At 50.4% G+C, this 140,211-nt stretch overlaps 4 protein-coding genes across 8 annotated transcripts in view; 2 read left to right on the top strand and 2 right to left on the bottom strand.

Annotated features, from left to right (window-relative positions):
- The window catches only part of LOC114587133 (inositol-trisphosphate 3-kinase B-like), a 17,584-nt gene extending 4,058 nt beyond the window's left edge, over positions 1 to 13,526 (bottom strand). The window contains exons 1-6 of one of the 2 annotated variants that reach the window (XM_028711090.2): positions 13,386 to 13,526; positions 9,344 to 9,851; positions 4,265 to 4,349; positions 3,136 to 3,349; positions 1,482 to 1,686; positions 796 to 897 (exon numbers count right to left, since the gene is read on the bottom strand). In XM_028711090.2, coding sequence (XP_028566923.2) covers positions 796 to 897; positions 1,482 to 1,686; positions 3,136 to 3,349; positions 4,265 to 4,349; positions 9,344 to 9,841 — 1,104 coding nt within the window. In that variant the 5' untranslated portion in view covers positions 9,842 to 9,851; positions 13,386 to 13,526. Of the gene's footprint in view, positions 1 to 795; positions 898 to 1,481; positions 1,687 to 3,135; positions 3,350 to 4,264; positions 4,350 to 9,343; positions 9,852 to 12,411; positions 12,434 to 13,385 lie in introns of those variants that run through there. The other variant, XM_028711091.2, reaches the window with a different exon arrangement.
- Positions 13,527 to 20,780: 7,254 nt separating this feature from the next.
- Positions 20,781 to 24,201, bottom strand: LOC114586971 (uncharacterized). The gene is made up of 2 exons (XM_028710849.2): positions 23,922 to 24,201; positions 20,781 to 21,151 (listed from the first exon to the last, which is right to left on the bottom strand). Exons 1-2 carry the CDS (start codon positions 24,198 to 24,200, stop codon positions 20,804 to 20,806), a joined length of 627 nt encoding a protein of 208 aa, XP_028566682.1. The 5' UTR covers position 24,201; the 3' UTR covers positions 20,781 to 20,803.
- A 23,687-nt stretch (positions 24,202 to 47,888) lies between these two features.
- Positions 47,889 to 77,242, top strand: EHD1 (EH domain containing 1). Its single transcript, XM_028709968.2, has 5 exons — positions 47,889 to 48,504; positions 57,399 to 57,496; positions 71,840 to 72,252; positions 73,439 to 73,603; positions 75,362 to 77,242. The coding sequence occupies exons 1-5, from the start codon at positions 48,101 to 48,103 to the stop codon at positions 75,884 to 75,886; spliced, it is 1,605 nt and encodes a 534-aa protein (XP_028565801.1). The 5' UTR covers positions 47,889 to 48,100; the 3' UTR covers positions 75,887 to 77,242.
- A 5,845-nt stretch (positions 77,243 to 83,087) lies between these two features.
- CDC42BPG (CDC42 binding protein kinase gamma) lies at positions 83,088 to 139,890 on the top strand. 4 transcript variants are annotated; one of them, XM_077920059.1, is made up of 37 exons: positions 84,176 to 84,913; positions 104,523 to 104,614; positions 105,223 to 105,306; positions 105,494 to 105,589; positions 106,104 to 106,252; positions 107,023 to 107,116; positions 108,175 to 108,375; positions 110,135 to 110,383; positions 111,155 to 111,234; positions 111,557 to 111,663; positions 112,383 to 112,478; positions 113,187 to 113,308; positions 114,415 to 114,657; positions 116,045 to 116,155; positions 116,795 to 116,979; positions 118,313 to 118,403; positions 118,800 to 118,912; positions 120,221 to 120,329; positions 120,586 to 120,734; positions 121,455 to 121,543; positions 122,393 to 122,445; positions 123,186 to 123,287; positions 123,641 to 123,715; positions 124,275 to 124,380; positions 124,651 to 124,784; positions 125,304 to 125,443; positions 126,572 to 126,653; positions 129,021 to 129,237; positions 129,453 to 129,515; positions 130,800 to 131,387; positions 132,741 to 132,838; positions 133,734 to 133,818; positions 135,113 to 135,233; positions 136,337 to 136,454; positions 137,401 to 137,533; positions 137,691 to 137,776; positions 138,251 to 139,890. In XM_077920059.1, the coding sequence occupies exons 1-37, from the start codon at positions 84,358 to 84,360 to the stop codon at positions 138,308 to 138,310; spliced, it is 5,277 nt and encodes a 1,758-aa protein (XP_077776185.1). In that variant the 5' UTR covers positions 84,176 to 84,357; the 3' UTR covers positions 138,311 to 139,890. The 4 variants fall into 4 exon arrangements, with proteins under 4 accessions (XP_028565835.2, XP_077776185.1, XP_077776184.1 ...); XM_077920058.1 differs by having other exon boundaries at positions 123,183 to 123,287; positions 138,254 to 139,890; XM_077920057.1 differs by having other exon boundaries at positions 84,177 to 84,913; positions 123,183 to 123,287.
- The last annotated feature ends 321 nt before the right edge of the window (positions 139,891 to 140,211 follow it).

Here is a 140,211-nt window from a genome sequence, read left to right as displayed (position 1 = left end):
GAACGTACTTTTGGAACCCAAACGCCTGACGGGGCTTTCGCGGCTTCTGATTGGCTGCAGGAACTTCCTGCAGCCAATCAGAAGCCGCGATTTGGTTTTCGAACATTTTGGAAGTTGAACGGATTTCTGGAACGGATTCCGTTTGACTTCCAAGGTAAGACTGTATTCACACATTAGCATCCAACTATTGTATTTTCTATAAGCCAACATTTTTCCCATCTTCAAATCCAGATGTTACAAGTTTATTTTCTCTTTCGCACAAAAAGATGTTCCCAATGAATGTCAGTAATGATTTTTCTCTCACTGAACATGTTAACTTTGCCATCTCAGTTAAGTCCTTGTGGGCCGACTTCTGAGTGCCACACGTGAACAGGAGGCGGGGCTGGGGGCAAAAAGTGGGAGGGGCAAGAGTTGTGATGCCTACCTTGGTATGATAGGCTAAATTCCCACCACACAGAAGCCAGAAGTTTCAAAACACAGGAGAGTCCCCCCCCCCATCCTGCATGACTGGGCCACAGCTCTCCCAATGAGAAATCTCCATTCCTCTCACTGGAACTCAACTTTGGTGCTATTGAATTATCGGGTGGGGGGGGGGCGTGTTGTCGTGAAGTGCTAAACCTGGCAAGTTTATACTTCACTGCTGGTATGCTGGTGGGCAACATTCCTGTGAATATCTGGCGAAGTTCTGTTTCAGGTTGAGAATGAGCAGTCCAGGTACAGAGGACGGGGTGGGGGGGACCCAGTGGCTGAGATTTCACCCCCTGCTCCCACTGTCTCCCCCACAACCAGTCTCACCAGAACGTCAAGGCGGGCCTTGGTGAACATCAGGAAAGTATCCACAATCTGCTCCTTGGTGCAAGTCTGCTTGAAATCCCTCCGCACGGCTCCCCCCTCGATCTGCGGAGACAGAGATTGGGGTGGGGGAGGTGTTCTCATATTCATAATAATAATAATAATAATAATAATAATAATAATAATAATAATTTGAATTCAGCCTGATCTTTAGTTCCATTTTCTTTCCTTCCTCCCCTTCCCCTTTTATGAAGATTACCCGCTCTGAGACCCCACAGCTAATTCTCCCCCGGCCTCCTTGCTGGCCCAAAGTAGGACCAATTCAGCCAGCTAGCCCTGGTGATTATCTCATGCTTATTTCCCCTAAATTGATTTCTGCATTTTGAATTTTATTGTTACTCGTGGTTCTATACTGTATTTTATGCTGCTTTTACAATTAAGTGTTTTAAATTTGTTGTTAGCCGCCCTGAGCCCGGTCTTTGAACTGGGAAGGGCGGGGTATAAATAAAAATAAATTATTATTATTATTATTATTTTATTGGGACCAGCTAGATAGCTCAGCTGGTTAGATAATGCCAAGGTTGCAGGTTCAATCCCCGTACGGGACAGCTGCATATTCCTGCATTTCTGGGCAGGAGTTACTGCCTGCCTGTTTCTCTACCTCCTGCTCAGCTGTCGCCGCCACTCACCGTGATGCCCTCGATGCGGAAGCCCAGGGAGGCGCTGGAGCTGATCCCCTCTCGCCACTGCATGTACCGCGGCTTGGTGACGCCGCCCTGGCTGTGCTCCTGGGCGGTGGGGGCCTGCGGGTCGACCTTCACCATCTTCTGGTACAGGTCACGCCGTGCCGCTGGCCGCTGCTGCGCCTCCGACAGCTCATCCTCCAGGTACGTCCTGGGCAGAAACAGGAGGTGTTCAAGGAAGGCAGCACTGCTTCTGAAAACCAGTTGCTGGAAAGCACCAGATGGGAGAGGGTTCTCGTGTTGGGGTCCTGCTTGTGGGCTTCCCTGAATGAACATCTGGCCAGCCAGGAGGCTGGACTGGATCTTCTCATTTTCTTAAGGAGTGGTAGAGCGGGACAAGGAAGGGGGGGGACTGGCTGCAATGTGGGGGGGGGGGGGGAGGGTCAGGGTCAGGGGAAGTGTTTTGTTTGCAGAAGGCCCCAGGGGCAATCCTTGGTGGCGTCTCTAGGTAGGGCAGAGAAAAGGCCTTCCCTGAAACCCTGGGGAGCCACTGCTGCCAGTCAGTGCAGGGAATACTGAGCTAGATAGGCCCAAGGGTCTGACTCAGTACAAGGCAGATCCATCTGGGATGTCCAGTTAGTGATTCACCCACATGCTAGCTCTGCAGTCTCCTACATCTGGCTGCTATTATAGGCAAGCCTGCATCACCAAAAAAAATCCCCACTTGTACAACTGACAGATGCGAAACACAGACCACTGCTGGCGACCCAGCTACAGCCTCTGATTCCACCTTGCTGACACTGACCTGCATTGCAGGAGGTTGGACTAGATGGCCCTCAGGGTCCCTTAAACTCTATGATTCTATGACCTTACCCATTCCTGCCTTGCTAGCCTCTTTCCATCTAACTGACTGCAGCTACAAAAACGGAGGCTGGCAAAGAAGTCAGAGACCGTCCTGGCTGCAAGTCCTTCAGGACCTGCTTCACAGGCTGCCTCCAGGCTCTTGGGGTGGGGGGGTATTGCTTAGAGGGTTGTTGTTTTTGTTTGTAAGGGTTGATATTTAATTCTGGCGATGTTTAATTTTGCTATTATTATTATTATTATTATTATTATTATTATTATTTGCATCTTTCGATCTGATTGTGACTTGTATGGGGATTGTTTTAATTCTGCATCATACGTTTCAATGTGTTTTTATTTACTGCTTCTGGCTGCTTTCATGCCGAGCGTTTCGGAACCCAAACACCGAAAACTCAGAAGTAAATGCTTCCGTTTCCGAACGCATCTCAGAAGTCGAATGGATTCTGCTTTGTGTTTTTCAATTTTCTCAATGGAATTTGTTGGCCGCCCTTTGTGCCTTGGTTTTCAAACATTTCAGAAGTCAAACGGTCTTCGGGAACGGATTATGTACCATTGTATCTGCATGCTAAAACTCTGCTCAAGGCGACTTACAACTGTGGAAAAGCGCCATGCAAACTGACCTTGGGTGATGACCTTCGCTCAGTGGTGAAGACGGTCCTGGGATAAATCTTCTTCTCCATCCCAAAGCCACCTTCAGTGCCTGTGGGACTTCTACCCTCCCCTCACCCCCTCCTGTCTCACCTGAGATGAAGGAGCCTCCTATGCCCACCCCCTTCCCCCAGAAAGGTGCTGCTCTCACCGGGTACCCATCTTGCAGTCCATGATGCTTGGCATGTCGAGGCCGCACAACAGGTCGTCCATCTGGATGTAGCGTTCGCCCCCCACCTCCACCACCCCATGATAGGCGGGCACGAAGGGGCGCAGGACGTCGGCCATCAGCTCTGCCAGGCAGGCGTTTTCCACAGAGCTGAACTTCTTCAGAATCTGGCCTCCTTCGCTGGGCTTGAAATTCCCTGGGGGGGAAAGAACAAGGATGGTCAGAAGAAACGGAGGGAGGGGAAGGAAGCATATTAAAAGACCTGTAGAGGCTGAATCGAGCTGAAGAGCGCAGGGTGTGTGTGCGCGTGCACCATCCAGTCCAGCATTATGGCCAGATACACCAACTGGAATCCAGGACCCGAGTGCAACAGCAACACTCCCAATTTGTGCTTTCCGGCAAATGGCAATCATAGACACATCTTCTGCAACCCTGGAGGGAGTCCACAATTGCCCCCCTGCTTGCAAAACAGCAAAAGAAGTGGCCCATCTATTGCACACATCTATTACCATTTGTGCAGCACATCGTTAATCTATGGAACTCACTCCCGCAGGAGGCAGCACTGTGACCGCCAGCCTAGAGGACTTTGAAAAAGGACTGGATGAATTCATGGAGGAGAGGGGTATCTGCCTCCACAGGCGGAGACAGTAAATGCTTCTAAAACATCAGTTTCTGGAAGCCACCGGAGGGGAGAGGGCTCTTGTTTTGGGTCCTGCTTGTGAGTTTCCCACAAGCATCAATCTGGTTGGCCACTGTGAGAACAGGAGGCTGGACTAAAGATGGGCTCTTGGTTTCATCCAGCAGGGCTCTTCTTAGGTTCTTTACCTCCATGAATTTGCCCCGTCCACTTTTAAACCCATCCAAGTTGGTGAAACTGAGACAAAGAGCCCAAGAGCCCCACAGAAGCCCTGGCTTGAGGTCCTGGGGAGGCAGAAATAAAGTGCGGAGAAGGGAAAGGGCTGCCCGCTGCATCCTCGGATCCAGTGGCTTCTTCTAAGCTGCAGTGGGAGAGATCCCCCTGGCCCTGATTCCTTTGCAGCAGCTGCCTTGGCCACCTCCACTCCTGGACCCGGCTTGCAACACGCCACCCCCCCCGGTCCTGTAGTGGTACCTTCGTGGCCAGCCAGCTGGACCCAAGAGCTGCGTCTCCGCAAGGACCAATGCACCATCGTGAAGAACGTCTTCCAGGACTTGGTCTAGGAAATATTCCAAGACAGGGACCGTTATGAGATGATGGGAAAAGATAGGAGGTTGTACAGACCCAGGGTGTCAGGCGGAGGGCTTTATATTTATTTACTTCTTAATTTACTTCATAAAATGTATGCACCTCTTGATTGTAGAGAACCGCAAAGCAGTTTACGAAAAAATGATAAAACAGCAAAACGATCACCAAAATTAACAAGAAGACGACAGAAAACTTAAATAACAATAGGTTAAAATTCACATCAGCTTTCTAAACATCTGGGTAGGCTTGCCTATACAAAAAAGATTGAATTCTTACCACTGCAGAACGGGTATTATGTGGCCCTTGTAACAGAGCCAGTTCTGCAGATCGAAGGAGTCGAGTGGGCGCATACGGAGTCAGGCAGCCTTGTAGGTAAACTGATCCCAAGTTGCTAAGGGTTTTCTATTACTATTACTATTATTATTCATTAAAATTGTATACCACCGTTCATCTGAAGATCACAGGGCAGTTAACAATGTAAAAATACAAAATGAGAACACAAAACAATTAAGAAAAAGAAGAACAAAAAACGAAGCTCAGTTGGTTAGAACGTGGTGCTGATAATGGCAAGGTTGCAGGTTCGATACCCATAAGACAGAGGTTTTCAACCTTTTTGAGTCCACGCGGCTCCCTTAGCCAACTACATTCTTTTCTGCGGCACCCCTGTGGGGCTCAGGAGCCCAGTTATGTCACCCCTTGACTGCAGAGCTGGCAGCCTCTCACTCTTTTTCAAACACCCTCCCTTGTGGAGGGTTCCCTCAGCCTCCTCTCCTCTCCCCTCTCCTTGGGAGTCCTCTAGGCAGCTGCTGCCGCCTCCCCTGGTCTCTGAGCTGCCCCCGCCCCAAAGAGAGGTGCCACCCAGAGGGACCATTCGCCTGGGGAGCTTATAGCCAGGGGTGCTGCAACAAACAGCTGTGCAAGCCTTTGGGAGGCAGAGACGAGAGAGGGCATGAGAGGAGGGAGGGAAGGAAAGAGGGGCAGAGGCCAGTGTTGCCCGTGGCACCCCTGGCCATCATTCAAGGCATCCCAGGGCTGCCTTGAACACTGGTTGAAAACTACTGCCACATATTCCTGCATTGCAGGGAGTTGGAGCAGATGATCCCCAGGACCCCTTCCAATCCTGTGGTTCTATACTCCCCAACACATAGCTCAGCTGGTAGAGCATTGAACCTGGCCAGTTAGCAAATGAACAACCAGTGTGGCTCTCTGACACACCTGCATTCCTAACCCTACCCGGAGATGTCAGGGGGCATTGAACCTGGGACCTTCTGCAGGCCAAGCAGGTGCCCTGTCCACTGAGCTACAGTCTCTCCTTGACGTAGGATCCTGCCTCACCCTGAGACACCAAGTCAGACCACTTGTTCCTTTAGCTCAGGACTGTTTCTACTGATGGGCAGAGCAACTGTCTGGGGTCTCAGGCAGGGACTGGCTCAGCCCTGCCTGCTAGCAGGGATTGGCCATAGGACTCTCCATGTGCAAAGGTCCTCCCCCAACATTTGGGGGTCTGTGCAGCCCACGTCCCCGCAGGTAGCAGCAGTTCAGAAGCCAGGGAGCCTCACATTTCCAGGCTTTGGAAAACGTCCAGGAATCATTTAATTACTTGTTGCATTTCTATCCCAGCTTTTCCCACCTACGAGGAGCTCAAAGTGGTGTGCATTGTTCTCCCCCTCCCGACATTCATCCCCGACAACAACCCTGCGAGGTAGGTCACTGCTGAGAGGCAGTGACTGGCCCAAGGTCACCCCGTGAGCCTCGTGGCCAAGCGGGGATTTGACCCCTCCCAGGCCTGAGTCCTTGGTTAATTCCCATAACAACCTGCGAAGTAGGTGTGGCTGGGAGGCAGAAACTGGACCAAGGTTAACCCAGCCTCAGCGAAGCCATGCCATTGGTGGTGGTGGGGGGGGAGAGCCTCCATCACACTCCCCTGCCCCACCCCTCAGTTCATTCAGCACCACCTGCAACCCTAGAAGCCAACAAGGCTGGACCTGCTCAGTACTGGCCCTGAGACGCAGCCCAGGAAACAAGAGAGGCAGAGAAGAGGTTTTTTTCCTGGGACCCAGCAAAGACAAGCCAAGAGAGAAGAGGCCTGCCAAGCAGAGGAGGAGGTTTGTCAAGTCTCCCCTCCCCCTTTCTTCTCTCCAGTTCATTCATCAGCATTTCTAACCACAGCCAGAGGAAACCCGTCTTGGAGGAAGCAGCCGGAGGACTCAGCGGACTCAGTGTTGAAAAGAGGAAGGAAAAGGCCTTTGTCAGGGGGAGAGAGCAATTTGCTTAGCAACGGGGAAATCTCAGCTGAGCTGCTGCTGTGCAAGGAGAAAGGTGTGCTCCGACTTGCACGGGGCCGGTTGTGCAAGGAGGAAGGGCGCCTGAGCTCGTGGCACGTGCAAACAGCTCGCCTTGCACACCCAACTGCTCTGCACGGCAACCACAACAGAACCCTGCTGAGGCCTCTGCTGTTGTTGCACCAGAAGAGCTTTTTCGACCTGCACAAGAGCAAGCCAGCTGGGCTGGCAGCAGAACCACAACATCCTGCCCGGGGCTGTGAGTTTGTAGAGGACAGTCCTCTACCTTCAACTGGAGGCTCACCCCAGCACAGTCATGCTTTCCGGCCCCCTCCAGTCAGGCCTCCCAGCTTGCACATTTGCTGGGGGCATCCTCGGGTCAGCCTGACTCGGTGGCTCTGACGGGGATTTGACACCCGCCAGAGAGAGACCCTGATCCTCCTTGCAGCAGAATTCCTGGAAATGCAAGATCTCTGGCCAGGGATCTCTAATGATCCAGGACCACAAAGCAAAGGTCCTCTTGCGGTCCTCTTGCAAGGCTGCTCCCCTTTTCACACGCACAGGCTTAATAAATAAATATTACTCTTCTTCAATCTGCTTATATTCTTCCTTCCTTCCTTCCTTCCTCCCAAGGTGGGATTCAAGGCGGCTTACAGCGTTTGAAGACGTCAGTAATTAAAACACAGCAATAAAGACTAGTTAAAAGCAACCATCAAAATACCAGAAAACATTTAGAACCAGAAATTAAAATGCAGTTTGTCCTGACAGCAGCCCAGTGATCAGTCAAGCCTGCAACTTACGTTTTCACAGGCCTGTCTGAATAAAATGGTTTTAGTCTGCCAGCGGAAGGCAGGACAAGGAGGGAGCCAGTCCAACCTCTTCTGAGAGGGAATCCCACAATTTGGGAGCAGCTGCAGAAAAGTCCCTGTCTCTCTCTCTTGGGTCACCACCAACTGATGTTGAAGGGACCAAGAGAAGGTGCTCACTCAAGGCTCTCAGCACCTGGGCAGGTTTGTACAGGGAGATGTGACCCTTCAGGCTGCCTGAACCCAAGCCATATATATATATATATATATAAAAACAATTTCACAATTCTAAAGCTCTCCTTGATGCCACAGCCCTGTTAGCGGGGATAAGTGAGGGAAGTTAAGATAGAAACAGGGGACAGTGCTGCCCCAAATTTGGTACAAGAGTCGGGAAGGTAAAGAGGAGGAGGAGCAAAAGTCCCCTGGATGAGAACCAAGGTGGGGTGGTCCGAGGTGAAGGGTGCCGGGTGTGAAAGATGAGGCCCATATTCAAAAACTACCCGATGCACCAGCTGTGGGTGGAGGTTGTAGGACGGAGGCTGTGAATGCAATCAGGGCGAAAGGCTCCAACCCTATGCTCTGCACCAGCAGAGAGGAAGTTCGCTATGGAACCGCTTTTTCAAGCTGACTGTAGCTGTGACTCATCTGCAGTCGTGCCTGGAAGTCCTGCGACATGCCTTTGTGCTTCATCCTTTTCGTGCCTCCTACACTGTTTTATATATATATATATCAGCAATATTATGGATGACGACAACCTTCCTGCATTTTATAGAGCAGCACTGCACTTTGCTGACCCCTACACTAAGATCTTGGGAGGTCACAGTGGGAAACGTTTCCTCATTTTGTAGCATGTGGAGTAGCAATGGACCCGGGCAATGATAGCTAGTGGGGAGGTCTGGCAATGAGTTCAGTCAGGTCAGGTTAAGAGAAGAGGCACTGGATGCATCAAGGCCATTGCACAACCCCCTGACCCCCGTCAGCCTTTGGATCTTGGGTGACCAGGCCAGTCAGCACCCACCCAACCTAGTCTGCTGTGCTGTTCTTAAATGCCAGGTTGGTCCTGAAAAGTGTTGTTATTATTAACATACTCATCTGAGTCTCTGTCCTCCTCCATTATGGCAGATACTTTCCCGCCTTTGGGAAGCTTCATATTGCCTTTGGTCATGTCAGTATCTGAGGTCTCCTCTGGAGCCTCAGACAGAGCTCCATCTATTTCTTGCTGAAGATCTAACCTAGTAGATTTGCTTTTTGGTTCCCCGAATTTCTTGGATCATCCCCTTGCTGAGGCTGTATAATACTTTTTGTTTAGATGTCAATAGGATCCACTCTGCTTCATTTTTGTCCCGGGGCGACGGGAGACACAGAATTATGCCGCCATTTACAGACCCTCCAAGTGTTCTGATTTTTAAATTAAGTTTATAATAAAGCAACCCAGTCAGGGTATAAATAGCAAAATTATTATTATTATGGAACAGAATGTCCCAATGTTGGAGGCTTGCTAGCCACACAAATCCCAGTATTATTATTATTATTATTATTATTATTATTATTAGCAACTTCTTTTTTTTACAAAAAATAACTTAAAGCAAAATACAATAAAAAATGACATCTATTAAAACCAGCATAAAACTTAAGGTAAAATCTTACTTTGCCATGGGTTCAGTGGTACAGCCCTTGCTTTGCATGTAGAAGGCCCCAGGCTTAGGGCTGAGAAGGACATTTCCCTCTCAAGTTCTAGAGAGCCACAGCAAGCCAGCCCATTGACTGCTCTGAAATCGCTGGGCCTTGAGGCGGGGCTCTCTGCCTCCTTGGGGGGGGGCACGATTCCCCTCCCTCCCCTGCTGCCTTTACCCCAACTGCCCCCTCCCTCACCTCACCTTCCGCAGCACCCGCTTCTTCCCCAGGGGGCTCCTGTCCTCGGCATCGCTGAAGACGTCGTCCGACTCCTGGGAGGACCCTCCCAGCGAGGAACAGGTCGATGAGCCCGAGACAGAGCGGTCAAAAGGGACGGGGGCTTCCTGGCTTCCAGGAAGGGGCTTCTGGCTGGGCCCCGCTCCGGCAACCTCACAGGGAGGCGTGGCTGGTGGCCCTTGCAGGCCATTGCTGCTGGGGGAGGCACCCAAGGGTGGCGATTCCGCCCTCCCTTGGGGGGGATCCCTTCCCCTGCCGCACACCGAGGCTTCTGATTCTGAGGGGGGCCCCAGAGGCGTATTGGGGGCCTCCCATTGGTCTGGTTCAGCGGCAGCAGGTGGAGGAGGGATGCATTCCAGGCTGCGATAGCCTTCCATGAGGATGGCCAGGCCCCACTTGAGTCCGCTGGGGAAAGTTGCCTGCTGAGATGAGCTGGAAGTGACGCTACTCAGGCATGGCTTCATCCACAGCTTTCTGCAAGGAAACAAAGAGTGTGTGTTACTGGAGCAGGGCAAGCTGGAAGGGCAAGAAAAGCAGCTTGCGTGACCATCCAAGTTATGCTCTGGTCGCCTCGCCTCAAAACGGGTATCGCACAGTTGGAAGAGGTCCAGGAAAGGGCAACAGCATAATCGAGGTGGGGAATGTGTGTGTGGAGCGAGTTTCCTATGCAGTGTTGGGGACTTTTTCGTTCAGAGAAAAGGTGAGTGAGAGTTTGATGAAAGTTTATAAAAAAATTATGCATGGCATGGAGGAAGTGGACCATGGAGAAAAGCTTCTCCCCCATAACAAATCCTGGACATCCGTTGAAGCTGAACATTGCAAGAGCTAGGATGGATAAAAGAAAGTCCTTCATGCAGTGCAAAGTTGAACTATGCAAAATGTCAAAACAAAAAAAATTCCTTCCAGTAGCACCTTAAAGACCAACTAAGTTAGTTCTTGGTATGAGCTTTCGTGTGCATGCACACTTCTTCAGATACGCCCCATCTTCAAAGGTGGTATGGTGCAAGTCATTTAAAAAAATTTTATTTTATTTTATTTTATTTTATTTTGTTTTGACTATGGCAGACCAACACGGCTACCTATCTGTATGCAAAATGTGGAAGAGAGGTCTTATCAATTCATGGAAGAGAGGTCTTATCAATGGCTACTAGTTCATTGGCTAGTGAGTTCACAGGCTCCCTCTCTAAGGGCAGCACATGGGCATTCTGGCAAAGTCCTTTATTGGTGGACACTAGTAGTTTCCAGAGATTTGTGGGAGGGTTTTTTCGGGAGGGGGGGGGAGGGATGTATTTCCTGGCAAGTACAGTCATACCTCGGGTTACAGACACTTCAGGTTGCGTTTTTTCGGGTTACGGACCCTGCAGTACCGGAACGGGTTACTTCCAGGTTTTGGGGGTCACGCATGCGCAGAAGTGCCAAATCGCAACCCGCGTGTGCGCAGATGCGCCGCTGCAGGTTGAGAATGTGCATCCCGCACGGATCACGTTCGCAACCCAAGCATCCACTGTATAGGATTGTTCCTCCCAGCAATGCTTGAATTACAGGTGGAAAACTATTTAGCTCCTGCTTTTGCTATGTCCCACACTTACTAAAATTTGGGGGGAAATGTGGACTATATAAACAAGACACTACAGAAAAAAATTATCAACATTTTCAGAGGTGAATATTCTTTTGAACTATATACCCATTGTATGGAAATTGACAAAGGGACAGCGAAAACAGGGACAGCCCTATGGTGACCAAGAGACTGTTGTTGATGTACTGGAAGAAGAGAGATACAATTCCCCTTAATTGTGGCAATATTGGCAACATATGAACAGAAAGCTTATAGACACAGACTTTCTTAGGATAAATCCAAATGACATTTGGAATGAGTTTACGCAGAATGTATTAGGTTATTGATAACGATGTGTGTATTAGGACAATAAGATTATATATATCTGTATACTAATGTATGGAAATGTAGCTGAGTATTTTTTCCCTCTTTTTCATTCTCATTCAGATTTCTTCTTTTCTTTTCTTTCTTTTTGTCACTCTGTCTTCTTATAAAAGAAATGCTTCTATTAAAATATTAATTTTAAAAAAACTTGGCTCCCAGGGCCGACATTAGGTGGGAAACTGGGAAGTGGGTTCAGGAAGCAATGCTCATGAGCTTCATTATGGGATATCGGTCTCACCGCATCCCATTTGAGCACTTTTTTTGGTTTAAAAAAAGCAACATGACTTGCACCATACCACCTTTGAAGCTGGGGCTGTAGCTGGGAAGTAGAGCCCAGACTTAAAGGTAAAGGTAAAGGGACCCCTGACCAATAGCTCCAGTCGTGGCCGACTCTGGGGTTGCGGCGCTCATCTCGCTTTATTGGCTGAGGGAGCCGGCGTACAGCTTCCGGGTCATGTGGCCAGCATGACTAAGCCGCTTCTGGCGAACCAGAGCAGCGCACAGAAACGCCGTTTACCTTCCCGCCGGAGTGGTACCTATTTATCTATTTGTACTTTGACGTGCTTTCGAACTGCTATGTTGGCAGGAGCAGGGACTGAGCAACGGGAGCTCACCCTGTCTCAGGGATTCAAACCGCCAGCCTTCCGATCGGCAAGTCCTAGGCTCTGTGGCCCACAGCACCACCCGTGGCATACAAAACCGATGAGGATGCTAGTCCTCAGTGTTCTGAACAGGGTGCTGATTTAAACTCCTTGCCTGGTTCGCATGCAGAAGGGCCCCAGGGTCCATGCCCAACAGCTTCTTCTAGGTAGGGCTGGGAAATTTTCCCTTCCTGAAACCCTGAAGAGCCACTGTCAGTCAGTGCAGACAACACTGGCCTAGATATACCAAGGGTCTGGCTCAGTCTAAGGCAGCTTCCTCTGTCCTATATAAATCAGCCCTTCATTCTGGACCATGAGGACTGGGGCCTTGGTTTCTTTTTAGGGAAAGGCCATTTGCTTAGTGGCCATCATCACACACGCATTGCATGCAGTATTATCCCAAACTCAATCCCGGGCATAGGATCATAGAAAACTACTTTATACCAAGTCATACCATTGTTCCACCTAGGCTAGTGCAGTTGACACTGACTGGCAGCTACATTCCAGGGTTTCTGGTAGGAGCCCAACCTGGAGACTGAACCCTAAAATACAATAAATAAATACAAAGGTAGGTGGGGAAACGGTACCTGATATTCTGGTGGGGGGGAGCACAGCCCCCACTTCAGCCCCCTCCTACCGCCCCCATAATAGACAGCACAGAGCTAGATGGGCTGAGCTTTGGATTCAGTATGAAGCAAGCTTCCTGTGTTACATGTCATAGCTGCAGGGAGTGTGTGTGTGTGTGGGGGGGGAATATAGACCCCAAAGTGCCCTGCAGCTTTTTGACAGGGGTGGGGGTGGGTTCCCTTCTTCTGATCTATCAGTCCCATTATCCATTCCCATTTCCATCAAATTTAAAGTAGGGGAAGGGTGATCAGGGGTCAAGCGCCACCAGAAGCCACCCGCTCCCCCCCCCGCCCCCTTCTCCTTGGTCTCTCAAACTGGAAGTGCAGTTGTCGCTGGCAGCTACAGGATAGCGAGGCAAAGGCACTCGGCACAGCCTCAGAGGCGCTCTCTTCCTGCTCCAGACACACCTTGGACTTTAGCAATAGATTCTGGTCCCTGAAAACCTACTCCCCACCCAGCCGCCTATCAGCAAGGGAAATGACGTCACCCAGGGGAAGGGAGACCCCACCCGCCACCCTGAGAAAGACACGCTGCTACCACCCACCCCACCCAAGCTCCATAAAGCCTAGCGTAGTTCCCGGAGAACTGAGCGCCCCAAGTCCGGATCGCTAAACTGGGGCAGAGTTGCACCTCCTCCTTCCACAACTGGCAGGCTGGGGGGGGGGCGCTTTCTTTTTCTGCGTTCCCCTCCCCCCAATGGTGTCTTTGGGGACTCAATGAGTCTTCCTGGCTAAGCCGCAGCCTCTGCTCTAACCGCTAGACGCCACTCCCTTCTTCCTTTGCCCGCTGCCCAGTTCTCACCTGGAGAGCGCGGGATGCGCTACGGGGCGCCCCTCTTAGCCCTTCCCATCCCGGCCCCGCCGCGGATCTGCCTGGCCGGACACGAAGAGGCGGGGAGATAAACGGGGCCGGGTTTGGGGAGCGGGGAGGGGGCGGAGGGATAGCTGACGAAGGCGCCCCCCAGGAGAAAAGCTTGTCTCGTGCTGCCCTCTGCCGGCCACTGGCGAGACTGCACCCCATCGCGCTGAAGAAGGGGAAAGTGTCGCCTTGGGCATGTGCAGAGTGCCATAGCTTCGCGGCACAGCGGTCATTCTTAGCTGATTTGTTTTTGTTTTTAAAATTGACAGATAAACAAAAAAGGTGCAAACATAACAAAGAGAGAGAGAAAACCCCCAAAGATTCAGAGATTTGAACTATCAAGTGTCACGAGTTTGGAAGGACACACGTCAGAAGATCCAGCGCAGCTCCAGAGGGATAATGAAGTGTTAGCTTATACAAACCTCCCTTTACAAATAATACAGTGGTACCTCGGGTTAAGTACTTAATTCGTTCCAGAGGTCCGTACTTAACCTGAAACTGTTCTTAACCTGAAGCACCACTTTAGCTAATGGGGCCTCCTGCTGCCGCCATGCCTCAGGAGCACAATTTCTGTTCTCATCCTGAGGTAAAGTTCTTAACCCGAGGTACTATTTCTGGGTTAGCGGAGTCTGTAACCTGAAGCGTATGTAACCCGAGGTAACACTGTAAAGACTTTTGAAAAATAAAAGCACTACCTACCTGCAGGTTCCATCATGATAGAGAATAAAGGTTCTATATGAGCTTAAATGAACCAGACATTGGCAAAAACTGGTGGCGTTGAGAAACCATTTCCCTTGGTATTTGTATAAGATATGAAATCATGTGTGAAAAAGGTCATTTGAGCTCTGCCCTTTAGATAACTTTTAGTTCATGGGACAATTTGCCTGCTGGGAAGAGTTGGTAGGTGCACTAGGCCTGCACTGTTTTGGATTCTGGCTCCTGACAGCCGGGTTAGCCTGAGAGCAACAGGCCTAAGGTTTTGGACTACAGTACAATCCTAGCATCATACAGCTCCAATCCTAGCATCATACAGCTGTGCTGCCTGGGACTTGCTGGGAGTTGTAGTCCAAAACATCTGGAGGGCACCAGGCATGGGCATAGCAGTGGGACCGCTGCCCCCCACTAAATCAAGTAATAAATAAAAATACTCAACTAACTGACCAATTGCATCACAGATAGCTCAGTTCTACTTCCCCACCTCCCATAAAGCCTGTTCCACCCCTAAAATAAATCCTGGCTACACCCACGGCACCAGGTTTGGGGGAAGTTCGGCCTGTTGGACTTAGAAGAGGGAGTCCTGCGTTCAAAACTCTGCTCAGTCACAAAGCTCACTGGGTATACTTGGGGCAGCCTAGCCTATCTCCCAGGGTTGCTTTGAGATTAACAGAGTGGTTCCTCCTATTCCTGCATTGCAGGGGGTTGGAATAGAGGACCCTTTGGGTCTCTTTCAACTCTGCAGTTCTATGAGGGTCATGTAGGCCTTTCGGAGCTCCTGGGATGAAGAACTGCTTTAAAATCAAAGAATCTCCTGGGGATATATGCAGGAGGGTGGCGGCGAAGGAAGCCGTTTCTACCAATGACTCCTCCTGCCTCACAACAGACACACCGACCTGCCACCCTCTCTCATTCTCTGCACTTTATTTGCGTCCTCTGCTTGCTTTTCTCTTGCGCCCCCGACCCCTGGTGGCTCCTCTGTCTTGGGGGACTTCACAGATGATGAGGTGCATCAAGGTCTCCTTGTCCTCAGTCTGGTCGAGGCCCAGCACCTCCTCAGCCCGGGGTTTCGGCGCCTCCTCAGCTGGGGCACTCGGAGTATCGTTGGCCAAGGGGGCCGGTGTCTCCTCCGCCGCGGGGGTTGGCGTGGGGGTCCGGTGGAGGCGTAGGGCGCTCAGAAGCCTTTCCAGCTCCTGCTCCATGAAGTTCCACAGAGTGCCACCGCCTTGCTCTTCGGGCCTGGAGGACTGGCCTTCCTGCTGAGGTGGAAGGGACGGGGTCCCAACCGTTTCATTTATGTTCAGCTGCGTTGGGGCCCTTTTTAGCTTGTTTATGTTATTCTGGGTTGGGGTCCTAGTCACCTCGTTCTGAGAGGGGGTCCAAATTGCTTCCTTCATGTTCACCTGGGATGGGGTCCTTTTCAACTCGTTCATGTTCCTCTGGGAGGGGGTCCAAACTGCTTCATTTGCTTTCATCTGGGAGGAAGTCCAAATCACCTTGTTCGTGTTCATCTGGGATGCGGTCCAAATTGCCTCATTCGTGTTCATCTGGGAGGGGGCCCTGTTCACCTCGTTCATGTTCCTCTGGGAGGGGGTCCAAATTGCCTCGTTCACGTTCCTCTGGGAGGCGGTCCAAATTGCCCCGTTTGTGTTCATCTGGGAGGGGTTCCCAATCATTTCATCCACCTGGGATTGGGCCCTCATCCCCTCATTCATGTTCATCTGGGCTGGAACCCTATTTGCCTCGTTCATCTGGAACAGGGTTCGTACCCCCTCATTTGTGTTCATCTGTGACGGGCTGCTAACTGCCTCGCTTGCGTTCATCTGGGATGGGGCCCGAACCCCCTGGTTTAAGTTCAGTTGGGACGGCGTCCGACTTCCTATGCTTGTGTCCAACTGGGACTTCGTCCGAACCTCCTCATTTGAGACTTGTCGCTTCAGCCAAGGCTGGTCCTCCTCTTTTGTGACTTGGCTCTTCAGCCCAGGCAGGGTCGCAAAGCTGACGGACCGTTCACGGTTCATCCCTGGGCTCAGTGTCAGTTTGTCTTGGTGGCCCTGTCCAAAGCAGAAAAGAGGTCACATTTCAGGGCCTTACAAGGTCAGGCCCCTCTGGTTTCTATTCCTAGCCCCTGACTCCTATCTTGCCTGCAAATATGGTGAGATCAGTGTAACTTTGATGGTAAAAGCCTCCCTCCTCAGGACCCCCTCTTCAACAAAAGTATTCCTAACTACCCATCCTTTCCCCACCTCCCTTGTTCATCCAAGACACAGGATTCTCTCTGCCTAACCGATCCCTCTGCCTGACCCAAATTCAAAATCAGAAATGGCAATATTGAGAAGATAGTAGGAGGACCTTTTAACCTACAAAGATACTCAGCTAATTATTTTAAGACAGCCATATTTGGACAAAGAACTTTCAAAGGGAGGTTCCACCTTATAATGGCCAAATTACAATTAAAACATTCTCTCCTGAATTGCCACTATCTGCAGTTGCTTCATTTAATTTCCCTCTGACCTCAGGGCAACTTACAACCCCACCCAATCCTGATGCACAGGCCCAGCTCAGCCATGAGGCAGAGTGAGACTGCTGCCTCAGGCGGCACATACTGAGGGGCAAAAAATGGGCAGAGCTGTGTATGCCTGTTCTGAACCCACTAAGCAAGGCCACATCCACACCACACATTAAAAGCACCATGTTACCACTTTAAATAGTGGTAACAAATACAGTGGTGCCCCGCAAGACGAATGCCTCGCAAGACGAAAAACTCGCTAGACGAAAGAGTTTTCCGTTTTTTTAGTCATTCCGCAAGACGAATTTCCCTATGGGCTTGCTTCGCAAGACGAAACGCCTTGTGAGTTCTTGTGAGTTTGTTTCCTTTTTCTTAAAGCCGCTAAGCCGTTAATAGCCGCTAAGCCGCTAATAGCCGTGCTTCGCAAGACGAAAAAACCGCAAGACGAAGAGACTCGCGGAACGGATTAATTTCGTCTTGCGAGGCACCACTGTAATCAATGGGAACTGTAGTTTGTGAGGTGTGCTGAGAGTTGTTAGGAGGCCCCTGGTTCTCCTCACGGAGCAACAGTTCCCATAATGATTTTAACAACCATTCCCTCTTCACAGGGAACTCTGGGAATTGTAGCTGCTCTGAGAGGGGAATAGGGGTCTCCTAGCAACTCTCAGCACCTTTACAAACTACAGCTCCCAGAATGCTACGGGACTGTTTAAAGTGATAGCTCTTTATATGTCTGGTGTGAACGTGGTCGTTGTCTCCTGCCCTCTGGTGCAGTGGAGGAATCGACGTTCGATGGCCAGCTTGGTCAGCTTTTGTTCCTGGAAGAAGGTGTGGCAGCCATCTTGTCCTTGGCCTCAGGCGGCATCATTTATTGGGCTGGCCCTGTCTTTAGACACACCTGCCAATGGTCATTATACCATTTGTATCTGATCCAATGGGATATCGTAGAAGATGGTCAGAAAGGAACACCCAAAACTGTCAAGGCGGTGGAGCAATTCCCCTACCAGGAAAGGCTACAACATTTGGGTCTTTTGAATTTAGAGAAAAGGAGAGAAAGAGGGAGGAGGATGAGATGGCAGAGGTGTGTAAAAATATGCCTGGTGTAAGGTGATAAGGAGAAAGTTTTTATCCCGCCCTCATAATCCTTGAACTCAGGGCCACCCAGTGAAGCTGAATGTTGGAATATTCAGGACAGACGAAACAAAGTCCTTCTTCACACAGTGCATAGACTTTGGAACTCACTGCCACAAGATGTAGCGATGGCCACCTTCAAAGAGGATTGGGCAAGTTCATTGAGGAGAGGGCTGTGTGGAACCGCCACTGTCAGAGTCAGTATGAATAATACTAGATGCTGGGAACGGCAGGCGGGGAGGGTGCCCTTGCGTTTGGGTCCTGCTTTTGGGTTTGCACTGGGGCATCTGGTTGGCCACTGTGAGAACAGGATGCTGGACCAGTTGGTCCCCCTTAGGCCTGATCCAGCTGGGAGGCTCAGCTTAGGTTGTTATGGAACTTCCAGGCACAGAGGCAGTCTATCTGAATTGCTAGGTTCCATGGGGAATTTGGCCACTGTGAGAACTGGGTGCTGGACTGCACAGGCCCCTCGTTTTGGCCTGAGCTACCTACGGGCTGTTCTTGCGTCCAGCAACCTCTGGAGGTCCGCAGAAGTGACCACCTGGCCTCCTGCAACAGAAGGGGCTCCCTTCCGCTTCCTTCTCGCACTGGCAACCTGCCTCCTTCCCGCCCCACCAGCTCCCCGAGGCTCACCATGGCTGCGGGCATCTCTTCACCTGCAGAGGGGATCTGTGGCAACTCCTGGCCTCCCCTTTGGCCCATGTTGTAGGTGACAATGAGGATGCACCAGGCCAGGCCGCAGCCGCTGCCCAGGAGGATGGTCAGGGCCACAAAGTAGCCCTGCCACTCGTAGGTGTCAGCTCGTGGCTTGCGGTAGCGGTAGTGATGTCCGCAGGCGCTCTGGACGGCAGCGGCCCCTGCAATCATGAAGACCACGGCCAGGAAGGACCACGCCAGCGAGGAGCTTTTGACAGCCATGGCCAAGAACTTGGGGAAGCCAGAAAGTGGGGCGGGCAGGGAGGCACTGGCTTTGCCTGGTGTTTCATGCAAGCCAGAGGCCCCTCTGACCCAGCCTCCCTCCTGCCCAGAGTCACACAGCTGACCTCCTTTGTGTCATCATCGCCATCGCTGCCTTGGGCTGGAGGAAAGCTGGACTCCTTCTGATTTGACATCTGTTATTGATCAGTCTGCAGTAGATGTACCGTCCTGCTTGCTAACAAGGTAAGACCTTGCTGGTTATTCATTCTGCCAATAGATGGGGACTCCAGTCCCTGCTGAGGTGATCTGAACAAGTCTCCGCATAAATCAGACCCAAGAGCATCAGACCCTATTTTCCAGGGACAGTCCCAGATTTACAGAAGCCGTTCCAGTTTCTGATTTGATCCCAGAATGTCCTGCTTTGCTTTAGTACATCTCTATTTTGATTGGATAAATGTTGGAGGGTATGGAGTTATATGACATCCCACCCCACCCCGTGTCACGGAGATAAGTAACTATGCAGCCTGTAGAAGACATCTGAAGACAGCTCTGCATCGGGAAGGTTTTTTTTAATGTGTAATGTTTTATTATGTTTTTATACATGTTGGAAGCCGCCCACAGTGGCTGGGGCAACCCAGTTTGATGAGTGGGGTATAAATAAAATATAATAATAATAATAATAATAATAATAATAATAATAATAATAATAATAGAATAAGGTAAAGGTAAAGGTACCCCTGCCCGTACGGGCCAGTCTTGACAGACTCTAGGGTTGTGCGCCCATCTCACTCAAGAGGCCGGGGGCCAGCGCTGTCCGGAGACACTTCTGGGTCACGTGGCCAGCGTGACATCGCTGCTCTGGCGAGCCAGAGCCGCACACAGAAACGCCGTTTACCTTCCCGCTAGTAAGCGATCCCTATTTATCTACTTGCACCCGGGAGTGCTTTCGAACTGCTAGGTTGGCAGGCGCTGGGACCGAACAACGGGAGTGCACCCCGCCGCGGGGATTCGAACCGCCGACCTTTCGATCGGCAAGCCCTAGGCGCTGAGGCTTTTACCCACAGCGCCACCCGCGTCCCGCCAATAATAGAATAGGACACCCCTATTTTCACTGGAGAAATGTTGGAGGATATGCAGGATTGTGACTAAGATCCAGGGGACTGGGTTCAAATGTCTCCTCTCTCCATGTTTTATTCCCAATACGGCAATGATAGGCTTAGCTCCTTTGGTGCAGAAGCCAATAATAAAGCTCCTTGGAGAAAATCACGGGATAGAAATGCAATAAATAAAATAAATAATAACATTTGAGTCCTCTTGGCTCCCCTTAGGCTCTGTAGCTAAGCATGACTGCCCATCTTTACTCACGCTCTGATCTCATAGCACTTTCTCTTCAGCCACATGAAGTCCCACAGCACATCCATGTGCACCCCCGTACACCCATATGTTTCCATGTATATCCCCAAGTAACCCATACAAATATGTAGGGAAAAAAGGTAAAGGACCCCTGGACGGTTAAGGTGACTATGGGGCTGCAGTGCTCATCTCACTTTCAGGCCGAGGGAGCCAGCGTTTGTCCACAGACAGCTTTCTGGGTCATGTGGCCAGCAGGACCAAACAGCTTCTGGTGCAACGGGACACCATGACGGAACCAGAGTGCACAGAAATGCCGTTTACCTTCCCGCCACAGCAGTACCTTTTTATCTACTTGCACTTTCAGACTGTTAGGTTGGCAGGAGCTGGGAAAGAGCAATGGGAGCTCACTCCTTCGTGGGGATTAGAACCGCCGACCTTCTGATCAGCAAGTCCAAGAGGCTCAGTGGTTTAGACCACAGCACAACCCATGTCCCCCATACAAATATGTATACTCACATGCACCCATGTGCACTCATGTATACCCATGTACACACCCGTGTGCAGGCCATGCACTCAGGTATACCAGTGTATACCCCCAGGCACTTCCACATAACCCATGTATACCAATATACACACATGTACATGCACGTGCACTCATGTATACTCATATACACCCATGTTCACCCATGTTCCAAGCCAGGCCAACTCAGCTCTCATGTATGTCTTTTTTATATAATTAATATGAAAGTTGCATCTTCCGCCTGCGTCCTCTCTGCTGCGGCCGCCCGGACCCCTCGGTGTCTGAGATCTCATAGACAGTGATGCGCAGCTTGTCTTGGCCCCGCTCCGTGTTCTGGGGGCACCTCTCCTCCACCACGATGTCTCCGAGGGCGTTCCGCCGGTTCCTCACCTCGGAGAGGAAGCCTTCCAGTTCTTGCTCCATGCAGGCCAGCTGCCGGGCGTAGGCTTGCTGGGCCTGGCTGCAGACCGGCTTGTGAGACGTGCCCCTGGTCCGGGTGCAAGCCAGCTCCTGAGATGCAGCGAGGTGGTTCTCTTCTCCTTCCCCACAAGCTGCCTGGCCGCCCTGTTTGGGGAAGAGAAGAGGCAACAGACCAGTCAGAACAAACACTTGTCCCCAGGGATTCTTTGATTGTGATTTCTGCATTGCAGGGGGGTCAGGCTGGATGACCCTTGGCGGTCCCTTCCAACTCTACAGTTCTATCATTCTGAGGGTAGGGTGGTCAAACACAGAGGAGAAGGGTGGGCAGCCTGAAACCTGCCATGGTGGCCAGCTGCCAACCTCAGCCCAATTCATGCAGCCCTCGTTTTGGGGAGAGGAAAAATGGGGGGAAGTGGAAGAGAAGGAAAGGACCCCACTCACTTTTGACTGTGGCCCCACCCACCACAAGCATGTGGGCCCCTATAGAAGGCTCCTGAGAAATGTACCATCAATGGATAAAGGCTCCAAGCCTGGCTGAGAGGCAGATCTTGCCAGCCTCCCGTAAATCTCCAGGTACGAGGGATCCAGCAAACCCTCAGACGGCTTTTGGCATAGTCTCTCCACCCCAGGCTCCTGAGTAAGCTCAGCAAGTCCTGGGATAAGAGGGCAGATCCTCTTGTTATGGCTAAGAATAACTGGCCAAAGAGCAGGAATATTGGGAGGAACAAGAGGGCAGTTCTTGCAAAAAAAAGGAGGAAGTGAACAGTGGGATCCCCCTATCCCAGGGTGGAATCTGTGCTGTTTAAATCGTTTATAAATGTTCCAAATTTTGGGATGTGTGTTTTATTTAGGGTGCACCTTTGCTTGTAAAAATGCCCGCTTTTGGAGAGGGAAAACAATGTGTACAAAAACCACGTTTCTGAATGAATACAGGTGGGACAGACATATTCTGGTAAGTATGAAAATGGGGGGAAAAGATGAAATAACATTTGACACATTTAATACTCCATATACAATTTTAAAGGTCAACACTTAAAATCGGGCCCATAAATCCACCCGCAAATGGTGCATCTGCTACAATATGAGACAGTTGCATTTGCGCCTGCAGAAGTTACTTTACTGTCATCCACGGCAGCCCCATACAGAGAGCATTGCAATAGCCTATTCCAGAGATCACCAATGCATGAGCAGCAGAGGCCAGGGCTGCCTTCTAAAGTAGTCGATTACCACTGATTCCTGCCGGTGTGGTGTCACAGTTAGAGTGTCGTGCCAGGACTTGGGAGAATGGGGTTAAGATCCCCACTCAGCCATGGAACTCACTGGGTGTGACCTCGGGGGCCAGTCACTGCCTCTCAGCCTCACCTACCTCTCAGGGGTGTTGTGGGGATAAGATGGGGAAGAGGAGAAGTACGTTTGCCACCTTGAGCTCCTAGGAGGAAAGGTGGAAGATACAGTGGTACCTCTGGTTAAGTACCTAATTCGTTCCGGAGGTCCGTACTTAACCTGAAACTGTTCTTAACCTGAAGCACCACCACTTTAGCTAATGGGGCCTCCTGCTGTTGCTGCCACGCTGCCAGAGCACGATTTCTGTTCTCATCCTGAAGCAAAGTTCTTAACCTGAAGCAATATTTCTGGTTACAGATAGGTAGCCGTGTTGGTCTGCCATAGTCAAAACAAAAGAATTCCTTCCAGTAGCACCTTAAAGACCAGCTAAGTTAGTTCTTGGTATGAGCTTTCGTGTGCATGCACACGAAAGCTCATACCAAGAACTAACTTAGTTGGTCTTTAAGGTGCTACTGGAAGGAATTCTTTTGTTTCAATATTTCTGGGTTGGCGGAGTCTGTAACCTGAAGCGTATGTAACCCGAGGTACCACTGTAAATGGGGCAGATGGATGGGAAGGTCGGTGTCAAGGACTGGCTGGATGAGGAGTGATGGAAGCCAGCCAGCCAGAGCCGTCTTTCCCATAGGGCTTAGTGGTGCGCCAGGGCGCCAGCCTCTCAGGGGCGCACCAGCAAGTGGGGGAGCTGCATGGCTTTGCTGGCAGCCTCCCTTTTCCCTGCACGCCCGCCAGCGGCGCCCCGCCAACCATAAGGCTGGCAGGCATGCAGCTACCCTCCCAAGCCTCCTCTGGAGGAGAGCGATCATCGCAGAGGCTTAGGATGGAAGCTGCGCCCCGCCAACCATATGGCTGACGGGCACACAGCTTCCCTCCCAAGCCTCTGCAGGGATCGCTCTCCTCTCGAGGAGGCTTGGGAGGGGTGCAATTTCACTCCCAAGCCTCTGCAGGGGTAACTTGGGGGCGCTGGGCGGATTGCACCCCGGCGCTGCACCTGCTAAAGACGGCCCTGAAGCCACCTGACCAAGGTGGAAGCCCACCTGAGCCACCTTTCCTCCAGGGAGAAAATGTGGATCCAGGCTCCTGGTGGTGGGAAACCAGCCGCACCTCAAAGGAGGGGAAAAGCTGGGATGTGCTAGATGCTGGGAGCTTGGAAGGTGGTGGTGGGGAACAGGCAGGTGCCCCAGCCAACAGGAATCAGATTGTCATCTCCACCTCAGAAACACCCTTATAGCTTTTCTGCTGGCAGCCTGCAAGCCCCACAAACTCCCAAATCAAGGCGTCTACTGTGTGTCACCAAACAGAAACAGAGAGGGTCCTTTGAGTCTCGCCGTAGACGGAGGAAGAGGCCTGACACAGAAAGTTATAGAGTGAAGCAGGGAGTTACAAGCCAGTCCGGAGAACTGCTAAGACAGGAGAAACCCATAGAAGTCTCTGCATGTTCTCTGTTCTGCTTCCTTCATAAAGAAAGTTAACTGGTGTTTCCCAGTCTTTCTCTGTTGTGCAGACAACCTGTTCTCTCTGCCGGCTCCCTCTGACAGTAGGTACACAGGAAGACAGGTAGATGTTCCCTCACCTTCCAACGCAGGTCGCAGTCCCCCTCTAGCCCCTGGCTGCACCGGTCCTTGCTGGCACATAGGCAATGGATTGCGTAAAAAACAAAAAGCCACGTGGCACAAACACTGCTGAGCAGAGCAATTGTGCCAAGCCAGCTGCCGCCAGTCTCCGAGCTGCTCTCTCGATATCGTACTTGTGCTTCGCAGGGACCCTCGGGACCAGCCCCCTTTGTCCCTCCCAGCAGCACCAGCGCCCAGACTAGGGTCAGGGGCAGCAGAAGCTCCCTGGGGGAAGCCATGGCGCTGGTCAGGTGGCTTGTGACTCTGAGGCCAAGTGGAGGCGTTCTGGAATTTCCTTGCCCGCCACACAGCCCCCCATTGTGAGTTCACTAGTCCAGGGTTCTCCTGAACTCCCACTGTCTCCTAGGGTAGCCCGCCCACCCATGCAGAGCTACTGGAGGGCTCAGGCTGGCCACTGGGGCCGCTAAGGCCAGAGTTGCATGAGCTGTGAGCAGCTCCCCAGTGCCGAGGAGGAGAAGGCATTCGGCACATGCCTAGAAGCACTGTTTCTTAATAGAGGCATGTCACGGACTCGTTGGATGCAGAGGAATGGTGGGAGCAACCAGTTTGGGGAACCAGCAAGGGAAGGATATCCTGAGCCTGGGGAGTGGTGGTGTTAGGATATAGTTCCGTTCCACCTTAAAAGGAACAGGCATGACTGTTGTGTGTCACATGCCTGTTTACTTCCAGCACAGGCTTGCTGGGAATTTCCGTTTGTATATTGCTTTTGCTATACTGCTATGTGCTTGGACACGAAGGGAAGCAGACATGTTTTTTCCTTTGTTCCTGAACTATGCTGAATTGTTGTTGTTTAGTCGTTTAGTCGTGTCCGACTCTTCGTGACCCCATGGACCAGAGCACGCCAGGCACCTCTGTCCTCCACTACCTCCCGCAGTTTGGTCAAACTCATGCTGGAAACCTCAAAAACGCTATCCAACCATCTCGTCCTCTGTCGCCCCCTTCTCCTTGTGCCCTCCATCTTTCCCAGCATCAGTGTCTTCTCCAGGGAGTCTTCTCTTCTCATGAGGTGGCCAAAGTACTGGAGCCTCAGCTTCACGATCTGTCCTTCCAGTGAGCACTCAGGTCTGATTTCCTTAAGAATGGATGCATTTGATCTTCTTGCCGTCCATGGGACTCTCAAGAGTCTTCTCCAGCACCATAATTCAAAAGCATCAATTCTTCGGCGATCAGCCTTCTTTATGGTCCAGCTCTCACTTCCATACATCACTAATGTATGGAACATTATGTTCCAGCTCTCACTTCCATACATCACTAATGTATTCCATACATCACTGATGCTGAATAAATGCCTGTAAATAATGCTTACACATGTCTCTGTACGCCACTTCCGTTGTTAGAAGTTATTCACTCTGCTGATAAGAGCGTGCCGAGTCTCTAAACGTATCTGAGGCTCGTGTCCCTGATTGATGCTGTACTGGAGATTTCCCGGCTGCTGGCCGGTGGCTGGAGCCAGCTGGGGGCCTGCCAAATGCCCCGTCTCCCTGGCAGTATCCCAACAATGAGTGGTCAGAGGGAGAAGACTGGGAAGAGGCAACAGGGCTTAGTGAGCTGGGAGAGTCGGTGGCAGAAAGAAGTCCAGAATCAGAGGCAGAAGCTGAAGCAGGAGAGGGGGAGGGGGAAGCCGAGAGGCAGGTTAGGCTGGTGAAGAGTCACAGGTGTTGCGATAGAATCAGAAGAGGGCTAAAATGGGCAGAGCAGTGACAGGCTACATGCAGGCACAGTCTCCAGTTGCCTGGAAGAAAGCCCTGCAGTCAAGAGGACCTTCAGTCTTGCCCAGGCATAGGCAAACTTGGCCCTCCACATGTTTTGGGACTACAATTCCCATCATCCCTGACCACTGGTCCTGCTAGCTAGGGATCATGGGAGTTGTAGGCCAAAAACATCTGGTGGGCCGAGTTTGCCTATGCCTGGTCTTGGCAACTGATTAATGGGGCCAGACCAACTTGCTGTGCTCCTTAGGCCTGACACTCAGCCAAGTCTGTGAAAATCCTGTTTTTGCTAATAAAGAGTTAACTCCAACATTGAACGGTGTGATTTACTGCCAGCTTGCTCTATGGCAGTGCACTAGGTGTCTTTTTTTTTTTTTTAAATGCTTTGTGTTTCTTGCCCCTTTCTAAAATTTATTTATTGGTGTGTGGGTTTTTTTTTGTAAATCTCCCGAAGAAAAAAATAAAATAACATCGGGATTAAGGGGTTTTCGCAGGGCGTGTGTGCTGTGTCCCGTTGGTGTAATGGTGGTGGCACCTGCCTCTCTTTTGATAGGAAATGCTTTGCAGGTGGGGGACAAAAATGGGGTGGGGAGTTTGAGGAGGGTCAGTTGAGGGAGAGTGAGAAATGTCCCTATTTTCATTCGAGAAATGTTAGAGGGCATGGAACTCCCGGACTTTTAGTGACTGAAGGATAGGCAAACATCCAACAGGTGTAGCTCTGCATGCCATTTCCCATCCATGTCAGGAAAATAAAAAAAGAGAGAGCGCTTTTGCTCCTGAAATTCTGCCTGCCAGGAGCTAAGGGACCAAGACTGCCGAGCCCTGCCAGGAAAAAACAGAGCAGAACTTGAAAATGCAGCCTTTGGCTGGGCTCAGGTCGCACCCAACTGCTTGCAGGAGATAAGAGAGGAAAGGAGCCTCCCTTTCCAGCAGTCAGCAAGGCAGGCACCCAACTGGGCCACCCAGAGCACCCAAGGGCCTGCCAGCAGAAGGCTGAGGTCAGAAGCCCATTCAAGGGCAGGGTCTGTGCCTGCAGGGGTTGGCTCTAAAAACGGAGGGAGGGGGGCTGAGGATGGTCCCCCTGCCCCAGATGCTCAGTGAGGCTTGGCTTGGGCTGCCCTCTGCCCAGAGGCCCCCTGCACCCGGAAAAGACCTCTGCAGCTCAGCTCATCTGCAAGGGATGTCCCGTTGGCACCCTAAGGTAGGTTGCCTGACAGAGAAATGGGACTTTCGGTCCTGGGTGACAGTAGGTGATCGTTGTGCGTGCATGCATGAGTTTGTGTAGCCCCAAACAGAGGAGGAGGAATGCGGAAGTTCAGGAGCATCTTGGACTTTGTGGTGGTGATGGGGGGGGTTGCATTTGTGCTCTGAGTTAGCAAGTTCTCCACCAGCCCCTATTGGCACTTCTGGGTCACTGGGTAGAAGGATGGGAAGAGATATTGGATCTAGTTCAAGTTCAAAGGTGAACTTGCCAGATTTGAACATTCCGGAATGGTCTTTTTTATTTTTATTTTTTTATTGAAGTAAATAAAACAAATCAATACTAAATAAATAAATAAATAAATAAATAAATAAATAAATAGGAGAAGCGCAAGAAAGCAGCACAGAGCATCTGGGAGAGACTGGATATTAGCTTGGCAAAGTATTTAGGACCCTTACGAAAGCCAGTTTTCACGTTGCCCCAAGGAGAGGTTGTTTGTTGCATACGAGATAAAATCTCAGGGTCCTCCAGGCCTTAGGCCACAAGTAATTTATGAGGGTTTTTTTCCAGCTAATGCTAATCTCCACATATTTTCATAACCAGAGCAAAAGCCGCAAGTCCTGCATTTGGAGGCAATTGAAGTTTTGGCAGCTGCCAAAAGGGCCCTTGAACTGAAATGCAGCCTCCCTTTGAATTTTGCACCTCTCTGAATTTTGCAATGCACTCCTCCAGCCACATAATGTATAGCAAGATGCATTTACTGGGATAAAGTGTGCGCATAAATGCCTGTATTAGTGAAAAGAGCAGAGACCATTGCATTATATTAGGGGAAACGGCTTACAAAAATGTGTACATTTGTCAAATGCAAAGATGGGTTTATCAGGAGAAAATTGCACTAAAATACTTGCAAATCTTAATTGTGTGTGTGTTTTTAATACAAATTGCTGCAGAAATGTAGAGAAATAAATTTAAGACTGGGGAAATGAACCAATATTGAGAGATACATCCATCCCACTATAGCTGACCCCTTTTTTTGTAGTTATGGAGATTTCGCTTGCTCTTTTGTCCCCCCACTTTGTAGCTTATTAGAAGTCAGGATGCCACATTGCCCTCTGTGATGATGCTGACGATGGCACAGATCCTGTCAGCAGCAGGTGGGGCTGTGCCAACAGGGGCCAGCCTGATTCCCTTTTCCCACCCCCCAACACGGCTGGACGTGAGCAAGGGACAGACAGCCCTGCGGAAAGAGGAAACCGCCAGCGGGTGTTCCTCTGAGCATGTGCAGAGTGCACCCTCCCTTGTCCCACTGCGTACGCCTGGTTCATCCAGGGGAACTGGAGCATTCTAGGGGAAAGGGTTTAGAGAGGGTGGGGCTGCAGCCTTTAAGCCTGACACTTCCTCTTAAAAATACGAACCAGGAATTAACCCCTACCAGCTTCTCAGTTCCATGGATGCAGGGGAGGGGGGCATTGACGGGAAGGTGGGAGGGAGCTCCTCCCCGCCTGCTTGGTTCTTGGGGTGGGGCTGGGGAGTGTCCTCTCCAGTGGGTCAGGGTGGAGGAGGCCAGCCTGAGCTTTGCCAAGGCCCCTCACGAGTCTTCCTGTGCCCTGTACTTTGCATCCCCGAAGCAATCCTCAAATATTTGCAGCCACGGTAATCATTAACCGGCCTGGGCATTATGAGCGCCCTGGGAGAGGGGTGGCTGAGCAGTTCTCACCCTAGGCATCCTCGAGGACAGACCTGGGGGTGCACGGTGGGGCTTGAGGACCGCTGAACACAACACAGGCCTGCCAGGTAAGGCCAATGGCCCACCTAGCACATCCCCCTTGTTCTCGCAGTGGCCAGCCAGATGATTATTTTGGGGAAAGCTTCAAGCAGGACCCGAACTCAAGAGCCGTCTCCCCTCCCAAACTTTCCAGCAACTGGGATTCAGAACCATTGCTGCCTCCCACCGTAAAGACAAAGAATAGCTGGTAGCTATCAATAGCCATCTTCATTGCTGGCAAAGGTGAGCGTTTTTTTTATTGTGGGGGTTACCTTTCCTGCTCCATCCACCTGTGTCTCTCCCCCCCCCCCCTGGCTCAGGTTATATTCCCACCCTGTGCCCGATGCTCTCCAAGGAGGGAGGGAGCTCTGCTTATTTTGGGGGTTCTCCCTTCCTGACCCCCCCTTGAGCAGTGGTGCAATTAGGTCATTTTAGACGGCAGACTTGATGGTCTACAGATGTCTAGGGACCTCTACGGCTTATTTAAATGTATGTATTCCTTCACCAGCAGTCCCATGGCTGCTGCTGGTGGGGGGGAGCTTCTGATAACATCCCCTCAGGTCAGGTTGAAACCACTGCTGCCAGTCAGTGTAGACAATACTGTGCTAGCTAGATCAAGGCTCTGGCTCTCAGCATAAGGCAGCTTCCTGTGTCCCTTTTGGGGTGTGTGCCCCAAGGTCTTGCCCTGAGAGCACCCACTGTCCCCAGGTGCCCTCTTGATTTGGAGGGTGCAGCTGGCATGTTTGTCCTGGACTCTGGGAGCAAGCGGGCATTGCCTGCTTTCAAAGCTATCATTAGGTGGGGGGCGATGGAGGGGGTGGTGCATTCTCAATTTGCCAAAGGAGAGGCGTTCAGGGCCGGCCCTACCATTGGGCAGGAGGAGGAAGAGGAAAAGGCAGCTGCTTCAGGCGGCAGGTGGTGGGCTCAGTGGGGTGTGCTGTGCAGCCGGCTCTGAGCCCCCTAAGCAAGCCTGCTGTCCCCAGGGGGACTGGAGGACCCTCTCCTTTCCATTCAGCTTCCAGCCTGGTCAGATTCTGCACACTGAGAAGGGAGAGGCACCATTTTGTCCTGATGCTCGGGCAGCAAAAAGTCCTGCGCAGGCCTTGGGCCTCTTCCCGGCAGACTCTGCCCTCTCCACCCTGCATGCCTGGTGGCTGGCCCAGTGGTTTTGAGTTACTGTATTTTTTTATGCCACCTTCTGCCCTCTAGGGCTTACAAGGTATTTCTCTCCACCAGCCCCATGTGAGGTAGGCTAGCCTAAAAGAGAGGGTCCCTGACCCAAGGGCACCTAGTGAGCTTCGTGGCTGAGCCAAGGGGGCTTTGACCCTTGTTGACCCACACTGGCTGGTGTGTGTGTGTGTGTGTGTGTGTGTGTGTGTGTGTGAGAGAGAGAGAGAGAGAGAGAGAGAGAGAGAGAGAGTTGTAGTGGTTAAGAAAAAAAGGTGGGGTAGAAATGCAACCAATCCATTAATTAAAACTCTGCACATGGTCAGAAGCACTCTCTTCTTGTAGCCAGGCTTTGGTGCAGGAGGAAGATGACCCAGATATAGCCAAGGGACCATGAAGATGACCTCTGGTGTGGGAAATGAGCCCCATGGAGCTGTAGGCCCCAGCTGGGAGGACCTTGTGTGTCAACTGGGGAAGAGTTTCTGCTTGGTGTTGGTCTGGGTATTGTCAGCGTGGCGTGATTTTGAGGGTTTTGATTCGCCCCCCCCCCCCAGTGTTCCTCTAGATGAGTGGTTTCTAAACTTTTTTGGGCCCTCACCCCCCTCAGTCCCATTAACTCATCCCCAGTGCCATGATAAAATTCAAAACAGTAACAACTGATTGTGCATTTATTCAAAATATGTTTTTGGTCTATTTTTATTTTAACTCCTCAAATGTTTTGCTCTCAGTTTTTCTTAGTGATCATTTTATTGTTTCATCTTTGAGGTGTTTCCCTCTTTACAATGAGGCGGTGTATAAATCTTATGAACTAACTAAATAACTAAATAAAATCCAATTAAAGCTATGTAGTTTAATTAATTCAACATAATTGATGGATTCGATCTGGTGATACCAGCTTTTCATCATCTGAGAGTCATTTACACCTCCAGCTCCCCCCTGCTGCCCCCTTGCCTCTTAGCATTCCCCTAGGTACCGGTAATCTCTCCAGCATATGGCACTGCTCAGCCCCTGGCCTAGATCCTGCCCTGCCCTGTCCACTATCTGGTCCTCAGGCTCTCAAAGAGCAGGAGACATGGGGGGGGGGGGAGGTCTTCTTCCTGGGCTCCTTTCTGCTAAATGCCTTCACAAGTCTAAAGGACTTGGGAGGTCCCAGGGCGCATGGCCAAAAGACAGCTCCATCACAGCCAGGGAAAGATGGGGGGGGGGACTGTATCTTTGCCAGCATCCACACACCTCCCTCCCCCCACAGAGTTGGCAGCATGTGAAAAATGTGGGGTAAGCTGCGGCACTGCCTCTAGAAGCCCCACCTCACATTCATCGTCACAGCAGAGGTCTCCCCCCCACCCCACTGCTGCCATCCATCCCACTTAGGGCTCTTGCTGCCAAGGTAACCAGGTCTTGAATCACAGAATTGTAGAGTTGGACCACAAGGGTCATCTAAGTCCAACCCTCTTCAAATGCAGGAATCTTTCACCCAATGTGGGGCTCGAACCCACAAGCTGGAGATTAAGAGTCTGATGGGTCCCTTTCCGCGGCAGAGCTCCAATCGCCATCCAGTCCAAAGGCTGGTCCACCGGTCATATCAGTGGTTCCCAAATTGGGCCGTAACACCCCCTGGGAGGGGAAAAAATGATGATGATGATGATGATGATGATGATGATGATGATGATGATGATAATAATAATAATAATAATAATAATAATATTTATACCCAGCCCATCTGGCTGGGTTTCCCCAGCCACTCTGGGCAGCTCCCAACAGAATATTAAGAACACAATTACTGGGGGAGGGGGGCACTGTAAATGACTTTCAGACTTTGAAAAGCTGGCATCACTGGATCAAGTTGATCAGTTGGGTCAAATTAATTCAACTATAGAGCGTTAACTGGGTTTTTTTTTTTATTAATTGTGCAGTTAATTGTTTTGAATGCAATGGTGTTATTATCTTCCTTAGCGGGTTATGCAAACCGCTGTTCTGAATGATGCTTTTTAAAGCATAGCGCAGGGGGCACTGGGAGTGAGTTCATGGGGCCAAGACAGCCTGAAAAGGCTGATGGTGAAGTGGTCTTCTTCTTCTTTGGCGAATAGTCGTAGCAGAGTACGATTGTCTTCCATGAACACAGTGATTTTTAACAGTGAGTCCGTAAGTGACAGTGGAGGCCAAGGTGAGGTGGTAACTGCAGCTGGCCCAATGCCCCACCAAAAAGAAAATGAAAGCAAGGCCCCCACTTTGGCACCTGTGAGTTGGTAGGAAAGTTGCCTTGCTAGGGCAAGGCATGGCAACTTTATTTCTCTATTCATTTGCCTGAAAGCCTCCCGCCCTGACTGATCATCAGCCCTAGCAGTTGGGCAAAGTTCCACAAAGCCCAGCAGATGAAGGCAGAGGCCTGGGCTGGATCTCCTTGGCCACCTGCTCCTGGCGGGTCCAGAGTCCCTTTGCTCCAGCTCTTTATGGCACGGCTGTTAGCATTGCGTCCTGTGGGTGCCAAGTGAGCAGGGCAAAGTTCTCCTGGGTGCCAGGGAGCTGCCAAGAAAATGTGCCTGCCTCCCTGGGTTATGTGCCCGGTTTGCTCCTTGCCTCCTGAGATGGAGAAGCTGTGAATTTGGGGGCTGGCTTAGGGCAGGGATGGCTAACATCTGATAGTCCCTCAAAGGCAGCATTTTCCAGCACTGGAGTGAAGGGAGAGAGATCCTGTCATTTACTCTTAAAGAGAAGGCAGGTGATTTATCCTAAGAACATAAGAGGTGGCAGCTGAGTCAGGCCAATGTCCCATCTGTATACCTGAAGGAGCGTCTCACCCCCATCGGTCAGGCTGGACACTGAGGTCCAGTTGCCAGGGCCTTCTGGCTGTTCCCTCACTGTAAGAAGTGAAGTTACAGGGAACCAGGCAGAGGGCCTTCTTGGTGGTGGTGCCCTACCTGTGGGACGCCCTTCCATCAGATGTCAAGGAAATAAACAACTATCTGACTTTTAGAAGACATCTGAAGTCAACCCTGTATCGAGAGGTTTTATATTATGACTGATATTTAGTTGTGTTTTTATATTATGTCAGAAGCTGCCCAGAGTGGCTGGGACAACCCAGTCAGACGGACGGGGTATAAATAAAATAATATACTAATACTAAAAAGGTAAGGGGACCCCTGACCATTAGGTCCAGTCGTGGCCGACTCTGGGGTTGCGGCGCTCATCTCGCTTTATTGGCCGAGGGAGCCGCCGTACAGCTTCCAGGTCATGTGGGCACTAATACTGGTAATGCTGCTAATACTAATACTAATATTTTCAGCATCCTCTTCTCACAGTGTATTGAATAGTGGGTAGACATGGCAGACGACACAGCGATTTCTCCAAAGCAGCTCTTTATTTTGTAAGCTGGAACAGAAACTGAACAGCAAACAGCTCAGCCGGCCTGCTTTTATAGGCAGCCAGCTGTCAACATTGTAGCAACAACAACCCAGGGTTTCCCGCCTAAAATAACTGACGTGGACCTGAGTGAAAACTATCTACAGTATCCCCCTGCTGGCCCAGGGTGAGAACTTCAGTACATAACACAGTGCCTGTGGGAAAAGCCCAGAAGCGGGACCTGAGCACAATAGCCCCTCTCCCCACCCTCTGTAGTTTCCAGAAACTGGTTTTCAGAAGCACTGCTGCCTCCATCTGTGGAGGCAGAGCTGAGCCACCCTTATTCATTTATCTTTTATTAAAGATTTTAATGGTTTACAAAAGTACATGCCTTGTCTCTTTTTTCCAGGTTGTATAGTCTTTCTTACAAATCAGTTGCATGTGTTGTGAGACATTAGTGTTGAGTACAGTATAAGGTTGAGGAGGGGTGGTGAGGCTTATATTCTTTCGTATGGTGTACATGTGGGGTTTTGTGTCAGCGTCAACTGAGTAGGTTCTCTTTTTGTTCGTTTATTACATTTCCTTGGTAGTAAGATGTATTAGGGAGCAGGGTGTGGTTGGTTGTCTGTGGTTGTCTGCAGTGAGGTTTGTTTGCATTTGTGAGGGAGGGGGGAGGCTTGTTGGGTCAGGTAAGCCAGATTGATTCGTATGCTGTCCGTGCGTTCTTGTCATTGTCTTGTTGGGCTGTGTATGTGATAAAGGGGAGCCATACTGGGGTGAAGGTGTCCTCTTCTGTTTCTCCCCATGTCAGTTTCAGTTTATTGGTTAGCTTTTGCAGCCAGGCCGTTTCCCATACAATTTGATACCATTGGTCCATGTTTACTCCTGGCAGTGTCTAGCTATGAGGCTTCTGGCTGCTGAGAGTAGGTGGGTTATAAGCTCTCTGTAATGTCACTATGGGGACGCGGGTGGCGCTGTGGGTAAAAGCCTCAGCGCCTAGGGCTTGCCGATCAAAAGATCGGTGGTTCGAATCCCCGCGGCGGGGTGCGCTCCCGTTGCTCGGTCCCAGCGCCTGCCAACCTAGCAGTTCGAAAGTACCCCCGGGTGCAAGTAGATAAATAGGGACCGCTTATTGGCGGGAAGGTAAACGGCGTTTCCGTGTGCTGCGCTGGCTCGCCAGATGCAGCTTTGTCATGCTGGCCACGTGACCCGGAAGTGTCTCCGGACAGCGCTGGCCCCCGGCCTCTTAAGTGAGATGGGCGCACAACCCTAGAGTCTGTCAAGACTGGCCCGTACGGGCAGGGGTACCTTTACCTTTACTTTACCTTAATGTCACTATGATCTTGGAAGATGTTCAGTAGGGCCAATTCTGGGGTGAGTTCTAATACCTGTTTGCACATCTCTTGTAGGACTGCTGTCCAGAAGGGTTTGGATTTTAGGGCATTCCCACCATATGTGGCGGTATGTTCCTGCGGAGGTGCAGCCTCTCCAACATCTTGGTGAGGTTCCTGGGTGTATCAGCGCCAGTTTCCGTGGTGTTAAGTTCCACCTGTAGGTGAGTTTCAAAGCGAGTTCCCTTCTTTTGGCAGATATGGACTTAAAGGGAGGTTTAGACCACATTCTAGTCCATTGGGCGGGGTTAATTTCATAGCCTATGTCATGCTCCCATTGTTCTTTGATTCTGAGACACCCTTAATAGCTTTATCATTCTCTACAAATTTGTTCACTCCTTTTTAAAAAAGTAATCCAATCTGGTGGCTGCCGCCGCCTCCTGTGGATGGGAGTTTCATGCTTTAACTATGCGCTGCATGAATAACTTTCTTTTATCTGTCTTGTATGTAAAAGATCTTCCTGTCTGCTCTTTAGACAAGATCTCTAAGGATCAGACAGCGCGCTTTAGCTCTGTGGGGACAAAGCTGCGAGGGGTGCGGGGGCACTCAATTATGGCTTAATCCATTGGTTGTGCTTAGTTGCTGCTGAGATGGATAGAAGTTCTTACCAGAGAAGAATGGCAGATCAAGTTGATGGATTATGCCAAAATGGCTAAAAAGACCAGAAGAATCAGAGATCAGGAAGACCAGAATTTTAATGGGGAATGGGGGAAATTTATAACTCATCTTAAAAGACCATTGTAAATGGTTAAAATTGTGAGTAGGACTGGAATATCACTTGTAGTTTAATGGTAAATTTTCGACACAATGGAGAGGTAAAAGATTTTGGATTATCATAAAAGATGCAGGAGGAAATGATTAACAATAGGACCCACAAAGGGGAGGAGGGAAGTCCAGGAGATTTCTTGGAATCTTATTTTTATGTTGTGTGTTGGATATGTGAGTGTAAAATTTTAATCCGAAGAAGACGATGAAGGCGATGTGTTGAATGGACTAATGGGCTATTCCTGGTTCCTCCTTTCCTCCAACAGCTTGTCTGCTGCAGTTACACCCTGGCTCCGTGGTTACTCCTGGGAAAAGGCCAAAGACTTCCCCTCCAGCATGGAAAAGGCAGCTAGTGGAAGCGGCCTGCAGTGCCCCTCACTAGCTGAAAGGAGGTGTGGGGCTCCTGCCCAGACAAGGGAGGGGGTGCCTATCGGCTGTAACAGCAACTCCACGTGGAAGCCTCAAACCATTCCAGTGGGGGGGCTGTTATTTTGGATGGGCACCCAAAAAAGCATCTGGATGCCACCGAGAGACCAGGAGGACAAAGATCTTTGGAGGATCATGTGCTCAGGGATGGACAGAGTGAGTAACGGGAGGTTTCGTGGAATTGTATGGCCGGAAAGGACTCTAGTGGCCATCTAGTCATAAGGAGGAGATTCCAGCTGAATGTTAGGAAGAACTTCCTGAAGGGAAAGTCTGTTGGGCAGTGGAGTGAACTCCCTCCAAAAGTGGTGGAATCTCCTTAAATGGAGGTTTTTAGACAGAGACTGGCTAGCCCCCATCTGTCAGCGATTCCTTATCTGGGATTCCTTCATTGCAGGGAGATGGACTAGATGAACCTTGGGGTTCCCTTCCAATCGCAGCATTCTATGATTCTGTTCAGAACAACAAGCCTTTGATATAGCTTTATTTTCTACCTTGTGGGTCAGGGCAGAATCCTGACCCCGCCCCCCCGCCCCCCGCTATGCAGCAGCCCAAGGGCCATTTTGAAAGGCAGTGCTTTTTAAATTTGACCACTTTAGAAATCCCATTTCAGTACAGGAGGTGGGTGGATGCATTTATTTCCCTGGCCCCTCTGTTAAACTTCCTTGCTGTCTGTCCTTTGTGAGGCACATGCATCATGGGCAGCCGCCCTGCAAGCCTAGAGCACCGTTTGTTGGAGGAGATAAAGGGGTATTTTTGAGGGCTTGATAAGAAACCGCAAAGCCACGTGGGAGGGTGTTTCACTGAAGAGGTGGGGCTGGTGACGTCCGGGAAAGACTTTGACGCAAAATAATCCTGTAGAGGTTGTTTCTGATTTGTTCACACAAAATGTGCCTGGAAAGATGCGCATTGAGCATGCACGAAACTTTTGTGGGGTTATATGAGTACAGTGGTACCTCAGGTTGCAGACGCTTCTGGTTACAGACGCTTCAGGTTACAGACTCCGCTAATCCAGAAATAGTACAGTGGTACCTCGCAAGACGAATGCCTTGCAAGACGAAAAACTCGCTTGACGAAAGGGTTTTGGGTTTTTTGAGTTGCTTCGCAAGACGAATTTCCCTATGGGCTTGCTTCGCAAGACGAAAACGTCTTGCAAGTTTGCGGTGTTAACTCATAGCAACTCATGTTGCTGTACAGTGGTGCTTCGCAAGACGAAAAAACTCGCAGAACGAAAAAACTCGCAGAACGAATTAATTTCGTCTTGCGAGGCACCACTGTACCTCGGGTTAAGAACTTTGCTTCAGGATGAGAACAGAAATCACGCGGTGGGGGTGCGGCGGCAGAGGGAGGCCCCATTAGCTAAAGTGGTGCTTCAGGTTAAGAATAGTTTCAGGTTAAGAACGGATCTCCAGAATGAATTAAGTTCTTAACCCGAGGTACCACTGTACCGTAGTATCACACACGCCCCCCCCCATGCTGTTTCCCATCACAACCGCTAGATGGCAATGCCGTATAACAGCCATGTACAATTTTGGGACAAAACAAATCTGGATCAATGCTCAATAACAGCTCATCCGGAGGTGCCCTCAGAAAGGCAGGATACTGTCAGACCAGGCCAGGCTGTTGGTCCACCTGGCCCAGTATTGCCTACTCTGCAGGCAGCAGTTCTACAGTGCCTCAGGCCCCTGCATCACCTGCTACCTCCACCTGGGCTCCTCCATCACCTGTTCCCGCCATCACTTGCTACCATCAAGGGAGCAGCTGGTCATTGAACCTGGCACCTTCTGCATGCCAAGCAGCTGCTCTGCCCACTGAGCTGTGGGTGCTGCCAGAGAACACTGGAAGCTGCCTTTCATAGAACTGGGGGAGCTGGGAGGGACCTGCAATGATCCATTGATATCGGCCTTGTCTAAAATGACAGGAGCCAGCTATGGCCCATCTGCCCATGAAAAGAGCATGGACAGGAGGTGGTTCCGGCCTTTGCAGGTGCACCCAAGGTGGGCTTTGTGTCCCATTTCCCCTGATGGGTCAACCAGGAAGAATTGGTGCTCGGACGATGCATCCTTCCCCCAGGCAGAACCAGACCGAGGGCACACTACTATGACCTATGAATTGACAGCCAGTCCCCCTCCTGTCTCCTGGCTGTCAGTTTTGTAGGGCACAAGTATGTCCCTCCCCACGCCCTCCCTGCCAAGCGGCCCTTGGCCTGAGAAGGAAGGAAGGAAGAGGAGGAGGAGAAGCAGCAATTGTCAACAAAGGTGGAAGGGGGTAACTAGGAAAGCAGAGTTAATGTGGCATGATGGCTAGAGCACAAAGGTCAGGCAAGTGCAATGGGGTGGCGAGTTCAAATCCCCACTCAAACCAGGAAGTTCACTGGGTGACCTTGGAACACCTCTCTCTCTCTCAGCTGAACCTACCTCACAGGTTTAATTACAGGTAGGTAGCCATGTTGGTTTGCCATAGTCGAAACAAAATAAAAAAATTCCTTCCAGTAGCACCTTAGAGACCAACTAAGTTAGATATTGGCATGCACATGAAAGCTCATACCAATAACTAACTTAGTTGGTCTCTAAGGTGCTACTAGAAGGAATATTTTTATTTTGTTTCTACCTCACAGGATTGCTGTGAGGATAAAATCTGGGTGGGTGGGAAGAGACTCATGCTTGCTGCACTGAGCAGCTTGGAGGAAGGCACTGGCAAGATATGAATGTAGCAATTAAATGATAAATATGCAAAATTTCAACCCCCCCCCCAACCAGGCCTGTTTTCCTAGGTGAGAGTGAACTATATATTTTGCATTTTCCTCCTTTCTTTTTTGAAAATGGGCAGAGTCTCCTTTGGAAAAAGGCAAATTCTGAGGAGCAGGGAGTGACTGAGCCAGGCCCTTTGGGGAGGGTGCCACACAACTGAGGTACCAGGAATACTGAAATATACTCAGAGTCGCAAAGTGATTTCATGCTCTTTATTCAGCTCATAGTGGTGAGGAGGAATGAATGAATGTCCCCTCAAAGTATCAGCTTTATATACATTATTTACACAATGGGCTGCACATGATTGGCTAATTCCGGAATTCTACTGTAAGCCAATCAGGTTGTGGATTCACTTCTATCTGGAGCATGATTGGGTAGTTCCTGCCAACCAATCATACTGCTGCATTCTGAATCCTATTGTTCTAGGACCAATCAGACTGATAACTTTTGGATCCTATTGTTCTAGGACCAATCAGACTGATAACTTTTGGATCCTATTGTTCTAGGACCAATCAGACTACTGCAGTTTGGATCCTATTCAACTCAGTACATAACAAATACCCTTCCTCACAAGCCCAACTGCCAAACCTGAGGGCAGTGGGGCAGTGACTTTGGGGTCTGGCCTTGATCAAAACATACCGGTGGGAACCTATGAGAGGAGAAGATTTAAAAGGTTAGGACCAGCACTTGGGATGGAGCTCAGAAATGGAGCAGCAACTACAGGTGAAATCAAATACCCTGTGCTGCATTGCTGGGGCTGTCAGTGTGTTTGGATCAATGGGAGGTTCTGAATAGACTTCCAGGGCAGCCCCAGGTAGAATGGATTGCAGCAGCCCATCCCGGAAGTTACTGAGGTGTGAATTTCTGTGGCCGGCTCTGTACTTATTACAAAGCTGGTAAAAAGCACCCTGGGCTACCATTTCCCACCAAAGCACTGAGCCAGAGTTGCAGTCCTGTTTCTGCATGGGGAACGCAGCCCCCTCCAGAACAAGCTGAGCATTAGGGGCCCAATGGAGGGAGGTAAGTGTGGAGTGGGGAATATGGAAGTCTAGCTGAAAACGGTGTAAACAAGTTTTGATGGATGCAATAATGGAATACTGAATGGTATAATTTTTGTAAAGGATTTATGATTTGAAAATGAACCATGGAAAGAGTAGAAGGGAAGTCATTGATATATTAAGGATGTTAAATGAGTATTTTAAACTGTAAAACAGAAAATTTAATAAAATATATAGGAGAATATGGAAGTTTAACAAAGTTCTGATTTTCCCCATGTTGCATACTTCAATGCTTTTAAAAAAAACCAAAACCAGCCAGATAATTTTTTCTACTTTTGCTTTGCTGGTACCCTAAGCACATACTCTGTCTGCCCATTGGGGAATCCAGTGCTAAGGCTGAGCTCCAAACCCTGAATCAGAAGATTCCTCCTCAGCAGGCAGGTCTTCTGTCTTCTCTAGATTAAGTTACAGGCATGTAATCAGCTGTACGCAGTTGGGAATCTGGCTTGCACCGGAGCAACAGCTCCCTGCCGGCTGCTCTGCATCATCACCGAAGCGCCAAGAACATGCAGACAGCAGCTGGCCTGATCCTGGGTGGAGCTGGCCTCTGCGTGCCTCGCAGCTTGGCCCGGCTCCTCGAACCCCACCCATCGGCTCACGCAGAGCCGTGTTTGTGTGCAGAGCTAGTCTTGGATGTATCATGGTGAGTTTCCAGAAGTCAGGAGCAAGGGGAGTAGCGGTGGGGCAAGGAGATAGTTTTGGAGCCGGGTTTAATGCACTCTCCCTCAGTCGCCCCCCAACACTTTTGATCAGGGGCTTCCACACTGTGGTCCCTGGAGTCTGGGAACTGCAGCTTTAGACGGTTGTGTGTGTGTGTGTTTTGCTTTCCTTCCTTCAAAATGTGCTAAGCCGGTCCAGCTGGGTTTGCCCCCCTCCGGCCGCTCATTCTGCTGAGGGGCTCTCCAAATGCCTGCCCCACTGTCCTGCCCCAATGGCGTAGCTGGGGAGATGGAGGCAGTCTGGGACTCTGTCTCCTTTCTCTCTTTTTTTTAAATAATTTTTTTATTGACATTTTCCAAATTTATATAACAACAAATCAAACACAACAAATAACAAAACAACAACAAAAAAGAAAAAAGAAAACAAATATAATTTCAATTACCTTATTTTCTTATACCTTACTTCCCCGACTTCCTCATACCTTCCCTTTCTGTATCCTAATTTCCAATTATTAATTCAGCAAATCCTCTCCCCTATTTTCCTTTTAAATTTTTAACCTTTCATTTCTATACTTAACCATCATCACTGTAAACCACATATTCTCCAATCCAACGTCATTCTAACATTCATTAATTTTACAATGTTTCTTAAGATAGTCCTTAAATTTCTTCCAATCTTCTTCCGCTGTCTCTCTTCCCTGGTGTCTCTGTCTCCTTTCTCGCTTTGCAGAGAAGTGCGGGGATGAAAGCCCCCATCCCCTGTCCCCGTGCAGGGTTAAAAGCTACCCTGCCCCCCCCCCATTGTTTCAAGCCTCATTGTGGCTGATGATTGAGCCCAAGTCAACAGGAAAAGTCCCCAGCCTCTGTTTCCTTCCCTGGCATGGAAACCTGCTTGTTTGGATGGAGGAACCATTGCTGAGAGAGACACGGGGTGTGCCTGCCTCCTCCTTGGCAAGTGGCCCTCTCTGGCTCTGGAGCAGCTCTCTGGGGCAGGGTGGGGTCTGGGGCCTTCCCAAAGCAATGGTGGGAACCACAATGGCAGGCTTCCCATAATGGGCATGTGGTTGGCCGGTGGGGTTGCAAGTTCAAGAGCATCCCAGACCTTGAGATTTCAGGACTCAAACCTGAGATCCTGGGGCAGCCCCTGGTGATGTCACAGAGGGAAGCCTGCAGTGATGTCATGGGGCATGCCCTGGAGATGGAGGCTAATTGGGAGAGGGGAAAAGAGAGGAGAAGGGCAGGTTCCCTAGTGTGTCTGTGCTGCAATTTACAGCCAGCTCATTGTTGGGCTGAAGCTTGCAAGCTGCATGCACAGTCTTCTTAATAATGGTTGTTGTTGTTGTTGTTGTTGTTGTTGTTACTATTACTATTAAAGGGACTCTCGCCCACCTGGAGATTCACAAAACAAATTAAATACAGTGGTACCTTGGGTTACATACGCTTCAGGTTACATACGCTTCAGGTTACAGACTCTGCTAACCCAGAAATAGTACCTCGGGTTAAGAACTTTGCTTCAGGATGAGAACAGAAATTGTGCTCCGGTTGTCAGCAGCACATGTAGGCCAGAGTGACACATTCTTTCCTCAGCTTTGCTCCGTTGGTGGCTGTGCAATGGACATAAGAGTGTCGTGATGTCAGGCCAGGCGCCTGGAGTTTCCACAGCCCAAGCGTGGGCCCCTACTGAGAGAGCGATGGCTTCCTTTTCCTGATCAGAGGCCCTGTTTACTACAGCTTCCTAGCAGGATCAGGCCAGAGCTTCCCTTGCCCTGCCCTAAATCGCCACAGCCAGGCGTTCCTTGAGGACTGTTCCTTCAGGAAAAGCACCCACTCCGTGCTGGATTACGCAGTTGGCAGGCTAATCTCCTGAAGCAGAGCGAAATACAGAATGCGAGGAAATCGGATGCTGTTGTGTGTTGCGCATGACATGCGCATGCCTCTATTTCGACGTGTTTTGTGTCATTCCAAAAAATAAATAAATACAAATATTTTACTGTTTGGTATTGTTTTCATTTTGAATTTACACAGGGGATAAAGGCACCACAGTCTTTTTAGCGCTCGGGGCCTATGAAAGGCTCTGTCCTTTTTATGGGGAGAGTGCTAGGACATACTCTCTGAAGAGCCTCCCCGCTCCCCACCCCACCCCAAAGTGGTCAATGCTCCTCTGTGTCTCCCATCACCTGACCTTGGGCCGGAAAGAGTCCCAGCCGCCCTCTGCTTCCAGAAAGGAGGCTTTGGAGGCTGGCCCATACGTTTCCGAGGCTCACATGACTGCAGCCTCTGGGGCTGGGGAGGAAAACAGCCTCACAGGGGGGCCATTGTGCCCAGATGATTGAGAAAGGATCCTCTAAGAGTTCTGGGGCAGGCGGAAAGAGAACTGCAGGCTTGCGCCAGGTCTCTCTCCTCTGCTCCCACACCTGCCTTGGTTTGACTCTGCCAGGCACCAGCGCACCCTTGGGGCGTGGCAAGCCAGCCTCCCCTGGAGATGCGGCTCAGCACATCACTGTGCAATAAAGCACTGCGGGGTGGGCATTGGGATGGGACCCCTCCTGAGGACCAGAAGAGGCCTTTCTGCCACAGAAATGTGGGAAGCAGGGGAAGATTCACACACACACTGTGGTCAGGCCCTTACCTGACTGTTTTGGCTGCCAAGGGCCTCCTTTACGGAGGAGGCCACATGCCTCAGTAGGTCATGCAGTGGCGGTGATGCGATAAAGGTAAAAGGTAAAGGGACCCCTGACCATTAGGTCCAGTCATGACCGACTCTGGGGTTGCGGTGCTCATCTCGCTCTATAGGCCGAGGGAGCCGGCGTACAGCTTCCGGGTCATGTGGCCAGCATGACTGAGCCGCTTCTGGCTAACCAGAGCAGCGCACGGAAACGCCGTTTACCTTCCCGCCGGAGTGGTACCTATTTATCTACTTGCACTTTTGACGTGCTTTCGAACTGCTAGGTTGGCAGGAGCAGGGATGGAGCAACGGGAGCTCACCCTGTCGCGGGGATTCGAACCGCCGACATTCTGATCAGCAAGTCCTAGGCTCTGTGGTTTAACCCACAGCGCCACCCGCGTCCCGCTACCTTCAAATATCTGGGCTGCCACACGGAAGATGGAGCAAGCTTGTTTTCTGCTTCTCCAGAGGGAAGGACCCAAAGCAAAAGATTGAATTACAAGACGGGAGATTCCGACTAAACATTAGGAAGAACTTTGTGGCGGTAGAATGGATACCCTCGGAAGGTGATGGACTCTCCTTCATTGGAGGTTTAAGTAGAAATTTGGATGGCCACCTACCAGGGATTTTTTAGCTGCAATTCCTGCACTGCAAGGGGTCGGACTAGATGACCGTTGGGGGTCCCAACTTTTCTATTCTGTGGAGGGATAATAGCCCTTCTCCTCTCCACGCCTTGTGGCTCACTTTATTCCCTTCCCCCTCAACACGTAGCTCTAGAGTTCTGGTGTGCTCTCTATAACCTTCCCTCCCTCCGGAGGACTTTTGCAGTGGAAAATATGAGGCCCACATCGCCTGTGAGGGAAAGGCTTTGCGAAGGATGCCTCGCTCCCTTATTTGGGAGGAAAAATCTTGTCCTTTCATTTTGAGGTTTTTTTCTCCATTGGCTCAGATTTTGGGAGGAGATTTTTTAATTTTTTTTAAAGAACTGCCTTTAAACCTGACACAGCAGATTGGAATGATCGTATTCCATTTCGTGGCTGATGGAATGAGGAGGAATGAAAGGGAGCAGGGGCAGCTTAGCAAATGTTGGGTGGGGTGGGGCGAAAGGAAAACCAATCAAAATCCTGGATGGGGAACGGAGAAGAGGAGATACTCCCACCCCACCCCCCAGGTGCCACGGAAGTTTTGCGACCCTAAACTGGGTGGGGTGAGATTTGCATTTTTTTCCAAGAGCTTGCAGATTATTCCCAAACTGAAGTTCAGGAAATAGCAGAAAATCTGTAACATTCTTTACTCACATATTTATATATTCCACAAACAGGCTCGTTGAAGATGCTGAGGTTTTGTATTCTCGTGCCACTACAGAAGACCCTTTCGGGCTGAAACACCCCCCATTTTTACCCAATTTCCCATGAATTCATTATCCTTAGAATATCACAGTTGGCTGGCTTGTGACTGACATTTAATATCTATGTACTCCTCACTGCTAGGCACATTCTGTTTTGTTTGCTGTTACTTTTTGTTGATCCAGATCATGTGGCTTTGCAACTTTTGACTTTAAAAACGGATGCTTTTGCTTCTAAACTTTCCTTGATCAAAACCACGCTGAGCACCAGGATAGTGGAACACGAAGGAGGAGGAGATCTTCAGAAATCCTCGTTTCAACTATCACATTGCAATGCATTTAGCCTCTTTATACACCAACCCCTGAAAAAAGGTTGCGAGGACTGCGCTGGTGTTCAAACTTCAAATGGAGAATTATAAAGCAAACAGAAACTCCCACCTTGATTTTTAACTCAGCTGATATATCTTGACAGGTTCACATCCATTCTGCTTGAGTTTTGGACTCCCATGTGAGGCCCTGTCCCAAATGTTTCTGCCAATTTTCATTAGGTGGTTCTATTTGCAACTCAGCTATTGCATGACACTGTGCTATATATCTCACCACCTGAAGGGGGGGGGGGGGGAATCAGGGCCAGCCCAGGACTCCTCGCTGCTAGAGGCAAAACAGGAAATGTGAAACACAAGAGCTGTGATCTCCGCATGCACACCCAAAAGCCTTTCCACTTTCTCACCCAACAGACAGATCGTGTTGCAGCGAAAGAGAAAGTTGAGTGGATAAGCAGAGCCAAAGGTCTCCCTTCACTTGTCTAACTAATATTGAGCAGGGTGGAGTGGGGGAATCACATAGTACTGTGATATGTCATGTTTGGAGCATGCCAAGAGCCTTGAGCCGGAACGTGGGTGAGCCCGATAAAGGCACGTCCAAGGTTTGGCCTCTCTCGGGGCTCTTATACAATTTCCAGTGCTGGAACATACAAAGGCGCATGAATCATAGAATCACAGAAATGCAGAGCTTGGAAGGGACCCAACCCCCTGCAATGCAGGAACTGTAGCTAAATGAGTGCATGCAGAGTTTCTTCCTTTTCATAAATGACCTAGGGCTCACCCATGCTTACCTTTGCTTTGTACTTTCTAGGTATAGGTCTGGTCATTCCAGCTCTGTGCCTGAGCGCTTTTTGTTCGTTTCAATGAGAAAACCCACATTTGCTGCTGAATCGGAGCAGATGGGCTTTATATACGGATAGGAACCCCTTGAAATTGGCCCGGGGTCTTCCCCAGGAGAGGCAAGGGTCTAATTCTTAGGAATGAGAGGTTCCTCCCCAGCTGCGGACCATTCATTCCAGAACCTGCTGACATCACGGGCGATGCATGAGGCCAGTTCACAAAGAGGGATTCCGGCCAGCCAGAGCCACCGGGCTGTTAAACTGCCGAGGCCGAGGCGGGTTTGCCATGCAGAGGGAATGGAGCGGAGGCAGAAGGACGCTGACATGGAGGAAGGGAGCTCAGGTGAGGCTATCACTCGCAACTGAGAGATGCCCCACATCACCATCAAGGCATCTTGCCCTTTATTATTTCTTTACACATTCCAGACATACAGCTTGAGGCTGATCCCTTATATCTTATTCTCCTTGCTCAATGGGCACGCACAGCTTGGTAGTACTGAGTCCCAGAACATCAATTCTGATCAGGGACCCAGATAGCCCAGGGCCTATCCTTCCCAGGGCACCCCAAAGTCCTGATTTAAGTCAGTGATTTATTTTTTTTTTTTTTTTTGCCTGCTCTATGGTTTTAGCTGCCTCTGCTTATCAGCTGCTGCATTTGACTGTTTTATAGCTGCTTATGGTGCAATTTGTTTATTTTATGCTTTGTTATCTGCCCTGACACCTGTATAGATCAGGCATAGGCAACCTCAGCCCTCCAGATGTTTTGGGACTACAACTCCCATCATCCCTAGCTAACAGGACTATATATAACCATATATAAATATTATTTGTACAGTATATCCAACCTTTCCTCCCACGAGCTCAAAGTGGCGGACATGATTCTCCCACTCTTCATTTAACCCTCACAACAACCCTGCGAGGTAGGTCAGGCTGAGAGGCAGCGACTGGCCCAAGGCCACCTAGTGAGTTTTGTGGCCAAGTGGGGTGCCGAGTTGCAGTCTGACACTCTAACCACTACAGCACATTGTCTCCCAGTGACTCTCAAGGGTCTCGAGCACAGGCATGCATTGCCAGCACTAGCTACGTGAGCCTTTTGTTATCTGGAGACACCAGCAGGGTTTGAACCCAGGACCTTTTGCGTGCAAAGCAGATGCTACAGTGGTCCTTCCCTCTATGTTAAAACTTGTTACAGCAAAGCAATGAACAGGTTCACATCCATTCTGCTGTGAACACTATTTATTTACGGAAGATAAACCATGCACTGACAACCACACCCCCGTTTCTTACAGACCCAAAATATAATACGATTCACCCGACGGCAAAACACAGAAACAAAGCAATATTAAAATAGTAAGCATCCATTCCTTATTCAGGCTGCCAATGACGCTCTAAGAACTGGAAAGTAGGATTCAATTAGGCAATCTAATCTGGGTTTGGGTTTGCACTTTAGCTCACGAAGCAGAGGAACCAGTGATAAAAGCCACGGCTTTATGACCGACTGGAACAAGCCATTCAGTTTATTGATGCACAGTGCTTGGTTCAGAAAACAACACTGGCCACTTGTTATGAAAATAAGATTACTAATTAAGCTTATCTACTGGGTGGCTAAAGTGCAGTTTCAAATCCGGGTTTAGATAACCAAGCTAAGAGTTGAAACCAGGAGCTGGGAACTAGGAATCAACTTCGGCCTTCTGCTTTGGCAGATAGGGGACCTCGTTTCCCACGTCCCCACATAATATAGGTAAAAGGCCTTTTCAGTGTTGGCTCCCTCTGAGGAATACCCCCCCCCCCCAGTGAGGTTTGCTGACATCTTTTCAGAGGCAGGTAAAGACTTACCTTCCACCCTGGGCCTTTGATGGACTGAGCTGATTCTGTTTTATTTATCCTGTAGACGTTATAAGGGGTATTGTATGAAAAAGCGTTACTCTTTTATATGATTTTTTCCCCTCTCCCCTCCCTATGGTATAATGTATTAATGTGTATGTTTTTTTAATGCAAGTCGCTGTTAGAGAACACCTGGCTTAATAAGTTTACTTAATTAATTAATATGTGTGTACAAGGAGGGGGAAACAATGGAGCTATTGAGTAGCCTGCAAAAAGGAAGTACGCTCTGCACATGCTCATGAGCACTCGTTTTATTTTTGAGGAGGCAGTTCTTAATTGCTAAGGCTGAATTCAGAGGTGCCCGAGTGCTTCTGAGCATGTGCAGAGTTCCTCCCTCCACCCGCGTTACCTTGCTTTGGTGGTGGCAAGGGTCTTACAATGGCGGAGCGAAAATTACTGTTTCCGTTGAGTTAATTTGCGACCCCTGGACGAAGGTCCCAAGGTGGGCGGTGTCGGTTCCGGCTGAGATGGGCCCATCTCTCCCTTTCGTACCTCTACGCTCAAAAGTTAAAGCGGCCGCAACTTTTGCCTTCTGCGGCTCTCAGGGCTGCCGGGAAAGGAAAGAGGGCGGGACAAGCACGACGGCGAGCGGCCAATCAGGGGTGAGGAGGGGCGTGGCGCCGCCGCCGCGGCTTGATAAGGAGAGCCGCCGAGCGGCGCGTGGCGTCTGCGGTGCGTTGCGCTGCCGTCGGCTACTTTGCCTGCCGCATAAACCGCTCTTGAACCCGGAGCCGGCCCCGCATATAACGCTCCATCTTCATTTTTATTTTTATTTTAATCTTATTTTTCTCTTCCTTTCCCCCACCCTTCGCCCGCAGTAGGGTTGGGCTCAGCCATGTTCAGCTGGGTAAGCCGCGACGCGCGGCGGCGCAAGGAACCCGAGCTGTTCCGCACCGTCTCGGAGGGTCTGAAGCAACTGTACGCCGGCAAGCTGCTGCCGCTGGAGGAGCACTACCGCTTCCACGACTTCCACTCGCCGGCGCTGGAGCCCGCCGACTGGGAGAGCAAGCCCATGGTGCTGCTGGTGGGCCAGTACAGCACGGGCAAGACCACCTTCATCCGCCACCTGCTGGAGCAGGACTTCCCCGGCATGCGCATCGGGCCCGAGCCCACCACGGACTCCTTCATCGCCGTCATGGGCGGCGAGAGCGAGGGCGTCATCCCGGGCAACGCGCTGGTCGTCGACCCCCGGCGCCCCTTCCGCAAGCTCAACGCCTTCGGCAACGCCTTTCTCAACAGGTACGGGGATGCAGCAGGGGGGCGGGTCCCGGGTTCCCTCCAAGGGGAAGGGGCTTGAATCCCCAGTAGCATCTCCAGGTAGGGCTGAAGAAAGTCCCGTTATCTGTAAACCTTGCAAAGCCGCCACGACGCTTATCCAAACGAGACAATAAGGCAGCTTCCTTTCTTTTAAACCGGCTCTTTATTCCGACCCATGAGGACTAGAATCTTTGTTTTTAGGAGCTCAGTAGTAGAATGCACCCTTTGAAAGCAGAAGGTCCACTGTCTTATCCTTGGCATCTCTAGGGTCAGCTTTTCAGACGCGGGAAAGCCACCGCCGGTCAGTGTAGCAAAGGGTGGGCTAGGTGGCAGCTACCAGGAAACTCAAGGTAGACTCACTTTGTGTTTTTGCTAGACTCGAAGAGAGTGACTTCCCCTCTTGAGGTTGCCCTGTAGCTGAGCTGGCATATGAACCTGAGTATTTGCCAGGCATATGAATGTTGCTGATTATTGATGAACCTGCTATTTTGCACCCCCCAAAAAAAAAAATTTGTGGACCACCTAGATGAGAGCAAGATCCAAGAAGCAAGTTCAAATCTCCACTCAGACATGATATAACGCTCACTAGGGGCAGGGCCAGGGACACGGGTGGCGCTTTGGGTTAAGCCACAGAGCCTAGGACTCGCCGATCAGAAGGTCGGTGGCTCGAATCCCCGCGACGGGGTGAGCTCCCGTTGCTCAGTCCCTGCTCCTGCCAACCTAGCAGTTCGAAAGCATGCCAAAGTGCAAGTAGATAAATAGGTACCACTCGGGCGGGAAGGTAAACGGCGTTTCAGTGCGCTGCTCTGGTTCGCCAGAAGCGGCTCAGTCATGCTGGTCACATGACCCGGAAGCTGTACGCCGGCTCCCTCAGCCAATAAAGCGAGATGAGCGCCGCAACCCCAGAGTTGTCCGTGACTGGATCTAATGGTCAGGGGTCCCTTTACCTAGGGGCACAGCCGGCCCTGAGGTTGGGCGGAGTGGAGTGACCACCTTAGGCGGCTGATGTACCGGGGTGGGCAGCATCCCTCCTCTTTTGGAGGACAGAGCTGTCTGGGTGCTTCTCATTAACCTTCTGCCGCCTGGTGACATCGGGGTGGCATTACCCCATTGCCGGCACTGGAATCTAGTTGATCCCTGGAGATTGGGCTGGGAAACCTTGGGCAAGTCACCTGTTTTTCATCCTAATCAGCCCTGCAGGGTGGTTGTTAATTGGAGGTAATGTTTTACCTTGAACAACTTTGGGAAGAGGTGGGGTGCTGTACCATATCAAATGCAAGCGGGAAATTAAAATTTCCCTAAAGGAAGATGAGCAAGGAAACTTATTTTGTGGTGGGGAGAGTGTTGCAGTGCAGCCTCCTCTGAATAGGTCCACACCATACATTTAGAGCACACCAGGGAATCTTGGGAGCTGTAGTTACCTCCTCACAACACACTTATAACAAACTACAGTTCCCAGGATTCTTTGGGGGTAGAGTCACTTGTGTTAAGTATGTCCTCTGGCCGTGCTTTCAATACATGGTGTGGATCTACTGTCAATAATCTTGCTCTGCCTTCTTTTCTCTCCCTGGCTTACGCCCAGGTAGTAGTGGATGTGGATCCTGCTGCTCACTTTTTGGAGCTCTGCATCCTGCAGCTGGTAGATCCAAAAGTGCAACCCGCCCAATTCCACTTTCTTTTCCAGCCTGACTTGGTGCCCTGGCTGTGCCCAGTCAGCCAGCCCTGCTGCCAGCCTGGGCTTTTAGGGCGCTGTCCCTTCCTTCCGCCCTCTCCCATCTGTCTTTGGCAGGCAGATTTAAAGAGCAGCAGAAATCCCCTCTTTGGCTCGCACGCCCAGCCAGTTCCCAGACTGGAGGGGGAAGAGTTATTGAGGCCTAGCAGTGTAGCTCAGGCCCCACCCCCCTGCCAGAGCAGAGGGGCTTTTCAAGCCTTTTCCAAAGGAACAAAACTACAAAAATGGCCAAGTAAAAGCCTTTCATTTGATAGCTGTGTGTGCATTGTCAGTGGTAAAATGCAGGCACCCCAGGATCTGTTTTGTCAGGTGGGGGTTTAGGCCAGTACTTTTCCTCCCCCCCCCCCCCCTCAAGCTCCTGTCCTGCTGAGGCATCACAGAGCTCTTAGAAGTGGGGCTGGCAAGGTTAAACTTGTGGGCTGGCATTCTGGAGCATCTTTTATTTATAGCATCTGTTGTTCTTGCTCTTAAGTGATGTTCAGAAGTGAGGGCTGGTCTTTTCCATGGAATCCTGATTTGGGGGAGAAAACAAGGGAGGAAGGGGTGGAACCTGCGGCTGGCTGCAGCCCTGAAGAAGAGGACCCCCCCCCCCCGTCCACGCTACAAAAGTTTGTTGCAGATCCCACTCGTTTGGTTTTTATTTTTATTCATTTAACTGGATTTGTATACTGCTTAATCATCAAAACTTCCAATCAATTTACATAAAGTCTAAAATCTGGTAACAAATACCGGTGAAGCCAGAAGTTAAAAACAAGCTGACCTAAACATTTTTAAAATATGCATATACATAATTTGATGCAGTTACATGCAGTGGACCCTCGAGTTACGTACCGCTCTGGATACATAACTTTCAGGTTGCGAACGTGGCAAACCCGGAAGTGTATACTGCCAGGTTTTGCTGCATGCGCAGAAGTGCTCTGTACACCGTGCGCAGAAGCAGCGCCTCCAGTTACGGACTTTTCAGGTTAAGTACAGACCCCCAGAACGGATTTAATTTGTATCCAGAAGGTCCACTGTATTAAAATGTGTGTCAAATGTACATGTCTGGATAGGTCTGCCTAATCCAGGTTCTTAAAGGCAAAGGGACCCCTGACCATTAGGTCCAATCGTGGCCGACTCTGGGGTTGCGGCACTCATCTCGCTTTATTGGCCGAGGGAGCCGGCGTACAGCTTCCGGGTCATGTGGCCAGCATGACTAAGCCGCTTCTGGCAAACCAGAGCAGCACACGGAAATGCCGTTTACCTTCCCGCTGGAGTGGTACCTATTTATCTACTTGCCAGGTTCTTAGCAGGCACCAAAAATACAGCAAAGATGCCTGTCTAATGTCAGTGGATGGGGAGTTCTAAAATTTAGATGCAGTCGCCCTGAAGGATCAAATTCCTTGCATCCGTGGAACAAAAGCATTTGTAGAAGTCCCAGTTCTGCAGTCAAGGGGGTGCATGTGTGGGGCAAGGTGATCTTTTAAGTAAGCTTGTCCCACGCTGTTGAGAGAGCCTTGTATACAAAGAATAACCCTTTGAGTTTAGTCCACTAACAAACCAGCAGCCAGTGCACATTTCTGAGCAGGTATGCCGACAGGGTCTGCTCCACTCATCAACCACGCTGCAGCATTCTGCACTAACCACACTTTCTGGGTCAAGCGCAAAGGAGGCCCCACATGAAGTGTATTGCAGCAGTCCAGTCCTAAAGTCACCGCTACTGTGGTCAAGCTTACCTGATCCAGGAATTACCTCCTGTGTTGCTGATAAATTCGTTTCGTTCTAAATTCTTTCCGCCATACAGCAGGGGTGGTGTGAACTTCTAGGTTTTTTTGCCTCTGATACAACGCTCTTGTGGTGATGGACTTTTCATTCCCTGGACCTTGGGTTCAATCAGAAATTGCCCTGATTTCCAAGGGGAGTGGTCCTCCTGCAGCCCCAATCCCTCTAGTGTGCCCTGGAATTTTGCACAGGAAGGGTGCGCTGGGAAGATTGGAGCAAGTGTTTGCAAAGTCTGACACTGCCCCAAGCGGTCTCTTTAAGGGCCCTTTTGAGCCCCGAAGCATCTGAGATCGGATTCCTCACCAGTCACGAGTTAATGCTGCCGAAAGTCTGTTTCAGGAGAGCAGGGTCAACACAAAGAGGGATTGTTAGTTCCTGCTGGGTCTCCCTGCGACCTCCGGCAGACTTAGGGGCGGCTTGCAACTCCGGCAGATTCCCTTGCTAGCAAAACAGTCTGGGAGTTCAGAGGAGGAATTTGGGCCTCCTAGTTAATTTTACACCCTGACAGTGTTTACACTTTTGTTCCACTCCCGCTTGACCTCTGTAGTGTTTAGATTGGTAAGCCAGAAATCTCCCTGAGCAAGGTTGGTACGCTTTGCAGACTCCGCGCGTGGCTTTCAACTAGCTCTGAGCAAAGGATGCTTTCTTGCCACAAGCTAAGATACCTGGTCCATCTGGCTTGCTAGTGGCTGTGCTGCCTGGCGGTGGTGGGTTTGCCGAACAGGTGTCTCAACCAGCACCGTCCGGAAATGTGGGGATTGAACCTTGGACCTGAGCAAAGCTTGTGCTCTTCCGCTGGGGGCATGGCCCTTCCGAAAACTGTTTGTTTTGAAAAGCTACATCCCTAATCTTTGTGTGGGGCCAGCTTAGCATTTTGTATCCAGTCCTCCTTGCACCCTGAGAAGTTTGGTCATGCTGTTGGGGTGGCTGGCTGCCAACTGGATGCTTTTGGGGAATTTTATCTACAGACGGCTTTGCCTGGCTTGCCCTACACAGAATTGTGTGGTGGGGAGGGCTGTTAAAGCCACATTCACTCCATACATTTAAAGCAGGGTTTCGCCGACTTGGCTCTCCATCTGTTTTTGGACTACAGTTCCCACCATCCCTGGCCACTGGTCCTGCTAGCTAGGGCTGATGGGAGTTGTAGTCCAACAACAGCTGGAGAGGCCCAAGTTTGGGAGACTCTGATTTAAAGCGCTAGGGTGCCGCTTTAAAAAGTCATGGGTTCCTCCCCAAGGAATTATGGGAGCTGCTGTTTGTTAAGGGTGTGGAGACTTTGAAGGACACTGCCAATTCCCCTTGCAGAGTTACAGACCCCTGGGAAGATGGACTGGCTGTTAAGCCACTCAAGGAGGGGTCTCCTCACAACTCTCAGCATCCCGAACAAACAGCTCCTATGTTGCTTTGGAGGAAGAAGCCATGGTTACTTAAAGTGGTATCGTGGTGCTTTAAATGTATGATAAAGGTAAAGGGACCCCTGACCATTAGGTCCAGTTGTGACTGACTCTGGGGTTGCGGCACTTATCTCGCTTTATTGGCCAAGGGAGCCAGCGTACAGCTTTCGGGTCATGTGGCCGGCATGACTAAGCCGCTTCTGGCGAACCAGCGCAGCGCACGGAAACGCCGTTTACTTTCCCGCCGGAGTGGTACCTATTTATCTACTTGCACTTTGACGTGCTTTTGAACTGCTAGGTTGGCAGGAGCTGGGACTGAACAACAGGAGCTCACCCCGTCGCGGGGATTCGAACCGCTAACCTTCCGATCGGCAAGTCCTAGGCTCTGTGGTTTAACCCTCAGCGCCACCCGCGTCCCTAATGTATGGTTTGCTCGTGGCTTAATACCTAACTCCTTTCTCCTTCTGCTTTCACCCTCTGCTGCGCCCAGTAATCTGAGAAGGCTTCCCAGTCAAATGCTGTAGGTGTAGGTTGAATCCATAGTCCTTCTGGAGGCAGGATCGTGTTGGCCAAGCAGAGGGGGGCCCAGGACGGGAGGTGCCTTATCTCCAGAGGATCCTTACAAGATTATCCGAGGCAGCCTGCCAGTGTCCTTGATGACGGCTGACCTCCCCGTACCCTTGGCTTAGGACCTCTGTACAGGTGGAGCGCAGGCCGCGCGTTCAGGAGTTGGATTTGTGCACAGCCGTTTGTGGGTTAAGCCGGGGCTGCGCAAGGAGGGACTGATGCAGGGAGGAAGAGGTGGCCTTTGGTCTTTGTTGCCTTCCCTGCTGCTTGCGGGGAGAAGGCGGGAGCAAATTCCAAAGCAGCAGCAGGAGCAGCAGCCCTGCAAATCTGTCTCTGCAATATTCCAAAGCTCATCTTTTCTAGTTGCAGTGCTGAGCACCAAGGAGGCAGAGGTGCCTCTCGCTCCCATGCTGGGCTGTGCAGGAAAGCATTCTGTGCGGGACTTGACATCTTTCCGCAGGGCCTGCAAGACAGAGCTGTTCCGCCTGGCCTTTGGTTTGGACTCAGTCTGACCCTTATGTTTCCCTCCCCTTATGGTTTTGATCTGTGGGCTATTATTAAAATGAAGTTGCATTTTAAATTGTATTTTAACATGTATTTTAAATTGTCCCCCACCCATTATGTTTTTATTGTAATTTTACTGGTGTTAGCCACCCTGAGCCTGGCTCTGGCCGGGGAGGGCGGGGTATAAATAAAAAATTATTATTATTATTTCCGCAAGGGCGGGGGATGGATCAGGCAAGGATGTCTTGAGCATTTCGGGAGAGGGGAAGCGGCCCCATCTCTCTTGGCGGAAGGACATGGGAAGCTGCTTTCTTCTGAGTCCATCTATCTCAGTGCTGCCCACACTGACTGGCAGCAATGCCAGGGTTTCAGGCAGGGAGCCTCTCCCAGCCCTCCCTGCAGATGCCGTTGGGAGGACTGAACCCGGGGCCTTCTGCATACAAGAGCTATGGCCCCTGAGAGGTGCTTTGAGACAGAGGGCAGGGAATGCTCTGGTGGCAAAGTCAGCAGTGACTGAAAGTTCAGGCTACGTACTGAGATGTTCACCCTCTTCCTTCCTCGTAGAATTGTAGAGTTGGAAGAGGCCGTGTGGGTCTAGCCCAACCCTCTGCAGAGGAGGGATTTTTCGCCCAACGTGGGTATTGAACCCATGAACCTAATTTTTGACTTCTGAGAACAGCACAGGCCTCGGTGCCTTGATGCGTTGCTCACTTAGTCTCTGTCCATGTCAAAGATGGCCTTGATGGGAGGAGAACTGTTGTGTATCAGGAGCTGGGATAGCCGGCTGAGACTCTGGCCTAATCCACACTGTACTTTTAAAGCAGTATCATGTCACTTTAAACAGAAACAGTTTCCCTCAAAGTATCCTGAGAGCTGAAGTTTGTTCAGCGTCCCAAGAATTGGGAGCTACAATTCCCAGAGTGGTTTCCCTCTTTCCATGAAACTCTGGGAATTATAGCTCTTTGGGGAGAATTGGGTTCCCCTAGGAACCCTCCACACCCGTAACAAACGACAGCTCCCAGGATTCTTTGGGGGAAGAAGCCATGGTTGTTTAAGGTGGTCTGATACCGCTTTAAATGTGGAGTGCAGATGGGACATTCTTTCCAGGTCTAAAGGTGCTGCGTTGGGTTTGGTCTCCAGGCAAAATACCCTTCAGTCAGCCGCTGGAACAAGATACCCTGGAGACCAAATTGGTGGGGGTGGCAGCGGTGGTGTTCTGGACTTTATAACCAGCTCACAGGCCTGGTCTCTAGCTCAAGGGGAGTGGAGGAACCTGACCGCCTTCCCCTGATGTTGTTAGATTTCCTAGCACCCATCAGCCGCAGCAGCCATCATGAACAACATGTCTAGGAAGATGGTTTGCAGTTGCACAATATATTTTAGGTTTTCTTCGAGTTCCCCATCCCTGGGCGAAAGGAACTTGTCCACCTGAGCCCCGTCGATTGCCGCAACTCCTACCTTGCCCAAATCTTCCTGTTGTGTCCTGTGGTCATGCCTTCCTCCTTGTGAAATCAAGAGGAAGCATTTTTGAAAAGCAGAAGGTCTGGCTCTTGACAACCTCAACACAATTCTGGGGTGCAAATCCTGTGTCTCACACAGGGTCCGGGAAGCTTGGGGAAGGGCCTTTGCTGTGAGGGTGCCCGCTCTGCATGCAGGAAGGTCCCAGCTTCAAATCCCACAAGCATCTCTCTAGTCATTGGTAAGAAGAGCGGAGAAGACTCTCTTCCTGAGAGCTGCTGTCGATGGTCCCGGTAGATGGTCTCAGGCTAGGCCTAAGGCAGTCGCCTGCATCCTTCGTTGACACCCCAACATCCCTGCTGAAAGTTAAGGGTCCAAGTGGATCAACTCTCCGTGGAACAGTGACATCCTCTCTTTCTATGTATTTTTTAAAAAAATATATAATGCCATCAGTATTTGCAAGTGTCTGGCTCATTTAAGATTACATAGAACCTTTATTCTCATTAATGAATGAAACTCATGGTGGGGGGAACACTTTTATTTTTAATGAATCTTTATTATTTGTAAAGGGAATATTTGTATGAGTTAATGCTTTATTATCACCTTGGAGCTGTTTCGTATCTTTGGGCTTTTGTCCTTCCAGGCTTTGACTCTTTAAGATTATAATCTCTTGATTCTTCGTTATGTTTGCAAAAAATCAATGAAATAAAATGAAAAGTTTTCTCAGTTGCCAGTAAGGAAATACACAAGTTGCAGCCACACGATTTATTGAATCAGAAATAAAACCTAACCAGAGGGGAAAGGTGTGTGGTCTGTGGTTTCAAAGGGTTTGATGGTCTAAATCAAAACAGTGGCAAGTTCATACTTAAAATAAGATTAGAATGTAACCTTGGGCTGTACTAAATCCAGACACCTAGACCTGTGGGACCTGACTTTGTTTGTGGATGAAACAAATGAGAAAAAATGGCAAAGCACTTTGGCCCCGGGACAAATTTAGCTCATGTGAGTCCCACCCCCTGCCCCCCAAGAAGGGCGATTTGCCAAGTCTTGAAATACCAATAATTGTCTAGATTATTGAGGTTAAAGGGCTTCCAAAACTTGGTGATTATGCCCTGGGCCACCGTCAGAAGGTTCAACATCAGTTCCCTGTTGTTGTGGTCTTGATCCGAATCTGCAAACAAGTTCAAGGGAGCCCGGCAAGTGGAGGGGGTGAATTGTTTCTCGAGTTATCTTCCACTCATTCTCGTGGCACCCTTCTCTTTGTGGGTGGTGCCACATGAAGGTGGGTGCTGGAGGGTGGGAGGCCCCACTTTGAAACGTGGCTCAACTCTATGAAGCGGTTAGCTCTGTTGCCCAAAAAGTGTGGCGAGGGGGACAGGCAGGGAGCCACGTCTGCCTCCCTATGCTTGCTTTTTCGGCTGAGACAAATGGCTTAACAGTCCTCTCCTCCCTCCACGTAGGTTCATGTGTGCCCAGCTGCCCAACCCAGTCCTGGACAGCATCAGCATAATTGACACCCCTGGAATCCTGTCTGGAGAGAAGCAGCGGATAAGCAGAGGTAACACTTGGGCTGAATCTAGACATATATTTTAAAAAACACACACTGTGAAATTGCTTTTTTAAAAAAGTTTTAAAAGATATATTGAATTTCCCATTAGCTCGCCATCGCCACCTAGGGTCACATTTGGTAATGCACTTAAAACACACTTCGAACATTATATTTCCAGCTGTATAGCCGAGTCCTTGGGGGCCGGGTGTGCAAGAACTTGATGTTTCTTTGCTGGGGGTTTTGCAGGGCTCTTATGTTTCTATGAGGGTGGTCCCATCTTCTTGGTCAGACAGGCCTCATAGCAACAGCCCCACCATCTTACCTGAGTGAGCTTCAGAATATTAGCACCTGTCCAACCTGCTACAGGCGCTTGTTCAGCAAGTCCCAAGACCTGGACGGAAGAGAGCTGAGCAGTGCTGGTATACCAAGGGCACTTTGCACCAGATCCTTGGGCGAACTGACTCAGCGGCTTCATGTAGGTCTTCCTGGGTGGCTGCTGTGGAACACCATGGTACTAAGACTAGAACCAATTTGCTGAATAGGAGGAGCATGACCTACAGGGGCACAGTTTCCCAATTCCCAGCCCTGTCCAGAAGGATAGCCTCCTCAAAAGTATTGAAAGCAGCTACGCTCCCAGTGATGTTCCTCCATCAGTGTAACATGGGAGGTCCGGAGGGTATCAACATGAGAACGGGGCCTTTTCAGTGATGGCTCCCTGCTTGTAGAATGCTCTCCTGGGGGAAGCTTGCCTGGCACCAACCTTACATAGCTTCAGGCACTAGGCGAAAACGTTTCTTTTCTGCCAGGCCTTTGGCTTCTAATTCGCTGCGGCCTCCTTGAGTGAGTGGGATGTTCTAATCCTGCCTTTAAAAAATAGGATTGTCCTCTAGAGTTTTTTTAATGCTGGCTTTAATATATGTGTCTGTTTGTTTGCTGTAAGCTGCCTTGTGTTACTTGGGTATTAAAAAAAACAACTGACCAATAAATTTCTTTTATAATGGTAACAGAATCTGGGTCAGAAAGCTCAATTTGATATGACTCTCGATGCCTGGAGCTATGTTGCCTCCTTTCCCACCCAAGCTCCTTGCCCGGAAAGGAAGATCTGGGGCTGTCCCAATAAAACAAACGTTCAGGAACAGAGGATAGTTTTTTAAAAGAGGGGCTGCCTGACCACCTCCCCAGTTGGGGGCGGTGGGTTTTCTAACCCTTGGTTGTAAGCGGTGGGTTTAAAATTAGGAGGGTTGCTTCGATGGGGTACATAATCTGGGAGGTGGAATGTACGCCCAGCGTGTTGTGGCTTCTTAAGTGAAATGTTCTGTCCTTGGGAGGGGCAGAGAAGAGCCTTCCCTCTCCCCCCCCCCCGCCTTTGGCCTATAGCCCGTGTCTCCTGGCCAAGTTCAGGCCTCCTTGGAGGAAACTCCCCCCCCCCCATTCCCCTTGCTGAAGTTTCCAGGCATAGCTTGAAAATATGTGGCTGGCACGAGAAGGGTGTTCTAGGTGGTGTACATAACTCGCCAGGAAGGAGCAGCATTCCTGATGCCTGGGGAGTGTCGCTGCCCCCCTCTCCTTGGGCCTGGGGCAAGCGGAGACGGCGTCTCGTGCTGCGCTGATAGCGAAACTCTGCTCCTGCCAAGCAGATGGACGGCAGCTAAAAATAGCTGCCTTCTTCCCAGGCTCCTGTCTCGGGGGCCATCTTCCCTCTGCCTGTCCTACTACGTCTTGAGACACACCCCAGTTTGGCTTCCATCATCTCCTGGCTGTGCTATGGCTGTGCTTTCCAGGTGGGGGGCCTAGCACCTCTGCTGCCTTTGGGGTTGGGAGAAGGGAAGGGAACCAGGCCTTGCCCCAGAGGAGAGGTTATAGGGAGATGGAGGGGCCCTTTGCTGTCCTGGTGCCCGAGTGGGACAGAAGTGAAACATGTGTCTTATTGCAGGCTTGGAAATTTGACTTTTCTCCTTGCCCTGCTATCAGGAAGTGCTGCAGATGAGCGATAAGGCTCCACTTGACCCCAGCAAGTAAGAAACCAGGATGTGGTGGTCAATGAGCTTTGGTTTAGCAAATGAGCGCTCATACACATTATTATTTTTTAAAACTATCCTTTAATATATGGAATCTCGCAGTCACCGAGAAAGTAGCTCGCAAACTTCATGTGCTCATGAAGAACCTATAAAACGCTTTTATAAAGTTTGGTGGACCTTTGTGTCTTACGCATCAACTAACAACTTACACGACCTGCACGTAGAAAAGAAATAATGGACTGATTTAATATCTATTTAAATTGGTTGTATTAACTGTACTGACCTGTACTGTATGAGTATCTTTTCAGTGGCTTCCCAACTTTTTGGGGGGGTGTGGATGTGTTTTCTTCACTTCTTGTTGTTGCCTGCAAAAAGAATAATTGTATAATGGTCTAACTCTTGGGAGGCTTAGTTTGCTCCGAATCAAGCAGTCTCAGCCAACTCCTGCCCTTGCGGAGCCAGACCTCTATGCGTGCCTTCTGTGCCCTTTGCCCTCTCTCACAGAGATTTGTGGCCAAGCCAGTCTGAGCTCTGCTGGGAGCTGGATTCCCTTCTGGTGCTGGTCTGGCAGGGGCCTCCCAGAGGGTGCTCAGGAGCCGTTCTGCTGAGCCCCGGAGGGCAAAACAAGTGTGTGTCAATCCCCTCCGTCACGTTCCACAGGCATAGGGAGACAAGGATGTGGCAGTGGATGGGCTGTTGTGCTTCAGGGTATCTTGCGTCCTGATCTCTGCCACCGGCAAGGTGACCAAGTCCCCTGCCTCGCAGAAAGAACGCTGCGGCAAGAGGAAGACCAATGTGGCCCTAGGCGTTGGCCGGTGAGCTTAGAGATGCTTCCGTGTTCGCTCTCCTCTCCTCTGCCCTCCTCATTCGTTTTTCCTTTTATAGCTTGTCTAATAGATGGTGAGCCGCCGGCAGGAAGAGGAACTGTTGTATGTTTTGCTGATCGTAAGCTTTTGTGCTTAGCAGCAGCCTTAAGATGAAGTATCTTACAGCCCTTCAGGTACGCAGGCAGAATGCTGCAGAAAAAGTAGCCTGGCTATCTCAGTTGGGTGTGCAGGAAATGCTAGTGGCATTTCAGAAGCCAGGGAGACAGGATTGATTTTGTCAACCTCTGTCACTATTATACCTGCTGGAGCAAAAGACCCCCCCCCCCCAATTTATTGCACCTTGTTCCCAGTGTCAGGGGGTGGGGATCCAGTTCCCTTTCCAGCACTGGATTTCCAAGACAGGATCATCTGTGAAGCTGGCCAGCCTTTGATGATGCTTTGGGAGTAAACGTGAACGAGTGTATAGGATTAGTTCAACTTAGAGCCTTGGTGCTCTGGTTTGTTTTGTATTCTGTTTCAAGGTTCTGCCTGCTTTCCCGATACCTTTGTTTCCTATTTAAGTTTCTTAATTTGACCGCTGAACTGTGTGTGGTTGGCAGCCTCCAGGTTTCTGAATCCCCATGCGCCCAGACACCTGGCCTTCAAGCTACTGGGAGTTTGGGATTGGCATTGTAAGCAGACCAGCACACTCTTCTGTGGGTCTGGGAGGGAGTCTGGACTTCCGCTACACTCTGAGCAAACCACAAAGGTGCAGTCTGGACTCAGGAGTCCTGGCTCACCGGCTCAGAACCTTTTAAATAAGTAATTGCTTTAGCACATCCCAGCTTCCCTTCTCTCTGGGATTTCAGGAGTGAAAGGGTGGGTGACATCGACGCCAGGCTGCTGTGTCACAGTTGGGCATCCGAGAGGCTGGGAGAGGCTTTCTGGAGCACCCCTGCTTCGTCACACCTTCCAGCTCTACAATTCCATTATCAATCTTATTTATTTTCATATATGCCCCTGTGTTCACCGCCAAGGTAATTTTTATGTGCAGTGCTTTGCAGATTCTTAAAATAAGATACCAGTAAACTCGGAAAGCCCCGCATTCCTGGCTGTTTGCTTTGCAAAGTGTCTCTGGGCGTGTGGGGCAGTGGTGGGACTTCTCTTCCGCCCCCTGCCCCAATCACTCGCCCTGCTTCCACCTTCCTGCCTGGAACACGGGAAGGAATGGGGAACAGGGTGTCCGGCTATTGCCTCCCAGGCCACCGCCCCCCCACCTCCTTTTGCTTTTCCTCCTTGCTGCATCTCTGGTCTCCTCTGTTGGCAGGGAGCCTTTTGCAAAACGGTGGGTGTGGCTGTCCGGTGATGTCAACGCTTTTTGCAGTGACTCACAGGAAGTTGGAATTCTTAACCCCTATTGTTTTTCACGAGGGTTGGGAGGGCCTCACTTTTTCCACACCTCGTCCAGGCCAGGAAGTTTAGCCTGCGAGAGGTTTACCTGGAAATGTTTCAGGGAATCCAAAAGGTGGGAAAGCTTTTCTGGGATGGTGATTCAGAGTGTGTGTGTGTGTATATATAGAGGGGGGAAACCATTTGAGGTATCCCCTTGCAAAACCTTCCTTCCTTCCTCCTTCTCCTCAGACGTTCCAAAGGGAGATCTGGAAAAGGGAAGCTCTCTTGCCCTGAGTCAGGCCACTGAGTCACCTGACCCAGTGCTATCTGCAGAGACTGGCTGTGCTGGTTCTCTGGGGTTTCAGCGCCAGGCCTTCCCCCACGTGAGTTCAACTGGGGATCCTTTGTGCGCAAGGCAAGGTGTTCTTCCCGTCGGCTCCGTTTGCCTCCCTCCCTGGCACTGGTGCTTTCTCTCGGCCTGGAATAGCTTAACTTCCCCAAATGACACTTCCATTCCAGGAAGCAAGATGTGCACATCAGCATGGGGAAAGTTCCCCCTTTTCAGATGAATTGGAAATCACAGGGGTTTCTTATTTCTTCTTTTTTTTTGCAAACAAAGGTGATTCTGCTGTGGGGGAGATTTGGCACATTCTGGCCTCCCTCTTCCCCTTGCAGCATCTGAGAGCGATAAGCCTGCGGTGTCTGCTTCCCATCTCTCGCCAGCCTCCGTTGGCCGCCCTGAATTCTGCTCCTGGGCTGGGGCTGGCATGACCACCGTTTCTCTCTTGCAGCTGAGCTTTCGAATGCCAATAAAGTGGTACTTCGAGTTACAAACGCCTCAGGTTACAAACGCTTCAGGTTACAAACATCGCTAACCTGGAAGAGTTACCTCGAGTTGAGAACTTTGCCCCAGGATGAGAACGGAAATCGTGTGCTGCCGATGCAAGTTCATAGCGTGGCTTTTGGAGCACGAGGAGAGTGCCTCTGAGCATGCATGAAGTGCACACCCCCTCATTGCCTGCAGTGTACAAGCCAGGGAAGCTGAGCTGCAGGGTGGCTTGTTGTGGTAGGAATGTGAGCAGAAGGGTTTGTGAAAGCCTAGTTTGGTATGATATGTGCCACTCTGGGGCAGGGATAGAGGTGGGTGTGGGGAGGGGGAGAGGGAGGCGACATCCCTCTCTGCACTGGAGGGCACCCAACCCTGGCCTGTGGGAAAACCTTGGCCCTTGGTGACCTCCTGCCTGGCAGCCAAGTAACCCCGCCTGGAAGCTGCCCTTGGGAAAGTTCCTCTACAGCTGGTGAGCCACAACTTCCCTTCTCAGTTACAATGAGTGTGTTCCTTCCACCGAATATCTGATGTAATAAACAAAAATCTGCCCTTATTCCCTTATAGAGAGGCCTTATAGAGTCCTTTGTAGGTTCTCCATCAGAGAAAAGAACAGAGGCCAGCCAGAGAATATTGAGAAGCAAAGCAGCTCGTAAGGCTGATCTTTATTGAACTGTTGCATCAGGGTCCTCCCCCCACACGCAGGAAAGGAGGAGGATCCAGAACCCAGGTGTGCCCGCCCTTATATAGACACTTTAAATTCTCTGCCCTGGAGCTCAAGACCACCTCTCCATACATCACAGAAGGGGTGTAACCCAAGACCACCCCCTACAAACATCATACCTACATCACAGAAAAGGTGGTCTACAACAGAAATTTGAATGGTGTTGTTTTTCCTGTCTGCCAGGTTATCTGATAATGCCTTATCTCAGTGTTCCCCAACCTTGGGACTCCAGCTGTTTTTGGACTACAATTCCCATCATCCTTGACCACTGGTCTTGCTAGCGAGGGATGATGGGAGTTGTAGTCCAAAAACAGCTGGAGGCCCAAGGTTGGGGAACACTGCACTTATCTGATTGACTTTCCTGGTAGTTTGGCCATTCCTTTGAGATGGTGATTTCCTAATTCCTGAGGCAATGGGAAGGTTCTCTCACCCCCTCCTTGCAGAGAAAACATTTGGTCAGTTTGGGAGTCAAAATGGCTCCAGACATGTGGTTCCCATATCTATGTATGTGCTAGATTGGTACATTTATGAACATTTATTATATATATAAAAGACCTTAAATTTTTTATTTCACTGAAAAAAAGGAAGAAATTCCCCAGTCTCGCTTCATGCAGAAATCACCCGGCTGGTGCCTGATGTCTAATTCTCACTGCTGCCGCTCAAAGTTAGCCCTTCGAAGAGTGGACAGAGAAAGGTTTTTTTCCTTCCTCTCTCGTAACACGAGAAGTCGTGGGCACCCAGTGCTGGAAGATTCAGGAAAGGTGATAGCACTTCTTTGCCTAGTTCAGAGTTAACCTGTGGAACTCCCTCCCACAGTGATGGCCGCCAACCTAGATGGCTTTAAAAAGGGGAATAGACAAATTCATGGGTCAGAGGACCCTCTGTGACTACTAGCCGCAATGGCTCTGCTCGGCTTTCGCCGTTGGAGGCAGCGCTGCTGGGCCATCAGTCTGAAATCCACCAGGTTCTCCTGAAATTCTTGCGAGTTTCAGCCCCCGCTTCCAAGGGATGGTGGGATTTCTCCCTTTTCACTACCCTGATTATCATGAGTTAAAAGCCTCTGCTAGCAGCTATGGGACTCTGATCCCGGAGCAGCTGAACTGGAAAGGAATGCAGATGCCTTTCTCTGTGAATTGCCGTCTCTGCTGCACCAGGACCTCCATTATTCTGAGTTCTGGATGTGTATGGAGGCGGGGGCTGTCATCCCGTCTGCCCTGAGTTGGGGCCTCAAGCAAGACCCATAGCTGAGTGGCAGGGCACCTCTCCTGCTTGCAGAAGGCTGGGAACCCTACCCGTCCCAGGAACAGTGGGAGAGCTGCCAGCAGTGACCCCAGACTCTTAGGTACAATTGGAGCAGCAATGATTCTGAATTCCAGTTTCTGGAAACCACAAGAGGGGAGAGGGCCTTGTGCCAGGGTCCTGCTTGCAGATTTCCCACAAGCTGGCCCCCACGAGGACAGAATGATAGACTAGATGGGCCACCAGCCTGATCCAGCGGAGTTGTCTTACGTTCTTACACTTTCCTTTAAGTATGTCTTAGGGTTAGGAAGCAAAATGTGCAAGGACCCTTCTAGGTGATTTCTGTGAGATGAGGCAGCCTTGCTGCTCCTACCTTTCAGGATTTTTTAGCCAGTGAGCAACATTGGGGTTGTGACTGACGTGTGAGTTGTTTGGACACCAGGCTATAGAATCTCTAGGGTCCCAAAGAACTGCTGTCTGTCCCCCCATCAGTCGCTGTACTCTTTCTGTTTGTCTTGTTCTCTAGTCCTTGGAAAAGGCAAACTATGTAAATTCCAAGCAACCAACATGCCTCTTTCCTGTGGTGGGTTTGTCTGAGATGAGGTACTTCCTAGAAGTCATTTTCTGCAAGCTCTACTCCAAAATAATTTTGAGTGGATGTTAAAAAAATCCACCCCACTTCCGGTCACTAATGCATAGCTGTCAACGTTCTCCTTTTTTTAAGGGTAATTCCCTTATTCTGAATAGGATTCCTTGCAAGAAAAGGGAAAAGTTGACAGCTATGCACTGATGTAAAATTTGAAAACTTCGCAAAGAGGCTTAGCCATGTCTATGTATGAGCATAAGAGCAAGCACTCATTAAGAATTCACGTCACTGTTATTAACTTTATTACCCACAGGCCCCAGGATGGGTTACAACAAATTAAAATTCAGAATTATAAACCATTGAAGCAAATCCCACTCAGGAATATGGTTAACTTACAGTGCAATTATGTACATGTCCGCTCAGAAATAACTTTCTTTAACTAAAAACAATAGTTAAGACATCATAACACATTTAGAACCAGCGATTAAAGTACAGAATGCCCAGTGTCTTGCCTCATCTGCACCTTAGTTCTCAAAGGCCCGTCTGAACAGGAAACTCTTAGCCAGTCCAACCTCCCTTGGGAGGGAATCCCTCAATCTGGGAGCAGCTACAGAAAAGGCCCCGCCAAATACTACCACCCCCAGGCCTACTTCTTGTGTTGATGGGACTGAGAAGGGGCTCACCCAAGGATCTTGGCACCCAGGCAGGTTCATCCAGAACCCTCTGGGTGAAATTGGACTACAGCTCCCATCATCCCTGGCCATGTTGGCTGGGGCAACAGTATCTGGAGGACCAGAGATCTTCTCCACCCTGTTCTGGGGCTCTCACTACACCGTCTAGGAGAGCTTCCTGTCTGATTTATGAGCTTTGGCTGATTCTCCAGCTACGACCGTTCCTGACCCACTGTAATCCACGCACTGGTAACCTCAAGGCCAGACTACTGCAATACGCTCTATGTGGGGCTGCCCTTGGAAGCTCCAGACGGTGCGGAATGTGGTGGCCAGACTGCTGATGGAGGCATCTTTCTGACAACACCCTTGTTAAAACATCTGCACTGGCTGCCCATCTGCTACTGAGCCAGGTTCAAGGTCCTTGTATTAATGTACAAAGCCTTGAGCAACTTAGGTCCAGAGTACCTAAGAGGACACTGAGATCATCCACAGGAGTGTTGGTGGCTGGTCCCAGGGTTGGTGAGGCACATGTGACGACAACAACAACAACAACAAGTAAACAAGCCTTTACTGTCATTGGCTCCGGTGTCGTTCCTCTTCATTCCACCTCCATGTGGAATGTCTGTGGAATGTGGAGTTGTGGAATGCTCTGCCACTAGAGATTCCACAAGACGCCTTCGGTTTCCTGTATTAAACGCCTACTGAAAACTTTTCTGTTCTGTCAGGCTCATGCAGGCAATTAAGAATGAATGGATCTTTCCATAATCGTTAGCTGATTTCAACTTTGTTAGGTTTATCATTTGGCCTTTATATAGATGCAGTAATTGTTGTAAACCGCTCTGGTACATTTTTTTAATGAATATTAGTGTATAGATAAATAAAATAAATGTCTGGGAGCTTTGCGCAGTCAGGGAGAGAGATTCAGCTTCTCTTGTTCAGCCTTCCTCCTTGTGTGAAGCTCTGTTAGCAAGAGTGAACAGGCTCTGCAAATGCAGCTGCTCATCTCTCCCTCCCAAAGTCAGCCCCCCCCCCCCTTCCTGTTTTCAACCCATTGTCTGTAAATTGGCTGACTTTGGCACCAGATGAGCAGATAAAAGATTGTCAGGGCAGGAGATCTAGCTGAGCACAGCAGGGCCACAAGCATCTAGCCAGTCCAGAGCAAGGGGACAATTCTGGGCTTAGGGTTAAAACCCAGAGGCAGGTTCAGGCAAGCCAACAAGGGGAGGGGGGAATTCTTCAGATGTGCTCAGACTTGCAAGGGTGGACCTGAAGCAGGTCTTAGTCTCTTTTTTTCAGTAGGTTGAAACCGGCTTCTGACCCATTTAACAGCCAAAAAAAAGGCCTCTTGACCACCCCTAAATAGCTGAGCCAAGTTATCAAGGCATACCCTCCAACATTTCTCTGATGAAAATTTGTTGTTGTTGTTTAGTCGTGTCCAACTCTTCGTGACCCCATGGACCAGAGCACGTCAGGTACTCCTGTCTTCCACTGCCTCCCATAGTTTGGTCAGACTCATGTTTGTAGCTTCGAGAACACTGTCCAACCATCTTGTCCTCTGTCGTCCCCTTTTCCTTGTGCCCTCCATCTTTCCCAACATCAGGGTCTTTTCCAGGGAGTCTTCTCTTCTCATGAGGTGGCCAAAGTATTGGAGCCTCAGCTTCAGGATCTGTCCTTCCAGTGGGACATCCTATTCAATTATTATTATTACTATTACTAATTATTATTAATGTTGCTGTTTATACCTCACCCATCTGACTGGGTTTGCCGCAGCCACTCTGGGCCACTTCCAACATGAATAAAAACATAATAAAACATTAAACATTAAAAAACCTTCCCTATACAGGGCTGCCTTCAGGTGGCTCAGGGGTCAGATAACTCCCTAACCTCCTCCCATGTCTCCGATGGGAATAGAGACGTCCTAAGGAAAAGCGGGACATTCCTGGATCAAATCAGAAACTGTAATGGCTTCTGTAAATCTGGGACTGTCCCTGGAAAATAGGGACACTTGGAGGGTCTGTCAAGCTATCTGTGGCTACTAACTACCATGCTGTGCCTCTGTGGTCAGAGGCAGTAAATGCTTCCGAATACTAGTTGCTGGAAAGCACAGGAGGGGAGAGGAATCTTGTGCTCTTGAGTTCTGTTTGCCAGTTTCCCACTGGGGCATCTGGTTTGGCTGCTGTGAGAACAGGATGCTGGGCTTGATGGGCCGCCATTGGCCTGATCCAGCCGGGCTCATCTGATGTATATTTGGGGGAACCTCTGGCCAGTGTCCTGGGCTGGCCGCATTTGCATTTCTTGCAGTGTCTCAAACTTTGGGTCCCCAGCTGTTGTCGGACTACAACTCCCATCATCCCTGACCACTAGTCCTACCTAGCTAAGGATGATGGGAGTTGTAGTCCAGCAACAGCTGGGGACCCAGATTTGAGAAACACTGCAACGCTATGGATTGGCTGGTGACTGTCGAATCCCTTGAGGCGGGAGCCCAACATCACCAGCCCATCTGTGAAGTTAGAGAAATGCAAACTCAGCCAGCCCACAATAACCAGATTGTGCCTTTCTGAGCTTTGCTTTTCTTCAGCTGTAGAACAGGACTGCATGCTTCAGTGCTGACAAAACATTTCTCTTCCTTTTCTAAAACAGTTACTCTTGTGATTAGCCTTGCAGAAGCCATTTCTTTCAACTGCTCCTCTCAGACTTCCTCGCGTGTAAAGCAGGAGTGTTGACAGGTGGTTGTTTTTTTGATGGGGGTGTTCCTTCAGCTCCACTGGCCAGCTGAGATTTCTGTTTTGGAATGCAGTACGATTGCATCTTATGCAGAGATTCTGTTCCAATGAAGGTTCCATGTACACATGAACATTGTGTGTACATTGTGAATCCCCCATACTCTGTGAGAGCCAGCATGCTGAGCAGGCCTTGCCCCTCCAAGCAAGGCAGAGAGCTAAAAGTTGTTCCCCTAGCTCTTCTCCAAAATCTTCCTCCTATTTTAGTCTTAATGAGATAAGGGGAGAGGTGGCCAATTGTTGTGAAGGTTTTATATAGTTTGAAAACAATTCCCTTTAGGATAATACTGGTTTTAAATGGTTAGTTGATGTGGTTGTCATAAGACTGTAGAGATGGAAGTGTTAGAAAATCGGGTATATAAGCTAGGCGCCAAATGGCTCCGTAAACCAGGGTTACAGTCGCCAAAGTGGAACGCCTAGCTGCCATTTAGGGCGCAGATGCCTCAAAGTTGCATCCTGGCACCTGGGCATCTTCACTTGGTCACAAGTGGCCGATTGTTGTTGTTGTTTAGTCGTGTCCGACTCTTTGTGACCCCATGGACCAGAGCACGCCATGCACTCCTGCCTTCCACTGCCTCCCGCAGTTTGGTCAAACTCATGCTGGCAGCTTCGAGAACACTGTCCAACCAACTCATCCTGTGTTGTCCCCTTCTCCTTGTGCCCTCCATCTTTCCCAGGGTCTTTTCCAGGGAGTCTTCTCTTCTCGTGAGGTGGCCAAAGTATTGGAGCCTCAGCTTCAGGATCTGTCCTTCCAGTGAGCACTCAGGGCTGATTTCCTTCAGAATGGATAGGTTTGATCTTCTTGCAGTCCACGGGACTCTCAAGAGTCTCCTCCAGCACCATAATTCAAAAGCATCAATTCTTCGGCGGTCAGCCTTCTTTATGGTCCAGCTCTCACTTCCATACATCACTACTGGGAAAACCATACCTTTAACTATACGGACGTTTATTGGCAAGGTGATGCCTCTGCTTTTTAAGATGCTGTCTAGGTTAGTCATTGCTTTTCTCCCAAGAAAAGTGGCTGATATCCAGGTACAAAATGCGCCTGGCAAATTTCAAACACTGCCTGCAATGCCACACATTGCCATGTTTTTCCTGCAGCAAACTTAATCACAGCTGCCCCTCAGGAAACGGTATATGCTTGCTATATCTCATGTTGTAGTTTCAGAGATGCAGCAGAGACTGGGCTCCATCTTGTTTCCAGCTTTATACACAATGTGTGTGTTTTGAGTCCAAGTGCAGGGAAGTTGGGGGCCCTGCTTGGAAATGTAAACGGGGGAAACCCCATTGAGCAGAAGTGCCTGTAAGCAGCATTGTGCTTCCTGTTAACCCCTCTGTGCTGGGAAACTGGATTGGCTGTCCAGTGCACAGGCGGGGGTGTTGTGGTGGCTCTGGGGAGTTCTCCAAAATGGTAAGAATAGGCTTGGGGGCACAGGCGAAGAAGAGATGTCTTCAGTCCTTTATTTTTTATTTTTTTCAAAGCACCATTTAGAAGCAACAGTCAATATTCAACAATCTCTTTTCACACACACCGGGAGAGAGAGAGAGAGAAGAACCATATGTCTAACTACATTTAACTTTTAACCTTAAGTTTTTCAGCAAAAGTATCATCCCACAAACCTCCACATGTCCCCAGAGCCCATAAGCCACGTTCCATCGATGTTACATATGTAATAAAACCAAGCCGGGCTGATTGAAAAGTGGTGGTGGTTTTTGTCTGCATGACTCTCTTGGATGCGGGTTGTCTGTTGCTCCATAAGACCAATGGTCCCAGCGTTGTGAGGTCCAGATCTCAAAACAGAACTGCATTTAGTGTCTTCCAATACCTTTCAAATGGGACGCGGGTGGCGCTGTGGGTTAAACCACAGAGCCTAGGACTTGCTGATCAGAAGGTTGGCGGTTTGAATCCCCGTGACGGGGTGAGCTCCTGTTGCTTGGTTCCTGCTCCTGCCAACTTATCAGTTCAAAAGCACCTCAAAGTGCAAGTAGATAAATAGGGACCGCTCTGGCGGGAAGGTAAACGGCGTTTCCGTGCGCTGCTCTGGTTCGCCAGAAGCGGCTTAGTCATGCTGACCACATGACCTGGAAGCTGTATGCCGGATCCCTCGGCCAATAAAGCAAGATGAGCGCCGCAACTCCAGAGTCGGTCACGACTGGACTTGATGATCAGGGTCCCTTTACCTTTACTAATACCTTTCAATGGATAGCAAGCCATGCTGCTGCCTTTATATCTCCAGCCAGGAATTTATATTTTAGCTTGTAGCATGGAAGGTTAAAGGTGGGCCTGCCTTGCCTCTACTGCCTTGTCTCCACTTGGATCAGCTCCCTGAATTGTACACTGCTGCAGATCTCCCTTGGGATCCACCCAGGATGGCAACCCGCCTTGCTTCTCAGCTGGTCCTTTTTGAGTTAACAGGCTGCTTTTAGGGGGTGGGGTGGGGGGTTAGTCTGTCGAAGAAAGCATACAGCTCACAAAAACTGTTTATAAAATCCAATAGTACAAGCACCGTGTACATGTTTAAAAAACCGAGGCCAATTAAAATAAATAAATAAAAAGGCTGTCCGTGCAAGAACAAGTCTCTGAAATGCAGCCTAGATTAAGGAAAAGGCAGCACAAAATAAATGAGGCTTTTGGAAACACAGCTTAAAATAAATTTGGACACCTAGGAGGGAAGGAGAGGCTGGGTCTACACTGACTGACAGCTGCGGCTCTCCAGGGGGTCAGGCTGGGGGTGTTCGTACCTGGCGATGCTCGTGGGGATTGAACTGGAGGCCTTCTGCATGCAGGACAGGTATCCTCTGCCCATGAGCTCCAGACCCTCCCCTTTCATGCTATAGATCAGTGCTTCCCAACTGGTGCTCTGTGGACCGCAGGGGGTCCACGTAACCCACCCATGGCACCATTGACATAACAAAAACTGCCATACAGATATCGAAAGGTTCAGAAGCAAAAGGTCCATAGCTTGGCTTTTGAAAAACAGGGGTCCATAGTACTTAGCTAACTGGGAACCACTAGACTGATGTGAGCTTAATCTGCAAATATTTTCCAAGTCTGTTTTGCTGCCCTGCAGATGACTGCATGCAAGTCTTGAAACACCCGGACAGGTATTAGTCCTGGAAGACAACACTTTATACTTGGCAGTTGTTTCAATAAAATTTGCATCACCAGTTAGCTCAGCTGGTGTTGATAATGCCAAGGTCGCAGTTTCAATCCCCATAGGGGCGGCCTGCGTATTCCTGCATTGCAGGGGGTTGGGGGCCCTTCCGACTCTCTGATTCTATGCCGCCTTCCTCTCCCCCCCCCCCCCAGGCTACGACTTTGCGGCAGTCCTGGAGTGGTTTGCAGAGCGGGTGGACCGCATCATCCTCCTCTTTGACGCCCACAAGCTGGACATCTCGGACGAGTTCTCCGAGGTGATCAAGGCCCTGAAGAACCACGAGGACAAGATCCGGGTGGTGCTGAACAAGGCGGACCAGATTGAGACGCAGCAGCTGATGCGGGTCTACGGTGCCCTCATGTGGTCGCTGGGCAAGATCATCAACACGCCCGAGGTGGTGCGTGTCTACATTGGCTCCTTCTGGTCCCACCCGCTCCTCATCCCGGACAACCGGAAGCTCTTCGAGGCGGAGGAGCAAGACCTCTTCAAGGACATCCAGTCCCTCCCGCGAAACGCCGCCTTAAGAAAGCTCAACGACCTCATCAAGCGGGCCAGGCTGGCCAAGGTGGGTGCCCGTCCCCAGGGGGTGGGGGAGCTTTTTCCTGTCCTTCAAGGCTGGGGAGGTGTGCTCCGGCTGCCCAGTGATGGAGGAAGGGTGCCCGTCCCAGGTGGCTCCCTGGATTGCAGGGGAGAAAGCTTTCAGTCTGTTTCTTAGCACAATTCAAAGTGTTGGTGCTGACCTTTAAAGCCCTAAACGGCCTCAGCCCTGTATACCTGAAGGAGTGGTACCACCTCCCTTGTCCAGCCCAGACACTGAGGTCCAGATTGGAGGGCCTTCTGGCGGTTCCCTCACTGTGAGAAGTGCGGTTAAAGGGAACCAGGCAGAGGGCCTTCTCGGTAGTGGCGCCCACCCTGTGGAACGCCCTCCTGTCAGATGTCAAGGAAATAAACAACTATCTGACTTCTAGAAGACATCTGTAGGCAGCCCTATACAGTGGTACCTCGGGTTACATATGCTTGAGGTTACAGACTTACTAACCCAGAAATAGTACCTTGGGTTAAGAACTTTGCTTCAGGCTGAGAACAGAAATCATGGTCTGACGGTGCGGCAGCAGTGGGAGGCTCCATTAGCTAAAGTGGTGCTTCAGGTTAAGAACAGTTTCAGGTTAAGAAAGGACCTCTGGAACGAATTAAGTACTTAACCCGAGGTACCACTGTATTGGGAAAATTTTAACATTTGATGTTCTCAGGTGTTTTTATATTTTGTGGGAGGACGCCCAGAGTGGCTGGGGCCACCCAGTCAGATGGGCAGCATTTTATTTTAATTTAATCAAGGGCAGAGGGCCCATTGGTTCACCCTCATCCAATGTCCTGTTTAGGTCAGTGGTCTTCAGCTTCTCGAGAGCCGGGACTCCTCTGTAGCAGGATGGGACCCATTTCCAAGGGCAAAAGTGGGGCCCTTGGGGTTGGCATGGCATGGGCAGGGCTGTCCTTCTGTTGAAGACCAGTTATCTAGCCCAGGTGTGGGGAGCCGGTCTCCCTCCAGATATTGCTGGACTCTAACTCCCATCAGCCTCAGGACACCCGACCCAAAAGCCAGGGGTGATGGGATTTGTAGTCCAGCAATATCTGGAGGGAGACAGGCTCCCCACACCAGGCCTAGTCTCGCCCATCTTTTATTTATTTTTGCAGCCGCTTTTGTCACCTGCAGTTGTTGAGTTCTCAGCCTCTGCTCTCCACCCCCCTTGCAGGTCCATGCCTACATCATCAGCTCCTTGAAGAAGGAGATGCCCAACGTCTTCGGGAAAGAGAGCAAGAAGAAGGAGCTGGTGAGCAACCTGGGGGAGATCTACCTGAAGATCGAGAGGGAGCACCAGATCTCGCCGGGGGATTTCCCCAACCTCAGGAAAATGCAGGTATGGAGGGATGTTGTTGACCTGTATAGTGCGTTTGGGACAGGAGCGGGTGGGGCTTGGGTTTGCCTGGAGAGCAAGGCGGTCCTGGAGTCTTGCTGCATGTTTGTGTGTGTTGCAAGAATCACAATGGTAGGGGAAACTGTGAAGCCAAATGATGCTTATCTTGATTCCTGCAGCTCCTGTTAACTCCCCCCCCCCCCCATCCTGCGAATCACAAGAGCAGGCGCTGGAAAGAATTGCGCGAGGAAAACCGTGAAGCCAGCCAATGCCTCTACATTGCTCCATCCTTGTTTCAGACATTGTGATACATCGCGGTGTTTAGCTGGTGATACATCACGATGCTGAAAATTGGCGGCTAGGCTCTCCTTATGATGTTAGTTGTGATTTTTGCCTGCCAGCTTAAAGACCACAGACCTCCTGCCTCTGAGCACCAGTTGCTATGGGGACGGCAAGTGGGGAGAGTGGTGCTGTTGCGCTCGGGCCCTTTGGACTGATGCTGCAGGTGGGCTCCTCTTCCCCCGCAGTCAAGAGGCGGCGATGCTTCTGAAGACCAGTCGCAGGAAACCACGGGAGGGTAGAGTGTTGCTCTTGTGCAGGTCCTGCTTGCAGGTTTCCCATTAAGGTCAGCCACTGTGAGACCAGGATGCTGGACTAGTGGGGACCCAGCAGCATCCAGGCTGCTTGTTAACATTCCCAATGGAACCTCCAGACCCAGAGGCAGTCTTTCTGAACTTCCAGGTTCTTAGGGACGTTTGGCCACTGTTGAGAACAGAATACTGGATGGAAAAACTCTGGAGAAGTGATTTGTAGTTCACAGCATGTTATTCTTTGAAGGGGAACTACTTAAAAATGATTTACAGGTGGTATTTAACTCTGAGTAGGCTTGCAAAGATGTAGAAGACTGAATCAGATATGTGCTGGAGATGCAAAGAGGTTGAGGGAACGTTCTTTCATATGTGTTGGACTTGTAAAAGGTTAAAAGAGTATTGGGAAATGATCCATAATGAATTGAAAACAAATGTTTTAAAGTACTCCCCCCCCCCCAAAAAAAACCAGTCCTTTCTGTTGGGGATAATTCAGACTGAAATTCCCAGGTGTCAAAAAAAGGTTATTTATGTATGCCCCTACTGCGACCTGTGTTTTGTCAGCCCAAAAATGGAAAACGAGTGAGGTCCCAACCAGAGTGGCGGTTTAAGTTGACAGAATACACACAGCTTGCAGATTTAACATATAGAGTAAGAGAACAAGAAGAACATACGTTTAGGGAAGATTGCAACACGTTTATTGAATATATGGGAAATAACTGCGTACAGCTGAAATCGCTGGTAGCATTAAGATAAATTCAACAGTGTAAATAAGTTATGGTGAATGAAATAATGGAATGATGAATGGTATGTAGTTTTTGTAAAATATGCAGGGATTTATGATACATAAAATGAACCATGGAAAGAGAAGTCATTTATATTTTAATGATGTAAAAAATGAGTACAGTCTTACCTCAGGTTATGGACGCTTCAGGTTGTGCATTTTCGCGTTACGGACACGCCGGAACCGGTTACTTCCGGGTTTCAGCGCATGCGCAGACACAGTGCTGCGGGTTGAAAATGCTGTGGGTTGCAAATGTGCCTTCCGCATGGATCACGTTTGCAACCCGAGCATCCACTGTACTTTAAATTGTAAAACAGAAAATCTAATAAAATTTATATACAAAAAGAAGAACAGAATGCTCTTCACATGCCCACCTTGTTGTCCCCCCAGGAGCAGCTGCTTACGCAGGACTTCAGCAAGTTCCAGCCGCTGAAGTTGAAGCTGCTGGACACGGTGGACGACATGCTGGCCAACGACATCGCTCGCCTGATGGTGATGGTGCGGCAGGAGGAGGCTCAGATGCCCACGCAGGTGGTGAAGGGCGGGGCCTTCGAGGGCACCATGAACGGGCCCTTCGGCCACGGCTACGGCGAGGGGGCGGGCGAGGGCATCGACGACCTGGAGTGGGTGGTGAGCAAGGACAAGCCCACGTACGACGAGATCTTCTACACCCTCTCGCCCGTCAACGGCAAGATCACGGGCGCCAGCGCCAAGAAGGAGATGGTCAAGTCCAAGCTGCCCAACACTGTCCTGGGCAAGATCTGGAAGCTGGCGGACGTGGACAAGGACGGGCTTCTGGACGATGAGGAGTTTGCCCTCGCCAACCACCTCATCAAGGTCAAGCTGGAGGGGCACGAGCTGCCTGCCGAACTGCCCTCTCACCTGGTGCCGCCCTCCAAGCGCAGGCACGAATGATGCCACCTCCCTGTCGAGCGGGAGGGCCCCCCCGCCTCTTGACTCTGCCCAGCCCTTGGGTGGGCCGCCTGCCATCAGGAACTCGACTTTGAACTCCCCCGCCCCACGAGAACAAAAGACGCCACCCCAAACCCACAGATGATTTCGTTTTTTAAAGAAATGTTTTAATACATCTGCTATCTTTGAGGCAGTCGTTTTGTGTGGTGCTGGGGAGGGATCGCCTGTCAGTATCCTCTTCTCTAGACGAGAGCCTGCAGGGGTGGGTGCCAGGGGTGGTGCCAGTCCCAGCACCTGTCTGACGAGGGGCTCACCTGGGCTGAGGCCCACACCTTGGTGCTTTTAACTCCCGCAGGTGGCTTTCCCGGTCGACACTCGAGAGGGTGTCCATTAGTTCCTCGCACCCAGTGGTGTTTGGGTCCTGGTTCAGGGCCTCTGGATCGTTGTGGGGCCAGCCCCCACTTCTTGGGTGACGCCACCCAGCCTTGGCAACCCTAGGGTGACCTCCTCACTGCCCCCCCCCCACGCCATCACAGTCACTTTCTGAGAACATGCACCACCACCTGTTTCGACACCTCAGACTGACGCATCACTTCCTGCTTTGCCTAAGAGGTGGTTGTTGTTTTTTTGACATCACTTCCCCCTCCACCCACCCACCCTGTGCCTTTACAAAGTGGTGCTATAATGGGATTTAATGGGACCAGCTGCTCACATCCCGGTGGCAAAGGGTTAACGCTCCCCTTCCCCCCCCCCCCACGCCATGCAGGCACTGGGCAAGAAATTGATAGGGAGGTGATGGGGGGTGGCATTGAGTGGAAAGGGGGGGTTCTCCATATTGCACTGATATTCTGGCAGGGGTGGGCTCCACGGTTGGCATGAAGGTCTCCAGGCATGAGCTAGACCCTGCAGTCTGTTTGGCTCAGAAAATCCAGGACTTGTGCATGGGAAAGGATTTGAAGATTTGAAGGTTGTACGTTGTGTCTGAAGAGAAGGGAGGTTTATGATGGTCTTTGTTACCCTCCAGGCCTGCCAAGGATGGAAGGAGATATAGTTGGGGGTTGGCATTACAGCCTCCCCCCCACCCCCCCAAAAAATGACATCAACCTCTCTGTGTGTGTTTGGGTCGGAGGGATAAATGATTTCGCCCACCCTGCCCTCTGCCAGAAGGTTGAAGGAAGATGGGCCAGTTTCTTAACCCTGTAGATGGAACATGATTGGCTGAGTCTGCCCAGAGCTGCTTATTGGGATTAGATCCTGCTAAGACCTCGGAGGGGGGTCAAAAGTGCAGCTCGGTGTCAGAAGCAGAGGGAGCTGTTGAATGTTCCACCTGCATCCCTTGCATTAAAGTTGATTTTTGGAGATCTGCAGCTGCCTGTTCATTCCCCCCCCCCCCCAAAACACACACACACACACACTTTAGTATTTTAAAAGTTTAATAACCCTGTGCTCCTCCAGTGCCAACAAGACGGGCTGTCGTTGACTACACAGCAAAGCCAGAAACTTCAACCTGGATGAACCTGGAAAGGTGTAGTGCTTTCAGTGGGGAAGATTAGGGTTCAGTGCAAGTCCTTCTTAGCCTGAGGCTCCACAGGACACAGCTCCCTAGAGTTGGCATCTTGTCTGTCTCGGGGGACAGTAGAGGAGTGTGCCTTTGGGGGTGAAGTCAAACCACTGGAAGGTTGCAGCTCCTGCTAGGGCTGTAGAGACCGATATGGGAGAGACATGTTTCATTGCAGCCGGGGCAGATGAAGGCGTCCGGTTTTGCTGCTGCAGATGCACCAGGGTGTTTCTTCTCTTCTGCGTTCCTCCCAGCGGTCATTCCTCCTCTGGTCATTGTGGATGCACGACCCGGATGTCCGTCTCCAGGCACTGTGGTCGTCTGCAAGGGATTTCCATGTGGTGGGGTTTATGTAGCGAGCCGTCCTGTCCCCCTATGCATCCATGCCAACAATTGAATTCTGAGGGCAAGGAAGCTTGCATGTTAGGTATCAGGGTGTTGACAGGTGCAAATTATGTTTGTGCGTATTGCAAATGCAGAAAACTCCCGGCTCCGTTTCATTGAGGATTGTATGATATAAATAACAAGTCACCTGTCCGGTTCGTGGGTTTTTATCTCTGAAAAAGAGTGCTATTTCAGTTAATGTGATGGTTTTCCCTGTTGTCATGGAAATGTTGAAAGATATTCGGAATTTTCACCCTGAAAGTGAAGGTGGCCAAGAGAAAGCAAATAGAGGAAAGGTTTTCCTCCCTCTCTCATAGCACTAAAATATATGGCCCATCCCATGAAGTGAAATGTTGGAAGATTCAGGGCAGATAAAAGAAATTCCTTCTTTATGCAGCAAAGCGTTAACCTGTGGAACTCCCTGCCACAGGAGGCAGGGATGGCCACCATCTTGGATAGCTTTAAAAGAGGATTGGACATGTTCCTGGAAAGGAAAGGGCTATTGATGGCTACTAGCCAGGGTGGCTTCTGCTCTTGCCTCCATTGTTGGAGGCAGCAATGCTTTATGAAAACCATTTGCTGGAAACCGCAGGAGGGCTGAGGGCTCTTGTGCTCAGGTCCTGCTTGCAGGTTTCCCATAATAGGCATCTGGTTTGCAACTGTGAGAACAGGATTCTGGACTAGACGGGCCTGATCCTGCACGGTTCTCCCCATGTTCTTATTGCTAACTTGAGGTGACTCAAAAAGGTCAAGGCTAGGAATAGCCATTCATTAGCAGGTATTTCCCCCTTCCATCTTCAGCCAGAAGGAAGTGATTGGAAGTATCTGTTCCCAACAAACCACCAGTTGCTGTTCTAGCAAAATCAGGACAAACTGTAGTTGGAATCATAGATTTTTTTTTGGAAGGAATCCTGAGGATCATCTTCTAGCCGCGCAACTCCCTGCAATGCAGGAATATGCAGCCGACCCATACGGGGATCAAATTGGCAAACTTGGCGTTATCAGCACCATGTTCTAACCAACCGAGCTGTCCAGCTGATTAGTCGGTTTAAAATAGGATTGGCTTTGTGCCAGCCAGAACGGGAAACTGTGGTTTGGAGGTGGGTCGTTCAGACAAGCCGTATTTTAAAATAGTTTGTCGTGGTTTGCACAAAACGATTCTCATTTGAAAACAAAAGCGGGTACTTCTGCTCTTGTATAAAGTGGGAGATGAATTGATGTAGTCCCCCCCCCCCAAAAAAAAAACAGCTTAGGTGTTGCATCTAAGCACAGCCACTAAGTTAGATGTGGGGTGGAGGAGGGGGAGTTTTACACTGGTAGCTCTCAAAAGGAGGAGCAGGCCAGGGAAAATGGGGGGGGGGGGGGGCCTAGACACTGGAGACAGTGTGCTGGGAAAAGTGACGCTGGCTGCCGAGAGAGAGAGAGAGAGAGAGAGAGAGAGAGAGAGAGAGAGAGAGAGAGACGGAAGTCTCTCTTGTGCCCTTAAAGGACTTTATGATTGGAAGCTGGTCTGATTCCCGTCTGGTGCAGTCACCCCCAGGAATGCCGGTGTGCGGCTCGATGAGGCATTCCTTCCCATCCCCATTTAGAAAAGGGTTTCCTGCAGTCCAAGCATTCCAGCTTATCTTTGCCCTGGGCTCATGCCAACATTCTTGCTTACAGCTGGTCCCAGGGGCCAAGAAGCAGCCCGGAGCAAGCGAGGAGGGGTGGGTGGGTGGGTGGAGACCCGCAAGGCCCAGTCTCTGGGCCTGCAGAGCAGCCGGCTCTTGTCTGTAATGCCACAATAGCTTCGAAGGGGCTGGCTAGGCAGGTGGGGGCCATGGCAGCTGGAAGATTCCTCCTCCATGAAGCCTTGATCCGTCCCTGCCCCAGGATCACAGCTGAGCAGCGAGGGGGCACTTTCTTGGCTGGCAGTGTGTGTGTGTGTGTGTGTGTGTGTGTGTGTGTGTGTGTGTGTGTGTGTGTGTGTCTGGTGCCACCGCCCAGCCCTCACCAAAGCCAAGTGCTCTGTGACAGGCAATCGGGGGGGGGGGGGCAGAGGGGATTCCAGTTGCAGTCAGGTGTGGGTGCAGTTTTTCAGAGCCGTAGCTACAGGGGGACTAGCCATGTTTTTTGCCCCGGGTGAAACCTCCAGAGGGGTGCCATTGAGGCTCCCAGCCTGTGACTTTTGTGTGTACGCAAATGCGTGTGGAGATGAGCGCCAAACTGGGTCTTTGACCCAAGTCAAAATCAGCCTCGTTTCCCCCCTGCAGTTTTTTTTGGACTTGAGAGTTTCAGGCATGCAATAATCTGTTCTGGGCACCACCATCTCTCCCCCGCCCTCTTCTTCACTTTCTTCTTCACCCAAAAGTTTGAGCCAGACCTAGATGTTCAAATTATTTCCTCGAAGGAACCAGAGTTCTCTTCCTATTTCCAGTGAGTTCCTTTTTTAGGAAGTGCCAGAGCGCTCTTCCTGTTTTATCCCCGCAACTCTGCAAAGTTGGGTGGACAGCCAGTGGCAACTTATCTCTCCCATTTGATCAACCTGAATCAGCGCAGGGTGTACATGCCGGCAAGACTGAATGTATTACTTTCAGCAATACTACAGGGGAGATTTCAGAAAATACCATTTGCGCAGAGACTATGACCCTGTGGACAGAGACAAATAGAATCAGTTGTGCACTGTGCTTTTTTTTCTTTAAAAAATGTTTAGGGGTACTCTCATTTTGACTTGAGGAAATCACCATTTTATAGTTCAAATTGGGGGAAAAAATACAGTAAATGGAGAAAAGTACAAAGATTCACACAAAAAATTAGGGGTATGCGTCCCCCCCAGAAAAAAGCACTTTGTTCTTTTGCCCCTGGTATCAAACAATTTGATCTAAGTTCATTAATCAGTTGGTTGTTAGCAGGGAGTAGCATTCAGATGAATGCAAGGTAGCCTTCCTTATGTTTACTCAGGATGGGGCTAAGATGGAGATAGTAGCCAGGTTTCTGCAACACATGATGAAGATTCGTGAACGTTTTTGCTGAGTGATTTTATTGTACTGGACCTTATTGGAGCCTTGTATATACGCCAATAAAGGTTTTGAGAATTTGAAATATAGCTGGGGTCAGATTGTGCCTGGCTCCTTCTGCGTGCCAAGCAGCTTCCCTGCCACTGAGCCGTAGCCTCCCCTGTGAAGCCTGGGATCAGGCGAGAGAGGGCAGCAAGAATAGGGCTGGGGCTTAAGAGGAAGAAGCTAGCAGTGCTATGGGAGGGGCTTCTTTTGGCTGCTCTCACCTCTTAAAAAGCAAAAAGATTCCTTCCTGTATTCCAAGGATAAGTCTGTTCCCTGCAGAGAGAATAATCCTGTGGACGCTTATCTCTTTTTCCCTAAAGGTCACATCATCTCACAGGCCATCTTGAGCACCTGGCAGTATTCTTGAGCCCATCATCTCCTGCCCTGTTTGGAGCAGAGTCCAAGGAAAGAAACTCACAAGAGTCCAAGTCCTGCTTCCTAGCAGTGTGTGTGAGAGAGATAGAGAGTCTTGCTTGCAGGAGCAGAGGTGGGGCACACTTGCAATCTGGGCATGCGCACCCATTTTTGTGGGTGCCTACCAAGGGGAAGCATGAGGCTGCTGCCCTCTGCTGGCTGAAGTCGCTGTTTGCATGTCTAAACATAGAACCATCAAACTGCAGAGTTGGAATCGTAGAGTTGGAAAGGGAACCCCAGCGGTCATCTAGTCCAACCCCCTGGAATGCAGGTATCGCAGCTCAGTGATTCCAGTTCCAGACTGGAGGGGTGTGACTTCATCCAAAGCAGGGTACTTGTGTTGAGACAAACTTCCTCAGTAAAGATAGGAGTGAGGGGTGGTATGGCTGGGTCAGGGTGCTTTGGAATTTAGCCACTCCCAGTCAGTAACCCCTGGGAGGTCAGGGATGCTGTCTGCATAGCCACATTGGGAATACTTTGTACAGTTCTGGTCTCTCAACCTCAGAAAGGATGTTGCAGAGTTGGAAAATGTTCAGAAAAGGGAAACTTAAAATGATCAAGGGGGTGTAGCAAATCCCCTGTGAGGAGGCTTGCAGCATTTCGGATTTTTTAGTTCGGATTCAGGAATCAGCAAACTTTTTCAGCAGGGGGCCAGTCCACTGTCCCCCAGACCTTGTGGGGGGCCGGACTATATTTTGGAAAAAAATGAACGAATTCCTATGCTCCACAAATAACCCAGAGATGCGTTTTAAATAAAAGGACTAATAATAATAATAATAATAATAATAATAATAATAATAATAATAATAATAATAAATAAATGAAAATTTATATCCTGCCCTCCCCAGCTCAGAGCAGCTAACAACAATAAAAGTAACACAGCATTCTAAAATCAATTCATTTTAAAATCAATTCAAAATCAAATTAATGGCAACCATTGGGCTGGTGTAAAAACATGCTGATTCCCGCACCGTCCACGGGCCAGATTTAGAAGGCGATTGGGCCGGATCTGGCCTCCAGGCCTTAGTTTGCCTACCCATGCTCTAAGGGCCTTTTGTGGCAAGTGGGTGCAGAACCGTCTGGAGGTAGCTGTGTTTGTTCTACTCCCCAAGTGTGAGTATTAACTATTGTTGCTGTTTTTCCCAGCAGAGGGCAGTGCAGCTTCATGCAAGCTGGAAATCTCCCCCCCCCCCCCGCCCCCCGCATAGGACTTTTGGATTGGGCATGTAGACAGGCGCAGGGCAAGGGGGTCAGGTTGATGATTCCGCAGCTGGAAGAGGAGGCAGCACAGCGGCAGTGGTGCTAATTTATGAAACTTGCAGTCCCCCGGTGCTTAAATGTCTTTGGAAAGGGAATTAGATGGAACTATCAGGGATGCGGGTGGCGCCGTGGGTTAAACCACAGAGCCTAGAGCTTGCCGATCAGAAGGTCGGCAGTTCGAATCCCCGCAACGGGGGGAGGGGGGTTTGAAAGCACGTCAAAGTGCAAGTAGATAAATAGGTACCGCTCCGGCGGGAAGGTAAACGGTGTTTCCGTGCGCTGCTCTGGTTCGCCAGAAGCGGCTTAGTCGTGCTGGCCACATGACCCGGAAGCTGTACGCCGGCTCCCTCGGCCAATAAAGCGAGATGAGTGCCACAACCCCAGAGTCGGCCACGACTGGACCTAATGGTCAGGGGTCCCTTTACCTTTAAGCAGGCATAAGCAGTCCATGGCTATTAGTCATGGTGGTTATATGCGACTCCAAGGCTTAGGGAGGCAACCCAGTGCCATCTGCTGTCAAAAACAAAACAAAACTGGAGGTGACACCTAGATGCAGTTTCTGAATGCCTAGTGCAGATGGCTGATCAGTCTCCATATGCTGCCTTATTGAGCTATGATTTGGAATGAGATAAGCAGGGCACCTGCTTTGCACGCAGGGAGGTCCCAGGTATCTCCAGGTAAAAAGATCAGGTAACTGGTGATGGGGAAACCTTTCTCCAGAGGGAGACCCTGGAGAGTTGCTGCCAGGCAGAGTGAGCAATGCTGGTCCAGACTGTATTTGCAGCCCTGTGGGACAGGTGCTCTCAGGGCTGCTCTTTGCAAGGGGGGGAGAGTTGGTGGCCAACAGGCATCCCTCCAGTGCAGGGCCGGTGCAGCCATCTCTGCCTCGGGCGGCAAGACCCACAGGGGCAGCAGAGCCCTATATAGATTTTCATTCCCTCCTTGTTCCCCTTCCTCCCAGGTGGGGATGGAGGTACCATTTTGTGCACCAAAGGGACACGGGTGGGAAAGTCAGTGGTTCGAATCCGCACGACGGGGTGAGCTCCCGTTGCTCTGTCCCAGCTTCTGCCAACCTGGCAGTTTGAAAGCTCACCAGTGCGAGTAGATAAATAGGTACTGCTCCGGCGGGAAGGTAAACAGTGTTTCTGTGTGCTCTGGCTTCCGTCTCAGTGTTTCCGTTGCACCAGAAGCAGTTTAGTCATGCTGGCCACATGACCCAGAAAGCTGTGGACAAACACTGGCTCCCTCAGCCTGAAACGAGATAAGTGCCGCACCTCATAGTCGCCTTTGACTGGACTTAATCGTCCAGAGGTCCTTTACCTTTCCCCTTTTTTGCCATTTTATGATTTCCATTAGGTGCCAAAATGACAGTGGCCCGTGATGAACACCTCAGGTGATCTAATAGGAGGGTTGGACCTGACATTCTGTCCCTGCCACCATTACCCTTCCCTCTCAGTTTTAACCCTGTGGGGGGGGGGGAAGCATAGAATCATAGGATTGTAGAGTTGGGAGTCCCAGGGTCATCTAGTCCAACCCCCTGCAATGCAGGAATGTTATTTGTTTACTATTCAAATCTTTTGCGACTGATTCAGTTGGAATTAGAGGGAAGGGTCACATCTGGCATCCCACCTCACCAGCTATGCATGCAGATGGTCCCGAGAGCTTAACCATAGGGATGGAACTGGGAGCATAAGGTTCTTAATTTCAGGGTCGTGGGTTCGAGCCCCACGTTGGGCAAAAGATTCCTGCGTGGCAGGAGCTAGACAAGGTGCCCCTCGTGACCCTTCCCAACTCTAGGATAGGAGCCTCGCTGCTCCATGGTCCGGCATCCTGTCTTCACGGTGAGCCCTCCGTGGCGTCTCCGCATTGGGCTGGGAAAGAGCCCACACCTGCAAGCCCGGCGATGCGCTGCTGCCAGCCCGTGCCGGCAACATAGAGTAACCGCAGGGGCGCGTCTGGGGCATCGGCGCCCGGGAGGAGGGTGGCGCTGGTCCCTGCGGGCGCTCCCGCTCCGGCGGCGCCCTCGCCCTCCTCCTCCTCCTCCCGCTCCCAGCTGGGCCAGGTGTCGGGTTGCGCCCATCCCACCAGCATCGGGGCGGGGCGCTCCTCTGGCTGCTCCAGCGTCGGCGGCGGCGGCATTGCTGGCCGGGCTCCCGCGGCGTCCTCGCCTGTCCCGCTCCAGCTCCGCGGCGGCGATCATGTGCAGCCCGGTGGAGCGGCGCCTGGCCGGGCTGCGGGAGGCGCTGCTGGGCGAAGGGGCGGCGGCCGAGCCGGGGCTGGAGGCGCTGCTGGACCTGCTGCTCTGCGTCCACCAGGAGTGCAGCGGCGCCCCCCTGCGGCGGGAGAAGAACGTGCAGCGCTTCCTGGACTGGGGTGAGTGGGCAGCGGCAGGACTCTGGGACGGAGGGTTCCTGGGCGCGTGCAGAGCGCCTATCCGGCGCGACGGGGGCTTGCGGGGCCGGGGCCAGTCAGTTCCTCGGAGTTAAGACTTCTCCCAGGTGGAAAGCAAGGAGCTTGTTTAGCGAGGCGGAGAGGAAGGTCTGGGGTTGAGTTCTGAAGCATGTAAAGTAGTAACATAAAATACCAGAAGAGGTGAAGGGGGGGCGCGGTTCATGAAGGCGGTCTAGTCCTACCCGCTTTTTGGCTGGCACGTGTCCAACAGGTGCCTCTGCTTGAAGATCTCCAGCCAGGGACAGCCCCACCACCATCCACCCCCGGCCAGGCCATTGGCTCCCTTGGTGAACCCCTCTTGCTGTCAAGAAGTTTCTCCAAAATCTGGTGCCTTGGATCTTAGGCTTGGATCAAGGCTTTCTGGGACAGCAGAGATTTACTACCTAGATGCATTCCTAGTATGCACATGGCTTCCCCTCTCTCAAAGGAATTCTGGGAACTGTAGTTTTCTGTGGTTCCATGGCGCCTGTATCTCTGTGAGGGGGGAGCCGCAGTTCCCAGGATTATCTGGGGGAAGGCATGTGTTTTAAGTGGGCCTTAAATGTATGTTGTACATCTGCCACTGTGCCCAGTGCTTATCTGACACTCATTCGAGTATCTGAATTGCAGAGGTATCACAACCTGCAAACCCGCCCCAATTAAACACACCATGTTTTGTTCAGCTTTACTACCTGGGGCTCGTTTTCTATACCCCTGACCATCTTCACTGCCGCTCTCTGGACCTGCTCCAATTTGTCTACATACTGCTGTAGAATGGGTACTTCTCTTTAAGCATGTGCAGAGTGCCTCCCTCCCACTGATTCAACCTGCGGGATTCAGAGAGTAAAAACACCCACAGACATCACTACCACGAGGGAGTGAGAGCTACTGAAGGGGACCACCCAAGCCCTCTTCTTTCACCCACTATAGACTAGGGGCCGTCAGCGGGGCTTCTCCCCAGATGTTTTGGATTTTTAACTCCCATCTGCTCCAGAATCCAGTATGGCCAATGGTCAGGGGTGATGGGAGTTGTAGCGTACAACATCTGGAGAGGGTACCCAGCCTTTGCTGTTGACCATCATGGCTGTGGGAATAAGGAAACTGGTTGCTTGGGGTGAGTGGTGGACAAACCGGACTGATGCTTATCGCAAGAATGGCAAAGCTTCCTTAGCTACGCAGAACTCATCAACATGGGAACCCAGTTTATACTGAATCAGACCATTGGCTCTAGCTAGCTCAGTGCAGTCTACACGGATTGGCAGCAGCTATCCATTACTGCTCCCAACCCTACTTGGAGATGCCAGGAATTGAATCTGGGAGAAACCTCTGAGCTTGATTTTGGTGTGTGTGTATCTAGAATGGAACAGGTGAAGCCTCCTTTTGGCTAGTTTCCCTGCTAGGGTTGGCCTGCCCCACCTCCACAAAAACCCACAAGTTATCCTCCCTGCTTGGGACCACCCACAGTCATGCCCCACGGAGGGCATAGTAGGAAATGAATGGACCGGCTGTGCCCTTGCGTCACAGAGAGGGGAACTGAGTCATGGAGCAGCGTGGCGATGTCACACGCCTCGAGTGATGCGCTGAGAATGTAGCCAAGCCAGAAAGGGACCTTCCTATCTCTTGAGGTGCCAGCCTTTGGTGGCTTCTCTATCACAGTCAGGGGCTTATTCCTGCATTGCAGAGGGTTCTGCTGGATGATCCTTCAGGTCCCTTCCAGCACCATGATTCTATGGCTTGTTAAAGGACGGCAAAGTCACGGCAGGGCAAATGCCAGCCATGCCACCTGTGGGCTTTGCATCCTGTCTCTTGCTCGTAAGAAGGACCTTGGTATCAGGTCCAGGGGTGGAAATTTAATCTCTCTGAAACAGCAGGACTCTGTGGTGGGTTTAGGGACATCAGGACCCTTTCATGCCAGGTTAGAATATTTGCTGCTGTGACTGACAGCCTTTCTCTGGGGCATCTAAGGCAAGGAAGGCTCTTTCCCACCTCCAGTTTCTTTAACACATTCGCACACTCAGGATTTGCATTATTGCCCAGGTTGGGGTGTGGAACCATCAATGTAATGGGCATTCTTTGCTGTGCTGATAGGGGTTGTGGTCCGAAACATCTGAGGGCACCAGGTTGCTGAAGGCTGTGTGGTTTTGCTTGATCCTGGGAGATCCTCTTCACTTCCTCCTCTCATCAACATCCGCGGTGTGTGTGTGTTATTCAGCAGTTTATTCCTAACTTCTGAGCATAAAAAGGATAAGCACACCTGCTTTCCACCACTACCAAGAAGGCCCTCTGTAACTTCACTTCTCGCAGTGAGGGAACTGCCAGGAGGCCCTTGGAGCCAGGCCTTGGAGCTCAGACACAACTCTGGGGGTGTTTCTCTGCTCTATGATACAGCCCTCCTGGATACTTCTGACTTCTGTTTCATTCAGAATAGTGAGGGTGCCCTGCTTTCCTGCTTCAAAGCAGTCAGGGCAGCTTGGAACAATGGTGTTTGAAAACAAAAAATAAAAACCTGAAACAGAATTTAACCTAACGGCAGCAAAGGAGGCCGATGCAACTGTCCGAGAAACCACGAGTGTGGTGTTAAGTCGGCGCCTAAAGGCAGGGCCAGCCCAAGACATTTTGCCGCCTGAGGCAAAGGGCCGGATGGTGCCCCTCCTTCCAGAAGCGAACCAGAACACCATTTTGCTTCAACAGTGGTGACAGGACAACCACCTCCACAGTCCCTGAAGGCAGCAGGCTAATTGCTAGATGGTGGGTGAGCGCCTTGCTTTGCTTTCCATCGCTTTGCTGCTGCCACCTCCCACAACCTCGCTTTGCCTAATAGTAGGGCTGGAGCTGCCTAAAGGATGACAAACTTGGCAAGGGAGAGGGATTTCTGACGAGAGAGTCCCATAAACCGTGGTGCCAACAGACAGACTGCCTTGTCCCACTTGCCACCCTGACAGCCTCTAAAGGTGTGCCCGGGGGGGGGGATTGGGGCCACCAATAATCTGAAGGTCCTGGGCAGGTTCATATGGGAGAAGACACCCCTTTAGGTAACTTGGTCCCTAAAGTTCTGCAGCTGAATCCACCCCTTTGAGTTGCACCCAGCAACAGCCTGGAGGCCAGTTGAGATCTCCGAATGCCAGCTGCTTCTGCTGAGGCTGGCAAGCCTTGGTTAACCGCACAGCTGTCTTGTAGCACCTGTTCCTACTGAGGTAAGAGCCAGGATGCAACAAGCAGATGGGCTCCTCTTCAGAGTGGAGCATTTACCCCTCCCTCAGCATCATTTGTTAAGGACACAGGAGGCTGCCTTAGACTGAATGAGATCCAGGCCCTCACACTGGGAAGTGGAACTTCTGAGCACCATAAGCAGAGGTTAGAGAGGGCTTGCCCCATAGCTGGCGAAGTGAAGGCCTGGGGAAAAAACTGGGGTTTTTTGGGGGGGGGGTGACAGTTCCTGCCCTCCCATGTTTCTTGTTTTCCCCCTGAGCCTTCACATCTTTAAACCACACCACCAAATACTGCTTACACCAGTTTGTACTGTTCTGACTGGCAGCAGCTCTCTAAGGTCTCCCATAGAGTGAGAGGTTTTTCCTATTAGAGTCATACCTCGGGTTGCGAACGTGATCCATGTGGGAGGCACGTTTGCAACCCAAAGCGCCGTGTCTGCTCATGCACATGACGTGATTTAGCGCTTCTGCGCATGCACATGACGTCATTTTGTGCTTCTGCTCATGTGTGAGCGCCAAAACCCGGAAGTAACCCATTCCGGTACTTCCGGGTTCGGCGCAGTCCGCAACCTGAAAATACGCAACCCGCAGCGTTTGTAACCCGAGGTATGACTGTATCCATTAACACTGGGTTTTAAAGTTGGAAAGAAACACACAGCCTGGAGACTTAGATGGGTCCTTTGTGCATTGGACCTAGGACGTTGGATTTTGGCTCCAGAAATGTGATATTTGCAGTGGCTGTGGACCAGAAACATTTCCCAACCCCATCAGTGTGCGTATGTGTTCAACCCCCCACCAAAAAAAAATAGCATTAGGCCCATCCCCATCCCCTTTTCCCAACCCCAATGCTGGCACAAAACAATCCCCTTTTGTGACGGTTACAAAACAGCTGAATTGTATTGTATCAGGAAATACAATTCTATCACATATAAGGACTTCAGAAGAGCTTGGTGAATTCCCCCAGGGACCACCCAGATGCCCATATGGGAAACCCACAAGAAAGCTCACAGCACAAGAGTCCTCTCCCTTCCTCTGTTTTCCAGCCAAGCATAGTGCCTTCAAAAGCGGAGGCAGAGCATGGCCATCATGGCTGGGAGCCTTTGATAGCTGGCTTCTCCTCCACGAATCTGTCCAATCCTCTCTTAAGGCTGTCCAAACTGGTGACAGTCACTGCCTCCTGCAGAAGCGAGTTCCACAGTTCTCTAATGATGCACTTTTCCCGCCCGGTCTTCTAGCTGGGACCCATGCTGTCTCCTAGTTCTGTGTTGCATGGGTTTTATTCACACATTTGTACACAGCCCTGGAATTTTGTGTTGAAGGGGCTGAAGACGAGAGAGAGCAGAAAGTCCCAGGTGTGACCACCTCCCCAGGTGTGATCCACCCCCCATCAGCATCTCCAGGTAGGGCAGGGAACAACTGCCTTTCTGAAATCCTGGAGAGAGAGAGCCTCTGCCAGCCTGTGTAGCTGACACTGAGCTAGCTGGGCAAATAGTCCATAAGGCAGCTTTCTATAATCCCTAGATAACCTCCCCCACTCCACCCCCCACTCCAAAATGGGTTAGTCCTGTTTTGAAGATAGTTCTTCTGTCCATGGTCCCATCTGAGTCTTAGTCAGCCCTGTGGGAGTCCCTCAGAGCAAGCAAGGCTGCTTATCTGGACCTTGCAATATTCAGAAATGCGGCTTGTAAATATCTGCATGACTTTGAAGTCTTCTATGAGCTGTTTGCCGGCCCGGCCCTATCATTAGACAAAGTAAGGCATGTTCCCCTGTTCCCCAGAGGCATTCCTCTCTCAGAGGACAGTGCTGGGTGGGAGTGCCCTTGTGGCCTGTCCCGGAGTGCCTAAAATTGCTGGTTGTCCTCCGGTGCAACAGAGGACAGGAACCCATTGCCAGCATGGAAGTAAGGTTCGTCTCCCAGTCCCGTTGCCTTGTGTGGGGCGCCATCTTGCCTTCCTCCAGGCAGCAAAATCCCTCAGGACCGCTCTGGCAATTGCAAACCATAAGGAAAACTGCTGGTGGCAGAGCAGTCTGGCTTCAGGCGGCCTCAGTCCTTACATGGGTGTCTGTTCTACCCTCTTTCTCACTCTGAAAGGGTGTGTGCAAAGGCTGTCCAGATTGTTACTTGCTGAACTCCATAGAAGAAGGCAGTTCAAGACAAAGAGGCCCATTGGACTATCTGATCAGGGCCAGCCCAAGTCCTTTTGCTGCCTGACGAAGGGCATAGTCTCCTCAATTGCACCTGGAACAGCAGGCTGTCTGAGGTGGGCTCAGGGCAGGCCATGTGGCATGCGAGCTCTATCCTGCAACACAGGGGTAATGGCCGGGGGTAGAGAGGATGCTCAGGAGGAAGGGCTGGGCGATGCTGATGCTGTCCTCAGTTGCCTCCTTCTGCCCAATGATAGCGCCGGCCCTGTATGAAGCTTCCTCCAAACAGCTTGAAGCCATTCTCCACGAACGCATATCCATACCCTCCAACATTTTCGGCACCTAAATCAGGATGCTCTATTTTTGGTTTCAAGCTCACACGAGAGCATGAAACTGAAGCCGCTCTGTTTTTTTTGTCCTGCGAGACCAACAAACGAGTGGCTTTCATTCCAGTGTTCTGGCACAACCCTGCTGACTCGCACCAGAGTGAGTGTCTTTTGGTCCGGCGCTTTTGGACCAACAAACGGGAAATTCTGGGATCCAAACAGAAGCCGGGATTGGATTCTGTGATTCAGGGATTTCCCGCTTTAAATGGGACAGTTGAGGGGTATGCATCTCACCTGAGAAAGCTTGCTTCCCTCTTCTGCCTTTTTGCAACTAGCCAGTCCCAGAGAATTGTGGGAAGGTCTGCAGCCCACGGATGACAGAGCACCTGCCATGTGTCAGAAGGCTCCGGGTTCAATCCCTGCTTGAGGCCCTGGAGACCTGCTGTCAGTCAGAGCAGGCAAGGGTGGGCTAAATGGGACAGTAGTTTGGCTGGCTATGAGGCAGGTGTTCTAAGCCTGCTAGTAATTATATGAGCATCAGTGTGGTGTTAGCGATGAGAGTGTTAGACTAGGAGCTGGGTCCAGGGTCACTGAGCAGTTTACAGTTCTTCAGGGTCTCTGCCACGACAAGGCAAGACTCCTCTTTGCAGATGCCATCAGAGATTGAACCCAAGACTTTCTGTGAGCCAACAGCGACAATGGCCCCTTCTCTCACTCATCTTCATTTCATTTCAGTTCACTTTTAATTTGTATACCGCCTTTCTATATTACTATACATGAGGCGATTGGTGCAAGGGCATAAGAAGAGATGCAAGTTCCGGCATTTCTTTTTCTAGAAAAAAATGCCCTGCATGATAAAACCATCACTTTAAAATAAACAACTTACACTGAATAAAGCAATCTTCAATAATCCATTAGAGTATAACAGTAAACAGTAAAATTAAATATCAGCAAACAATAATTAAACAGTTTACATGTAACAAGTACAATAAAGAATGACTAAACTATAAGCAGTGAAAATAACGGCAAGTCACAATGCATAAAATACCACAAAACCATGTAAATGGATCGAATTGAGAAACAAGGACACACAACTTATAAAATTATTATTTTTTAAATATCCCCAAACTCCTCCCTTCATTGTCAAGAGAGGAAGGAACCAGCAGATTGACAATGTAAAATCTGAAGGCTGTTTTTCCAGCTTCCCCGACAAGTGCTGAAGCCAGTCTGTACCCCCCTTGACATTGTCACAACTCCCAACTTTGCCAATGGTCAGGGATGCTGATGATGGGGGTACTAGTTCGGCAGCATCTGGGGGGGGGGCACAGGTTCCCCACTCCTGTACTAATAACAACTGTTATATTGAGGCTAATTCTGCAAGCAGTGGGGATGTGTAGGTCAAGGTGGTGGTCGGGACACTGCCTTTTTCTCGGCGCCTTGTTCCTAACCTCAGTATGTTTAGGGAATGGAGAGGTTGCAGCATTTGGGACTTTTCAGCTTAGGAAACAGGCAAGTAACGGGGGACACAACTGAAGTATACAGAATTGTGTGTGGCATGGAGAAAACGGACAGAGAGAAGTTTTTTCTCTCAGAACACAAGAGCTAGTGAGCATCCAATGTGGCTGAACATTGTTAGACCCAGGACAGATAAATGACCTTTTTCAGGCCATGCATAGTTAAACAATGGAACTCGCTCCCACAAGAAACAGTGAAGGCCTCAAACCTAGATGGTTTTAAAAGAGAATTGGACAAATTCATGGAGGAGAGAGGGCTATTGATGGCGACTGGCCATGATGGCTCTGCTCTGCCTCCACAGATGGAGGCAGCAATGCTTCTGAATACCAGTACAGTCATACCTCATGTTGCGAACGCAGCAGGTTACGTCCTTTCAGGTTGCGTCCTGCGGTGACCCGGAAGTACTGGAAAGGGTTACTTCTGGGTTTCGCCGCTCACGCATGCACAGACGTGGCGAATTGCTACCCGTGCATGCGCTGCCTTCCTTTCAGGTTGTGAACAGGGTTCCGGAACGGATCCTGTTCTCAACCAGAGGTACCACCTCTGTAGCTGGAAACCACCAGAGGGGGAGGAGGGCTCTTGTCTTGCTTGTAGGTTTCCCGGTTGCCCCCTGTGAGAACAGGACTAAGAGAGCCTTTTCCCCGATCCAGCAGGGCTCTTCTGTTCTCATTCTGAGAGCTTTTGGTGCAGGGGGCGGCCAGTGACCTGAGAGCACTCCAAAAGGTCTGCAACAAGCCATTGTGATCATCTTTAAAAGCCAGCTCTCCTTTGCCTTCCTGCATCCCCACTCCCCTCCGAAATGGGCTTTCGCTGCTGTCCGGTTGGTCGTGGAACTGCTCCGCAATGCTGCAGCTGTTCAGAGGGGGAACTGGCAGCCTCAGGATGTTGACAAGGAGGGGAGCTTCCTTGCAGGCAGGCAGGAAGAGAGGGAAACTTCATGCTGGGGCTTTTTGGGTAGTAGGAGGGGAAATGAAATGTTCCGGTGGCAAGAAATGAAGCCTTGGGAACTGTCTCTCTCAGATAGCAGTAGAAACACGTGGACCTCCAGTGAAGCTGAATGTTGGAAGATTCAGGACAGGCCCAAGAAAGTGCTTTTCCACGCAGCACATAGTTAAAACTATGGAACTCCCTCCCACTGGAGGCAGCGATGGCCACCAAGCTAGATGGCTTTAAAAGAGGACAAATTTGTGGAGGAGAGAGCTATCGATGGCTGCTCCACAGCTGGAGAACCAGAGGAGGGGAGAGGGCTCTTTGCTTGGGTCCTGTTTGTGAGTATCCCACAGGCATCTGGTTGGCCACAGTGAGAACAGGATGCTGGACTAGATGGGTCATGGGTCTGATCCAGCAGGGGTCTTCTTAGGCTCTTCTGCCAAGCAGGAAGGCCAGAGAGGTGTTTCGGCAACGTGTTGAATTTGCCCCATTGGAATGAACTTAGCAGCTCTCATAGGAGAAGGTGTTTCCTGTGGCTTCCTGCCCATAGCATGATTTAACTCAAAGGCAAGGAAGAAACCCAACCACCAGTACCGCCACCACCACCTTGGTCTTCCCCTATCTTAATAACTGGGGCCGCAGCCCCCACCCTGCACAGGGACCTCCCTCCTCTTTGCCTGCATGGATCCATCTCCTGCCAGGATAACCACTTGAGCGTTCCTTCTGAGCAAGATGTGATGTAACTCTCGCCACCCAACCCCTTTCCCCCTGTGGCTCCTTAACCACGTGAATTGCACTCCGCAACCAGACAGGACCTGTTCTTCAAGTCTGGGTGCTGGGTGGGTGTGTCCTTGATCTTGCAGCGTAGATATTTTTAATCTGGGACCCAAAGTGTGCTCCCTCGGTGACGGTGGTGGCTGTTTGGCAAGGGATGTGCATCCATTCCTGAGGTGGATGGAAGGAGCAGAGGGGTTGCCTGAGGACTTGGTGCAGAAACCAAGGAAGCTGACAGACCCTCAACCCTCCCATCTAGCTCAGTGTTTCCTACATTGACTGGTGGTGGTGGCGGCAGCTCTTGGGGAGTCTTGGCCCAACCCTCCTTGGAAACACCAAAGTTTGAGCCCTGGGCCCTTTTGCTTGCAAAGCATGCACTCTGCTCCTTCCCCATAAAGTTAAGCAAGCTGCTAGTCCTCATGGGGTTGGAATAAAGGGCAGGTTTTAACAGAACGCAGGAAGCCACCTTCTAGCAAGTCCGAGCGCTGCTCCAGGTGCACTGGCTCTCTGGGGTTCTGCAGGGGTCTTCCCCAGCCCTTCTGCATGCAGAGCTGGTGCTCCAACTCCTTCCTGGGGTCTGCGGAGACTTCCTGGTTGGCTGAAGTGACAGCCTGCCCCCTTCCTAGCTCAGCCTCTTGTGGGGGGGGGGGGAGGAATAGCTGCTTGTGCGCTACGAGCCAGTATCTATGCAACCTGGGCTGTCTATCCACAGAGCTGCCTGCCTGCCCCTCCCTTGGGATCTCCTTCCTGCCCCACCAATACTCCCTGAGTGGGTGTAAAAACCAGTGGCATTTCCCCTCTCCACCTGTGCGGCTGCTGCTGCTGCTGCTGTTTGGACTGGCTCATGATAGAGGGTGATGCATCATCAGAGGGGGGGGGGCAGGAGGAATACCAGAACTGTTTGTTGCTCCTGTCGTCAGGGCAACCTGGCCAGGTCTGGCAACCTGGTAGGTAGGTTTTGGATTCCAACCTGTCTGTCAGTCTTCAGGAGGGCTGTTTTTCTTATTTCAGACGGGAGGCTTTTTAAGGTAGCAGCAGCAGCAGCACACCTAGCCAAGGCCCCACAGAAGCCTCTCCCCCCACCCCACCCGCCTCCTTGTGCATGAAGGGTGCACATGCCTGAGGGTGGGTGTGCGCATGTTCACATTCTCTGCGCTGAAATAATCCATATTCTGCACTGGGAAAGGGTGGTTCGCATGGGTCAGCTGTTGGTCTCTTTGGCACAAGCTGGTCTGCTTCCACTATTTGTGGGTGCAAATGAAGAGGCATCAGCCACACACACACACACACACACACACACACACCGAATGCTTGCAGACATGCTCATCAACCTCTTCTGGCTCTTGAAATTCCACTAAGCACTCCCCTCCCTCCTCTGTGATAAGGCCTGAACCGCTTTTCTTTTCGGTGTTTTCTTGCACAGTGGCTGGCAGCAACTCTCAAGGGTTTCAGGTGAGTTTCTTTCCCAGCCCCCCTTGGAGCTGCCAGGTATTGAGCCTTCTATCTGAGTTTTGCCATGAGTCCAACTAGCAAGCTGCCTTATACCAGGTCCTCAAGCTCCCCATCTTCATATCTGACTGGCTATGGCTCCCCCCCACCCCCACCCAGGGTGGTCTCAGGCAGAGAGAGGGTCTTTCCCCTCACCTGCCACTACCTGCCCCTCTTTTTAAGGGATAGAACCTGGGACCAAATGCTCTGCTATCGAGAGATAGCCCTTCACCACTAAGCACACTCCTCCTGACAGGGTGAGATCCTGCATTTTCTGATAAATTTTATGAAAGGGGAGCCACCTTGTGGCAAGGCTCTCCTGGGATGTCCCAGCATCTGCTGTCCCCTTTCTTGGGGGCGGGGGGGGGGGGGAGCAGGCAGCTTGGCCTGGGAGCAGGCAAATGGGGCAGTGACCCATGGGAAGGGGCTGCCTCTCCTCTCTGGCGTGTGGGGTTCAGACCTGGCTCTTGTCCCCACCCTGCTCGCCTTGCGAGGAATGCGGTCCCGCTGGTTCCTCTGGGCGTGCCTAGGCCAGCGCCTGGTTTTCCACTGAGGAACTAAGACTGGAAACTCTTTGGGAGCAGAGGAACACCAGCGGAAGAATTTGCGAAGGAGGCCCTCTCCTCTGGGCCAAAAGAGGGCAGGCAACAGCTGCTGCTGCCGCTGCCACCATCGCCACACCTCCTCGCCTTGCCAAGGCACCAGCTCTCTACACCCCCTGCTCTCATTCAGAGGCTGTGGGTTCGTAAGGAGAGGTCTGCAGGATCAGGCCAGTGGCCCATCTAAGCTCAGACGCCAACCAGACACCTGCAAGAAACCGGAAAGCAGGATTCAAGCACAAGAGCCCTCTTCTCCCCTCCTGAGGTTCAAGCATTCAGAAGCACTGCTGCCTCGACTGAGCAGAGCCATCATGGCGTTTCACCATAGCAAACCCCTCTCCTCCATGTCCAGTCCTCTTTTAAAGCCCTATATCTTCCAACATTCCACTTTGTTGGATGTTCATGGGCTCGAGTGTCCTAAGAGAGGGATCAATGAGTTTCTCTAAACAGTGGTACCTCTGGTTAAGTACTTAATTCGTTCCGGAGGTCCCTTCTTAACCTGAAACTGTTCTTAACCTGTAGCACCACTTTAGCTAATGGGACCTCCTGCTGCCGCCGCGCCGCCGGAGCACGATTTCTGTTCTCATCCTGAAGCAAAGTTCTTAACCTGAAGCACTATTTCTGGGTTAGCGGAGTCTGTAACCTGAAGCGTATGTAACCTGAAGCGTATGTAACCCGAGGTACCACTGTACACTTTCTCCAAGCCATGCATCATTTTATCATCTCGCCTCTGACTCACCTTTTCTCCAAACTAAAAAGTCCCAAACGCTGTAACCTTCTTTTTCATAGGGGAGTTGCTTCTCCCACTTCATCATTTCGGTTGCCCTTTCTTTAATCTGTACCCATACTACAGAATCCTTTTTGCGGCAAAGTGGCCGAAACTGCACACTGCATACCCTTGTCCACGTGATTCTCTGAGAGGTCAGCTGACATCCACAGAGATAGAATCAAAGGCTCATCTGGACCAGGTTTTCCCCAACTTGGGTCTCCAGCTGTTTTTGACTACAACTCCCATCATCCCCAGCTGGCAGGCCAAGTGGTCAGGAATGATGGGAATTGTAGTCCAAAAACAGCTGGAGACCTAAGTTGGGGAAACCCTGATCTAGTTGGGGAAACCCCCTGTGTTATTTTCCAGTTGGTGGGTAGAATCATTTCAACCCAACATTGGTGCTGTGTTTCCTGAAACAAATGAAACAGGAATTCCTCTCCAGCTACTTTCACAACTGCAATTCAGCCCCATCTCTTCTGATAATAAATTTATGTTCTGGAAGAAGCCAGCTTTCCTCCACCAGATCATGTGACAGGGCTAATAAAGACGATCAGCAGAAGGACCAGAATGACTGGATGCGCCAGGTGCCACTGGAGGCGAAATTCATTAGAGGGAAGAAGCTCGTTAGTGAAGTTGTGCCAAATTGCAAGCAGAGAACGAGAAGGATCTCGAGGTGTTTTAAGTACATTTACTGTGATTTATCTGCAGTCTTCTCAACGGGCCACCCTGTAACGAAATTCTCCAGGCTGCTCGCGAGAAGGGGATTTAATTAAAACAGGTTGAATTGAAACGAGGGTATGATTTTTAATGCATTTTTAACATACCGTGCCAGTTCAGGTTCACCAAGGACAGAGAACTTCAGCCCCCTGAAAACGACACAAACACATAATTCCCATTCCCCAGGGAAAACGCTGACTGCCGGACCTTGTCCAAACTTACGGAATATTAGAATTGTAGAGTTGGAAGGGCACCCAAAGGCCATCCAGTCCACCCCTCTGCAATGCATCACAACTAAAGACTTAATAATAATAATAATAATAATAATAATAATAATAATAATAATAATAATTTATTAATAGGGACGCGGGTGGCGCTGTGGGTAAAAGCCTCAGCGCCTAGGGCTTGCCGATCGAAAGGTCGGCAGTTCGAATCCCCGCGGCGGGGTGCGCTCCCGTCGTTCGGTCCCAGCGCCTGCCAACCTAGCAGTTCGAAAGCACCCCCGGGTGCAAGTAGATAAATAGGGACCGCTTACTGGCGGGAAGGTAAACGGCGTTCCGTGTGCTGCGCTGGCTCGCCAGAGCAGCGATGTCACGCTGGCCACGTGACCCGGAAGTGTCTGCGCACAGCGCTGGCTCCCGGCCTATATAGTGAGATGAGCGCACAACCCTAGAGTCTGGGAAGACTGGCCCGTATGGGCAGGGGCACCTTTACCTTTACCTTTTTAATTTATTTATATCCCGCCCTCCCCAGCCGAAGCCGGGCTCAGAGCGGCCAACAACAACAAAAGCAACCCAATTCACATAAAAGCTTAAGAGCTTAACATCAGCCCTGCTGGATCAGACCAAAGGGCTCCCATCTAGCCTAGTATCCTGTGCACGCAGAGATGCCCCCATGGGACCTCCTTACTGGAGATTCCCAGTGGGATGCATAATTCAGATGCATCCTGAGTTAATTGGAGCTGGGCATCCACCTTCCTCTGTGCATGCCTCTCCGAAAAGGAGAGCTAGTGGTTAGGGCTGAGCAACCAGACATCGTTATGCTACAACACTCATCAGCCATGCTGGCTGCTCCAACTGCATCTGGAAAGCAACAGGCCTGGATGAGAGCCAGGACTCCTGGGTCTCTCCTCCACAGGGTGCAGCCAGGGAGCCAGGCTCAGCAAATCCAGAAATTCTGCATGCAAGCAGCATCTTTGGGTACGGTGCTTGCCCAGTGGGCATTTTCCTGTCAAGGATTGGGGAGAGCTGCCTGCCTGTGTTTGAGACGCTTGTGCCCAAGCTTGCTGCTGCCCGCCTGCCCACCTCTCTTCCCTGTCCCTACAGCATAGGAGTGGGCCTTAGGAGTGCAGAGTTTCCAGTTATTGTAGAATTGGAAAAGATTCACCTGGTACGCAGGCTAAGACCCTACCTGCCCGCGGACTGTCTCGCCAGAGTGGTGCATGCTCTGGTTATCTCCCGCTTGGACTACTGCAATGCGCTCTACGTGGGGCTACCTTTGAAGGTGACCCGGAAACTGCAATTAATCCAGAATGCGGCAGCTAGACTGGTGGCTGGGAGCGGCCGCCGGGACCACATAACACCGGTTCTGAGAGATCTGCATTAGCTCCCAGTACGTTTCCGAGCACAATTCAAAGTGTTGGTGCTGACCTTTAAAGCCCTAAACAGACTCGGCCCACTATACCTGAAGGAGCGTCTCCCCCCCCCCCATCGTTCAGCCCAGACACTGAGATCCAGCGCTGAGGGCCTTCTGGCGGTTCCCTCATTGTGAGAACTGAGGTTACAGGGAACCAGACAGAGGGCCTTCTCGGTAGTGGCGCCCGCCCTGTGGAACACCCTGCCTTCAGATGTGAAGGAAATAAGTAGCTATCCTATCTTTAAAAGACATCTGAAGGCAGCCCTGTTCAGGGAACTTTTTAATATTTAATGCTGTATTGTTTTTAACACTTGATTGGGAGCCGCCCAGAGTGGCTGGGGAAACTCAGCCAGATGGGCGGGGTATAAATAATTTATTATTATTATTATTATTATTATTATTATTATTATCATCATCATCATCATCATCATCATCATTCAGAAAAGGGCAACCAAAATGATAGCAGGCTTGGAGTGGCTCCCCTATGAGGAAAGGTTGCAGTGTTTTAGTTTAGAGAAAAGGCGAGTAAGAGGCGAGATGGTAGAAATTTAGAAAACGATGCATGGCATGGAGAAAATGGACGAAGAAAACTTTTCCTCCCTTTCTCCTAACACTAAAAGTCGTGGACGTCCAGTGAAGCCAAATATTTGAAGATTCAGGACTGGTAAAAGTGGGGCTGCCCTTGACCCAGAGACTCCAGTGAGTGCAGAATGCCGCGGTGAGGCTCCTTACGGGGTCCTTGCCGCGGGATCACATTCATCCAGTGCTTTACCAACTGCACTGGCTCCCGGAGGAGTACAGGGTCAGGTTTAAGGTGCTGGTTTTGACCTTTAAAGCCCTATGTGGCCTAGGACCCACATACCTACGGGACTGCCTCTCCTGGTATGCCCCACGGAGGACCTTAAGGTCCACAAATGACAACATTTTGGAGGTCCCAGGTCGCAAGGTGGTTAGATTGGTCTCAGCTAGGGCCAGGGCCTTTTCAGTACTGGCCCCGACTTGGTGGAACGCTCTGTCACAAGAGACTAGGGCCCTGCAGGACATGACATCTTTCCGCAGGGCCTGCAAGATAGAGCTGTTCCGCCTGGCCTTTGGTTTGGACTCAGTCTGACCTTTATGTTGCCCTCACCTTATGGTCTTTATCTATTAGCTACTTTTAAAATGAGGCTGCATTTTAAATTGCTTTTTAATCTGTATTTTAAATTGGGGTCGTCCCCCCCATTATGTTTTTACAGTGATTTTATTGATGTTAGCCACCCTGAGCCCGGCTCTGGCCAGGGAGGGTGGGGTATAAATAAATAAATTATTATTATTATTATTATTATTATTATTATTATTATTATTATTAAACTACGGAACTCACTGCCACTGGAGGCAGTGCTGGCCACCAACCTGGGTGGCTTTAAAAAAGGATGGGGCAAAATCCCTGCAGGAGGAAAAGGCTATCACTGACTTCTGGCCACAATGGCTATGCTCTGACTCTTCTGAAGACCAGTTACTAAAAACTACAGGAGAGGAGAGGGCTTTGTGCTTGAATCCTGCTTGCATCTAGTTGGCCCCTGTGAGAACAGGAGCCTGGACTGGGTGGGCCACTGGCCTGACCCAGCAGCCTCTCCTTAGGTTTTCTTCTCACCCAGCAAAACCCTGCAAATGTTGTTGCTTTTGAGAGACAGAGAGAAAGAGATCCCTTAATGAAATTGGCAGCGCCTGTCACCTTCTACCTGTTCCAAGCCTGAGGCAGATTGTACAGGTTGATTAATTTTATGTACGGGAAAAGGAGTGTGCTGGGCTTATTTTGGCCAGCAAACTTGCCTGCTTTCGGGACCTGGAGTTAGCTTCCCGCATTGCCAAATGACGGCTGAAATACAGTGCCTCTGAGGTTGAGCAGAGTGCAGTCCCGCCATTAAGATCATCCCAACTTTCCCCCATACCTCTGGAATAAGGGACCAAAGGTCCAATGTTCACATAGCCATAGCACATCTCCTGTTTTCTATAAGTTAGGCGCTGGAGGGAAGGGGAGGTTTTTCTGTTAATCATGCACCTCAAGGCTTGGGCAATTCATCAGCTCTTAAGTAGCCTCCTGCTTAATGTCCTCCTGCCAAGAGACCTGGTCGCCTGGGGGGCGAGGTGGGCCTGTGGCTCCCTAGATGTTGCTGGACTCCCAGTTCCCATCAGCCGCAGCCTGCCAAGGCAATTGTCAAGGGAGATGGGAGTTCAACAATATCTGGAAATTCAGAGGCTCCTCACCCCTGCTGTACATAAGAGAAGAGCCTGCTGGATCAGGCCACAGAATCAGGCCACAATCCAGTCCAGCCTCCTGTTCTCACAGCGGCCAAACAGGTGCCCATGATGGGAAACCCACAAGCAGGATTTGTGTCCTGTAGGCGACAGAAGTTTCTATAGTGCCTGCTGTGCACCTCTGACGGAAGCAGTATACTGGGGAAGGTGGTTTAGTGTGTTCCAGTGTGACTTCTCCTTCCCAGAATGGTTGGGTGTGCAAATTCTGCACCGAGACCAGTTGGTTGTTGCAATGCACAGGAGCTTTAGAGCCTTCCATGAATCGGCTTGTTCTGGATAGGGGAAAGAGAGAGTCTCCAAACCTAACCCCTGGACCCCCGGTTTTGCTGTCTTCGCTCTGCAGCAATACTTGTTCTGCTTAAAGGGAGAACTGCTTCCCCACCCTGTCCCAAAGCTGAGGCTCCAGATCTGGGCCTGACCCTGCATTTCATGCTTGGAGCGCAGGAGGCTGGCGGTGCTCCAGCCCTGCTCCGACGCTCCTTCTCCCAGCTAGTCGCTCTGCCTCCTTCCTTCTCAGAGATGCCTCGGCGGCCCATACAGGAAGAGACAGGTGCCACCGCGTGCGTAAGGCTGCCAAGGGTGGCATGATGGGGCATGCAGGCATAGGGCCCCACCCCGGGCACCGAAAGGGGCAGGTGAGCAAGTTGGATCACAGCGGCTTTTCACGCCACAGGCAGAGCTTAGCAGCCTCTCTCGGAGTGTTCCTAACAGGGAAAGAGTGTGACGAGCAGGGATTCAGCTTTGGTAGGGGTGATACCTAGTGGTTAGAGCAGGCATGGCCACACTTGGCCCTCCAGCTGTTTTGGGACTACAACTCCCATCCTCCCTAGCTAACAGAACCAGCTGTCAGGGATGATGGGAATTGTAGTCCCAAAACAGCTGGCGGGCCAAGTTTGGCCATGCCTGGGTTAGGCAAGGAGGTGTGCGGATCAGCATGCTGGGGTTGTGGCCTGCTTTAAAGGCTCTAAAGGGGGTGATGGAAAATGGACCCCGGCTGCCTCCTGTTCCTTGCGCAGCAAAAGACGGAAATCTAGCTTCTGGTTCATACCTTCCCACAGTGGCGTAGCGTGGGGGGTGCAGGGGGGGCCGGCCGCACCGGGCGCAACATCTGGGGTTAGGGCAAATCCACAGGTTAGGGGGCGCAAATCCACAGGTTAGGGGGCGCAAATCCACGGGTTAGGGGGCGCAAATTACTTGCCTTGCCCCGGGTGCTGACAACCCACGCTACGCCACTGCCTTCCCACCAAGAGGGTTCTTGTGCTCAGATCTTGCTTGCGGGTTTCTCATTGGGACATCTGATTGGCCACTATGAGAACATGATCCTGGACTAGAAACCGGGATGGCTTCTGTAAATTCGGGAATGTCCCTGGAAAATAGGGACACTTGAAGGGACTGTTAATGGGATGGGATGAGAAATGTGTGCACCTTTCAGGGCTTGTTGGACTCCAGCTCCCATCGTCCCTGACCATTGGCAGGGGATGATGGGAGTTGGAGTCAATGACATCACAGGCTTCCTGCTGCTGCTGTGAGTTGGCCACACCATCCTGGCCAGCTCTGCCAGGCAATCTCAGAAACGACCCATTCCGTATTTTGCTGCTGTTAATCAGGAACCCACTTGCCCCCCCCCCCCCATGTACTTCAGGGATGGGTCACCTGCGTTCTCCCAGGTCTTTATGAACTCCCATCAGCCTCAGACAGGAGGGCCCAGTGGTCAGGAATGATGAGATATGTAGTCCAATAACATACCCTCCCCCCAAAAAACCTCCACCCCTTAGTTGCGCAACTGCAAAGACTCAGGAAATTGTTCCGTTGTTGTTTTTTGTAATTAAATTACATTGTTTTGCACCAAGCTTAGCTGTATTATAATCCGCTTTGTCAAGGCTGTTTGCTTTGAGAATATAACTAAATAAATAGCGTCCACACACGGATCAAGACACCTGTCTCTTGTTTCTCAACTGTAAAATACACAAAATATTTTCTGCATGCTTAATTCTTTGATGGATGGTGTCATCCGAAAAGTCGCTTCAGAGTCGGTTGGCTTCCTTTGACTTGTGTTTAGAGATCTCTGGCATGGCTTCGTTGGAACTGCAGCTTGTGATCACAACAGTGGGGCTGCATGCCAGGGTTGTTATAAACCTCCCCCTGCCATGCTCTTGTGCAGTTTTGGAGCTGCTGGATACAAAAAATGAAGTTATATACCGGTACATCACGAGGAACCCTAGCGGGAGGGCAAAGACCACCTTATTACCATTGCTACTACTCTGGGAGCTGTTTCTGGCTGAACAGCAAAATAAATAGACAAAAATAAAAATAGGAATAAAAGCTTTTGCTGGCGTCACTTTGGGTTGCACATAAACCAGACTGGTGCCTGCAGCTTAGGATAAGCTTTGCAAGAGGTTGGCTGTACGAACTGGAGGTTTAGAATTAACAACTAGTCATCTCCTGTTTCCTGAATTCAACTTTGCTGAATTTTGGCTAAGCGTGAAAGCTCTGCAGCTTTGTAAGGGGAAATCAAAATTTCAGAATTTGCAAAGCATTTCACTTCCGAATTGCTCATATATCACTGACCCGTCCCAGCTACAGTATTGCAGTGACTGTGCGGAGGAAGAGATTTGGGTCCGAGAAACCAAGCGCAGGTGCTCAGAGGATGAGCAGGAAATGTGTTTGGATGTTGTTGTTTTTAACAACGAAAGGTTCTGTGACAGTGACAGTTTAGGGTCCCATAAAATGTATACACCACTTGATTATTATTTTTAAAACCTCAAAGTGGTTTACAAAAGAGATAAAACAATGAAATTGTCAATAAGAAAAATGAACAACAAGAATATAAGACTTTCAAAAAGCTAAAATAACAATAGACTAAAATTGGAATCAGCTAAACAGCTGGGTGGGCTTGTCCAAATGAAAATGTTTTTAGAAGATGCTGAAAAGAGTACTGTAGGGAGGGAGTTCCGAAGTTTAGGTACTGCCACACTAACAGACTGAGTCCTTACAAATGTGGAATAGGCAGGTATTATGTGCCAGTGTACATGAGGGCTGGTTTTGGAGAGAGTCTTCATGTACTCATCTTTTTCTTCTTTAATTACGGCCAATGGATACCCCAGTAAAAGCAGGGGGGCCCTTCCTGTCTCTTATTCTTCTTCCAGCCTCCCCTTTCGCCACCAAGGCCAAGCAGCTGCGCTTGCGAAGGGATGACTTTGAGATCCTGAAGGTGATCGGACGAGGGGCTTTTGGCGAGGTGAGTGCCAGTGGCGGGCGCTGTCTTTAAGGGGGACATAAAAACACCTGCCCTGTAAGGATGGGCATTTGGACCAGGGCTGCCCTCACTCCCTGCTACAGAATTTTAAAGGATGAGACCATACCCTCCCCTTCCCTGTCTGAAGCTTTTGCTGGAATAAATTTGATCCAGGACAATTCTTTGCAAGTTTACACAGGTGTAAGTCCCATGGGCATATTCCTTATGGGCAAACGCCTGGGATAGTGGCCCTTCATTCTTTTAAGTTCAGAAAGGGCAGGTTCTGAATTGATCTGCAAAGGAATGCATCCTTTTTCCAAAATCCCAGGCGTTATGAGACCCTCAGCCCCACCCCACAGGGTCTGGGGGAGGCAGAGGTATATTTCTGAGCCTAGAGGTCCAATCTAATCTTACTGGCTATCGCCCAGCCACACTGGCAAAGATGAGCCAGAGGTTTTTGCACCAGAAAGCATGATGGTCACTTTTTAAAACAGCGTACTCTATCATAGACAATTGGCTGTGCTTTAATGATGACCCAAAGTCTGCCACCAGAGTAGGCTGGGGAGAAAATGGGTCACGGTCTTAAGTGTTGTCGTCCCCCTCTGCACCAGGTGGCGGTTGTGAGAATGAAACAGACAGAGGAGGTTTATGCCATGAAGATTCTACACAAATGGGAAATGTTGAAGAGAGCAGAGGTATGCGCCCCCGTCATGTGCCAGGCCCTGTCTGAGAAGCAGAAGACGTTTCTTTCAAGGCTGATGAGTACAGAGCCTTTGGGGGGGTCGGGTCCATTTAGCACAAGAGTGGGGAGCCAGAAATGAAAAATAAAATGAATTCCCTTTAGATCTTAGCTCCTTTCTCTCTGCCTTTTCCTCCCTGCAGACGGCTTGCTTCCGGGAGGAGAGAGATGTGCTGGTCCGCGGGGACAGGCAATGGATCACCACCTTGCACTTTGCCTTCCAGGACGATCACTACCTGGTGAGCCTCATTGCACAACGCAGTGCTGGGGGAGAAATGGGAGGTGGGAGAGACTTTTCTATCGGAAGGCATCATGCCATCTTCCTCACCTTGGTGACCTCAAGGTGTTTTGGGCTGCAAGGGTCATTGCCCCTGATTATTGGCCCTGGCTGGCTGGGGCTTCCCAAAACACCTGGAGGGGACACCAGGTTGGCTAACACTGCTCTCGGGTCTTAGAATTATAGCAGAGGGTACCCCCAAAGGTCATCCAGCCCAGCCCCCTGCAATGCAAGAATCACAAGTAAACTGAAGAGTTCCTGGCAGGTGGCCATCCAACCTTTGTTTCATCTTGGGCAGAGAGGAGATTTCCCCCAGCCCTCCTCTCTGGTAAACTGGAGAGATGGCGGAGATTTGAACCCAGGACCTTCCTCGTTTGAAGGCAACAGAGAGTCAGTGGATGTGTGAGCCCTGCTGAGTCCTACCCCCCAGCCCACCGTTCTTTCGTTCTTCTGTATTTCACTCCTCCTTTCCGCAGTACCTAGTGATGGATTACTACGCAGGAGGGGACCTCCTCACCCTCCTCAGCAAGTTTGAGGACCGCCTGCCTGAGGACATGGCTTGCTTCTACCTGGCTGAGATGGTCCTGGCCATCCACTCTCTCCACCAGCTCCAATACGTTCACAGGTAAGTTCGTCTGCCTGGCTCTGGAACTGGCAGGGAAACGCCCTTCTGCCTCAGCTTCCTCACTCCCAAAATGGGGAAGAGTGGCATCTGGTCTCCCTACTAACCCCAAGTGGAAGCAGAAGATATTGGCATGCAGGCAGAGTTTCCTCTTCTCTCCCTTTTATCTGTTTCCAGATTAAGATCTTTAGAGGCCCTAAACACTTAAAATATTTTGGTGGCCCCACATATATCTAATTCAAAATATGAACAATCATAAAATTTTACTTTTTGAAATGAAATAAAACCTGCAGTAAGGTGGATACTTTTGTATACTTTCACTTTACTTATACAGTATTTGAGATTTTTTCCCTCCTTTTTCTAATTGCAAAATCTTTGATCAGATCCTCAGACTAATCTTACGTCACACATCTTCTTGTATGGTTAGTTGAGATAAGGCATCCAGTCTTCCTTGTTGCAGTTGTTTTGTTGGGACTTTTAACTGAGAAAACGAACACCTAGCTGAGCTATTTGTGACTATCAACGTTAAAAATCCTGCAATGGAAAATTTCTTCCCTCAATGCCCTAAGCACGTGCTTATTTTGCTTAATGGTTAATCCAACCATGGCTTTCATCCCAGCCTGCCAGATTCTCCTTCCTCTGGAAGATAGAAGTGGGACTCTTGGGGTCCCTATGGCCCCCAGACCCTCAATGAGTCTCAGTTTCAGGCCCCGTCCCTTCTGGCCACTGACCCCCAGGACTCTTGCTCACCACTGTGGCTCCCCCCTCTGCAGGGACATCAAGCCGGACAACATCCTCATCGACACCAACGGGCACATTCGTCTGGCCGACTTTGGCTCCTGCCTGCGCCTGCATTCAGATGGTATGGTAAGTGTCCGGGGGGGGGGGGGCTGAGAATCACTAGGACTGACTCTGACCCTGACCCTCCTGCTTGGGTGCAACCTGTGATGAATGGTCCTTGGGGTGTGGTGACCCTCAAACCCCCCAATCTAGAGGAGGTTCATTTACGATATGATACAATACGATAATCTTTATTGTCACTGTCCCATGCAAAACAACGAAATTGAAAAAATCTACACCAGACATTCAAAAACCAACAAGCCTGCTATCCCAGCTATCCCAGCCTGGTTAACCCCCTAAAAACTCTGATACCCCATAATTAAATACAATATACTCCCACAGAGACTACCTTACACTGCATTTAAAACCAAAATCACATTTGGATAAAAACTGTTTCTCAGGCGGCTAGTCCTAGTCCTAGTCTTTATAACCCTGTACCTCCCAGAAGGCAGAAGCTGAAAGAGATTTGTTTATATCCCAGCTTTTTCTCCAAGGAGCTCAAGGTGGGGAAAACCCTTCTCCTCATTTAATCTCCACAACAACATCCCTGTGAGGTAGGTTAGACAGAGATGCAGGGACTGAGGTCAAGGTCATGCCCAGTGGGCTTCATGGCTGAGTGAGGGGATTCGAACCTTGGTCTCTCCCAGGTCCTAGTCCAGGGGGCAGCAAACTTTTTCAGCAGGGGGCCAGTCCACTGTCCCTCAGACCTTGTGGGGGGGCTGGACTATATTTTTTTGGGGGTGAAATGAACGAATTCCTATGCCCCACAAATAACCGAGAGATGCATTTTAAATAAAAGCACACATTCTACTCATGTAAAAACACCAGGCAGGCCCCACAAATAACCCAGAGGTGCATTTTAAATAAAAGGACACGTTCTACTCATGTAAAAACACGCTGATTCCTGGACCGTCTGCGGGCTGGATTTAGAAGGCGATTGGGCCGGATCCAGCCCCTGAGCCTTAGTTTGCCTACCCATGTCCTAGTCCGCCCTTCCAACCACTACATTGCACTGCCCATCGGGGAACGATGCAGCTGAGCTGGAGTCCAGATTCTCTCCCTTCTCTGCCCCCCTCAACCCCCAGGTGGAGTCTTCTGTGGCTGTGGGGACCCCTGATTACATCTCCCCAGAGATCCTGCAGGCCATGGAGGACAGGAAAGGGAAATACGGCCCCGAGTGTGACTGGTGGTCCCTGGGGGTCTGCATGTACGAGCTGCTTTTCGGGGAGACCCCATTCTATGCCGAGTCCTTGGTCGAGACCTACGGCAAGATCATGAACCACGAGGTGAGTGGGGCAGAGCAAGGTCAGGATGGGGGTAGGGGAGGCAGCTGTGGGGCAGCAGAGCAAACGGGGGAATTGGTGGTGGGCCTGTTTTCCTAATGCCTTCTGTGTGTAATCTTTGGATACGGCTGGGGAGGGAGGAGGAGGGTTGATCCCTCCGTTGGGTGGGCCAGAGGGGCAGCCGGGATGAAATGCCCCCCCATCAGGTGGGGGGGAGGACTATAGGGCAGAGACCTGGGGTTTTACTTAGCAGAATTGGCTGGACAGCCCCAAACCACAGGCAGGTGGGTTTATGAGGTTTAGAAGGAAGCAAATTTATTTATTTATTTATTTACTTACCTACCTACCACCTTTACCCCTCACCCACCGTGAAGCTCAAAAGTGTGGCGCATGTGGTTCTCCTCCCCCTCATTTAACCCCCACAACAACAACCCTGCGAGGTAGATTAGGCTGAGAGGCAGTGGCTGAGTTCAAGCTCATCCCCCAGTGAGCTTCATGGTGGCAAGAGTAGGAATTTGGGCCCTGGTGTCTCTCCCAGGTCTTAGTCTGACCCTCTAAACCAGCCTTTCTCAACTTGTGGGTCCACAGATGTTGTTGAACTACAACTCCCATCACCCCTAGCTAGCAAGGCCAGAGCTCAGGGGTGATGGGAGTTGTAGTCCAACAACATATGGGGATCCACAGGTTGAGAACCACTGTGACACTCAGCCACATGGTCTCCTCTGAGGAGCTCAAGGCAGTATACTTAGTTCTCCTCTGTCCCATTTAATCCCCACAATAACAACAACCACCTTATAAGGTAGGTTAGGGTTGAGAGGCAGTAACTGGCCCCAAGGGCACACCTAGTGAGCCTCATGGCTGAGTGGGGATTCAAACCAGGGCCTAGGCCAACACTCAAACCGCTACACCACATGTTATTGCTGTCTCAAGACTGGGGCGGGGGGCGGTGCAAGACCAAAAGATCTGGGATGGAAAATGACTCCCTTACCCCCTGCTTCCCTCCTCTGGCTTAATCTTTGCTTTTGCTCCTGAGGGAACACATTCTTTGGTGCCAGGTGGAAATTCTAAATAGATATTCCTACCCTTTTATCACCGTATTTTTTGCTCTATAAGATGCACCAGATCATAAGACGCACCTAGTTTTTGGAGGAGGAAAACAAGAAAAAAAATATTCTGAATCCCAGAAGCCAGAACAGCAAGAGGGTTCGCTGTGCAGCAAAAGCAGTGATCCCTCTTGCTGTTCTGGCTTCTGGGATAGCTGCGCAGCCTGCATTCGCTCCATAAGACGCACACACATTTCCCCTTACTTTTTAGGAGGGAAAAAGTGAGTCTTATACAGCAAAAAATACAGTAAGTTTGTACGCTGTCCTTCCTCCCAAAGGAGCGTAGGGAAGTCAACATCAAAATGTTAAAAGGATACAATTCAGAATAAACAGAACTCTTAATCTCAGGGTTATGGGTTCGAGTCCCGTGTTGGACAAAAGATTCCTGCATTATAGGGGGTAGGTCTAGATAACCCTCATGCCCCCTTCCAACTCTATGATTCTCTGAAAAAACTATTTAAAACATTCAAAAACACTGGATAAAGGCATAATAAGGATCAGGACAGTGGCCCACCTAGTTCAGTATGCAGATTTATTTTCAGTTCCCAGCAACCTCTACCTCAGGGCTTTTTGATATGCCCTCCTTGCCCCCACAAGCGCGGAGGATGCCTGTTACCTGCTGCGCCCCCTGATTCCCCCTTGGCATCTCTCACACTCAGGACCACCTGCAGTTTCCCACGGACATCACCGACGTCTCGGAGAGTGCCAAGGACCTCATCCGAGGGCTGCTGTGCCGGCAGGAGCTGCGCCTGGGCCAGAAGGGCATTGAGGATTTCAAGCGCCACCCCTTCTTCAAAGGCATCGACTGGGACAACATCCGCAAAAGCCCCCCGCCCTACTTGCCCGAGGTGGCCAGCCCGGCCGACACGTCCAACTTCGACGTCGACGATGACATGATCAAGGAGTCGGTATGGGAGGAGCTCCTCTCAATTTCAGGGCTGTTCTAATGTAGACATTATACGTGGGGCTGCCTCTGAAGACGGTTTGGTGCAGAATTCGACAGCCAGGTTGCTCTGAATATATAACACCAATCCTGGCCCAACTGCACTGGTCACCTGTTATTTTATGGGCCCAATTCAACATTGTTGGTTTTTCCTATAAAGTCATCGGTAGTTTAGGACCCCAGTACCTCAAGGACCACCTCTCCACATAGAAACTGACCCAGACCCTGCAATCTTCATCTGAGGCTCTTCTTCATGTGCCCCCTCCACCAGAAGTCCAGAGGGTGGCGACATGAGAACAGGGTCTTTTCAGTGGTGGCTTCTTATTTGTGGAATGCTCTCCCAGGGAGGCTCGTCTGACACCATCATTGCATATCTTTAGGTGCCAGGCATTCCTCTTCAAGCAGGACTTTGGCTGTCAATGGTCTATAGCCTTTTAAAGTGTGTTGGTTTTAATATTTTCCCCGCGCTTGTTGTTTTGTTTTTGGAAAAACGCCTGTGGCGAGAGGAGGCATAATAATAATAATAATAATAATAATAATAATAATAATAATAATAGCAATGTGCAAGGGTGCATGCTGATCATTTCATAGCCATACCTAAGAGGGGAGGTGCAGCAGATTCGGGGAAATCCCAAGGTTTGCAGAAGTATTATTGTCGGGGGGTTATGCCCCTTGAAGTTCCTTCTAACCCTGTGATTCTATGATTCTATCAATTTTTCCCTGCCTTCCTTCCTAGGAGACACTTCCGCCTGTATCCCACGCTGCTTTCTCTGGCCACCATCTGCCTTTTGTGGGATTTACCTTCACTTCTGGGAGGTGTGTGGAGTCTCCATTTTATTCTCACACATTTCAGTATATGCGGTGGGATTTGGGGCCAAGGGTGGTGGGTGGGATCTGACAGAGAAAGTGGCTTGAGGTCCCCCTTTGTAGCTGAGAAAGGATTTGAACCCTGGATTTGACCACCCCCAGCTCAGCCTTCTAACTGCTCCTCCTCAATCTCAGTTCTGGCAAATGTGAAGCCATGCCAATTTGTTTCACTCACCCTCGTTGGTTGTTTGCCCGAAGCTTGCTATGTTCATGCAAATGTATGCAAAACAGACAAGGGCCCTGACCCTGCAACCTCCGTTATCCCCTGCAGCCTCCTCTCTGAGAGGCACCCGGCCTCCCCCTCCAGCACTGCCCGCCTAGAGAAGAGAATCCGCCACCTGGAACGGGAGAAAATGGAGCTGGCCCGGAAACTGCAAGGTACTTATTTTCCATATGCCACATCTATCTGTCTGTCTGTCTGTCTGTCTGTCTGTCTGTCTGTCTGTCTGTCACATTTCTGGGAGTTGTAGTTTGGTAAGGGTGCTGAGAGTCAGTAGGAGACTGCTCATTCCCCTCCCAGAGTCACAATTCCCAGAGGGGTTTAACAACCAATCCCTCACCCCAGGGAACTCTGGGAATTGTAGCTCTGTGAGGGGAATGGTGAGGTTTCCTCACAACTCCCAGCACCCTAAAAAACCACAGCTCCTAGACTTCTTTGGGGAGGGGGGGACCATGGCTGTTTAAAGTGGTGCTCATGTGGCTTAAGCATACTGTGCAGTTGGGGGTCTAAATTTCAAGTCTAGTTTGGCCCTGAATAATGCCTTCAAATTAATCGTCAACTGACTCAGGAAGGACCTGTCTCTCACTGACAGTGAACCACAATGGCTCTAAAAAGCCAAGATGGAGATCTGGACTACAACTCCCATCGTGCTTGGCCATTAGCCATGCCGGCTGGGGTTGTTGGGAGCTGGAGTCCTGCCACATCTGGAGGGCAGAGGTCCCCCATTCCTGCTCTGTGGGGCTCAGAGGCTTGGGGGCAGGCAGTGGGGAGGGACCTATCCTGCTCACGGGCTTCCCTTCGGAGCATCTGGAGGCTGGGCTAGGCAGACTGTGGAGCTCATGTTGTGTTTTCTCGCCCTTATGTCACCCCTGTGCAGATTCTCTGGCAAAATCCCCTTCCAAGACTCTGGCCAAGGACTCTGAGTTCAGGAGCCTCCAGAACGAGATGGCAGCTTTGCAGAAGCAGTTGGCAGGTACCTGGGCGCTGGTGGGGCTTCGGGAGAGGCAAGGCCTTCTCCTCCTATTCCTCCCTGAGCTCTTAAGGGCGCAGGGGGCAGCCTGCCCTGTCTTTAGGCAGAGGGAAACGAGCCTTTCAGGTGCAGAATTATTATTTTTACTACTACTACTACTACTACTACTACTACTACTACTACTACTACTATTAATAATTGTAGCCCGGTTTAGGGAAGTTTTTAATATTTAATGCTGTATTGTTTTTAACACTTGATTAGAAGCTGCCCAGAGTGGCTGGGGAAACTCAGCCAGATGGGCGGGGTATAAATAATAAATTATTATTATTGTTGTTGTTGTTGTTGTTGTTGTTGTTGTTGTTATTGTTATTATTATACCCCACCCATCCAACTGGGTTGCCGCAGCCACTCTGGGCAGCTTCCAACATGAAAGAAACACACCAAAACGTCAAACAATAAAAACTTCCCAATACAGGGCTGCCTTCAGATGTCTTTGGGAAGACATTTGCCCCGTTTGGTAGGATCGCAGAATTGTAGCGTTGGATGGGAACCCGGGGGTCATCTAGTCCAACCCCCTGCAATGCAGGAGCCACAGCTAACGGATCCCTGACACTGTGGAGGAGACAGGCTCACAAGGTCACTGGTGTCAGCAGCTGGAAGGGAAGGGGGATCTCTAGATTGCATCTGGGGCTCATGTACCTTCCCTTCCAGAGAATCGGTTGGAGAGCGACAAGGTTCAAAGGCAGCAGCTTGACCGGGTGGAATCGAGACAGGTGAAGACCCTGGAGGAACGTGTGAGGATTCTGGAGGAGGAGAAGAATGAAGCACTACAGGTACCGTATACCACCTCGGTCTACTGTGGGGGATTTGGACCATCCCATCATAGTGTTGTGGTAGTTTTTGGCCAAGGAAAGGCATTGTCTGTTCTGCCAAAGAGAGCCCAGGAGCTCCTAGCCTTCAGATTCTGCAAGGGGGGGCCTCTAATAAGGACCTCAATGGGGTGTGGAGCCAAAATGGAGGACAAGGGGAAACTATCAGCATTCTCCGGGGAGCCCCAATGTTTGTTGAGGAGAACCAAACACGTGAAAAAACACTAGGGACACCCAGAAGAACTCAAAAAGGATTGAGCGTTCTTGATGGGATGTTAGAAGAATGGAAAATGGATTGGGGAGTGGGGTGTCAAAAGGAAGGAATGGGTGGCCGGCCGGCCTTAGCGGGCAAGGGTATTCTGCAATGTTTTGTTGCAGGTTTCACTTCTTACAAAACGCCCCTCCATCCTGACTCTTCACCTGGAGAGATGCAATTTACATTGTTCCCATTTTCACAGCTGGCAAATCAAGGCTGATTTGCATGTTCACTAAAACGGGGTTATTCTAATAGGGTTTCATGGCAAACGCTTTAGCTATGGGAGGAGAATGAGGAGATTCCACATCATAAGCAATAGTTGCTTGGGGGGCAGGAATCTTAAAAATGAGGACTAGAAACAGTCCTCCTTTTTTGCTTTACACTAAGGCGTGTTCATTTTCGAGCTTCTGAACATTTTGAAGAATCTGGCTGATTATGTTCCAGTAAGCTAGAGACCCAGATGCAGCCCCCTTCTGCAGGGAAGGCTCTCTCTCTCGGAGGCTTGAGCATGTGGGTCCAACTTCTACAGCGCCTTTATTTTATTTATTTTGTTTTTATTTACATATTTCCTTTATATAACCCACCTTTTCTGCAAGGATCTCAGGCTGGTGCCCGTGATTCTTTCCCTCCTCATTTAATCCTCACGACACCCCCGTGAGGTAGGTCAGGCTGAGAGGCAATGACTGGCCACCAAGGACACCCCCAGTGAGCTTCACGATGGCTGGGTGGAGATTCGAACCCTGGTCACTCCCAGGTCCTGGTCCAACACTCTAACCACTACACCACCGCTGTCTCTTGTTTTGGGGGGGGGCAGGATCTGGCCAAGGCCCAGGAGCAGCTCCAAGCTCAGGCCTGGGAGCTGCAGGAAGAACAGCTGCAGCACAAGGACACCTCTGAGGAGCTGCAGAGTGCTGCGGCCAAGTGCGGGGAACTGCGAGCCCAGCTGCTGAGACACTCCCGGCAGCTGCGGGAGCGGCAGGAGGAGACGGAGGCGGCCTCGCGGAGGGTGGAGGGGCTGCGCAAGGAGCTGGCTCGCTCGGAGAGCGGGCGCAAAGAGGTACCCCCACATTTTATTTCGTCGTTCGTTCCTTGCATTTATATTCCTCCTTTCCTCCCCAAGGAGCACCAGGTAGCATACGCAATTCTCCCCCTCCTCGAATAATCTTCACCACAACCCTGCAAGGTAGGTTAGGCCGATGGGAGTTGTAGTCCAAAATACCTGGGAGAAGACCATTTGTGATTCTTAGATCCTGCGTTTATTTTTATTTTGGGGCCTGATTCAGCAGCTAGGCTCTTCTTACGGATAGCTCAATTTGGTTAGAGCGTGGTGCTTGCAGCGCCAAGGTTGCAAGTTCGATCCCTGTAAGGGAAAGCTGTATATTCCTGCATTGCTGGGGATGATGATGATAATAATAATAATAATAATAATAGGGACGCGGGTGGCGCTGTGGGTAAAACCTCAGTGCCTAGGACTTGCCGATCGCATGGTCGGCGGTTCGAATCCCCGCGGCGGGGTGAGCTCCCGTCGTTCGGTCCCAACTCCTGCCCACCTAGCAGTTCGAAAGCACCCTTAAGTGCAAGTAGATAAATAGGGACCGCTTTATAGTGGGAAGGTAAATGGTGTTTCCGTGTGCTGCTCTGGTGCCGGTTTGCCGGAGCAGCATCGTCACGCTGGCCACGTGACCCGGAAGTGTCTGCGGACAGCGCTGGCTCCCGGCCTCTAGAGTGAGATGAGCGCACAACCCTAGAGTCTGTCAAGACTGGCCCGTACGGGCAGGGGGTGCAATAATAATAATAATAATAATAATAATAATAATAATAATAATAATAAAGTGATAAAACATCAGACATTAAAAACTTCCCGGAACAAGGCTGCCTTCAGATGTCTTCTAAAAGTCAGATACAGTGGTACCTCAGGTTAAGTACTTAACCTGAAACTGTTCATTCTTAACCTGAAACTGTTCATTCTTAACCTGAAACTGTTCTTAACCTGAAGCACCACTTTAGCTAATGGGGCCTCCTGCTGCCACCGTGCCGCCGGAGCACAATTTCTGTTCTCATCCTGAAGCAAAGTTCTTAACCTGAAGCACTATTTCTGGGTTAGCAGAGTCTGTAACCTGAAGCGTATGTAACCTGAGGTACCACTGTAGTTGTTTATTTCTTTGACATCTGATGGGAGGGCGTTCCACAGGCCTGGTTTCCTGTAACCTCATTATGATTCTTTAGGGCCGTTTCCATAGATGCTAGATGTTCTTAGGACATATATTGCACGGATGCATGAAGGAAACTCTCAAGGAAGCCACTTCCTGGGCCTCTGTAGCCTCAGAAGCTGCTTGGGGATGGGGAGTAGGGCAGTAAAGACCCCAAAAATCTGGGACCCCAGACCTTCTTCCTCCACCACAGTCAGGTAGCATCTACAATCAAGTGCTTCTTCCCCTTTGTAGCTGGAGGCTCGGATTGAGGGTCTCATGAACGAAGTCTCCAAGCAGCGGAAGGGGAGAGAGAGGGCCGAGCAGCAGCTGAGGAGGCTGAAGGAGGAGCAGGAGGAGCTGAGGGTAAATACAGCTTGGCAAAGTGGGGGAAGTGGGGAGGGAGATGCCCCACTGTAAAGAGGGTCATCATGCCAGGGGAGCATGGCAAAAGGCGGAGGGATGGGTCTGTTCCTGGCTTGTGCCAGTTTTGCAGGTAGGGGCAGAAGAGGCCCAGTATTGTCAGCACTGACTGGCAGCAGCAGCTCTGCAGGGTTTGGGGCAGAGGATATTCCCAGCCCTCTCTGCAAACGCCAGAGGTGGTTGAACCTGAGGCCTTCTGCATGCAAGGCAGATGCTTTGCCCCTGAAATCTGATGTCCCTTTCCACGTCTTTATTCCTTCTCATTTTCATTCTGTCCTGTCTTGTTTCCAATGCACTGCAAATTCCCACCCACCTCCAAATCACCAAAATTCAAGCTTTGGGAATATGCATTTCAACCTAAAGGGTGCATTTTTGAACACATTCTATGCAACAACAACAAAAAGTGAATTGGCATATGCAATTTGGTACGTTTTTTTGAGCCAAGAACTGTGCTGCAAAATTTGGAGAAGTGCAAAAAAACCCCAGAAGGCTACCTGCATATCTCTGCATATCTCTGGGGAAAGAGGTCCAAGTAAGTTTACATCTGCCCTCCTCTCCGAATGACTTTGCTGCCCCCTGCAGGTGAAGCAGAATGCGTCCTTCTTCTTGGCCTCTAGCTCCAGGAGATCAGGAAGTGTTTCCTATACCACAAAGGAGGAGGTGAAAGGCCTGCGGGAGGCGCTGCAGACCAGGGAAAGGCAGCAGGAGGCCTTCCGAGCTGAGATTGCCCAACTCCAGGAGCAGCTGGAGAAAGCCAAGGCTGAACGGTGAGGAGAGGGAGGGATCCGCTTGGAAGTGGGGTGGCGAAAGGAAAATGGAGTGCAGTGGGTTGGTCAGAACAAAGGAACAGGAAAACTAGAATGGCATCTATTTTGTTAGGCCACAGGCCACAGCAGAATAAAACAGCAAAACATAACCCAGTATAAACTTCCAGAAGGCTGCAGAAATCACACTTGAAATCAGAACATTCCTGCATTGCAGGGGGCTGGAGTAGATGGTCTTTGGGGGGCCCTTTCAACTCTGCAACTCTCTGATTCTCTGATCATAAAGATTAATAATAATAATAATACATTTTTATTTATACCTCGCCCTTCCCAGTTCAAAAAACCGGCCTCAGGGTAGCTAACAACAAATTTTAAACACTTAATTGATACAACAAAAAACAGCATAAAATACAGTATAAAACGTGATGCATAAAAGATATACATGCCTTCCAACTCTATGGTTCTGTGTCCCTGAAATAAACAAAGCTTTGCTTTAAAAACAAATAAACATTACTAAGAGGAAGAGAAGATAAAAATCTGACAGGTGGCATCAGTAGATTTTGTCAGGATGCAGTCGTACTCTTGTGCCTTTTTACCACAACGCCATCTTCACCGGCCAAAAAAACATGATCCTGGCGTTTCCATTCTCTGCAAATGGCGTATGGGGAACAGGTTATCTAGTGGTAAATGGGAACTATGGGCTGGGTCCAGGCTAAGCTCTCTTTGCATTTAGTTCCCATGGGAACAAGTGGGGCAGCTTAAGTCAGCCTTCTCGAATCTGGTGCTCTCCAGATATTTCGGACTACCACTTCCATCAACCCCATCTGAATGATGGGAGTGGTAGTCCAAAACAGCCTTGCTGGTTGGGGTGGATGGGAGTTGTAGTCCAAACATTCAGGGGGAGTGCTGGGCTAGGGAAATCTGGATCCAACCCAAAGAGACCACATTCTTAGGTTCGCTCCCCAGCTCTGAGTTTGGAAAAGTGACTCTCCATCTCTTGTAGTGGTTAAGAGCAGTAGACTCGTAATCTGGGGAATGGGGTTCGATTCCCCGCTCCTCCACCTGCAGCTGCTGGGTGACCTTGGGCCAGTCACACTTCTCTGAAGTCTCTCAGCCCCACTCACCTCACAGTGTTTGTTGTGGGGGAGGAAGGGAAAGGAGAATGTTAGCCGCTTTGAGACTCATTCGGGTAGTGATAAAGCGGGATATCAAATCGAAACTCTTCTTCTCTTCTTCTTCTTCTTCTTCTTCTTCTTCTTCTTCTTCTTCTTCTCTCTCTCTCTCTCTCTCTCTCTCTCTCTCTCTCTCAATCTCTCTGATTGCCTTTCCTTCCTAGTTGGGGAAATCTGGATCCAAAGGACTGGCACAAAGAACCACACAGTTTGCTGCCCAGGGAAGGTGTCAGTGCCCTGCATTTTGGAGACCAGGTATGCATACATTTACCTGTGACTCTTGGCTTTGTGGCCAGGGATGCAGCCTCTAGATTGTGGCTTCTGCAGGCGGCTTCTCCAGAGCCACACACTTCTCAGGTGCGATCCCCAAAAGACAGGAAGTCCCCAGTCATCACTTAAAATAACGCTGAAAGCATGAAGTCCTCCAAGTCCTTGATTCTGTGCTTTTAAATACTTGTCACCTGGATATGAGATCTCCAAGATCCTCAAACACAATGGTCATATAAGCCTCTTTCTTTATCTCTTTCTTTTTTACTGCAAAGTTCTCTGCAGGCTTATTCCTGCAGAAGTCACTCAACCCCACCTGGCAGAGGGAAGAGGGAAGCTTGTCTTCTTCACATCTGTCTTTGCTTTTTTCCTTTCCTGCAACAGGTGGATTCACTCAGCGCCGACAGCCCCCAACAGGATCAAGAACAGTGCTCTTCAGAGACCCACAAGTTAGCCTTTGCCAACTGGGAGATGCAGATCACGGACATCTTGCGGTGGTGAGTTACCAGCTGTGCACCTTCTCTGTGTAAGGCCTGTCACACGGAGCAGTGATGAAGAAGACAGGGGTGCACCTGAGCATAAGCAGAGTGGGTCCCCCCCCATAGTCTCTGGTGATTCACCACAGCCTGCTCCCAGATTCAATGGGGAAGGCATAGCTTTCAGGCTTGAGCTGCAACACCTTTGTTTTGGCAAATTTAACCACTGCTTGTCCTCCGCAGTAGAGGCAGGGCATAACCTGTAGCCCAGGCATAGCCAAACTCGACCCTCCAGATGTTTTGGGACTACAACTCCCATCATCCCTGACCACTGGTCCTGTTAGATAGGGATGATGGGAGTTGTAGTTCCAAAACATCTGGAGGGCCGAGTTGGCCTATGCCTGCAGTAGCCACTGATAGCCATGCCCTCCATGAAGTGGTCTAGCCCTCTTTTAAAGCCACCTAATTTGCTGGCCGTCACTGTGTCTTGTGGGAGGGAGTTCCATAGTTTAACTCTGTGCTGCATGAAGAAGGGCTTTTTTCAGTGTTATAAAAAAAAGACTGAATGAGATAAGTGCTGGAGATGCAAAGAAGTGAAGGGAACATTGTTTCATGCGTGGTGGACCTGTAAAGTGGTAAAAGAGTATTGGGAAATGATCCATAAACAATTGGAAAAAAAATGTTTTAAAGTACTTTCCCAAAAAAATCAGAGTCCTTTCTGTTGGGGATAATTCAGACTGAAATTCCCAGGTGTCAAAAAAGGTTATTTATGTATGCTACTACTGCAGCCCGTATTTTGTTAGCCCCCAAATGGAAAACAAGCGAGGTCCCAACCAAAGAAGAGTGGCAGCTTAAGTTGGTAGAATACACACAGCTTGTAGACTTAGAATCATAGAATCATAGAGTTGGAAGAGACCACAAGGGCCATCGAGTCCAACCCCCTGCCAAGCAGGAAGGAAGGACTTAACATATAGAATAAGAGAACAAGAAGAACATACGTTTAGAGAAGATTGGAAAACATTTATTTGAATATATGGGAAATAATTGGGTACAGCTGAAAACGCTGGCAGCATTAAGATAAATTCAACAGTGTAAATAAGCTTTGATGGGTGCAATAACGAAATACTGAATGGTATAGTTTTTGTAAAATATGCAGGGATTTATGATATGTAAAATGAACCATGCAAAGAGAAGGGAAGTCATTTCTAAAGGATGTAAAAATAAGTATTTTAAATTGTAAAACAGAAAATTCAATAAGAATTATATACAAAAAAGAAGGGCCTTTTTCATCTGTCTTGAACTCTGTGTGCCTCTTTGCCTGCATCTCAGGGTGAGTGACGAGAAGGAGTCGAGGGGCTACCTCCAGGCCATGGCGACCCACATGATGGAGGAAGTGGAAGCACTGAAGCAGACGGGGGCACAGAGCCCCAAAACTCCGGTAAGAGAGCCTGTCTCGGAGCCGTGGACGCCTTGAGGAAGTGGGGAGGGGGGCTCTTTCCCCCTCTGCATGTCTCCCCCTTTGCAACCACATTCTGGTTGCCCCAGTGAGAAGAAGCCCTTTCCCCCAGAGGCTCAGGATGCCTGGTAGGGATGGGGGCCTCTTCCCCCTTCCCCCTCTTCACACCCCACATTCCAAGAGCTGCAACAGTCCCAGGACCTCTGCTGACATTTCCCCCTGCTGCCTCTTGCTCCAGGACACCCTCTGGAAGGCGCGGCGGCTGCAGAAAGTGGAGGCGTCTGCCAAGTTGGAGCTGCAGTCGGCCCTGGAAGCTGAGATCCGGGCCAAGGGAGGCGTCCAGGAGGAGCTGGATAAGCTGAAGGTCTCGCACCTGGCGGTTGAGCGGTGAGCAGACGGCCGTGGTGGCGGCAGCAGGTGGTGCGCCATAAGGTTGGATCCTGCACCATAAGGTTTCAGGGCCCAAAGCTGTGTCAGGGACCGGCAGGGTGGGAGGCACCAGCTGGGGAACCCCCAAGGGAAACCCCAGAGGAGGAAAAGTCAGAGCCAGGGAATTGGTGGTGGGACACCGAGGAGAGGCCAGAGGGAGAAGATTGGGAGCAGGGGCTGGATGCCAAAGAGTTAACTTCACTGACAGCCTTACGTCTTTCAAAATGACCCGTGTCTGACTCCAGCCCTGATGACCTGAGACCAGATTCTGGGGTGATGTCCCCAGAAAGTGTCTATGCATTAATTTGCAGAGATGGAGGTTAACTGGGAGAGGAGGAGCTGCAGTGGAAGAGGGCAGACTCCCTCCCCAAGAGTCTGTGCAATAATTTGCGGAGACGGGGGTTAATTGGGATTAACCTTTGACGCGAAGGGAGAGGCCTGGGGAAGCTAGAAATTCTGCACCCCATGTTTTTACAAAGGCAAGATAGAGTTTTGGGGCACTTTGCAAATCCTCCTCCTACCAGCTGGCAAAGAAAGAGCCCTTGATGGGTCCATGGCACAACCCCGTCTCCTCTAAATGTTATACCTGGAGTGAAGGGAAGCCCCTCTTACTGGAGGCTGAATTTCCCTATATGCCATAAAGTCATGTTTATCTTTTCCTCTACCTGTGTCCCAAAGCCAGTTGCAGGAGGCAGAGAAGCAGAACCGGGCTCTGCGCCTGGAGCTGGAGAAGGCCAAGGGAGAGCTGAAAGGACGGTCCCAGGAAGGTGAGCTTCAGGCTGGGTCTTTGCTGGGTGACAGCCCCACCACAGCACCCCCAATGGCATATCCCAGCAGTGGGGCAAGAGGTGGGCCTTTGCAGAATGTAGGGGGCCGGTCTCTCCATTGCTCAGGCCCGAGGGTGCTGTAGTCGTGGACTAAAACCTGGGAGAGACCTGGGTTCAAATCCCCCTGCTCAACCACAAATCTCCCTGGGCAAGCTCACTCACTGCCTCTTAGCGTAACCTACCTCACAGGGTTGTTGTTTGGGGGATTAAATGAGGACTAGGCCCCCAACAGCTTCTAAAGAAGGGGGAAGTTTTCAGAAGGAGAGGATGGGGCAGTGAACAAGCCATGTTTGCATTCAGTCCGTAGAGTCAGGTGTCTTGTGTTGTATTGTAAAATACCCACAAACCCTGGGGGCTTCTATGGGGAAGGGGCTTAGCTCAGCAGCAAAGCACCTGCTTGGCATGCAGAAGGTCCCAGGGTCAATCCCCAACATCTCCAGGTAGATGTGGGAGATGCTGCTGCCACTTTGTGCAGACAACACTGGGCTAGATGGAGCCATGTTTCTGTTCAAATCAGGCCGTTATTCAGATCCATGAGGGCTGGGACCTTCCTTCCCTTTTAGTGGAACACCCTTGCTTGGAGGGGGGTAGAGCATCTTCCTTGCCTGCAAGAGGCCGCAGGTTCAGTCTCCACCATCTCCCTGCCTGAGACCCTGGAGAGCCGCTGCTGCCAGTCAGTGTAGACAGTATTGAGCTAGATGGACTCAGGTTCCTGTGCCAGCCAGTGACAACTGTGGTTAAGAACAGGGCCTATTCCCAGAGTGTGTCCTTTCTCTTCTCTCCTGACAGGCACCAAACACCAAGGACCTCTGATTCCGTTCCTCTCCTTCCGAAGTGCCAGCGTAAGTCTTTTTGTGAAACAAATATAGTCTTCTGTATAAAAGGTGACTCTCAGTTTATGCAGGGGATAAACGTTCTGGGGATCGCTCATAAAGCCCAAACCAATGAGAAAAAACCAATAAATGGCAGGTGGGATTGCCAAAGTCTTTTTTCCCCAGACACCCGCTCCCTTTCCACCCCCTTTTTTATTTTTAAAAAATGCACACAAGTTTAATACACATAAGTTGTGAGCTATACTTGTATCTGATAATGTCAGTTGGAGAAACCAAGAGGCAGGATCTCTGGGCTCAGAAGAGAAGTGGAATTCGAATTGTACTCCTTCATAAGAAGGCAGGAAGAGCCTGCCTGCTGGATCAGTCCAAGAGGTCTGTATCCTGCAGCATCCTGTTCTCACAGTGGCCAGCCAGATATACGTAGATGCCTGTGGGAAACCCGCAAGCAGGATTCAAGCACAAGAGCAACTCTCCCCACTTGTGATTCCCAGAAATTGGCCATGCCGAAGCTTTTGCTGCCTCTGACCGTGGTGGCCAAGTATAGCCGTTGTGCTTAGTAGCCATGGATGGTCTTACATTCCGTAAGGAGGAGCTGGTTTTCCACTGGGAGAACAAGATGGAACGTTGGCCGGGCCCAGCAGAGCTGCTCTTATGTCCTTAGGGCTTCTGGGGAGGTTTGTATGTTAGCAAAAATCTGAATTGTGTCCAGTTAAACGCTCTGCTACCTGTGTTACCCTCTTTGCCAGAAGGATGCTATCGTTTTTGGTGGTGCCCCAGATTCCCAGGAGGCTCGGAAGGCCACCGAAGAGGTCCAGCTGCACCCCGAGGGGCGGAGGAGCCTGCGGTCCAGCGTGAGTAGCCGTTTTGGCCATCCCAAAACAGGCCAGCTCTGGAGTGGCGAGGCTGCCATTTTCTTCTTGGGCGGCTTTAAGAAATGATTAGACAAATTCATGAAGGAGTCGGTGGCCATCCCTGACCCCTGCGGGAGTAAGTGCCACAGTTTAACGATGTGCTTCGTGAAGAAGGACTGTATTTTGTCTGTCCTGAATCTTCCACTTGGCTATGCACAGGTTTGAGTGTTATGCATTGTGCTGACAGTGGTGAGGAGATGGGTGTTGGGAGGTTTGAATGAGCCAGGAGACCTTCAAAGACAGAGGCATGATGATCTCTCCCTACTGTTTCCTCTTCTCCCCTCTCCCCAAAGGTGCCACATTCAATGTCTTCCACCCAATCTATTGCGGGTTCTTCAGAGAGCAGTAACAGTTCTGGATCCTTGAAGGTAGTGACAAACACTTGGCCTAAATATATTTCCCTCCCTTGTTTCTGGACTGAACCCCGCTTCTGAGGGGGCTGCCCTTTTCCCTCCCCAGGCCTTTCCAAACTGAGCTCTGGATGGTAGCAGAACGGGGCTTAGTGGGGAGGGAAGGGCACTTTGTCTGTTAAGTTGAATAGCTTTAATACAGTGGTATCTCCGTTTGCAAACGGGATCAATTCTGGAGGTCTGGCCGCATCCCGAGGAATTCGCAACCGGAGGACCGCTTCTGCGCATGCGCGCGGCACGTAAAGACCCAGAAAAATACTTCCGGGTTTGCCACTTTCACAACCCAAAGTTTACGTTACCCAAGGGTAATGTAAGCCAAGGGTCCACAGTAGGCTGATCTATCTTTGGAATAAAATCCCAAAAGAAACCTGTTTGCTCTGGTCCCTGCACTTTTAAGAAGGTGATGTCTTAACTTTTATGATTGTGTCTATGTGCTTTTTAAAAGATTGAAAGTTGCCTGGAGCTAAATAATATGTCTAATCCTTCCTGCGCCCCCTTCTCTGCTCCATTTCCCCAGCCCAAATCACACAGCTTCAAAACCCACAGCTTCTCCACACCCACCAAGTGTATGCGTTGCACATCCCTCCTGGTGGGGCTGGTCCGGCAGGGCTTGACTTGCGAAGGTGAGTGGCATCTTGTCAGGTGGAGTGAGAAGGGGGTCGAAGTCAGGGGAGGTCCCCAGGTTCGGTCTCTAGGTAGGGATGTGAAACACCCCTTCCCTGCCTGAAGAGTTGTGACCCAGCCTGGGTGCTGTAGAATAGGAGAGGGTTCAAGGTGGGGGGTGGGGTCCTGTTGATTCATTTTTTCTTTAATTCATAAAATTCATACATCATTGCAGTGGCTCAGTGGGGCCTGTTGGCTGCCTACTTACGCTTCCTCCTCCGTTTTCCCAGCCTGTAACTTCGTCTGCCACGTATCCTGTGCTGGAGGGGCCTCCATCTGCCCCCTACCCCCTGAACAGCTCCAGAAAACCTTGGGGGTCAACCCAACAAGTGGAACAGGGACGGCATTTGAGGGGTTCCTGTCGGTAAGAGGTTGAGTCTCCCCCGAGTCTGAGAGAGCATGGAGCAGTCCATGTGGACAGGGTGGCTGTCGCCAGTTCAGGGATCTGATTGGGCACATTCTGCCAAATGCACACCAAGAGCCCAACGTTGACTGCAGTGTTGAAAAGTGGGAGAAAATGGAAGTGGATGCTGGAAAATGGAGACACTGCAGGAGCCCAGCCTCCTTGAGGATGAAAATTGCTCCTCTTCTGACCATCGAATTGATCATTGGAATAGTGGGAAGGGGGAATAACCTTCCTTAACTGATTTGTTAGGAAGAGGGAGGGGCTGGGTGCCTGGGGGTGAGTTCTGCAAGATTGTGGGGTGACCAGACCAGGCTTTTGGTCACACACCCTTCTGGCATGCTGCCCCCAGTGATTTGGCCAATGGTGGTCAAAAAAGATTCGCCACCCTTGGTATAGGCGATGCTGGAAGGGGGATGGGGCGGACTCCTTGCAGCTGAAATAATGTTCTCTGATTGCACCACCTTTGCTCCCCAAAAGGTGCCCAAGCCTTCCGGGGTAAAGAAAGGCTGGCAGAGGGCTTTCGCCATCGTCAGTGATTTCAAGATCTTCCTGTTTGATGTGCCAGAGGGGAAGGCAGCACAATGCGACGTGAGCATCATGCACGTTACAGACATGAGGTAAGCAGGTACACCTTGCGCAGGAAGTGGCGCTGTGGGTGGCTGTGGGGTGGAGGTCTGACAGGGCCTTAGTATTTTCCAGGAATCCTAAATGAAGAAGGAAACTACCCATTATCTCTAGGGGTGCCCAAGGAAAGATCAAACGGTTCCATCCCCCCCTCTGCTTCTTTTTGTTTGTTTTGATTCCACTGGTTTTCAGTAGGATACGCAGCCAGGGTTGTCCTGCCGAGAATTCCATGCTTTCCACCCAAATGCCCTCTGCTTCGATGGGCAGAACTGCCACTACTACAGGTGCCACATAATTATACCCCTTCCCCATTTGTAAGAACTTGAATCTTTTGGTGTGGCAGCACCTGCTCTTTGGAACTCCCTGCCGATTGACGTCAGAGAGGCATCCTCATTGTGCTATTTTCAGCGCCTGCTAAAAACAGTCCTGTTTAGACAAGATGTTTAGAAAGTGGATGCGAGATTTAACTTTTTGAAAGTCTGAAATTGTTGCTGTTAATGTTTCTTACCGAGAATATTATTGCTCTGTCTGTGTTGTAAACTGCTTCAAGGCTTTTCTTAGAAACAGTGTATATACATTTAATGAAATAAAAAAAAAATTGCAGGCATTCCTCTAATCCCTGAGGAGAATTAGACATGCCAAATGTCATAACCAAGGATGCCAGGTGATATTGGGGGTGTGGTGGGGAGACACACCTTAGCTGGTGCCAGCACACCATGCAAATTTTAGGAGAATTCAACCCAGGAATTGCCATTTTCAGAGGCAGCCCTAGGTAGTCCTTAATTCTCCCTTGTCACCTGGGTGAGGGAAATAGCCCAAAATGAAAGAGAGAGCAATAGGGATTCCACCTCCATCGCCAAAATTATCTCATCCACTAGGATGGGAAAGCCGTGGCCCTCCAGAGGTTGTTGCACTCCCATCTTACCTGACTATTGGCCATGTTGGTTGAGGCTGATGGGAATTGTAGTCCAAGAACATCTGGAGGGCCCTGGGTTCCCCATGGCTGCCCTGAGGTAGCTTGCTGTGGTTGTGGTCCTGCAGATAACACAAGGCTCCTCCTCAGCCTCCACTCAGGGGAGAGAGGGATGTCTCTAAGGCTCCTGTTTTTCTTTTGGCAACAGGGATGAACAGTTCTCCGTGGCTCCAGTCCTGGCAGCAGACGTCATTCATGCCAGCAGCAAAGACGTGCCCTGCATATTCCGGGTAAGGAAGGAGAGAGGAATGGAGAGAGGAGCCCCCATTTCTCAGAAGACATTTTTCAGAGAAAATTTCTGAGGTGTCTCTTTTACTCTAGAGAAAAAAGGCCATTCTCTTCCGAATATTCTCCCCCCCCCCCAAATTTTTTTGTGGCAGTTGCCATTCCTCTCTGCCAATCTCCTCACCCCAGCTACCTTTCACACAACCTTTACTAACCTGGCACCCTCCAGATGTGCTGTACTACAACTCCCATCAGCCCCAAACACCACAGTTGTGCTCATTAGGGATGATCAGAGTTGTAGTCCAAAATATCTGGAAGGCAGCAGGCTGGTGAGGTTCCCTTTAGAATAACATGAGATCCGGGGCCTTGGGGAGGATACAGAATGGAGGCCGGACTGCCATACGATGGCTACTCCTGACCCTCGCAGCAGCGGCAGCAGCAAGAAACAAACAAAATCTTGGGGAAAAGAAAGAGGTTGTGCTACAAAACACATGGAGCCCACCCCTAAGAAACCCCAAGATAATTTTTCTGTCCTCTGAATAAATTTGGTGAAATGATCTCCCCAGTTTACCTGACGACAAAGAGGGTGGGTGATATTATGCACGACCACAATCTGAGTGGTGAGAGACTTTCGCGGTTCCAGGGCTCGGTTTCCTTGAAATGAGGGTCAGCGGAGATTGTGGTGTCTTTAGGATATATGGCTTTATTTACACATCTCTACAACCTGAGCATAGGACGGAGGGGCTCACAGCATCAACACCCCAACAGATCTTGCTTCTCCCTCAGTCGCAGCTTTGGATCCAGCACAGAGCAAACAGGTCTCTGTGTCTCCAGCTTCCAGCCTGCTTTTCCAGCTCAGCTCACATTCACCGCACTGGCTGTTGCTCTCCTCCCTAGCAGCTAGATGGGTTGGGTGGGTGGAGGAGACCCAGGCACAGGCTTGGAGGGCACCATCACTTGGCTGCATCTCTTGCAACCTGCTTATTCTTTTGGGATGCTGATGAGGACACTTAAGTGGCCAGCTAAGGCCACTGTCTTGCGATCGACAGGTCGGCGGTTTGAATCCCCGCGGCGGGGTGCGCTCCCGTTGCTCGGTCCCAGCGCCTGCCCACCTAGCAGTTCGAAAGCACTCCCAGGTGCAAGTAGATAAATAGGGACCGCTTACCAGTGGGAAGGTAAACGGCGTTCCGTGTGCTGCGCTGGCTTGCCAGATGCAGCTTGCCACGCTGGCCACGTGACCCGGAAGTGTCTGCGGACAGCGCTGGCTCCCGGCCTATAGAGTGAGATGAGCGCACAACCCTAGAGTCTGGCAAGACTGGCCCGTACGGGCAGGGGCACCTTTACCTTTTAAGGCCACTGTCTTATCAAAAATCACAGAATGGTAGAGTTGGAAGGGACCCCTGAGAGTCATCTAGTCCAACCCCCTGCAATGCAGGAATCTCAGCTAAAGCATCCACAACAGGTGACCTCCCAACCTCTGCTTTAAAACCTCCAAGGAAGCAGAGTCCACAACCTTGTGAGGGAAACCGTTCCACTGTCGAACAGCTCTTGCTGTCAGAAAGTTTTTCCCAGATGTTTAGCCGGAATCTCCTTTCTTGCTGATGCCTGACTTGTTCAGCAACCGCCTCCATTTCCTACTAACCCTCCCTGGGGACCACAAGAATCGAAAGGGACACAGGCCATCATCCAGACTGACCCCCCCAACAAAAAAAACCCACAGCGCTATAAAACAGAATACGTAAAAATCTCTTTTTTAATTTTATCGATTTTTTTATTGATTTTAACATACATACAAAAGAAACGACATTACAATACTAAAACAAAAAACAAAAATAAAAATAAAAACACATATTCCTTCTGAAGTTCATTTTAAATTCCATTATTAACTGACTTCCTTGAATCCCCCCTAACTGAATTTCATTGTATCACCTCGTAGCTGTTCTCCAAAATCATCTTTCTACTACTATTTACTCCTTCAATTTACTATCTTCATCTCTTTTCTTATTGACTTAAATCCATATTACTATACAACATTCTTATTCTAATCCTAGGCCTATTTGATACTTTCAGGTAGCTTCTAATTATCTTATATTACAATATTTAGCTAGAGAGAATAAGTAAAAATCTCAATACAACTAGCAACATGATGCAGAGCAGGGGAGGAAGAGACCTGGGTCCTAGCAGGGAGCTGGGGACCCTGAAAGCCATGTAGTCAAGGCAAGGATTCCTCCATCTGGGTACCCCTGAGGCCAGCTCCCCTTTGCTTCTCCTCCTCCTCCTCTTCCTGGCAACCTTTGGATGACCTGGAGTTTCCTCTGGGCTCGGATTGCCCCTCAGGGGCCAGAACGACTTACCTGCGCCTCCATCCTCAGGTGACGGCCTCTCAGCTGAGCTCCCCGCACACAACCAGCTCGATGCTGTTCCTGGCTGACAGCGAAGGGGAGATGAGGAAGTGGGTGGAGGTTCTGGCGGAGCTTCACCGCATCCTGCGGGAGAACCATCACCACGACCGCACCGTCTACATCCTCAAGGAGGCCTACGACAACGCCCTGCCCTTCATTCCCCATGCCCTGTCGGCGGCCATCATAGGTACGCAGGGAAGAGGGCAGGCCTGCTTTCGGAGGGAGGGAGAGGGTGCTGGAGGCAAAGCACTCTAAACTTCAGCCATTGGGGCTGAGCAAGGCTTGGGCAGGGCCCTCAGCTCTCCTATCGATGAGATGCCTGATCTGCCTGAGGGCAGAATTTTTGAGTCCCTAACCGAGAGAAGGAAGTGCGTTTCTAATGTCATCTGTTCCCTTTTGCAGACAGAGAGCGGATTGCTTTGGGTACAGAAGACGGCCTGTTTTTGATTCACCTCCGGACAAATGGTTTAGTATTGTTTATCTTTCGAATTACATAGTGCTGTAATATTTTGGGTGCCTAAAGCAGGCTTCCTCAACCTTGGCCCTCCAGATGTTTCAAGACTACAATTCCCATCATCCCTGACCACTGGTCCTGCTAGCTAGGGATCATGGGAGTTGTAAGCCAAAAACATCTGGAGGGCCGAGGTTGAGGAAGCCTGCTCTAAAGGTTTTAAACTCCTCTGGAAACTGTAGCACTGTGAGGGGAATAGGGGTCTCTCAGCACTCTGAAACAAACCACAATTCCCAGGATCCTTTGGGGGGGACTGTTTAACCTATTAAGATTGATATCCCTCTTGCCTAGTCTACAACTGCACCAAACTGCTCCTTCCCTCATCCAGTTAATTTTTTGCTTGCTGATGGCTCCTGATCTGATTTCTCTCTGATACAAACCTTGTGTCATCTATACTTTACTCAGTCACAGTTTCAGTTTTCTATTCTCCTTTTACCGATCTATATATCTTATCGGCTTTCCCCACCTTAATTTTTTTTAAAAACCCAATACAGTATGGTCGCGTCTTATGTGCATTTAACTTGCGCAATTTCAACCACGTGCAGTCAAAGGCAGGCTGGTTGAAATCGCACGACTTAAACACAAGCAAATTTAATGGGGAGCAAGAATCTCTCCAGGTCTGGGATGCTCCCGCGGGATTGCAGGAACTTGGACAGCCCCACAAGATCTTGCAAGAGCAGCCAAGGACCTCCCAAGCCAGTGCACAGAGACGGCCTTGTTTCCTAAGCAAGGCAGAGAGCTCAAAAGCTTTTTGCACTGAGGAAACCTGGCGCAAAAATAGGATTTAAGTTCTCTGCCTTGCTTAGGAAACAAGGCCCACTCTGGGAGCCATTTCTGGGAGCCCTGGGATGCTCATGTGGTGGTACTGTTCCAAAGACTTGAGTATAATAATTATAATTATAATTATAATAAAAAATAATAATTTACTATTTATTCCCCAGCCATTCTGGGCGGCTTCCAACAAAACATCAAAATACTGTAATGCATCAAACATTAAAAGCTTCCCTTTTAATGTGTTTTTGCATCTGTGCAAAACCCTTGGATTCAAACCCCCATGTAAGATGTAAACATATTTAGGGGAGGAGGAATTACTGTTCACTTCTGGCCTGTGTCCACACACCACACCCCCAGTCACCTTCCATTTCCTCCCCTCCCTCTGCAAATTCACAGTTCCCGTCCTTAGCTGGTAATGGAGTTGTGCCTCTTCTTTCCCTGCCCCAAATCCCCCCCCACTCCAGATGTGCTTCAGGTTGGGGACTGCCGCCGGGTGCAGCTGCTCCTGGTCTCTCCCAAGGCCCAGTTGCTCTCCGTCCTCTGCGGCAAGAACCACAGCCTCCGCATCTTCTCCTGGGCGGAGCTGGAGACCCCGGAGGCCATGGGGACCAAAGTGGTGGAGGCCAAGGGCTGCCAGGCGGTGGCTGTGGGGCTCGTCTGCCGCGGGACCACCCCCGTCCTCTGCGTGGCCTGCAAGCGGCAGGTCCTCTGCTTCCAGCTGACGGCCACGCGGCCCCCCCACCGGCGCATCAAGGAGATCCAGGCACCCGGCTACGTTCAGTGCTTGGACATCCTGGGCGACCGGCTGTGCGTGGGATGCCCCTCCAGCTTCTCCCTCTACCCTCTGCTCAACGAGGGACCCCCCGTGAGCCTGCCCCACCCCGAGGACCGCCGGGCAGCCGCCGTGACCCACATGGAAGCGCTGAAGGCCGTGGAGGTCAGCCTGAGCGAGCTGATCCTCTGCTTCAGTGGCTTTGGCCTCTACGTGGATGGGCAGGGGCGCAGGAGCCGCCCCCAGGAGCTGATGTGGCCCGCGCCTCCCCTCAATTGCTGTAAGTGTGCCCTTTTTGTTGGGGTTGGGGGGTCTAGATTATTTAAATATACTCATGGTTTATACTCATGTTCCTTGCTCTGCGGCCAAAAAGATAGTCCCTGCCAAGAGGCTTTTGTTCTAAAAGGACACGACACACAAGGAAAAGGGACCGGGAGGGAAGAGGAAGGGAAACCAAACCCAGGCACCAATAAAAGAAGTTGTTCTTCTAATGACCAGCTGGCACAGCTCGGGTCAGAGGTGTCTGATGGAGCTGGGCATTTGGCAAAGCAGATGGATTGAGTCTGCTACTTCCTCGTCTCTCCCACTGAGGCAGCCTAAGTAATGGCTGCCCCCAGGTGGCAGCGGAGGGAGGAGGCCTGGTGGTTGGAAAATAGACAGAATATCAGGGCTTACCCACCCTTAGCTTTTTGCCCCACTCTTTCCAGGCACTGGTCTGCTCTTAAAAGCCCCGTGCCTATAAACACGTGAGCAGGATTTGAACTATGAACAACAGAAGGGATTGAAGATTACAAAAGCTTTGTAAAGGTTTAAGAGATGGAAGACGGGGTGCAGCAGAGGGAAACAGAAACACCATGGAAAAGGGGGTGGGAAGTTGGGGAGGGGAGGTTATTATGTAAACTAACATAATAAAAACTTTAGCAAAAAAAAGCTCTGGGTCTGAGCATTCTTGGAGCTTTCACCACGAAAAGCCACTCAGAGCAAACGTCACTTTGAGTTTCCTGCAGACTGCAGTTGTTCTGATTGAGCTTTAAAGAGCAGGTTTTTGCAAGGAAAGCTCTGAAGCAGAAAAAGAAGGGTGCTTGGATATGGAGCTTTAAGGCATGTGCCTGGAGAGAGCGAAGGGCAGATAAGTGTGGAGAAGCCAGGCCATTGGTCCATCTATCCCGGTATAGTCCACTCAACTAGCCAGCGTTTCCCATCCCCTGCCACTGACCTGATCAGTGGAAGTGGCGATGCCACTGGGGGTCTCTGGCAGGTAAAGTGGGTGCTCCATCACTCAGTCAATGTCCCACCCACTAATAAAGAGTGTAGCAGTGGTGTTGGGTTCTGGGGTTTTTAATCTCTAGCTGTGGCGTGCAGCATGTGTTTTCTTGGGGGGAGGAAATCAATGGAAATGTTAATGTTTTTAAAATTAAATAAAGAGTGCATCAACCCAGGCAAGACTTGAACCCAAATCCAGAGGCAGGTACTTTTATATGCCAGGCTGAATGAGGGTTGTGGGTCCATACGTGTCTGCCCTACCCCAAGCGCCCAGATATTTGTAGCGCTGACTGCAGCACTGGATGAATGAGGGGAGGTGTGCACCCCAGCCCAACAATCTGGTCTTCATGTCCTTGTTGCCCCCTCCCAGGTTACAACGCTCCATACCTGTCAGTATTCAGTGAGAACGCAGTCGATGTGTTTGACGTCAGGAAAGCTGAGTGGATTCAGACGGTGTCTCTGAAAAAGGTTTGTGGGGGTTTCTTCTGGGTGGTTTTTTGGTCTTAATCCCTCACCCATAGGGTTTACCCTCCCCACTCCCCAAATCGCTTGACTTCATTTAACTGTTTATCACATCCTTACAGCCAATCTCAGGGGCTGAGATTGGTGGAGGGGGTCCTTCACCCTTAGAGGTTTGGGGTGGCAGCAGCCTGGGACAGGGCCTTCTCTGTGGCAGCCCCTAAACTGGGGGACTCCCTCCGCACTCCCTCCCTCCGTACCTTCATTATACAGCTTTCGGTGAATGCTGAAGACACACCTTTCCTCTGACTTTTGACACTTGAGATGCATATTTTTAGGACTCATATCTGTGATTTTACATTGTTTTGAACTGTTTTAAATATTGGGTTTTAATTATTGTAACCTGCCCTGGGTCCTTGGGGTGCAAGACGGGTGATGATGACGATGACGATGATAAACGAATGTTTTGTTTGCAAGTGTTTTTAATTGATTGATGGTCTTTGGCTCAATTGACCTGGCCAGTCAAACGACTTAACAGTGTGACCCAATGCATGTCTACTACAAAGTAAGATGCACTGAGTTCCATGGGCCTTACTCCCAGGGTTGCAGCCGTCCTCTTACCTATTTTGCATCTGCATGCTAAAAACAGGATTGTTTTGGTCAGGAATAACTAATGAGCTCCAGGGTCCTCTGGTGGGTGGGTGTGCTGGGATGGATCGAGGGCTTCGTCTCGGCGGTGGGGGGGAGGCTGCCAGCATCATCCTAAGCTTTGCAGAATTGCCTTCTCATGCTGCAGGGAAGGGGGTTCTGCCCCAGGGAAGGTTGGCAAGTACCCCATCTGGAACAAAACCTTTTCTCTGGAAATTTCATATTTCAGAAAAGTGTCCCTTTCTCTGGTTCCCAGGTACGAGCACTGAATCCTGAGGGCTCCCTTTGCACTTTTGGCAGCGAGAAAGTCCACCTGACTTACCTCAGAAACAAGGCAGCTGGTAAGTGGGGGGAGGGGGAGCAAGGGAATAGGTGAGGGACACACACACACCCCAAGGTGGCCCAGGGCTCATGTTGCTTCCAGGCAACTTTTCAGTCCTGATGTGTTAGTGGGGAAGTTATATGACATTATGGGACGCGGGTGGCGCTGTGGGTAAAAGCCTCAGCGCCTAGGGCTTGCCGATCGAAAGGTCGGTGGTTCGAATCCCCGTGGCGGGGTGCGCTCCCGTTGTTTGGTCCCAGCGCCTGCCAACCTAGCAGTTTGAAAGCACTCCCGGGTGCAAGTAGATAAATAGGGACCGCTTACTAGTGGGAAGGTAAACGGCGTTCTGTGTGCGGCTCTGGCTCGCCAGAGCAGCGATGTCACGCTGGCCACGTGACCTGGAAGTGTCTCCGGACAGCGCTGGCCCCCGGCCTCTTGAGTGAGATGGGCGCACAACCCTAGAGTATGTCAAGACTGGCCTGTACGGGCAGGGGTACCTTTACCTTTTTTATATGACATTGACCGAAAGCAATTATCACCTCACACTTTCCAGGGCATCCCCTTTAGTGGGGGTGGGAGAACTGAAAATAATACCAATATATCTCACATCTGGCAACCAATGTGCCCCTTTGGTTGCAGATAGTAGCACATGGGTAGACGAGTCTAAAAAGCCCAGGACACAAATTTTCACGGCCCTCTAGCAGCTATGGTGGCACATTTACCAGAAGTACTGCATTTAGCGTTAACTCTGGGAGTGTGTGCTCAATTCTGACCAAACTGAGCCTCATAGCATAAAATGTACATCATTATGACACCACCACCACCCCAAGTATCATAGAACCATAGAAGTGTAGAATTGGAAGGGACACCAAGAGTCATCTAGTCAACCCCCTGCAAGGCAGGAATCTCAACTAAAGCATCCCAGAGTCCACCGCCTCCTGAGGGAGACCGTTCCCCTGTCGAACAGCTCTTACTCTCAGAAAGTTCATCCTGATGTTTCGTCGGAATCTCCTTCCTTGTAACTTTGAAGCCACTGATTTCTCCTCCCTACCGCCTCCAGATCAGGACGAGTTTGAAAATAATTTTTATTAACAGGCCAATCACATCACATTATCCAAATCACATTAGTTCCAAATTATACAGCCAAATTTTAAATTTTGTTGGGGGTACCCATACATCAAGCTCCGCACGAGTCCAAAACTCCGAACGAGTCCAAACATCACTTATATTACTGCTTTAATTAGACAGTTCTATCCAGTTCAATCCAGATAGTCCTTTATTACTTTCTTTCTCTTCTTGTTGTTATTGTATAGATCAGGACGAGTTTGAAATCCCCCAGCCGACGGACAACAGCCGGCGGCACCTTGTGAGGACCAGGCACAAGCGCCGCTTCTCCTTCCGGATCTCTGAGGAAGAGCGGCAACACCAGAGGAGGTGAGGCATGTGGTGGCCCTCTTGTCGGTGGGGTCTCTGTCACTGTTGCTATTGCGTTTGGGGCTAAGAGGACATGCAGACGTTTTCAAAAGCTGGCTGCAAGGGGCCTTTCCTCCAGGGCGGAGACGCTTGGAAGGAAGCGTGCGTGTGAAATAAGCAAGGAGCAAAACGTTGGTGGAGTTGGTTCAGGGACCTTGGCATGCGGGGATGTGGGGCCTGTACATGAGAACAAAGTGGAAGACTCCCAACGAAAGATCCAACAGTCCACGCTCTTGGGCTCTTTCTCATCTGTTAAAAGGGTTTTGTTTTATGCCAGGCTTGTCATATTGTCTCGGAAAGCTGCTTTAAGCTTAATTATCGCAGTGTTTTTGGCATGTGGGTTTTCACAAGTGCTTCTTTCAAAAACATTGCCATGTTGTGGAATGAGCGTAAGAGATCAGAAGAGCCCGTCTAGTCCAGCATCCTGTCCCAGCCAAGATGCCCCAGTGGGAAACCCACAAGCAGGATCCGAACCCAAGAGCAACTCTCCTTTCCTGTGGTTTCCACCAATTGGAATTCAGAAATGTTACCGCCTCCAACTGTGGAGGCAGAGGATAGCCATGGCGGCTAGTATATTATGCACCACTTGATTGTAAAAAAAACCAACAACATCAAAGCCATTTACAAAAGAGATAAGGCAATGAATTATCAGTAAGAAAAATGAGCAACCATAATTTAAGACATTTGAAAAGTTTTTATTTTTTTATATAGCCTTTATCCTCCCCCATGAATCTGGCCAATCCAAGTTGGTGGACATTGCTGCCTCCTGTGGGAGTGAGTTCCATAGTTTAACTATGCAGCGCATGAAGAAGAACTGGGTTAGGAAGCCGCCTTATGCCATGTCAGGCCATTTGTGCATCTAGCCCAGGACTGTTGACACTGACTGGCAGCAGTTTTCCAGGTTTTAAGGCAGGAGTCTTTCCCAGCCCTGCCTGAAGGTGCTGCAGGAGATTGAACTGTGGCCCTTTCCCCGAGTAGAGCTGCTTCTGCCCCTGGATGGTTTGGGTTGCCCTTTTCCAGCCCTACAACATCCCCCCTCCTGCTAGCGTTCTCGTCTCTTGCAGGGAGATGATGCGCGACCCGACCCTCCGCTCCAAGCTCATCTCCAGCCCCAGCAACTTCAACCACCTGGTCCACGTCGGGCCGGGCGAGAAGCACCACCAGCTGCAGGACCTGCATGTGGTGAGTTGTGTGGCGGCGGACACAGAAGACGCTTCCTTGCTGCAGGGGTTGTCCGAGGAGAAAAGGGCAGCCTCTGATTTTAAGGGCATAAGGAGGGCTCATCTAAAACCAGCATCCAGTTCTCATTGTGGCCAACCAGTGGGAAACTCGCAAACAGGATTCAAACACAACAGCAACTTTTCCCTCCTGTGGCTTCTATTGAGAAGCATCGCTGCCTCCAACTGTGGCAGCAGAGCAGCGCCTTTGTGGCTAGTGGCTGTCAATAGCCCTCCAAGAATTTGTCCCACCCTCTTTTAAAGCTATCCAAGATGGTGGCCCTCCCTGCCTCCTGTGGGAGCAAATTCCAGTTTAACTCTGTTTCATGAAGAAGTCCTTTCTTTTCTCTTTCCCCGATTCTTCCAACATTCAGTTTCATGAGATGCCCATGAGTTTTAGCATTATGAGGGAGAAATATTTCTCCTCTATCTGCTTTCTCCATGCCAGGTGTAATTTTATAAACTGCGGGTGGTGCTGTGGGTTAAACCACAGAGCCTAGGACTTGCTGATCAGAAGGTCGGCGGTTCGAATCCCCGCGACCGAAAGCACATCAAAGTGCAAGTAGATAAATAGGTACCAATCCTGCGGGAAGGTAAACGGCGTTTCCGTGTGCTGCTCTGGTTCGCCAGAAGCAGCTTAGTCATGCTGGCCACATGACCTGGAAGCTGTAGGCTGGCTCCCTTGGCCAATAAAGCGAGATGAGCGCCGCAACCCCAGAGTCAGACACGACTGGACCTAATGGTCAAGGGTCCCTTTACCTTTACCATTCTTCAGTGCTAAAATCTGGTCCTTCTCTGTTGAAAACGCCAGGTCCCAGCATCCTTTGGTCCTCCGACCTGTTTGTGCTTATTCTCCCCACACACCCTCCCTTCTCCCTCAAGTATGATCCTTTCACGGCCTTTGTTTCCAGGCCCAGGAAGAGAAGAGGCGAGAGGCTCAAGTCCGGATGCGCTGCAGCAGCCTCTCCGAGACCCGGCGCCCCTCGGCTGCGGGCGGCACTGGCAGGACCCCGGGAGCCGCTGGTCCTTCCTTCTCCTCCTCCTGTAAGAGGGGTCATGGCAAAGGGGAGGCGGGGACCTCATCCAGGGCCACAGGGGCTGGGCTCTCCTGTGGCCCAGTGGCACCCAAGCAAGTGGGTTTTTTTTGGGGGGTGCAGGTGCCAATTCCTCAGCTGAGCTGCCCACCCTCTTGTCCCCGCAGTAAAGCACAAGTCTGGCAGCTCCATGTCTGATGACTCCTCTGCTGCTGCTCCGAGCTTTGGCGTGGGCAGTGCCACGCTGGCAGAGGTAAGGCATCCCTGTGCAAAAGGGGCAGGAGGAAACCGAGGCCTCGATTCCTGTTCTGCCCTTTTGCATTCCCCTCTCCCATCCCTATTCTGCACCAATCCTTGCCTCTTTTCTCCCAAGAACCACAGAGCCCTGTTTAGGGAAGTTTTTAATATTTAATGCTGTGCTGTTTTTAACACTTAATTGGGAGCCGCCCAGAGTGGCTGGGGAAACTCAGCCAGATGGGCGGGGTATAAATAATAAATTATTTTTATTATTATCATTATTATTATTTATTATAGTTGGAAGGGACACAAAGGCTCATTTAGTTCACCCCGCTGCAGTGCAGGAATCGAATGTTCAGACAGCAGTAGGTGAAGGCCCTCCCTACCCACACAGGCCCTTGCTAATAGGATGCCCACCCTATAAACGCAGGGCTTTCGCACTCCGCTGTTTCACACCCACACCCCACACACGTGCCTTCTCCTCTTCTAGCAGATCTTGGATAAAACGCAGAGCCTCCCTCCGTGCCCAGGAAGCACCAGTTCCACATGATGGGAGGCATCACTGCCCGGCTGCAGACCTGCCTTGGACGGCTCTGGCTCCTTTGACTCTGGCCACAAAAATGTGCCTCCCTGTCTGGACTCGAAGGGCAAAGCACCGCCTGGCAGATGCCCAGAGGCAGCGGGAGACTGCCAGCCCTTGTGAAGCGGCCTGGATCGCAGCACTTCAGCCTTCGAAGGTGGACCAGGGCTGGAATGGGGGTCGGTCAACCTCCATGAGGATGCAGCAAGAACTTCTCCCACCCCACATCTCAGGGAACGCGGCAGGCCACGCCCAGCTGCCTCAGCACCTCTGCCCCCAACCGCCCCACCAGCTCTCTCTTCTCCACATGCACCTGAACCCCTCTCCACCCACACTGCAAAAGCAGCAATGGGACCAGAACCGCCTCCCTCCAGCCTTGATGGAAACATTTTTAAAAGAGTCCCTAACGTTTACTTTTTACAAAAGCTATGCTACTTTCAGCCATATTCTAAGTAAAGCCTGAGACCATCGTGCCAGCAGCAGCGGGGTGGTGGTGTTGGCAAGACAAACGGGTGCCCTTTGAGGGCCAACCTGCAGGATGTGCACCCTGGCAGGGAGCAGAGGGACCCTCTCAGGGAATGGCAAAATCTCAGCCAGAAAGAAAATGCATTAAAGAGTTAAAAAGACAGTGCCGCTGGCAGGTTTTCTCAGGGGTGGGGAGTCACTGGATAAAGGGGGAGAGGGGATAAAAGGTTTGATGCCACGTTGCTCCTCCCCATCAGTCTGGTTGGCATGAAGTGTGTATGAACAAGCACAGATTGGAGTGCCTTTTTCACCTTTACTGGAGCTGCTGTGGTGCGCTAATCAAATTAAAGCCATGGTTTGGCTTAGCACAACATGCAAACCTCAGTTGGTGGTTTGTTTCACTCCCAACAAACCATAAGCTGGAACCAAGGTATGTTCCTTGCTTGCAGCTCGCTGGTAGCAAGGCCAGCTCCACCACGACCAGCTTGGCAGGGACTCTGAAGTCAAACCAGGGCTCTCCTCTGATTAGCAGGGGGGCAACGGCAGAAGAACATAAGGAGCGGCAGAAGAACATAAGGAGCAGCAAAGTGGGTGCTGTCTCTCCCCCGCTCCCCACTTGCTGATGCTTGCCAAGTTGTGGCTTGGCTTAGCCTTTTAAGAGCTTGCTGGATGAGGCCAGTAGTCCATCTGGGCCAGCATCCTGTTCTCACCGTGACCAACCAGATGCCCGTGGGAAACAAGATTCAAACGCAACAGCCCCCTCCCCTCCTGTGGTTTCCAGCAACTGCTCTTCAGAAGCATTGCTGCCTCTGACTGTGGAGGCAGGGCAGAACAGGCTAGGAGCCATCAAAAGTCCTCTCCTGTCTAATCCTCTTTTTTAAGCCATCTAAGTTTGCCATCCCTGCCTCCCATGGAGAGGCACAGTTCCAGAGTTTAACTATGCGCTGTGTGCAGGAGGACTTTCTTTTGTCTGTCCTGAATCTTCCAGCTTCACTGTATGGGCACAATTTTCTAGCATTAGGAGAGGGGCAGGGACATATTTATCTGTGCCATACATAATTTTATAAACTTCTATTGCAAAAGTCCCCAGTGCTGCAAACCTTTCTTCACAGGTGAGTTGCTCCATTCCCTTGGATCATCCCCCTTACGGGTGCACAAGTCGTGTGTGTGTGAGTGTGTGTGTGTGTGTGTGTGTGTGTGTGTGTGTGTGTGTATCCCTTACTATTTCTGTATTCTGGGGAGGAGAAAGGCACTCTCTGCCTGTGTCCCCTCCAGCCATTGTTTGGATTCCAACTCCCATGAACCCTGAAGACTGGCTGAGCTGGCTGGGGAAGAGGGGAGTTGCATGCCCCATCTCTGGGGGAGCCCAGGCACCCCACCCCTACCCTTAAGCTGCAAAAGTAGAG

The sequence above is a fragment of the Podarcis muralis genome, chromosome 16 (genome assembly GCF_964188315.1).
Source record: "Podarcis muralis chromosome 16, rPodMur119.hap1.1, whole genome shotgun sequence".
Lineage (NCBI taxonomy): Eukaryota > Metazoa > Chordata > Lepidosauria > Squamata > Lacertidae > Podarcis > Podarcis muralis.
This window is presented reverse-complemented; position numbering and strand designations above follow the sequence as displayed.

Bases quoted from the DNA above. Each gene is read 5' to 3' on its own strand.
- CDC42BPG (XM_077920057.1), top strand. From the start codon at position 84,358: ATGGTCCGGCATCCTGTCTTCACGGTGAGCCCTCCGTGGCGTCTCCGC. The intron at 120,330-120,585 runs GTAAGAGAGCCT...CTCTTGCTCCAG, and splicing joins CACAGAGCCCCAAAACTCCG to GACACCCTCTGGAAGGCGCG. The intron at 136,455-137,400 runs GTGAGTTGTGTG...CTTTGTTTCCAG, and splicing joins AGCTGCAGGACCTGCATGTG to GCCCAGGAAGAGAAGAGGCG.
- LOC114586971 (XM_028710849.2), bottom strand. From the start codon at position 24,200: ATGGCTTCCCCCAGGGAGCTTCTGCTGCCCCTGACCCTAGTCTGGGCG. The intron at 21,152-23,921 runs GTGAGGGAACAT...TTCCCCAAACAG, and splicing joins ACTGCGACCTGCGTTGGAAG to GGCGGCCAGGCAGCTTGTGG.
- EHD1 (XM_028709968.2), top strand. From the start codon at position 48,101: ATGTTCAGCTGGGTAAGCCGCGACGCGCGGCGGCGCAAGGAACCCGAG. The intron at 48,505-57,398 runs GTACGGGGATGC...CCCTCCACGTAG, and splicing joins GGCAACGCCTTTCTCAACAG to GTTCATGTGTGCCCAGCTGC. The intron at 72,253-73,438 runs GTGGGTGCCCGT...CCCCCCTTGCAG, and splicing joins AGCGGGCCAGGCTGGCCAAG to GTCCATGCCTACATCATCAG.